Source organism: Nerophis ophidion, linkage group LG28, assembly GCF_033978795.1.
Source record: "Nerophis ophidion isolate RoL-2023_Sa linkage group LG28, RoL_Noph_v1.0, whole genome shotgun sequence".
Taxonomy (NCBI): Eukaryota; Metazoa; Chordata; class Actinopteri; order Syngnathiformes; family Syngnathidae; genus Nerophis; species Nerophis ophidion.
In genome coordinates this window covers 32,589,241-32,728,840 of record NC_084638.1, presented here as the reverse complement: position 1 = coordinate 32,728,840, position 139,600 = coordinate 32,589,241, and the positions used below count along the sequence as shown (strand labels likewise).

At 38.3% G+C, this 139,600-nt stretch overlaps 4 protein-coding genes and 1 long non-coding RNA gene across 13 annotated transcripts; 2 read left to right on the top strand and 3 right to left on the bottom strand.

The window, feature by feature from the left end:
• Positions 1 to 19,858: 19,858 nt before the first annotated feature.
• LOC133545209 (oocyte zinc finger protein XlCOF8.4-like) lies at positions 19,859 to 26,929 on the bottom strand. The gene is made up of 2 exons (XM_061890601.1): positions 26,419 to 26,929; positions 19,859 to 21,102 (listed from the first exon to the last, which is right to left on the bottom strand). The coding sequence occupies exons 1-2, from the start codon at positions 26,603 to 26,605 to the stop codon at positions 20,054 to 20,056; spliced, it is 1,236 nt and encodes a 411-aa protein (XP_061746585.1). The 5' UTR covers positions 26,606 to 26,929; the 3' UTR covers positions 19,859 to 20,053.
• Positions 26,930 to 32,469: 5,540 nt separating this feature from the next.
• LOC133545210 (gastrula zinc finger protein XlCGF57.1-like) lies at positions 32,470 to 41,615 on the top strand. Its single transcript, XM_061890602.1, has 3 exons — positions 32,470 to 32,608; positions 34,400 to 34,622; positions 39,643 to 41,615. Exons 2-3 carry the CDS (start codon positions 34,400 to 34,402, stop codon positions 40,563 to 40,565), a joined length of 1,146 nt encoding a protein of 381 aa, XP_061746586.1. The 5' UTR covers positions 32,470 to 32,608; the 3' UTR covers positions 40,566 to 41,615.
• A 9,368-nt stretch (positions 41,616 to 50,983) lies between these two features.
• On the bottom strand, positions 50,984 to 56,923 carry LOC133545211 (uncharacterized). Its single transcript, XR_009804756.1, has 2 exons — positions 56,619 to 56,923; positions 50,984 to 53,402 (listed from the first exon to the last, which is right to left on the bottom strand). It is a non-coding gene; the product is annotated as an uncharacterized LOC133545211 (long non-coding RNA).
• Positions 56,924 to 57,141: 218 nt separating this feature from the next.
• On the top strand, positions 57,142 to 66,335 carry LOC133545208 (zinc finger protein 391-like). Its single transcript, XM_061890600.1, has 3 exons — positions 57,142 to 57,291; positions 59,542 to 59,764; positions 64,404 to 66,335. Exons 2-3 carry the CDS (start codon positions 59,542 to 59,544, stop codon positions 65,567 to 65,569), a joined length of 1,389 nt encoding a protein of 462 aa, XP_061746584.1. The 5' UTR covers positions 57,142 to 57,291; the 3' UTR covers positions 65,570 to 66,335.
• A 9,922-nt stretch (positions 66,336 to 76,257) lies between these two features.
• On the bottom strand, positions 76,258 to 90,640 carry LOC133545207 (gastrula zinc finger protein XlCGF57.1-like). 9 transcript variants are annotated; one of them, XM_061890592.1, is made up of 6 exons: positions 90,223 to 90,640; positions 89,238 to 89,504; positions 86,753 to 86,811; positions 82,322 to 82,390; positions 81,846 to 82,101; positions 76,258 to 79,068 (listed from the first exon to the last, which is right to left on the bottom strand). In XM_061890592.1, exons 1-6 carry the CDS (start codon positions 90,323 to 90,325, stop codon positions 77,498 to 77,500), a joined length of 2,325 nt encoding a protein of 774 aa, XP_061746576.1. In that variant the 5' UTR covers positions 90,326 to 90,640; the 3' UTR covers positions 76,258 to 77,497. The 9 variants fall into 9 exon arrangements, with proteins under 9 accessions (XP_061746576.1, XP_061746575.1, XP_061746577.1 ...); XM_061890591.1 differs by lacking the exons at positions 82,322 to 82,390; positions 86,753 to 86,811; positions 90,223 to 90,640 and adding exons at positions 82,514 to 82,835; positions 85,598 to 85,786 and having other exon boundaries at positions 81,846 to 82,100; positions 89,238 to 89,439; XM_061890593.1 differs by lacking the exons at positions 82,322 to 82,390; positions 86,753 to 86,811; positions 90,223 to 90,640 and adding exons at positions 82,514 to 82,835; positions 85,618 to 85,786 and having other exon boundaries at positions 81,846 to 82,100; positions 89,238 to 89,384.
• Between the last annotated feature and the right edge of the window lie 48,960 nt (positions 90,641 to 139,600).

The window sequence follows — 139,600 nt, the reverse complement described above, 5'->3', positions numbered from 1 at the left end:
TGTATATGTATGTATATATTTATCATGTATGTGTGTAGTGTGCATATGTATGTATATATTTATCATGTATGTGTGTAGTGTGCATATGTATGTATATATTTATCATGTATGTGTGTAGTGTGCATATGTATGTATATATTTATCATGTATGTGTGTAGTGTGTATATGTATGTATATATTTATCATGTGTGTGCGTATGTATGTTATTATTTATCATGTATGTGTGTAGTGTGTATATGTATGTATATATTTATCATGTATGTGTGTAGTGTGTATATGTATGTATATATTTATCATGTATGTGTGTAGTGTGTATATGTATGTATATATTTATCATGTATGTGTGTAGTGTGCATATGTATGTATATATGTATCATGTATGTGTGTAGTGTGTATATGTATGTATATATTTATCATGTGTGTGCGTATGTATGTATATATTTATCATGTATGTGTGTAGTGTGTATATGTATGTATATATTTATCATGTATGTGTGTAGTGTGCATATGTATGTATATATTTATCATGTATGTGTGTAGTGTGCATATGTATGTATATATGTATCATGTATGTGTGTAGTGTGTATATGTATGTATATATGTATCATGTGTGTGCGTATGTATGTATATATTTATCAGTATGTGTGTAGTGTGATATGTATGTATATATTTATCATGTATGTGTGTAGTGTGCATATGTATGTATATATTTATCATGTATGTGTGTAGTGTGTATATGTATGTATATATTTATCATGTATGTGTGTAGTGTGCATATGTATGTATATATTTATCATGTATGTGTGTAGTGTGCATATGTATGTATATATTTATCATGTATGTGTGTAGTGGGCATATGTATGTATATATTTATCATGTGTGTGCGTATGTATGTATATATTTATCATGTATGTGTGTAGTGTGTATATGTATGTATATATTTATCATGTATGTGTGTAGTGTGCATATGTATGTATATATTTATCATGTATGTGTGTAGTGTGCATATGTATGTATATATTTATCATGTATGTGTGTAGTGTGCATATGTATGTATATATTATCATGTATGTGTGTAGTGTGTATATGTATGTATATATTTATCATGTATGTGTGTAGTGTGCATATGTATGTATATATGTATCATGTATGTGTGTAGTGTGTATATGTATGTATATATTTATCATGTATGTGTGTAGTGTGCATATGTATGTATATATGTATTCATGTATGTGTGTAGTGTGTATATGTATGTATATATTTATCATGTATGTGTGTAGTGTGCATATGTATGTATATATGTATCATGTATGTGTGTAGTGTGTATATGTATGTATATATTTATCATGTATGTGTGTAGTGTGTATATGTATGTATATATTTATCATGTATGTGTGTAGTGTGCATATGTATGTATATATTTATCATGTATGTGTGTAGTGTGCATATGTATGTATATATTTATCATGTATGTGTGTAGTGTGCATATGTATGTATATATTTATCATGTATGTGTGTAGTGTGCATATGTATGTATATATGTATCATGTATGTGTGTAGTGTGTATATGTATGTATATATTTATCATGTATGTGTAGTGCGTATGTATGTATATATTTATCATGTATGTGTGTAGTGTGTATATGTATGTATATATTTATCATGTATGTGTGTAGTGTGCATATGTATGTATATATGTATCATGTATGTGTGTAGTGTGTATATGTATGTATATATTTATCATGTGTGTGCGTATGTATGTATATATTTATCATGTATGTGTGTAGTGTGTATATGTATGTATATATTTATCATGTATGTGTGTAGTGTGCATATGTATGTATATATTTATCATGTATGTGTGTAGTGTGCATATGTATGTATATATGTATCATGTATGTGTGTAGTGTGTATATGTATGTATATATGTACCATGTGTGTGCGTATGTATGTATATATTTATCATGTATGTGTGTAGTGTGTATATGTATGTATATATTTATCATGTATGTGTGTAGTGTGTATATGTATGTATATATTTATCATGTATGTGTGTAGTGTGCATATGTATGTATATATTTATCATGTATGTGTGTAGTGTGCATATGTATGTATATATTTATCATGTATGTGTGTAGTGGGCATATGTATGTATATATTTATCATGTGTGTGCGTATGTATGTATATATTTATCATGTATGTGTGTAGTGTGTATATGTATGTATATATTTATCATGTATGTGTGTAGTGTGCATATGTATGTATATATTTATCATGTATGTGTGTAGTGTGCATATGTATGTATATATTTATCATGTATGTGTGTAGTGTGCATATGTATGTATATATGTATCATGTATGTGTGTAGTGTGTATATGTATGTATATATTTATCATGTATGTGTGTAGTGTGCATATGCATGTATATATGTATCATGTATGTGTGTAGTGTGTATATGTATGTATATATTTATCATGTATGTGTGTAGTGTGCATATGTATGTATATATGTATCATGTATGTGTGTAGTGTGTATATGTATGTATATATTTATCATGTATGTGTGTAGTGTGTATATGTATGTATATATTTATCATGTATGTGTGTAGTGTGCATATGTATGTATATATTTATCATGTATGTGTGTAGTGTGTATATGTATGTATATATTTATCATGTATGTGTGTAGTGTGCATATGTATGTATATATTTATCATGTATGTGTGTAGTGTGCATATGTATGTATATATTTATCATGTATGTGTGTAGTGTGTATATGTATGTATATATTTATCATGTATGTGTGTAGTGTGCATATGTATGTATATATGTATCATGTATGTGTGTAGTGTGTATATGTATGTATATATTTATCATGTATGTGTGTAGTGTGCATATGCATGTATATATGTATCATGTATGTGTGTAGTGTGTATATGTATGTATATATTTATCATGTGTGTGTGTAGTGTGCATATGTATGTATATATTTATCATGTATGTGTGTAGTGTGCATATGTATGTATATATTTATCATGTATGTGTGTAGTGTGCATATGTATGTATATATTTATCATGTATGTGTGTAGTGTGCATATGTAAGTATATATTTATCATGTATGTGTGTAGTGTGCATATGTATGTATATATTTATCATGTATGTGTGTAGTGTGCATATGTATGTATATATTTATCATGTGTGTGCGTATGTATGTATATATTTATCATGTATGTGTGTAGTGTGTATATGTATGTATATATTTATCATGTATGTGTGTAGTGTGCATATGTATGTATATATTTATCATGTATGTGTGTAGTGTGCGTATGTATGTATATATTTATCATGTATGTGTGTAGTGTGCATATGTATGTATATATTTATCATGTATGTGTGTAGTGTGCATATGTATGTATATATTTATCATGTATGTGTGTAGTGTGCATATGTATGTATATATTTATCATGTGTGTGCGTATGTATGTATATATTTATCATGTATGTGTGTAGTGTGTATATGTATGTATATATTTATCATGTATTGTGTGTAGTGTGCATATGTATGTATATATTTATCATGTATGTGTGTAGTGTGCATATGTATGTATATATTTATCATGTGTGTGCGTATGTATGTATATATTTATCATGTATGTGTGTAGTGTGCTATATGTATGTATATATTTATCATGTATGTGTGTAGTGTGCATATGTATGTATATATTTATCATGTATGTGTGTAGTGTGCATATGTATGTATATATTTATCATGTATGTGTGTAGTGTGCATATGTATGTATATATTTATCATGTATGTGTGTAGTGTGCATATGTATGTATATATGTATCATGTATGTGTGTAGTGTGTATATGTATGTATATATTCATCATGTATGTGTGTAGTGTGCATATGTATGTATATATGTATCATGTATGTGTGTAGTGTGTATATGTATGTATATATTTATCATGTATGTGTGTAGTGTGCATATGTATGTATATATGTATCATGTATGTGTGTAGTGTGTATATGTATGTATATATTTATCATGTATGTGTGTAGTGTGCATATGTATGTATATATGTATCATGTATGTGTGTAGTGTGTATATGTATGTATATATTTATCATGTATGTGTGTAGTGTGTATATGTATGTATATATTTATCATGTATGTGTGTAGTGTGCATATGTATGTATATATTTATCATGTGTGTGTGTAGTGTGCATATGTATGTATATATTTATCATGTATGTGTGTAGTGTGCATATGTATGTATATATTTATCATGTATGTGTGTAGTGTGCATATGTATGTATATATTTATCATGTATGTGTGTAGTGTGCATATGTATGTATATATGTATCATGTATGTGTGTAGTGTGTATATGTATGTATATATTTATCATGTGTGTGCGTATGTATGTATATATTTATCATGTATGTGTGTAGTGTGTATATGTATGTATATATTTATCATGTATGTGTGTAGTGTGCATATGTATGTATATATTTATCATGTATGTGTGTAGTGTGCATATGTATGTATATATTTATCATGTATGTGTGTAGTGTGCGTATGTATGTATATATTTATCATGTAAGTGTGTAGTGTGCATATGTATGTATATATTTATCATGTATGTGTGTAGTGTGCATATGTATGTATATATTTATCATGTATGTGTGTAGTGTGCATATGTATGTATATATTTATCATGTATGTGTGTAGTGTGCATATGTATGTATATATTTATCATGTATGTGTGTAGTGTGCATATGTATGTATATATTTATCATGTATGTGTGTAGTGTGCATATGTATGTATATATTTATCATGTATGTGTGTAGTGTGCATATGTATGGTATATATTTATCATGTGTGTGCGTATGTATGTATATATTTATCATGTATGTGTGTAGTGTGTATATGTATGTATATATTTATCATGTATGTGTGTAGTGTGCATATGTATGTATATATTTATCATGTATGTGTGTAGTGTGCATATGTATGTATATATTTATCATGTATGTGTGTAGTGTGCATATGTATGTATATATGTATCATGTATGTGTGTAGTGTGTATATGTATGTATATATTTATCATGTATGTGTGTAGTGTGCATATGTATGTATATATGTATCATGTATGTGTGTAGTGTGTATATGTATGTATATATTTATCATGTATGTGTGTAGTGTGCATATGTATGTATATATGTATCATGTATGTGTGTAGTGTGTATATGTATGTATATATTTATCATGTATGTGTGTAGTGTGCATATGTATGTATATATGTATCATGTATGTGTGTAGTGTGTATATGTATGTATATATTTATCATGTATGTGTGTAGTGTGTATATGTATGTATATATTTATCATGTATGTGTGTAGTGTGCATATTGTATATATTTATCATGTGTGTGTGTAGTGTGCATATGTATGTATATATTTATCATGTATGTGTGTAGTGTGCATATGTATGTATATATTTATCATGTATGTGTGTAGTGTGTATATGTATGTATATATTTATCATGTATGTGTGTAGTGTGTATATGTATGTATATATTTATCATGTATGTGTGTAGTGTGCATATGTATGTATATATTTATCATGTATGTGTGTAGTGTGCATATGTATGTATATATTTATCATGTATGTGTGTAGTGTGCATATGTATGTATATATTTATCATGTATGTGTGTAGTGTGCATATGTATGTATATATTTATCATGTATGTGTGTAGTGTGCATATGTATGTATATATTTATCATGTGTGTGCGTATGTATGTAATATTTATCATGTATGTGTGTAGTGTGTATATGTATGTATATATTTATCATGTATGTGTGTAGTGTGTATATGTATGTATATATTTATCATGTATGTGTGTAGTGTGTATATGTATGTATATATTTATCATGTATGTGTGTAGTGTGCATATGTATGTATATATGTATCATGTATGTGTGTAGTGTGTATATGTATGTATATATTTATCATGTGTGTGCGTATGTATGTATATATTTATCATGTATGTGTGTAGTGTGTATATGTATGTATATATTTATCATGTATGTGTGTAGTGTGCATATGTATGTATATATTTATCATGTATGTGTGTAGTGTGCATATGTATGTATATATGTATCATGTATGTGTGTAGTGTGTATATGTATGTATATATGTATCATGTGTGTGCGTATGTATGTATATATTTATCATGTATGTGTGTAGTGTGTATATGTATGTATATATTTATCATGTATGTGTGTAGTGTGCATATGTATGTATATATTATCATGTATGTGTGTAGTGTGTATATGTATGTATATATTTATCATGTATGTGTGTAGTGTGCATATGTATGTATATATTTATCATGTATGTGTGTAGTGTGCATATGTATGTATATATTTATCATGTATGTGTGTAGTGGCATATGTATGTATATATTTATCATGTGTGTGCGTATGTATGTATATATTTATCATGTATGTGTGTAGTGTGCATATGTATGTATATATTTATCATGTATGTGTGTAGTGTGTATATGTATGTATATATTTATCATGTATGTGTGTAGTGTGTATATGTATGTATATATGTATCATGTATGTGTGTAGTGTGCATATGTATGTATATATTTATCATGTATGTGTGTAGTGTGCATATGTATGTATATATTTATCATGTATGTGTGTAGTGTGCATATGCATGTATATATGTATCATGTATGTGTGTAGTGTGTATATGTATGTATATATTTATCATGTATGTGTGTAGTGTGCATATGTATGTATATATGTATCATGTATGTGTGTAGTGTGTATATGTATGTATATATTTATCATGTATGTGTGTAGTGTGTATATGTATGTATATATTTATCATGTATGTGTGTAGTGTGCATATGTATGTATATATTTATCATGTATGTGTGTAGTGTGCATATGTATGTATATATTTATCATGTATGTGTGTAGTGTGCATATGTATGTATATATTTATCATGTATGTGTGTAGTGTGCATATGTATGTATATATGTATCATGTATGTGTGTAGTGTGTATATGTATGTATATATTTATCATGTGTGTGCGTATGTATGTATATATTTATCATGTATGTGTGTAGTGTGTATATGTATGTATATATTTATCATGTATGTGTGTAGTGTGCATATGTATGTATATATGTATCATGTATGTGTGTAGTGTGTATATGTATGTATATATTTATCATGTGTGTGCGTATGTATGTATATATTTATCATGTATGTGTGTAGTGTGTATATGTATGTATATATTTATCATGTATGTGTGTAGTGTGCATATGTATGTATATATTTATCATGTATGTGTGTAGTGTGCATATGTATGTATATATGTATCATGTATGTGTGTAGTTTGTATATGTATGTATATATGTATCATGTGTGTGCGTATGTATGTATATATTTATCATGTATGTGTGTAGTGTGTATATGTATGTATATATTTATCATGTATGTGTGTAGTGTGTATATGTATGTATATATTTATCATGTATGTGTGTAGTGTGCATATGTATGTATATATTTATCATGTATGTGTGTAGTGTGCATATGTATGTATATATTTATCATGTATGTGTGTAGTGGGCATATGTATGTATATATTTATCATGTGTGTGCGTATGTATGTATATATTTATCATGTATGTGTGTAGTGTGTATATGTATGTATATATTTATCATGTATGTGTGTAGTGTGCATATGTATGTATATATTATCATGTATGTGTGTAGTGTGCATATGTATGTATATATTTATCATGTATGTGTGTAGTGTGCATATGTATGTATATATGTATCATGTATGTGTGTAGTGTGTATATGTATGTATATATTTATCATGTATGTGTGTAGTGTGCATATGCATGTATATATGTATCATGTATGTGTGTAGTGTGTATATGTATGTATATATTTATCATGTATGTGTGTAGTGTGCATATGTATGTATATATGTATCATGTATGTGTGTAGTGTGTATATGTATGTATATATTTATCATGTATGTGTGTAGTGTGTATATGTATGTATATATTTATCATGTATGTGTGTAGTGTGCATATGTATGTATATATTTATCATGTATGTGTGTAGTGTGTATATGTATGTATATATTTATCATGTATGTGTGTAGTGTGCATATGTATGTATATATTTATCATGTATGTGTGTAGTGTGTATATGTATGTATATATTATCATGTATGTGTGTAGTGTGCATATGTATGTATATATGTATCATGTATGTGTGTAGTGTGCATATGTATGTATATATTTATCATGTATGTGTGTAGTGTGTATATGTATGTATATATTTATCATGTATGTGTGTAGTGTGCATATGTATGTATATATTTATCATGTATGTGTGTAGTGTGTATATGTATGTATATATTTATCATGTATGTGTGTAGTGTGCATATGTATGTATATATGTATCATGTATGTGTGTAGTGTGTATATGTATGTATATATTTATCATGTATGTGTGTAGTGTGTATATGTATGTATATATTTATCATGTATGTGTGTAGTGTGCATATGTATGTATATATTTATCATGTATGTGTGTAGTGTGCATATGTATGTATATATTTATCATGTATGTGTGTAGTGTGTATATGTATGTATATATTTATCATGTATGTGTGTAGTGTGCATATGTATGTATATATGTATCATGTATGTGTGTAGTGTGTATATGTATGTATATATTTATCATGTATGTGTGTAGTGTGCATATGCATGTATATATGTATCATGTATGTGTGTAGTGTGTATATGTATGTATATATTTATCATGTATGTGTGTAGTGTGCATATGTATGTATATATGTATCATGTATGTGTGTAGTGTGTATATGTATGTATATATTTATCATGTATGTGTGTAGTGTGTATATGTATGTATATATTTATCATGTATGTGTGTAGTGTGCATATGTATGTATATATTTATCATGTGTGTGTGTAGTGTGCATATGTATGTATATATTTATCATGTGTGTGTGTAGTGTGCATATGTATGTATATATTTATCATGTATGTGTGTAGTGTGCATATGTATGTATATATTTATCATGTATGTGTGTAGTGTGCATATGTATGTATATATTTATCATGTATGTGTGTAGTGTGCATATGTATGTATATATTTATCATGTATGTGTGTAGTGTGCATATGTATGTATATATTTATCATGTATGTGTGTAGTGTGCATATGTATGTATATATTTATCATGTGTGTGCGTATGTATGTATATATTTATCATGTATGTGTGTAGTGTGCATATGTATGTATATATGTATCATGTATGTGTGTAGTGTGTATATGTATGTATATATTTATCATGTATGTGTGTAGTGTGTATATGTATGTATATATTTATCATGTATGTGTGTAGTGTGTATATGTATGTATATATTTATCATGTATGTGTGTAGTGTGCATATGTATGTATATATTTATCATGTATGTGTGTAGTGTGCATATGTATGTATATATTTATCATGTATGTGTGTAGTGTGCATATGTATGTATATATGTATCATGTATGTGTGTAGTGTGTATATGTATGTATATATTTATCATGTATGTGTGTAGTGTGTATATGTATGTATATATTTATCATGTATGTGTGTAGTGTGTATATGTATGTATATATTTATCATGTATGTGTGTAGTGTGCATATGTATGTATATATTTATCATGTATGTGTGTAGTGTGCATATGTATGTATATATTTATCATGTATGTGTGTAGTGTGCATATGTATGTATATATTTATCATGTGTGTGTGTAGTGTGCATATGTATGTATATATTTATCATGTATGTGTGTAGTGTGCATATGTATGTATATATTTATCATGTATGTGTGTAGTGTGCATATGTATGTATATATTTATCATTTATTTATATACAAGCTCATTAAGTTTGTACATAGAGTGAACAAGGAAGTTCGAGCTCAGAGTGATTTATGATTTAAAAAAAAGGGTTGGGATTAAATAAGTGTATACTTCTTCTCACTCCTTTTCAAATATGTAAATAAATAAATAAATAAATAAAAAAAGTCGAATGCTCATTTGTTTTTTTTGTTTTTTTTATACTTCATTTTTTTCATTTTGTTATACTAGCCGTTAAGGCTATAGCACTGTATTGGATCATGCTTGCTCTTGTTTTTGTTTGTTTTTTTTTTTTTTTTGCATATTTGAAATAAAAATATATCAATCAATCAATCAATCAATCAATCAATCAATCAATCAATCAATACACTAAACATGTATTTAATATTAATACACTAAACATGTATTTAATATTAATACAAAACATGTATTTAATATTAATGAACTAAACATGTATTTAATATTAGTACAAAACATGTATTTAATATTAATAAACTAAACATGTATTTAACATTTGTACACTAAACATGTATTTAATATTAATACACTAAACATGTATTTAATATTTATACACTAAACATGTATTTAACATTTGTACACTAAACATGTATTTAATATTAATACACTAAACATGTATTTAATATTAATACAAAAACATGTATTTAATTTTAATAAACTAAACATATATTTAATATTAATACACTAAACATGTATTTAATATTAATACACTTACCATGTATTTAATAATCATATACTAAACATGTATTTAATATTAATACACAGAACATGTATTTAATAATCATATACTAAACGTATATGTAATTATATACTAATCATATATTTAATATTCATACACTAAACATGTATTTAATATTCATACACTAAAAATGTATTTAATATTCATACACTAAACATGTATTTAATATTAATACAGATTATGTATTTAATAATCATATACTAAACGTATATGTAATCATATACTAATCATATATTTAATATTCATACAGTAAACATGTATTTATTATCCTCTAAATAAGGCACACTTGGAAATAATGAATTTCTTTATGCGTGCAGTTGCGGCAGAAGTCCACAGGAGGGCGCACGTTCCCTCTTAATAAGTCCGGTCCTCTCCGTCTCTCTCTCTCTCTTTTTCCTTTTTTTTTTGTTTCTTTTATTTTTTTTACATAAGTTAGGTTTCTCATACACTTATATTTATACACTAAACATGTATTTAATATTAATACACTAAACATGTATTTAACATTTATACACTAAACATGTATTTAATATTAATACACTAAACATGTATTCAATATTCATACACTAAACATGTAATATTTATACACTAAACAAGACTTGTTTGGATGTGTGAGACAACGGCGCCGCCGCAAACCACGCATCAGGGCCGAGGGGCGAAATGATTATTGGCGGCAAAGATATCAACTCCACAATACTTTACAGCGAGGGCTCGTTATGGGCTGCTGGGCAAGCTATTACAGCTGCTCATTTAGCTGCGTGTCACTCGGGGTGCACTGGGAATGAATCACTCCATGCTATAAGCATTGGAACCCCCCGATGTAAAGCAGCAAAGATTATTCAGAAGTAATGAAGAAAGCCACCTCAGGTGCTCAGCAGCCTTAAAGGCCTACTGAAAGCCACTACTAGCGACCACGCAGTCTGATAGTTTATATATCAATGATGAAATATTAACATTGCAACACATGCCAATACGGCCTTTTTAGTTTACTAACTTGCAATTTTTAATTTCCTGGGAGTTTCGCCTTGAAAACGTCATGTAATGATGACGTGTACGCAAGATGTCACAGGATTTTTAGGAAGTATGAGCGCTGCGCACACACACAGCTAAAAGTCGTCATCTTTAACGGTATAATTACACAGTATGTTGGAGATCTGTGTTGCTGAATCCTTTGCAATTTGTTCAATTAATATTGGAGGAGTCACAGTAGAAAGATGGAGTTGGAAAGCTTTAGCCTTTAGCCACACAAATATTCCTTGTTTAAAATTCCTGGAGGTGAAACTCTACTGTGGATCAGAGCGCGGTCAAGCGAACATGAATCACGACAGAATGTCAACCAGCAGGTTTCGGTGACAAAATTGTGGAATAAAGTCGCTTCTTACCGGAGAAAAGCCGAGCTTGTGCCTTCCATAAAGCTGCCGTCGAGTCCCCTGAGACATTGGCGTCAAGACACCCATGGAGACACCCCTCCGACTATTGGGTACTATTTAACTCACTAAAACACTAGCAACACAATTGAAAGATAAGGGATTTCCCAGAATTATCCTAGTAAATGTGTTTAAAAACATCAGAATCCGTCCCAATGGAATCGCGTTTTTTTTCTTCTAGTCTGTCGCTATCAATATCCTAAAACACCAATCTTTCATTCTCGCTCAAATTAATGGGGAAATTGTTGTTTTCTCGGTCCGAATAGCTTTTTTTGTTGGAGGCTCCCATTAAAAACAATGTGAATATGTGAGGAGCCATCAAACATGTGACGTCATCGTCTGCGACTTCCAGTAGAGGCAGGGCTTTTCTCTTAGCACCGATGTTCTCTACTAAATCCTTTCAGCAAAAATATGGCAATATCGCAAAATGATCAAGTATGACACATAGAATAGACCTGCTATCCCCGTTTAAATAAGAACATCTCATTTCAGTAGGCCTTTAAAGTCATTTTGATAGTAGGCTAATATAGACACTTACATCATGTGTTGCCTTTAGTATAACACTTATATAAGACTTTTAAAGTCATTTTGATAGTAGGCTAATATACACACATAATGTATTGTCTTCATTATAACACTTAAATAAGACCTTTAAAGTCCTTTTGATAGTAGGCTAATACAAACACATTATAACACTTATATAAGACTTTTAAAGTCATTTTGATAGTAGGCTAATACAGCCAATATAGACACTTACATCATGTGTTGCCTTCATTATAACTTTTATAGAAGACTTTCAAAGTCATTTTGATAGTAGGCTAATATAACTAATATAGACACTTACATCATGTGTTGCTTTCATTATAACACTTATATAAGACTTTTAAAGTCATTTTGAAAGTACGCTAATATAGCTGATATAGACACATCATGTGTTGCCTTCATTATAACACTTACAGTGGGGCAGAGACGTGTTTGGTCGGCCACGGATTGTGCAGGTTCTCCCACTTGGAATGATGACATAGGTCTGTGGTTTTCATCATGGGTGCACTTCAGCTGTGAGAGACAGAATTTGAAAAAGAATTCAGGAATTCACATTGTAGGAATTTTGGGGAATTTGTTTGTGAATTGTGGTGGAGAATGAGTATTTGGTCAACCATTCGGGGCGCTCACTGATGGAGGGAGGTTTTGGCTCGGGGTCTCACGATGCATGGCCCCATTCATTCTTTCCTTGACACGGATCAATCGTCCTGTCCCCTTAGCAGACAAACAGCCCCAAAGCATGATGTTTCCACCCCCATGCTTCACAGTAGGTGTGGTGTTCTTGGGATGCAACTCAGTATTCTTCTTCCTCCAAACCCGACGAGTTGAGTTTATCCCAAAAAGTTGTATTTTGCTTTCATCTGACCACATGACATTCTCCCAATCTCAGCTGTATCATCCATGTATCCATTTTGGGAGATCCAAACAAGTATTGTTTTGTTGAGTCGTTGCCTCAGCTTAGGTTCATTAGCGGAGATGATTTCACTAGAGGCGGAGGACGATGGAGCCGTGTTGAGGGGGGAATGAATGGGGCCATGTGTCGTGGGATTTCGGGCGGGAATCTCCTTCCATCGGTGAGAGCTTTGAATGGTTGACCAAATACTTATTTTCCACCATAGTTTGCAGACACATTCTTTAAAATTCCGAAAATGTGAATTCCTGGATTTTTTTCCCCCACATTCTGTCTCTCGCAGTTGAGGTGTGCCTGTGATGAAGATTGCAGACCTCTGTCATCATTTTGAGTGGGAGAACTTGCACAATCGGTGGCTGACTAAATGCTTTTTTGCCCCACTGTATGTAAGGCTTTTAAAGTCATTTTGATAGTAGGCTAATATAGCTGACATAGACACTTACATCATGTGTTGCCTTCATTATAACACTTGTATATGACGTTTCTTTTGTTTTTGTATTTTCGGTCCAATATGGCTCTTTCAACATGTTGCTTTACCGACCCCGGTCTTGGGCCCATTGTGGAAACAATACAGTTCCCCCTCCCCAAAATTCCCCTCCATGCCAACCCCGTCCGCTCAGACGTCAGCCTGGCCACGACTCCTTTACAGCCCGCTTTCATGTGTCCTTTAATGAGCAAACCGCTATAAAACGCAGGCAAGTTTCAGCAACAACAATGTGAACCAGCGTCATAATGCAGCCGGCTAGACGTGGGAGCAGCCATTGTTTTTATTTGCCCAGTTTAAAAGGATTAAAGAAGGCTAATTCTGAAAGAGTGGGGAAAGTGAAAACCGTGAGTCAGAAAGCCCACCGCACGACCGCCAACCAGCCACTGACTACCCCAAAAATACAAAAAAGGAAAAGTACAAGGAAACAAAACCACGACTGTTCCTGACAGTCCTGCTCCATCAGGTCTTAACAGGGGTCGGATTGATTCAACTTTTGAAAAAAACAACTAACTTTTTATATTCCCCTTGTAATGTTTCCCACCAATGTCTTTGAATACATTGAAATCACAATCAGTCATTTAGAAATGGCCACCTTACTCACTCTTCCTTGTCATTTCAAAGTAAAAAAACATGAATAAATAATTGCATTATTATCAATCAATCAATCAATCAATCAATCAATCAATCAATCAATCAATCAATCAATCGTTGATTTGTACAGCCCTGGGTCACGGGTGTCTCAAAGGGCTGCGCAGGCCACAACGACATTCTCGGTTCAGATCTCACATTATTATTATATTATGAACATTTACCGTCGATCATAATATTTTATTAGAACGTATCAAAACACGAATTGTTATGTCAGACTTAGCCCTGTCTCGGTTTAACTCTTATCTTACTGACAGGATGCAGTGCATCTCCCATAACAATGTGACCTCGGACTACGTTAAGGTAACGTGTGGAGTTCCCCAGGGTTCGGTCCTTGGCCCTGCACTCTTCAGCATCTACATGCTGCCGCTAGGTGACATCATACGCAAATACGGTGTTAGCTTTCACTGTTATGCTGATGACACCCAACTCTACATGCCCCTAAAGCTGACCAACACGCCGGACTGTAGTCAGCTGGAGGCGTGTCTTAATGAAATTAAACAATGGATGTCCGCTAACTTTTTGCAACTCAATGCCAAAAAAACGGAAATGCTGATTATCGGTCCTGCTAGACCTGTATTTAATAATACAACTCTAACATTTGACAACCAAACAATTAAACAAGGCGACACGGTAAAGAATCTGGGTGTTATCTTCCACCCAACTCTCTCCTTTGAGGCACACATTAAAAGCGTTACTAAAACGGCCTTCTTTCATCTCCGTAATATCGCTAAAATTCGCTCCATTCTGTCCACTAAAGACGCCGAGATCATTATCCATGCGTTTGTTACGTCTCGCCTCGACTACTGTAACCTATTATTTTGGGGTCTCCCCATGTCTAGCATTAAAAGATTACAGTTGGTACAAAATGCGGCTGCTAGACTTTTGACAAGAACAAGAAAGTTTGATCACATTACGCCTGTACTGTATATACCTTTATATACATATATACATACATATATACTGTATATACCTTTATATACATATATACATACATATATACTGTATATACCTTTATATACATATATACATACATATATACTGTATATACCTCTATATACATATATACATACATATATACTGTATATAACTTTATATACATATATACATACATATATACTGTATATACCTTTATATACATATATACATACATATATACTGTATATACCTTTATATACATATATACATACATATATACTGTATATACCTTTATATACATATATACATACATATATACTGTATATACCTTTATATACATATATACATACATATATACTGTATATACCTTTATATACATATATACATACATATATACTGTATATACCTTTATATACATATATACATACATATATACTGTATATACCTTTATATACATATATACATACATATATACCTATACTGGCTCACCTGCACTGGCTTCCTGTGCACTTAAGATGTGACTTTAAGGTTTTACTACTTACGTATAAAATACTACATGGTCTAGCTCCATCTTATCTTGCCGATTGTATTGTACCATATGTCCCGGCAAGAAATCTGTGTTCAAAGGACTCCGGCTTATTAGTGATTCCTAGAGCCCAAAAAAAGTCTGCGGGCTATAGAGCATTTTCCGTTCGGGCTCCAGTACTCTGGAATGCCCTTCCGGTAACAGTTGGAGATGCCACCTCAGTAGAAGCATTTAAGTCTCACCTTAAAACTCATTTGTATACTCTAGCCTTTAAATAGACTCCCTTTTTAGACCAGTTGATCTGCCGTTTCTTTTCTTTTTCTTCTATGTCCCACTCTCCCGTGTGGAGGGGGTCCGGTCCGATCCGGTGGCCATGCACTGCTCGCCTGTGTATCGGCTGGGGACATCTCTGCGCTGCTGGTCCGCCTACGCTTGGGATGGTTTCCTGCTGGCTCCGCTGTGAACGGGACTCTCGCTGCTGTGTCTTGGATCCTCTTTGGACTGGACTCTCGCGACTGTGTTGGATCCATTGTGGATTGCACTTTCACAGTATCATGTTAGATCCGCTCGACATCCATTGCTTTCCTCCTCTCCAAGGTTCTCATAGTCATCATTGTCACCGACGTCCCACTGGGTGTGAGTTTTCCTTGCCCTTATGTGGGCCTACCGAGGATGTCGTGGTGGTTTGTGCAGCCCTTTGAGACACTAGTGATTTAGGGCTATATAAGTAAACATTGATTGATTGATTGATTGACTGGGGATAGACCCCTCCCATCTCCAAAGACATGCACCAGGGGATAGGCCCCTCCCACCTCCAAGGACATGCACCTGGGGATAGGCCCCTCCCACCTCCAAAGACATGCACCAGGGGATAGGCCCCTCCCACCTCCAAAGACATGCACCTGGGGATAGGCCCCTCCCATCTCCAAAGACATGCACCAGGGGATAGGCCCCTCCCACCTCCAAAGATATGCACCTGGGGATAAGCCCCTCCCACCTCCAAAGACATGCACCTTGGGATAGGCCCCTCCCACCTCCAAAGACATGCACCTGGGGATAGGCCCCTCACACCTCCAAAGAAATGCACCTGGGGATAGGCCCCTCCCACCTCCAAAGACAAGCACCTGGGGATAGGCCCCTCCCATCTCCAAAGACATGCACCAGGGGATAGGCCCCTCCCACCTCCAAAGACATGCACCAAGGGATAGGCCCCTCCCACCTCCAAGGACATGCACCTGGGGATAGGCCCCTCCCACCTCCAAAGACATGCACCTGGGGATAGGCCCCTCCCACCTCCAAAGACATGCACCTGGGGATAGGCCCCTCCCACCTCCAAAGACATGCACCTGGGGATAGGCCCCTCCCATCTCCAAAGACATGCACCAGGGGATAGGCCCATCCCACCTCCAAAGACATGCACCTGGGGATAGGCCCCTCCCACCTCCAAAGACATGCACCTGGGGATAGGCCCCTCCCACCTCCAAAGACATGCACCTGGGGATAGGCCCCTCCCACCTCCAAAGACATGCACCTGGGGATAGGCCCCTCCCACCTCCAAAGACAAGCACCTGGGGATAGGCCCCTCCCACCTCCAAAGACATGCACCAGGGATAGGCCCCTCCCACCTCCAAAGACATGCACCTGGGGATAGGCCCCTCCCACCTCCAAAGACAAGCACCTGGGGATAGGCCCCTCCCACCTCCAAAGACATGCACCTGGGGATAGACCCCTCCCACCTCCAAAGACATGCACCAGGGATAGGCCCCTCCCACCTCCAAAGACATGCACCTGGGGATAGGCCCCTCCCACCTCCAAAGACAAGCACCTGGGGATAGGCCCCTCCCACCTCCAAAGACATGCACCTGGGGATAGGCCCCTCCCACTTCCAAAGACATGCACCTGGGGATAGGCCCCTCCCACTTCCAAAGACATGCACCTGGGGATAGGTTGATTGGCAACACTAAATGGTCCCTAGTGTGTGAATGTTGTCTGTCTATCTGTGTTGGCCCTGTGATGAGGTGGCAACTTGTCCAGGGTGTACACTGCCTTCTGCCAGATTGCAACTGAGATAGGCACCAGCGCCCCTCGCGACACCAAAGGGAATAAGCGGTAGAAAATGGATGGATGGATTTTTTTCAATCCACAAACGTATGTTTGTAAAAACAAACCCATCCTTCCACAAACAATTCAGACATTTTCTCTCACTTTTTATTGCATAAAGATCTGGGGACATACATATAAAATAATCACAACACAATTATCATAATACAAAAGAGAGTAATAAAGATAATTAATAAAATGGATTACAGATACCCAACAAATGATTCAAAAAATCACACATCTTAAAATCATTCCCAAAGCCCAAAAAAAGTCTGCGGGCTATAGAGCGTTTTCCGTTCGGGCTCCAGTACTCTGGAATGCCCTCCCGGTAACAGCTTGCGATGCCACCTCAGTAGAAGCATTTAAGTCTCACCTTAAAACTCATTTGTGTGAAGACTCTTCTTCGGCATGGTAATGCCGGTGTGGTTTTCCCGTGGATGCGTCGAAGCAGAACACAGCCTAGGTAAGATATAAGGTATTTATTTGATAACAAAAGGCTATGAACAAAAATACTGGTGTAAAGAGAAAAAGTAAACAAAAGACGCTAGCGTGAAAGCTAGGATAAAACAAGGAAAACTAAAACTTGGTACGAGGACACAAAAGAGTAAACAAAACATTCAGCATGAAAGCTAGAAAATAAAGTGGCTTGGCGTGAGAGCTAGCGAGAAAATACATACATAGAATGATGAGAGTCGTCACTGTTGCGCGTGGGCAAATTAGGATCCGAGAATGAGTAAACAGAAAAGGTGAGCTTAAATAGGAGGGTGAAAATTAGTAGCAGGTGTGCGGGGCGAGACTAACAGGTGGACTGATGTGTAACCATAGTGATGGACAAAAACAGGAAATAAACGGGTCAGACTGAGAATGAAAAAACAAACACGTGAAGATCTGAGCAGCAGATCGCAACAATTTGTATACTCTAGCCTTTAAATAGACTCCCTTTTTAGACCAGTTGATCTGCCGTTTCTTTTCTTTTTCTTCTTCTATGTCCCACTCTCCCTTGTGGAGGGGGTCCGGTCCGATCCGGTGGCCATGTACTGCTCGCCTGTGTATCGGCTGGGGACATCTCTGCGCTGCTGATCCGCCTCCGCTTGGGATGGTTTCCTGCTGGCTCCGCTGTGAACGGGACTCTCGCTGCTGTGTTGGATCCGCTTCGGACTGGACTCTCGCGACTGTGTTGGATCCATTGTGGATTGCACTTTCACAGTATCATGTTAGACCCGCTCGACATCCATTGCTTTCCTCCTCTCTAAGGTTCTCATAGTCATTATTGTCACCGATGTCCCACTGGGTGTGAGTTTTCCTTGCCCTTATGTGGGCCTACCGAGGATGTCGTGGTGGTCTGTGCAGCCCTTTGAGACACTAGTGATTTAGGGCTATATAAGTAAACATTGATTGATTGATTGATATAAAGGTGATAATCTATGGGGTTATCAACAATTACAAGTACAAATAAGTAATACTTTTATATTTCAAACTGTCTAATCTATAAATGTAAAGATCATATTAAAAAGATTGTTACACAAACAACAATGTCACACATGAAATGAAAGTCTGGACAGTTTATGTCAAATCCTGCAGTTTTATTTGCTGCTGCAGTTCTCACCAGCACACTTGTGTTTCTTACACTGGTACTTAGAAGACAATCTTTCACCACACACACTGCAACTCAACACTTTCTCTCCTGGGTGTCTTCTCATGTGTGCTACAAGGTTTGATCGTTCACCAAAGCTTCTGTTGCAGATTGAACAGGAATGTCATTTTTCACCAGTGTGTGTTCTAGTGTGTACTTTCAAATATCGACTTTGTGTAAAACATTTACCACAGATTAAACAAGAAAATGGTTTTTCACCAGTGTGTCTTCTCATGTGGATTTTCACATCCTGACTTTGTGCAAAACCTTTACCACAGGTTGAACAGGAAAAAGGTTTTTCACCAGTGTGTGTTCTCATGTGTGTTTTCAAATGTTGACTTTGTGCAAAACCTTTACCACAGATTGAACAAGAGAAAGGTTTTTCACCAGTGTGTGTTCTCATGTGTTTTACCAAACGTGAACTTTGTGTAAAACCTTTACTACAGAGTGAACAAGAAAAAGGTTTTTCTCCAGTGTGTGTTCTCATGTGTGTTTTCAGACGACAATGGTATTTAAAGGTTTTGTGACAGGTAGGACATGTGAAGTGAATGTTGTCAGTGTGACATGTTGCATCATCTTTAGAGTCTTCATCATCAGTGTGAGGAGAGTGTGACGTTGTGTTCTCACTATCTGATCGTGGAGCTAAGAGCTTGTCTGCTTGTGATCCTCCACAGTGGTCTCCATCAGCTTCTGTTGTCATGTGTTGTGTTGAGCTGCTGCTTGGAGGCTCCCCCCCTCCCCTCTCCTCACTTTCACCTTTCACCTCATCATCTTCACTCTTCACAGGGACACCAGTCACTGGGAACTCCTCCAACCATTTAGGCTGACTGATGCCCTCTTCCTCTCTAATGTGCGGCGGCTCTTGGTCCTCCTCTTCCACTTTAAAGTAGGGGGTCAGTGGGTCCTCCTCTCCCTTCTTAATGTGAGGGGTCAGCAGGTTCTCTTGCCCCTTAAAGTGAGGGGTCAGTGGGTCCTCCTCTCCCTTTTTAATGTGAGGGGTCAGTTTAACATTATGGGTCTGTGGCGTCTCGTCTTCCTCTTTAATGTGTGGGGGCTGTGGCTCCTCTCCTCCCTCTTTAATGTGTTGGGAGTGTGGTACCTCTTCTTCCTCAAGTACGTTGGGGGACTGTGGTTCCTCCTCCTGCTCATTGGGAAGATGCTCTTCTTTTAGGTCTGTGAGACAGGTGAAAACAAACATTCTTTAGAAAAGTCCAGCTTTGCTCAGTCACATGAGACATTGTCCTGCACCAAGAAATGATTTCGCAATCTCATCAGTTTCCCCTCACAGCAGTCAGGGTACTTCCAGCTGACACATGAAGAAGACTTTCAGGGGAATGCCTTCCCAGGCTAAAATCCAATCCACCTTATTCATATAAAAACATCCTCAAATTAATTCCTGCAATCCATACTAGTGTGCTGTTGTCCCTCTGAATAAGTCATACACACACAGGAAATAATGTACCACATGCCAGCCTCCACGCAGTAGTACTAGTGATGAGCTCCCCCTGCTGGTGGACTATAATTACTGTCATTTTCACATTCATCTTTAGAGACATGTCTGCTCTAAAAACCACTTGAGCACAATCAACATGTTGGCCAAAAACAATGACATCTGTTTTGCTTTCATTTAGATAGTGTCACCACGGTTAAACTGGGAAGAAGTAATCAGATTACTGACTACTCCTTCAAATTATAACTTGATTACCTTATTATGGGGCGGCATGGCGTAGTGGGTAGAGCGGCCGTGCCAGAAACCTGAGGGTTACAGGTTCGCTTCCCACCTATTGACATCCAAATCGCTGCCGTTGTGTCCTTGGGCAAGACACTCCACCCTTGCCCCCGGTGCCACTCACACCGGTGAATGAATGACAAATGAATTATTGGTGGTGGTCGGAGGGGTCGTAGGCGCAAACCGGCAGCAACGCTTCCGTCAGTCTACCCCAGGGCAGCTGTGGCTACAGATGTAGCTTACCACCACCTTGTGTGAATGAATGATGGATTCCCACTTCTCTGTGAGCGCTTTGAGTATCTAACAATAGAAAAGCGCGATATAAATCTAATCCATCATTATTATTAATAATAATAATTGTAAAAAAAATATTAATTTAGTGCGTTTCTAGACACTCAAATTGCATTAGTGTGAGAACTGGAAAGGCACCATACAGTCCACGCTTTCAATGTGGTAAGCTACATTAAATTAAAATAATACTAATAAGTAGATGAAGCAATTCCTGAAAGAATTGTGTGTGAATGCTCCAATGCTGAAGTTGAACTGAAAGGTTGACAGAATGTAGTATGAACGTAAGAATAGTTTGAATGTTGGAACGATTTGATTTTGTAGAGTTTGAATTTCGGGAAAACCGGGATTTTTTAAAGTTCTTAAACCAACATGCTTTTTTTGTCCTGACTCAGAGGAATGTATTGACAGTGGAACGGTTGAAATGGGTTGAACAATGTGAAAGGAGTCATTGCACTAAAGAAGGTTGGAAATAAGGTTAGAAAAATATGAGAATTCCTGGAAATTTGTTGAATGTGGAAAACTGGTTGTTTGAATTTCCAGGATGAATTTATTGGGTTGAAGGTGGAATGGTTTGAAACATGTGGGAATTGTGGAAATTTGAAAAATGGATAATTAATTTTGAATGGAGAAAATGCCCCTAAAAACGGGAATTCCAGAAAATCCAAGAATTTATTTTAATAAGTGTTGAAAGAGAGCACACAATTCCTGAACACACTGAATATTTTGAAGTTGGAACGGTTTGAATCAGATGAAAAATGTGGGAGTTGTGGAACTTTCATTTTATTCCTTTCAATGGGAATTTCATGGAATTTTTGGAGATTTTCGGGGAAAGCGGGAATTTTTTTGGAAATGCTATAAAATGTGAATGTTCTGAATGAGTTGAAATGGTTGGTGTTGGAATTATTCAAATCAGTTGAGAAATGTTGAAGTCGTAACATACTTAATTGAGAAATGGTTTTATGGAATTCCTTGAATTTTGGGAACACCAGGATTTTTTTCAATTCAAAAAACAAATTTGTTTTCTGTCCTGATGGAAAGGAATGATTTGACGGTGGAACTGTGAAAGTGGGTTGAAAAATGTTGTAATTTCAATTTCCAGAATTAGTGGAATATGTTTGAATCGGTGTAAAAATGTGGAAATGGTGGCATTTTGAAAAATGGCTCATTCATTTTGAATGGGGAAAAATGTCACGGAAAACGTGTAATTCTGGGAATTTTTGGAATTGGTCAAGGGAAAGCCCGTGATTACCGAATAGGCTGAACAGTTTGAGGTTGGCAAGGAGTGAATTGGATGAAACATGTTGAGGTTGTGGAACTTTGAAAAATGTACCATTATTTTCAATGAGAATTTCAGGAAAATTTGGGAATTTTGGGAAAAGCGGAATTCTTTTACAAACCCCGTTTCCATATGAGTTGGGAAATTGTGTTGGATGTAAATATAAACAAAACGCCACAATCAGTTGAATATGCGACAAAGACAACATATTTGGTGTTCAAACTGATAAACATTTTTTTTTTGCAAATAATCGTTAACTTTAGAATTTGATCCCAGCAACAGTGATCAAGAAGTTGGGAAAGGTGGCAATAAATACTTATAAAGTTGAGGAATGCTCATCAAACACTTATCTGGAACATCCCACAGTTGTGCAGGCTAATTGGGAACAGGTGGGTGCTATGATTGGGTATAAAAGCAGCTTCCATGAAATGTTAAGTAATTCACAAACAAGGATGGGGCGAGGGTCACCACTTTGTAAGCAAAATGTCGAACAGTTTTAGAACAACATTTCTCAACGATCTATTGCAAGGAATTTAGGGATTTTACCATCTACGGAGCGTAAAATCATCAAAAGGTTCAGAGAATCTGGAGAAATCACTGCAAGTAAGGGATGATATTACAGACTTTTGATCCCTCAGGCGGTACTGCATCAAAAACCAACATCAGTGAGTAACGGATATCACCACATGGGCTCAGGAACACTTCATAAAACCATTGTAAGTAACTACAGTTGGTCGCTACATCTGTAAGTGCAAGTTAAAACTCTACTATGCAAAGCCAAACCCATTATCAACAACACCAAGGAACGCCGCTGGCTTTGCTGGGCCCGAGCTCGTCTAAGATGGACTGATGCAAAGTAGAAAAATGTTCTGTGGTCTGACGAGTCCACATTTCAAATTATATTTGGAAACTGTGCACGTGGTGTCCTCCAGAACAAAGAGGAAAATAACCATCCAGATTGTTACAGGAGCAAAGTTCAAAAGGCAGCATGTGTGATGGTATGGGGGTGTATTAGTGCCCAAGGCATGGATAACTTACACATCTGTGAAGGCACCATTAATGCTGAATGGTCCATACAGGTTTTGGAGCAACATACGTTGTCATCCAAGCAACGTTATCATGGACGCCTCTGCTTATTTCAGCAAGACAATGCCAAGCCACGTGTTACAACAGCGTGGCTTCGTAGTAAAAGAGTGCGGGTACTTTCCTGGCCCGCTTGCAGTCCAGACCTGTCTCCCATCGAAAATGTGTGACACATTATGAAGTGGAAAATAGGACAGCGGAGACCCCGGACTGTTGAACGACTGAAGCGCTACATAAAACATGAATCGGAAAGAATTCCACTTTCAAAGTTTCAACAATTAGTTTCCTCAGTTCCCAAATGTTTATTGAGTGTTGTTAAAAGGTGATGAAACACAGTGGTGAACATGTCCTTTCCCAATTACTTTGGCACGTGTTGCAGCCATGAAATTCTAAGTTAATTATTATTTGCACAAAAAAAATAAGTTTCTCAGTGTAACATGACATATCTTGTCTTTGCAGTCTATTCAATTGAATATAAGTTGAAAATAATTAGCAAATCATCGTATTCTCTTTTTTATATATTATTATATTTCATTATATTGTTCATCTGGACAATAAAAACTATTATTACTGATGTGGGAGAAAACATTTGTATCTGGATCTATAAATATAAAGTTTATGATTTTGAACATCAAATATGTTGTCTTTGTAGTGCATTCAACTGAATATGGGTTGAAAAGGATTTGCAAGTCATTGTATTCCGTTTATATTTACATCTAACACAATTTCCCAACGGCTTCACGGTGGCAGAGGGGTTAGTGCGTCTGCCTCACAATACGAAGGTCCTGCAGTCCTGGGTTCAATCCCAGGCTCAGGATCTTTCTGTGTGGAGTTTGCATGTTCTCCCCGTGAATGCGTGGGTTTCCTCCGGGTACTCCGGCTTCCTCCCACTTCCAAAGACAATCACCTGGGGATAGGTTGATTGGCAACACTAATTGGTCCCTAGTGTGTGAATGTGAGTGTGAATGTTGTCTGTCTGTCTGTGTCGGCCCTGCGATGAGGTGGTGACTTGTCCAGGGTATACCCTGCTTTCCGCCCGATTGTAGCTGAGATAGGCGCTAGCGCCCCCCGCGACCCCAAAAAGGGAATAAGCGGTAGAAAATGGATGGATGGACAATTTCCCAACTCATGGAATTGGGTTTTGTAACACAGTGGTGAACATGCCCTTTCCCAACTACTTTGGCACGTGTTGCAGCCATGAAATTCTAAGTTAGTTATTATTTAAAAAAAAAAAAAAGTTTATGAGTTTGAACATCAAATATCTTGTCTTTGTAGTGCATTCAATTGAATATGGCTTGAAAAGGATTTGCAAATCATTGTATTCCGTTTATATTTACATTTAAGACAATTTAACAACTCATATGGAAACGGGGTTTGTAGAAAATGCTAAAATATGTGAATGTTCTGAATGAGTGAATGGTTGGTGTTGGAATTTTTCAAATCAGTCGAGAAATGTTGAAGTAGTAACATTTTTTTGTTGAGAAATAGTATTATGGAATTCCCGGATTTTTGGGAAAACCAGGAATTTTTCCAGAGAAAAAAACAACTTTGTTTTTTGTCATCATTAAGAGGAATGATTTGCCGGTGGAACGGTTGAAGTGGGTTGAAAAATGTGGTCGACACAATCAAGGGTGAAAAAAGGGTTTGAAAAAACGGGAATTTTGGGCATTCTTCGAAAAAATTGGAAACTTGGAAAAATGATAGTTTGACTGTCCAGGTTTAGTGAAATATGTAGAAGATGGAATGATTTGAGTCACTTGAAAAAAGTGGAAATGGTGGAAGTTTGAAAAACAGCCAATTCATTTTGAACGGGAAAAATCACTAAGCAAGTATTTATTCTTGTTTCAAGCTACTTTAGCGGCTAGCTTAACTATTAGCTTGTCCGTCCTTTGTGTGTAACATGTTTAGCCATGTTCTACAGTCCTTCAGTGATAATAATACCTGTAGGAAATGTAATGTATTTGCTGCAATGGAGGATGGTTGAAGGTGTGATGTAAGAAGACACAGTTCCACTGCTCATCGTGATTATATTATATATTCCAAATGTATTTTTCCTGTTATTAATCAAACATTAAGTTAGTAAAGATGTGAGAGTAAGAAGTCAACAAACCTGTTCTGTGTGACACAACTTGATGTTTCTTGAAAACAGCGTCCAGTAGTTGATAGTTTTCCTCTTTTGTTCTAGAAAGTTCCGCCTCGTATTCTGCTATCGTTCTTTCTAACACTACAAATATTTCTTCAACAGCAGCAGTTAGTCGCTGATCCACCAACGCTCTCAACATTTGTAATGTAGACATTTTCACATAATCACAACACTTTACTCTCACACTTGATCTCTACTTAGCGATGTGTTGATAACTTCTGTGTCTTCTGTTAGCAGCTAACACGCTAAGCTAACTAGCGAGCTAAGCTAACGAACAAGCAAAGATAGCACGAGAAGCGGCACAGTGCTTCTAGCGCATCGAGACGACTTTATCCTTAACTATAGAATCAAATATGTATTTTATACGACGTAAATATTTCAAACTGGAGAACAAATAATAAGACTGACTTATTAGCGTCCAGCTCGCTTCTTCTTCTTATTCTTCTTTTGTTTTTATGGCAGTTGGCAAGCAACCTTCTGGTGTGCATTAGCGCCACCTAATGTAATGGAGTGTGGACCGAGTTGGATCCCTACTCTATATTCTTTTACTTAACCCAGTGTTTTTAAATATGTGTATATTGCTTTGTATCCTATGTTTTCTGAATGCAATCCTAATATATCTCCCACTTCTAACCTAATATTTTCTTTTGCTAACTTATTTTCCAGTATTTCTCTTTCTCTATTATATTTCCTACATTGTATTAAGACATGGTCAACATTTTCTATCTGGTGGCAAAAATCACACAGCCCTGTAGTATGTTTGCCTATCAATTTTAGTGAACTATTTAGATATGTATGTCCTAATCTCATTCTAGTAATAATGTCTTCTTCTTTCCTATTTCTACCCCCTCCTCTCATGACACCTACTTTCCTCTGGACTTTGTAAAACTCTCTACCTTTTGTTTCCTTATTCCAATTATCCTTCCACTTTTTATTGTGTTCTATCTTAATGATGCTCTTCACTTCTTCTTTACTGTGCTTCATCTCCATGTTTACTTCTGTTTTAGTGCTTGCTTGTTTTGCGTATCTATCAGCTAACTCATTTCCCACAACTCCTACATGAGCAGGAACCCAGAGAAATGTTACCACACCTCCCGCTTTATTTATTCTGTAGATTGCCTGAACTATTTCATAAACTATATCTAGTCTTATTTCTGATGTTATGTTTTTTATGCTCGTCAATGCACTGCTGGAGTCCGAGCACACGACTACTTTCCTTGCTTTGTTTTCCTCTATCCAGTTAACTGCCATATAAATTGCCACCAATTCCCCCGTAAAAACAGATAGTTTATCACTGATTCTTTTATTGAACACTATATTTCCTTGTGGGATAACTGCAGCAGCTCCCACTTTACTATTTATAGTTTTTGATGCATCTGTGAATATCATGATATTATCAAAAAACATTTCCTCAATCCAATGTTCTATTTGGTAACTATTTAAATGTCTATTCTTCAGTAACTGCATGTTTACCTTTGGGTTTTCATACATCCACGGTGGTATTGCAGGAATTGGTACTGTAGGGTTAACTTTAATATTGTCAATTTGTGCTTTGTTACATATATCTCCTATTATCCACCCAAAACTATTCATTTTTTTCTTTTCTTTTTCTTGGCAATTTATTAGCACTTGATGGGTTGGATGTCCTTGCTTGGATCCTTTGAAGTTTTCCCAATAAACCGCTGAGAGTTGATCTCTCCTCTTGTCCAAAGGTTTTTCATTCATTTCTACTTGTAATGCTGCCACTGGAGTAGATTTAGTAGCTCCACAACATAATCTTAACGCCTGCGACTGTATCCGGTCTATTTTCTCAAGTAGAGTTTTTGAAGCAGATTGATAAATAATGCATCCGTAGTCAATAACAGATGGAATTAAAGTGATATATATTGTTTTCAATGTCAACCTATCAGCCCCCCAATCTTTACCCCTCAAAGCCCTCATTATATTTAACACCTTTTTACTTTTCTCCACTATTTTGCTGATGTGGGTTGACCAGTTAATATTTTTATCAAACCATATTCCTAAATATTCAAATACTTGTACCTCTTCTATGTTTTCTCAATAGAGTTTTATCAGAGGGGTTAGTGCGTCTGCCTCACAATACGAAGGTCCTGCAGTCCTGGGTTCAAATCCGGGCTCGGGATCTTTCTGTGTGGAGTTTGCATGTTCTCCCCGTGAACGCGTGGGTTCCCTCCGGGTACTCCGGCTTCCTCCCACTTCCAAAGACATGCACCTGGGGATAGGTTGATTGGCAACACTAAATTGGCCCTAGTGTGTGAATGTGAGTGTGAATGTTGTCTGTCTATCTGTGTTGGCCCTGCGATGAGGTGGCGACTTGTCCAGGGTGTACACCGCCTTCCGCCCGATTGTAGCTGAGATAGGCGCCAGCGCCCCCCGCGACCCCGTAAGGGAGAAAGCGGTAGAAAATGGATGGATGGATGGAGTTTTATTTGGAGCTTGTTTTGTACTTTCCTTTTTGTAAAATGTATGACTTTTGTCTTTCCAACAGAGAACCCCAAGCCGTCCCCCAGTCTTGAACATTATTTACCGCTTTTTGAATCTTCTTTTCTATATGATTTGTATTTCTACCTCTCTTCTATATGATGTGTATTTCTACCTCTCTTCCACATCACTCCATCATCACAAACAATGCCACCTCCACTAACCCTTCCACTTCACTAAAAACTTCATTTATCATGATGGAAAATAGTACTGGACTTATTATAGTCCCTTGTGGGGTCCCATTTTCCACTTCGTATTCTCTGCTATATTCATTCTCTATTTTTACTAATAATGTTCTACTTGTTAAAAAGTCTTTTATCCATCTGTACATTCTTCCTCTAATCCCAATCTTATTTAGTTTCATCAGCAGCCCCTGTTTCCACAACATATCATACGCTTTCTCTATGTCAAAAAATACCGCAATTCTACTTCCTTTATTTATTTGTCCCTTTCTAATTTCCTCTTCCAGCTGCACTGCTGGGTCATTTGTGCTTCTTGCTTTGCGAAAACCACTTTGGTAGTTTTTTATCATTTCTTGTGACTCTAAATAATATATTAATCTTTCATTAATCATTTTTTCCATTACTTTGCCCAAATTTGAGGTCAATGCTATCGGCCTATAATTTCCTGCCTCTTCCGGATCTTTCCCTGGCTTGCATATTGGAATTATTACAGCTGTTTTCCACTCATCTGGTCATTTTCCTTCTTCATATAACCTATTATATAATTTCAAGACCACTTCTTTGCCGATGCTACCTAAGTTTTTGATCATTTGATAACTCACCAGGTCTTTCCCTGGCGTCGTATTTTTAACTTTTTTTAAAATTGGAACCATTTCATCCAAAGAAAATGTCATATCCATAGTGTTGATAAAACTATTATCGTTGTCTTCCTTCATTTCCTCAATATGTACACTAATTGTTTCTTCTCTCTTTTGTTTTTCTACATTTCTCAAATGATCATTACTGTGCACTTTAACAAAGGTTTTTGCTAAAAGTCTGCTTTTTCTTTATTTCCTCCCACACTCCGCATTCCATCTTTCATCACATGATGTTTATGTTCTTTTCTGAGCCCTGACATTCTCTTGATCATTCCCCACACTTGGCTTAAAGGAGTAGTTCTATTTAGTGTTCCACAAAACGTTCTCCAATGGTGTTTTCTTGTTTTTTTAATAACATACCTTACTCTAGCTTGATGCCTTTTATATTGGATCATGTCTTGGAAATGATGTGTTCTTCTCAGTATTCTAAATGCTCTATTCCGTTCTTGTATTGCATCTGTGCACTCTTGTGTCCACCACGGCACTATCTTCCTTCTTCTCCCTATACTATTCCTTGGTATGCTCTGTTCGGCTGCTTCTATTATGCACCCCGTAATATCTCTATTTAATTGTTCAATATCTTGATTTATATCTACTTCCTTTAAAGTTATGTCGGTAATTTCCCTACATTTCCCCAGTCACCATGATTATACTTCCATCTTCCTTCTATCCTAGTGCTTTCTGTCCTATGATTTCTGTTTATGTGAATGACGATTGGATAGTGATCACTTCCCATTGTGCTGTATTTATTTACTTCCCACTCCACCTTTCCTGCTAACCCTTGTGACACTAGTGTTAAATCTATTGCTGTTTCTTTACCCGTGACGACATCTAACCTTGTTCCCCACCCATCATTCACACACACCACTTCCTTTTCCTCTAAAAGTGCTTCCAATGTTTCCCCATTCCAGTCATCCCTTTCACCCCACATTGTGCTATGTGCATTAAAGTCACCACACCAAATAATATTGCCACTCCAGTGCTCCATTATTGTTTCTAGTTGGTGAATTTCTAATTTCTTGCATGGATTATAGAAGTTTAGTACTTTGTATCTTTCTTTATTATTCCATACTTCTACCCCTACTATTTCTAGTTCTTGTTTTAGTTTTAATATTGAATAATGCATATCTTCCTTAATAAATATGGCACATCCTCCTCCTTGCCCATCATTCCTATCTTTACGTATCGTTATATATCCTTTTATTATAAAGTTTAATTTTGGCTTCAGCCATGTTTCTTGAATACATATTATATGTGGTTTATTTTTCATATCATTAATATATCCCTTTAATTCCTGTCCGTTTGCTATCAAACTTCTGGCATTCCACTGAACAATTAACATGGCGTTGGATTGTGGTCACATGACTCGGTCTCGTCTACTCTCTGTAGCTCACCTTGCACCTGTTCCCAGGATAGTTCTTTTAAATATAAAAACTTTGCTGCTGCTTTGACAATTATTTTGATTTTCTCAGTCTTGTTTCTAGCCTGTTCTGTACAGTTTATTACGTAAGCCAGGAATACAACTAGTTTGTCCATGGAAATTCCTGTATTTGCTGCTTCTTGTTTTTTATTTCTTGAACTATTTTCACTTCTGTCCTGTTCTGCACTTTCTTGATTTCTTATTTGAACTGCCTCTGCGTATGTAATATTTCTTTCAACTCTGATTTGCTGTACTTCTGTTGCCTGTTTTCTTATGATGCAGCCCCCATACGCTGCTGTGTGATTCCCGCCACAATTACAACACTTGACCTGTTCATTTTCTCCACATTGTCCATATTCATGCTCCCCTCCACACCTTCCACATCTCATCTTAGCATGACACACACTACTATGTGCCCATAGCGTTGGCACTTGAAACAACGTACTGGGGGTGGCACGTAAGCTCTAACATAGAAGCTTAGATACCCAATCATGATTCTCTCTGGTAGGACCTCCTCTGCAAATTGCACTAGCACGGATTCGCTCTCAGTCTTTTCACCGTTCCTAAATGCCATCATTCTTTTCATCGTAGTGACAGTTCCTCCTTTTATTTCTCTTTTCAGATCATCTAAATGTTCTCCTCTTGGGATTCCTGTCACGATTCCTCTTGCCCCCTTTCGTTCTCCCACTTCGTTTTTTTCCTTTATTATTTTGTTGCACAGTTTTTGCAATCGCATTGCTTTGTTCTTTTGCTCTCCATTTTTGCATTTAATCAACAGCCGTCCGTCCCTGAGCACCTTGGCTATCTCCACCTCTCCAATGTCCTTCTTTAATCCCTCAACCAGTGTCATCAAACTAATGTCATTCATATCTTGGTTTGATTTAAATGTATAAATGATCTTATATTCATCCATCATAACCTTTTTCCTCTTATCAACCTCTTCATGGTCTTCATGCACTCTTAGCACTCGACTTTCCTTCACTCCCCTTCTTTCCTCTCTCCCCTCTAGTCCTATCCATTTCCATACTATCCTCATACATCCCGTCACTATCCCCTTCCATCTCGATCCAGTCACAAAACAGCTTATGCTCAACCGCCAAAATAGATTTAGATACTCCCGCCGCCGCCAAATTCACTCCAAATGTTTGGTAGTTCCGCGTCTCTCCTTCCGGAAGCTTCCTCGTCATCGAGGTGTTCTCAACTGCGGAACAAATGTTGGCCAAACACGTGTTTCACTGGGACAATAAAGAGTGGTGCACACTTCCTTCAAACACGCGTTTCACTGGGACAATAGTGAGTGGTGCACACTTCCTTCGCCCGGCCAAAGAACAAGATAAAAAGTCCCATTTAAGAGTTGCTGGTGTAACAATAGGAAGAATATATTCCACTCCTCTCTTGTACACGCGGCTTATGAGGTAATATACATGATATATTTGCATATTATTTATCTTATTTACCTCATATGTTGTTCGAAGCTAACCTGCTAGCGTTAGCCCGCTAGCAGGCCTTTGTAGCAAATGCGAGCGTTTTTTTTGAGGAGTGTATTTTATATGTTCTCTATGAGAATTATATTGACTTATTTAATACTTTAACTGTTTTTTGTTGTATATTACAGTCACGCTTAACATCATTAAATATTTGTTACTAGAAAGAAACGATCGTCTCGTAATTTAAGTCTGGAATAAGTCACATGGTATAATAATAATACATTTTATTTGGTATAGCGCTTTTCAGTGCACTCAAATATGCTTTACAGGATGAAAAAAAAATATTATTGTTATTGTAATGACAGTGTAATATAATGTATTATTGCAGTGGTCTGCTTTATGTTGGTGTCAACTTTATTAGCAATAAATACAAATGATGTTTGCACGCACTTCTATTACCTTGATAACATCCATCCATCCATTTCCTACCGCTTGTCCCTATTTGTGGTTGCGAGGGGGGGCGGGGGGTGTTGGAGCCTATCTCAGCTGCTTTCGGGCAGACATATGGAAATTAAATCAACTGATGTTTGTTATTACGAATACACTATTTGCACAATTGTAAGCGAATAATGCTTATTCAGTCGGACTAAAATAAATATTTAATTAAATAAATGTTAAATATTAAAAATAGCTTTAATATACTGCACACAAAATGAATTTGCATCAATATTTTGTATGTAGTCGAAACATGAGGTACCCAAATATTCTAAAAATATGTTTATATTTATAAATTCGTATATATATATATATATATATATATATATATATATACATATATATATATATGTGTATATATATATATATATACATATATATATATATATATATATATATATATGTGTGTATATATATATATATATATATATATATATATATATATATATATATGTGTATATATATATATATATATATACATATATATATATATATATGTGTATATATATATGTGTATATGTATATATTTATATATATTTATATATATACTCACTGGCCCTTGTTCCAAGTGCTTCGCTGCACTTCCGTTTGTTTTCTGTTGGGTTAAAAATGTTGCTTTCGCAGAAGAAAGTTAAAGTAGCAATAATTGTCACACACACACTAGGTGTGGTGAAATGTGTCCTCTGCATTTGACCCATCCCCTTGATCACCCCCTGAGAGGTGAGGGGAGCAGTGGGCAGCAGCGGTGCCGCGTCCGGGAATCATTTATGGTGATTTAACCCCCAATCACAACCCTTGATGCTGAGTGCCAAGCAGGGAGGTAATGGAGAACAAGGAGAGGATATTGCGTGTAAAAGTAAAGCCAACCGACCACAGCTCTGTAGTCCTGGTCACCGTTGACGTGAGGTGGGACTATTTTGGAGGTGCACGTCAAGGTTGGCTGGTAGGTTGGTAGTGGGAGGAGCCAGTTGGCGTCACTTGATGCTGCAGCACAATGACACTTTATACGTGCAGACTGACTTCATGCAGTCATGACGGTATTAAAATCCCAGCAGGAGGTTTTCTATAAGTTGTTACTTTTTAATCAATAATTAATGTAAATGCAGAAAACAGGATCAATTACACAATTCATAATAATCAATAACTGATGATTATTCCATGTGTAGAAGAACATCACCACAAAGTGGTGTCAGTTCACTTGGAAAATATTATATTTGATAGACAAAACATATTTGACACATCTGAGCTGAAGTTTGTTTGTGTTGTCTTGCGGACGTCCAACAGATGAACGCTCGTCAAGAAGAACGTCCCCTTCAGCAGCAGGAGGATCCACAGCCCCCCCACATTAAAGAGGAAGAGGAGGAAGTGTGGATCAGTCAGGAGGGAGAGTGTCCTGTAGGGCAGGAGGAGGCTGATCTCAGCAAGTTTCCACTGACTGTTGTCTCTGTGAAGACTGAAGAGCATGAAGACAAAGCAGCTGAGTCCTCACAGCTTCATCACAGTCCAAGTAAGCACAACATCCACATATCATCTAATACAATGTTTGTGACACATGTTCATCCGGGGGACACATTTATCACTAAAGATGGAGATATGTTTGCTTTTTAACACCACCATTTAAAAATGAATGCTCATCAATCGTGTGAATAAGTGAAGTGAATTATATTTATATAGCACTTTTCTCTAGTGACTCAAAGCGCTTTTACATAGTAAAACCAATATCTAAGTTACATTTAAACCAGTGTGGGTGGCACTGGGAGCAGGTGGGTAAAGTGTCTTGCCCAAAGACACAACGGCAGTGACTAGGATGGTGGAAGCGGGGATCGAACCTGGAACCCTCAAGTTCCTGGCACGGCCACTCTACCAACCGACAGCGCGCTTGCTTCCGCTGACGTGGCGGTCCTCAAGTGATGGCGGGATAAGAGCGCACCGTCACAATACACAAAACATCGGCAGAAAGCAATAATCTATAAAAAAATCAAGCAAACTGGAGTTTTGACCCAGAGAAGGCAGGTCGGTTATAAAACCAAAAACTCTGCATCCCAGGCACCCGCGGACTTAAGGAAATGCACGTTCTTTTTGATTTCAATGCGTATAAAGACATTAAAAGTGTATTAATGCCAACACTGGTTATTTATGTGATTATCAGACAGCAGTCATTTCCATTAGACAATATTCAAATATAGGTGGGAGTGTTGTAACCATACCAATACTTTGGTACCGGTACTAAAAATTATTTTGGTACTTTTCTCAATAAAGGGGACCACAAAAATGGCATTATTGGTTTTATTTTAACAAAAAAACTTAAGATACATTAAACATATGTTTCTAATTGCAGTTAAGTCTTTAATTGAAATAGTGAACATATTAGACAACTTGTTCTTTAGCAGTAAGTATACAAACAAATACTCCTAATTATTTAGCTGACGTAAGCAGTAACATATTGTGTCATTTATACACCTATTATTTTGTCAACATTATTAAGGACAAGTGGTAGAAAATGAACTATTAATCTACTTGTTCATTTACTGTTAGTATCTGCTTATTTTCTCTTTTAAAGGGGAACATTATCACAATTTCTGAAGGGTTAAAACCAATAAAAATCAGTTCCCAGTGGCTTATTTTATTTTTCAAAGTTTTTCTCAAAATTTTACCCATCACGCCATATCCCGAAAAACAGCTTCAAAGTTCCTGATTTTAACTGTCGTTATATCCACCCGTCCATTATCCTGTGACGTCACAGCGTGATCACACAGAAACAAACATGGCGGATAGCACAGAAAGGTATAGCGATATTATCTCGGATTCAGACTAGGATTTCAGCGCCGTAAGCGATTCAACAGATTATGCATGTATTGAAATGGATGGTTGGAGTGTGGAGGCAGGTAGTGAAAACGAAATTGAAGAAGAAACTGAAGCTATTTAGCCATATCATGACAGACAGCAGCAACGAGGACGAATTTGACGATCGCCTTCTAACCAACGTTTGGTAAGTGTTTGTTTGGCATTAAAAGTGGGTGGAGGGAAAGGCTGGATGCAAATATAGCTACAAATGAGGCATAATGATGCAATATGTACATATAGCTAGCCTAAAGAGCATGTTAGCATTGATTAGCTTGCAGTCATGCCGTGACCAAATATGTCTGATTAGCACATAAGTCAATAACATCAACAAAACTCACCTTTGTGGATTCAAGCACAACCTTATAAGTTTGGTGGACAAAATGAGACAGAAAAAGAAGTGGCATAAATCATATCCAGGGGGTTTACCTCGCTCGTCTGCGGGAAGAGACTGCCGTCCTCCCTGAATAGCTCGCACTCGGGCAGATTCAGTAGTTGCCTATTTAACAATTTTGCAGATTTTGTTGACTTTATCGTTGGAAATGCATCTGCTTTGAGTGTCGCAGGATATCCACACATTCTTGTGTGGATATCAGAAAAATAACAGAGTTGATTTGACTTGGTGCGTGTAATAAGATTGAGAAAATGGCGGATCGCTTCATGTTGTGACGTCACGGGTGAAAGGTCATCGCTCGACAGGCTATCAATTGAAAGGCGTTTAAATCGCCAAATTCACTCATATAGAGTTCGGAAATCGGTTAAAAAAATATGGTCTTTTTTCTGCACCATCAAGGTATATATTGAGGCTTACATGGGTCTGCTGATAATCTTCCCCTTTAACATTTTCTGTCTACACTTCTGTTAAAATGTAATAATCACTTATTCTTCTGTTGTTGGATGCTTTACATTACTATGTGGATGATACCACAAATGTGGGTATCAATCCGATACCAAGTAGTTACAGGATCATACATTGGTCATCTGCAAAGTCCTCATGTATTCAGGGACATATTTCCTGAGTTTATAAACATAATATACATTTTAAAAAAACGAAAGAAAATGTTGTGATGCCAAAAAATATAGACGTAATCATAGTAGTATCGACTAAATACTGCCGAAGGTGGATGGACGTTAGCCGCTAGCTAGCTAGCATGTCTTAAAGCACGTCTTCCTGAGGGAGTTTCAGTGTTATAACTTCACCTTTATCTTTACTTTTTACACCAAAATGCGTCAATTCTCCCTTTTCTGTCTCCACACTGTGTCTGCTTGTAAGTACTCCATGAGTGTGTGCCGCCGAACATGCTCGTCTGCTTATAAACCACCAATGTCACAACGTGACTTCGACGCATGAAGCGTGGGATAACGTGAACAGTTGTGGAACTTTCTAACAAACAGTATTGTGGCCAAACCGCTCCATTTTTGTTTCATCTGACATCACATGGACAAAGATAAGACCTTCTGGAGGAAAGTTCTGTAGTCAGATGAAACAAAAATGAAGCTGTTTGGCCACAAAACCCAGCAATATGTTTGGAGGACAAAAGGTGAGTCCTTTAATCCTTGGAACATCATCCCTACCGTCAAGCATGGTGGTGGTGGTGTTATGCTCTGGGTCTGTTTTGCTTCCAATGGAACTGCTGCTTTAAATGAGACAATGAAAAAGGAGGATTACCTCCAAATTCTTCGGGACAACCTAAAATCATCAGCCTGGAGGTTGGGTCTTGGACGCAGTTGGGTGTTCCAACAGGACAATGACCCCAAACACACATCAAAAGTGGTAAAGGAATGTCTAAATCAGGCTAGAATTAAGATTTTAGAATGGCCTTCCCAAAGTCCTGACTTAAACATGTGGACAATGCTGAAGAAACAAGTCTATGTCAAAAAAACAACACATTTAGCTGAACTGCACCAATCTTTTCAAGAGAAGTGGTCAAAAATTCGAGCAGAAGCTTGTGGATGGCTACCAAAAGCGTCTTTTTGCAGTGAAACTTGCCAAGGGACATGTAAGCAAATATTAACATTGCTGTATGTACACTTTTGACCCAGCACATTTGCTCACATGTACAGTAGACCCATAATAAATTCATAAAAGAAGCAAACTTCATGAATGTTTTTAGTGAGCAACAAGTATGTGCTCCAATCACTACATCACAAATAAATAAGAGTTGTAGAAATGATTGGAAACTCAAGACAGCCATGACATTATGTTCTTTACAGGTGTATGGAAACTTTTGATTGCGACTCTATATATGCATGTGTATATGTATATATATCCATCCATTTTCTACCGCTTATCGCTTTCAGAGTCGCAGGGTGCTGGAGCCTATCTTAGTTACAATTGGGTATATATATATGTATATATATGTATATATATATATATATATATACATATATATACATATATATATATATATATATATGTATATGTATATGTATATGTATATGTATGTATATATATATATATGTATATGTATATGTATCTATATATATATATATATATATATATATATATATATATATATATATATATATATGTATATATATGTATATGTATATGTATATATATATATATATATATATATATATATATATATATATATATATGTATATGTATATGTGTGTGTGTGTGTGTGTGTGTATGTGTAAATATATGTATGTGTAAATATATGTATATTTACACATATATACATACATATATATATATATACATATATATGTATGTATGTATGTATATATATTAGGGGTGTGGGAAAAATCAATTCGAATTTGAATTGTGATGCTCACGTTGTGCGATTCAGAATCGATTCTCATTTTTAAAAAATCAATGTTTTGTTTCTTTTTATCAATCCAACAAAACAATACACAGCAATACCATAACAATGCAATCCAATTCCAAAACCAAACCTGACCCAGCAACACTCAGAACTGCAATAAACAGATTAATTGAGAGGAGACACAACACAGAACAAACCAACAGTAGTGAAACAAAAATGAATATTATCAACAACAGTATCATTATTAGTTATAATTTCAGCTGAAATTCTATGTATTGAATGAATACAGAATCATTTTGAATCGGAAAAAAAACGTTTTTGAATCGAGAATCGCGTTGAATCGAAAAAATCGATTAATAATCGAAGCGCGACCCTAAGAATCGATATTGAATCGAATCGTGGGACACTCAAAGATTCTCAGCCCTAATATATATAAATATATATATATATATATCTTTTTTTATTTTTTTATATACTGTATATTTATGTATAATATGTTCATTTTAACAGTCCTGTTGTGATTGATTGAATGCCCTGAGAATTATACTGGATATTCTTTTTTAATTGCCACAAAATAACGTGTAGTATTTTGTTAATTTCTTGCCAAAGATATTTTTATTTTATAGATATTTTCATAGCAGAATATTGTTCTTAGGGCCCTCTGGCCCCCTCATGGAGGACCCCTAAAATCTGTGCCTCTTAAGACCTCACTGTTGGCTTTGTAGGCTCATGTTACTTCTCAACTAGTCAAAGTTGATGCTAATCGACCTGTTTCTTCTCCTTTTTACTGAATGTGAAAGCAAAAGTGAGTCCACAAATAACCGAATCGTAAAGCAGAATCGAAAATTAAATCTGAATTGGTAAAATCTTATCTATTTCCATCCCAGCATGTGTTTGTCTTCTTGTGTCCTGCAGACGTCTGTGAAAAATATCGCCCACCTGAGCAGCAGGAGGGGTCCTCCAGTATGGAGCAGAGGAGGTCACAGTACCTCCACGTGAAAGAAGAGGAGCCACAGCCCCCTCACTTTGAAGATGAAGAAAAACAGCGGCTGTACCCCCACTTTATAGAGGAAGACAAGAGACACCTCATCAGTGTGAAGAGTCAAGGTGATGAGGTCAAAGGTGAAAGTGAGGAGAAGAGAGAGGCGGAGCCTCCAAGCAGCAGTTTAGCAGAATGTGATGGAGACCACTGTGGAGGATCACAAGCAGACAAGCTCTTAGCTCCACTATCAGATAGTGAGGACACAACCTCACACTCTCCTGACACTGATGATGAAGTCTCTAAAGATGATGCAACATGTCACACTGACAACACTCACTTCACATGTCCTACCTGTGACAAAACTTTTAAAGACCATAGTAATCTGAAAAGGCACATGAGTACACACACCGGAGAGAAACCTTTTTCCTGCTCAGAATGTGGGAGAGATTTTAGACTAAAACACATGCTGAAAGTACACATGAGAACACACACTGGAGAAAAACCTTTTTTATGTTCAATCTGCGGTAAAGATTTTACTCAAAAGCACCATTTGAAAACACACATGAGAATACACACTGGAAAAAAACCTTTTTCCTGTTCAATCTGTGGTAAAGATTTTACTCATAGCAACTATTTGAAAATACACATAAGAATACACACTGGAGAAAAACCTTTTTCTTGCTCAGAATGTGGTAAAAGTTTTGTAATAAATCAAAGTTTAAAAGTACATATGAGAACACACACTGGAGAAAAACCTTTTTCATGTTCAATCTGTGGTAAGGTTTTTACTCAAAGGGACCATTTAAAAAAACACATGACAATACACACTGGAGAAAAAACTTTTTCCTGCTCATAATGTGGTAAAAGTTTTGTCATAATACAAAGTTTAAAAGTAAATATGAGAACACACATTGGTGAAAAACCTTTTATATGTTCAGTATGTGGTAAAAGTTTGAATAGAAAGACAGCAATTAAAATTATACATGAGAATGCAATCAGGTGAAAAACCAATCTGCAACAAAAGCTTTGGTCACCTAAACACTCTTACATTACACATGAGAAGACACCCAGGAGAGAAAGTGTTGAGTTGCAGTGTGTGTGGTGAAAGATTGTCTTCTAAGTACCAGTGTAAGAAACACAAGTGTGCTGGTGAGAACTGCAGCAGCAAATGAAACTGCAGGATTTGAAATAAACTGTCCAGACTTTCATTTTGTCTTTCTAACAACATCAGCACATATAACATGTGTGACATTGTTGTGTGTGTAACACAATCTTGTTAATATGATTTTATCATTTATAGATTAGACACTTCAGTTTAGTGCTTTTATTTCAGTCAAGTACATGAGTTAATATACACATTTGTGTATTTTAAGATAAACAACAATTTGACTGAAAGGGTGAAAATAAACTACATAAAATATGTTACATACAATAAACATTTTAAGTGTAGATATTTATAATTCAGTTTTATACTTATTCATAAGTGTTTTGTATAAGTTTTTTGAACAATGAAGTGTTACATATTTTATTTTCTAATTGTAGATAATTGCATAGATGAACTCCTTTACATGATGTACATATTTGTTTTACATGTGTTCATACCTTTGCTTTTGAGTACACATAAATCCCTCTTAGTTCATATTTACTGGTTCACATCTGAAACATCTTCTGGACCACTTCTGGAAGCATATTATTATTTACTTTATACATCATTTGAACAGTTGTCTTTTATACAAGATCATTTACTTTTAAAATGTGTGACTTTATGAATCATTTGTTGGGTCTCTCTAATCCATTCTATTAGTTGTCTTTATTACTTTTTGTGTAATATGATGATTGATGTGTGATTGTTTTATATGTATGTCCCCAGACTTTTATGCAATAAACAATGTATGTTTCAACTGAAGTTGGGTACAATAATTCTAGTTAATATTTGTAAGTATGTATTTTATTCTATTCAGTACTGCACTCAATTGTTTTTTTTACTTTTTTTTTTTTTGTATGATTTACAAGTAGTGTCCAGCTTACTTCATCATCTATATTAACTCCTAAAAATGTGACTACCTTTATTATTTTAATTTCAATATTATCCATAATAATTTGTGTTTTACATTTTTACAATCTCCAAATATGATATATTTAGTTTTATTGAAGTTTAGTGACAGTTTATTGATGTGCAGACAACATTTTTTGATAAAGTTCTCACTGGATAAAATGAGATGAGAGATAAATCAAGCAGTAATGAAGGCGAAGAATGTATAGTTACACTCAGTAGTGACAATTAAAGATACTTTCATCCTGTTGATTTAAGCAAAAAAAAGAGTAAAGTGTAATATTCCAAAAATAGAAGAATATTAATATCAGCAGTCAATATTCCAACATTGTGACGCTGACCTATGGTAAAAAACATATTTATTTTTAAAGACTTTATGAGAGTGATGTAATTTTCAGAATCAGAAATACTTTATTAATCCCCGAGGGGAAATAAAAAAAAGAGTGGGGGAAGAGTGGATCGTGAGATCGACAGGCGGATCGGTGCGGCGTCTTCAGTAATGCGGACGTTGTACCGATCCGTTGTGGTGAAGAAGGAGCTGAGCCGGAAGGCAAAGCTCTCAATTTACCGGTCGATCTACGTTCCCATCCTCACCTATGGTCATGAGCTTTGGGTTATGACCGAAAGGACAAGATCACGGGTACAAGCGGCCCAAATGAGTTTCCTCCGCCGGGTGGCGGGGCTCTCCCTTAGAGATAGGGTGAGAAGCTCTGCCATCCGGGAGGAACTCAAAGTAAAGCCGCTGCTCCTCCACATGGAGAGGAGCCAGATGAGGTGGTTCGGGCATCTGGTCAGGATGCCACCCGAACGCCTCCCTAGGGAGGTGTTTAGGGCACGTCCAGCTGGTAGGAGGCCACGGGGAAGACCCAGGACACGTTGGGAAGACTATGTCTCCCGGCTGGCCTGGGAACGCCTCGGGATCCCCCGGGAAGAGCTAGACGAAGTGGCTTGTTTAGAGGGAAGTCTGGGCTTCCCTGCTTAGGCTGCTGCCCCCGCGACCCGACCTCGGATAAGTGGAAGATGATGGATGGATGGATGGATGGATGGATGGATGGGAAATAAAAAATGTCAGCACTGTTATAAACATGTGAATATTAAGTGTAATAATGTATGTGTGGAGAGACGCAGCCGACGAGCCGACAGCGGGCTGAGAAACATGATTGTCCTGACAAAAATGGAGGCCAGGAGGCGGGGCATGCAGCAGAGGGGAGAGGCGTGACGCACGCAGGGCGGCAGGAAAACAGCAATCAGCGCTAGGTGCGTACACCACACAGCTGCGCTCAATCACATCATCTGCTCCTGCAGCATAAAAAGGGGGAAGGAGGAACATTCAGGGGGAAGTAGGAGAAGGAACCCGCTGACGAGACCGACCACGAGCAACGAACGATCAGACCTGAGAGACGATGAGTCCCCGCCACGGACGCAAACCCCGGACACCGCGAACAGAAGCAGGAAACGCCCGCGCACTGCAAAGTGCGGCGACAAGAAGGCAAGAGAATGACATGATGATTGAAGCAATAAATCAGAGTCAAAGCTGTTATGATGCGTCATGTGTTGGATGGCACTGCAACTCACACCAGGACGGCGGGAAGCCCGTCACAGTATATTAATACAATAATAAAATGCTACGTTTGGGGATGTGTAATATTGTTTTGAAGAACATCCTGAATGTTTTCATGCTAGAATAGTTTTAATCAGTAGAGAGTGGAAGAAAAATGAGGCAGTAATGACGATAATAATGGTTTGTTTTAAGCCTGTTTATGAATAGTTAAAAGATCATTTAAAAAAAAAAATGGAGCTTACATCCTCAGTGAGCTGAACTCCAGCAGTAAAAAATAGATAAATAATTTGGAAAGGTCAGAAGTCAAATGTTTCTTCAGCGGCCGTTGGAAAGAATGCATACATTTTGTTTTGACGTCCTTGAACCTGCTTTTTACTTTCCGTCAATGCGGATTAAGAACACATTAGTGATCAAAACACATCACTTACTTAGGATCAAGTGTGAGTGTAAAGTGTTGTGATTGTGTGAAAATGTGCGAAAGAACGAGGAGGAACTTTGTCCAACAAAAGAGGAGAAGGAGCGTTAGTTGTGTTACACAGAACATGTTTGTTTACTTCTTACACTCACATTTTTACTAACTTTGTATTTATGTTACCACCATTCTTAAATATGTTGTATGTAAAAATGTTGAGAAGATGTAAAAATGTGTTAATCTAGTTTATTTGTAAAATAAATTGTTTTCCTGAATTATATTATCCTCCCTTTATCCAGACAGTCATTAGGACAAAATACCCTGGGAGGAATTTGCCCTTTAAAAAGAGAAACCTATTCACTGTGGCAGGACAGTATCAAGATGCATTTATCACATTTGTATAATCGGCTATGAGGCATTTTATTGTCATTGTACAGCACTTACCTTTGGGCTGATACTGAGGGCGACTGTGTTGACCAGTTTGATGATTGAATGTCCACTTCTGTAGAAATGTGTTTGGATATGACAATCCCTTTATTCCAAGCTATCAAAATGAAATGAAATGTAGGTTCTAGAACATTATGTATGCTGACCTTGGCTTGAATGGCACATTTTCACAGCAGCGAGAGCTGACCACACACCACACCACACGCTCCAAAACGGTTTGTCTTCCATGCAATCACCCCCCAGTGTTCCCAGCTGAACCCAATTAAAGGAGGCTACCATGGCAACCACACCACAGCAACGGTCCCATCCCTGTCAACACTTCCTGGTTCTCAAGAGGAAGTGGGCGGAGCAATCTGCCGAATAGGAAATTCAGCATGAACTGAAGCCAGCAATCAATCAGTGAAAACAAAATAAAAACAATATAAACAAATAAGGAAATTTGGCTCCAACATATCCCTTTAATTCCTGTCCGTTTGCTATTAGACTTCTGGCATTCCACTGAACCATCAACATGGCGTTGGATTGTGGTCACATGACTCCGTTTCGTCTCCTCTCTGTAGTTCACCTTGCACCTGTTCCCAAGATAGTTATTTTACATTTAAAAACTTTGCTACTGCTTTGACGATTATTTTCATCTTCTCACTCTTATTTCTTGCCTGTTCTGTACAGTTTATTACGTATGTCTTCTTTCTATTTCCAGCAGACTAGTAGAACTTCTTAGGTGTATTGCTGCCCTCCACAGTCTATTAACGAAATGTCCTCCTTCTGTCCTATGGCCCACACTACAGACTTGGACACAAACAGGATAGAAAGTAAAAAGTAGCTTTAAAGGGGAACATTATCACAATTTCAAAAGGGTTAAAAACAATAAAAAATCAGTTCCCAGTGGCTTGTTGTATTTTTTGAAGTCTTTTTCAAAAAATCCCTAGAAAAAGCTTTAAAGTTCTTGATTTTCGCTATTTGCGATGCAACGGTCCATTTCCCTGTGACGTCATACAGGGCTGCCAATACAAACAACATGACGGTTACCACAGCAAGATATAGCGACATTAGCTCGGATTCAGACTCGGATTTCAGCGGTTTAAGCGATTCAACAGATTACGCGTGTATTGAAACAGATGGTCCGAGTATGGAGGCAGATAGCGAAAAATAAATTGAAGAAGAAATTGAAGCTATTGAGCGAATAGCTATTGATGCTATTAGGCCATAGCGTGGTTGTACCTAATGAAGTGGCCCATAGCATGGCTGCCTTATTAGCATCGCCGGTAAAATGTGCGGACCAAACGATCAGGACTTTCGTATCTTGTGACACTGGAGCAACTTAAATCCGTCGATTGGTAAGTGTTTGTTTCGCATTAAATGTGGGTATCTAGTTTCAAATGTAGATACAGCTAGTGTAAATAGCATGTTAGCATCGATTAGCGTAGCATGTTAGCATCGATTAGCTGGCAGTCATGCCGTGACCAAATATGTCTGATTAGCACATAAGTCAACAACATCAACAAAACGCACCTTTGTGATTTCATTGACATAATCATTGCAAATGTATCTGCAGGTTATCCATACATCTCTGTGCCATGTCTGTCTTAGCATCGCCGGTCAAATTTGCAGACACTTTGGTACATTCAATGGGGGTCTGGCGGCAGATTTCTTGCCAGTGGTGCAACTTGAATCCCTCCCTGTTAGTGTTGTTACACCCTCCGACAACACACCCACCAGGCATGATGTCTCCAAGGTTCCAAAAAATAGTCGAAAAAATAACAGAGCTGAGACCCGGTGTTTGTAATGTGAAAATGAATATGGCAGGTGTGTTACCTCGGTGACGTCACATTCTGACGTCATCGCTAAAAGATCGATAAACAGAAAGGCGTTTAATTTGCCAAAATTCACCCATTTAGAGTTGGGAAATCGGTTAAAAAAATACATGGTCTTTTTTCTGCAACATCAAGGTATATATTGACGCTTACATAGGTTTGGTGATAATGTTCCCCTTTAATGCAGATTATTTTCATCCAGCTTATTTTCCTCCTTTCCACTATCGGATAAAAATATTGACTGAAAACGATCTGCCATTATTACCTTTCATGGAACAATACATGGGTGTGATCGGAATGTCTACAGAAGAAACCTCTGCCTCTTCCTCTCTGCTCTGCAGATCCTCAGATTCCTCTGAACAAATAATACCCAGTATGTCACAGAATTGAATACATGTGTTGATTGTGGAATGTATTGAAGGCATAAATAATATTCATCCGTACTGTTGTTGTGTTTATCTCAACTTACCATCCTCATCACTGCCGTCTGTGTCGTACTTCGGATTTGTTTTTTTCTTTCTGTGTCTCGGGGGTACGGGTTCATTATCAGAATCAATGTCGAAGCTGGAGGTCTCCTCTGCCTGCTTGGCATACCGGCATGCCTGGTTGTATGAATCTATAAAAGAGATATACTTTTTTGCACTACCATAAATAATAATAATTATATTGGTTATTTCAGTACTGTGCCACAGCAAACAGGCCAAAAAGCATAATACCTGTATACGATTTTGAAAACACCCTAATGGCATGTTTTTGTCAGAGTTTCTTGTCTGGAAGCTGGCGGTTCTTCACACGCTTTGATGCTCCAGTCCTTGGCCAGTAGGCATACAAAGACTGCAACAGTATCAGGTAAACAAGAACATGTACACCATGATGAACATTGTTGTACGGGCACCGATGTGTACCGAAACAGGCCTACAAACCTCATTGCTGCTTTCCACCCACGATTGGTGAACAACGGAAACAGCTGCTTGGTGACCCGGAGCTTGGTGAGCATCCATCTCCCCAAGTCTCTTGACTATTTGCACAACAGGTTTCTGTCCTGATCGCACGAGTCGTTTTAGTATTTGCATGTAGTTTTCGAAAGGAAATGCTGAGCAGTGGTCCAAGGTACCGCATGTTTCAGCTACTTGAGATAAATGGATCAGCGAGTGGACGTTGTACACTAGAAATTCATTTCCATAGAGTTGGCGGCCTTTGGAAACAAAGTGCACCAAAAGTTCATGCGCATACTTCCGATACTCGTCATTTCCAGCTGTATATGGACATACGAGGATCGCAACAGCAACAGAAAAGCACATGAAATGTGTATACAAATCCTCTCTGAGAATGCCCCCAAGGCATGTCTTCCCAGTGTAAAAGAGAAACTGCCTATTTTCAGTGGCTTTCCAGTGACTTATCTCCAGTAAGCTACGAGGCTTGGGTGCAAAACAGCTTGGGAAGTGCTTCTTCAGACCCAGCAGTCTCTCGTTGATTTGCTTGATCTGATTGGCTGACAGGCGGACATTTCGGTTTCCTGTCGTCAAGGCTAGAATCATTCTTTTCATCACACCTAGACACACCTGATGCATATAGTCAATTGGGAATGACCTCACCATGTCTATGGGCAGCTGGCAAAGGATGGAGACACCATGGTGATGCTGTGCTTGTGTCTGGCTCCTGAACGATTCATCAGTGCGCAGCTCAATGTCTGTCACAGTTTGGTATGTTATCCTCCCATTCCACACTCCACGCTGAGTGCAGTTGTCACAGCCATAATAGCCACTAAACTGCTTGATCCGTTTGACAAACGCCTTGGCTGGGGCGTCACATACAAAGCTCCTTACGGTTATGCCAATAGTCTTTTCGCCAATTTTCAATCAGACATTGAGGAGTCTTGTTCACGAGTGAAGGAAGAGTGGATCGTGAGATCGACAGGCGGATCGGTGCGGCGTCTTCAGTAATGCGGACGTTGTACCGGTCCGTTGTGGTGAAGAAGGAGCTGAGCCGGAAGGCAAAGCTCTCAATTTACCGGTCGATCTACGTTCCCATCCTCACCTATGGTCATGAGCTTTGGGTCATGACCGAAAGGATAAGATCACGGGTACAAGCGGCCGAAATGAGTTTCCTCCGCCGTGTGGCGGGGCTCTCCCTTAGAGATAGGGTGAGAAGCTCTGCCATCCGGGAGGAACTCAAAGTAAAGCCGCTGCTCCTTCACATCGAGAGGAGCCAGATGAGGTGGTTCGGGCATCTGGTCAGGATGCCACCCGAACGCCTCCCTAGGGAGGTGTTTAGGGCACGTCCAACCGGTAGGAGGCCACGGGGAAGACCCAGGACACGTTGGGAAGACTATGTCTCCCGGCTGGCCTGGGAACGCCTCGAGATCCCCCGGGAAGAGCTAGACGAAGTGGCTGGGGAGAGGGAAGTCTGGGTTTCCCTGCTTAGGCTGTTGCCCCCGCGACCCGACCTCAGATGAGCGGAGGATGATGGATGGACATTGAGGAGTGGACTTAAATCTTGGACGGTTTCCAATAAAAAGTCTAAGTCCGTTGGTTTTGACTTCCAAGTGTCAGTACCACTGGAAAAACCTGCAATGGTTCCAGATTCATTATGGCACACAAAACTGGCCGTAATGATGACCATGATGTACTTTTGAACAGATCGAGGCCATCAATATTGAAAGATAGTTCCAATGTATCAACTGTCTTTTGTATGTTTCTAGGGTACTTTTAAAGTTGCTTTTGCAGCTGTTGCTCCAAGCCGAAATAAAAATAATCCATGCCAGATACGGTCTCAATTGATACCATTTTGTCTGTTTTCAATAGTGTACGTGCTGTACATGGGAGGTCAGGATGGCCCGGCTGCCTCAAGAGTTTGAGCAAGCTGTCAACTGCATTGTTTTTGACTTGAAACTCAGTTGCCCACACTCCAAGCCCACCTGCTAAACTACTGTCCGGTTCCATGTTATCCTCAGAATCAGATGACAGCGTGACCTGTTGGTGGATGATATCCCAGGCATCACCATCACGGCTTTGATCAGCATCACCTTCACTGTCATTTTGATCAGAATCATCGCCACTACCACCAGCATAAGTGGAGCTGTCATCAATAGTAGGCTTTGCTGGAACATCTATGGCTGCTTCTTGTTGGATGTTCTCTGCAGCGACAAAGTCAAGTGAACTGTCATCATCATTTCCACTTTCAGGACCAGGTACCTGGTTCAGTGCCAGTGGTTTCTGTGCTCTCTTGGCAGCCATCCACTTTCGCTTGTACTCACGACGTTGGCTTTTCTGGTCCATGCCTTGGCAGTTAATGTTCGGAGATTGTGTAAAAAACATGCTATAATGGCCCAGAGCCGGCCCGAGGCATAAGCGAACTAAGCGCTTGCTTAGGGCCCCGCGGCCACCAAGGGGCCCCCAAAAGCAATGAACAAAAATGTTTTATTTTTTGCATGTGTAACGGAGGTCATTTATGATCTCAATTGCTTACTGCCTTACTACTGTTCTTATTTTAATGTCATTTTATATAATTTATTACATTTACACATTATGTAATGTGACTCTTTATTTCACAATTTTTATTATTCTAAGTTCGGTACTGTCATTTCCTACATTTTTTATGGTCATTGAACATCACATGTCACAGCAGACTTCCAGGCTGAGACACGAGTGTGTCGTCAGTCTTTTGTCTTCCACGTGACGCTAAGTTGTACTTTCTGGCGTCTCTGAATTAGCTTTCAGCTAACTTATTAGCAGGCTAGCTGTAGGCCTAAAAGAGACATAATTATGTTAAGTTTTGTTTAGTTGTATTTCTGTACAGGTCAATGAATGTAAAGAGGCTGATTTGAAACTCACTGTGATTGTTTTCACCAGGTATTGTGTATTTTTTTGTCGTGTGTTAATGTGTTAGTCAGTCTGTTGTCTTCCACGTGACGGTTTATAAATGTAAAGTGGCTGATTGGAGACTCACTATGATTGTTTTCACCAGAATAAACCATGTTTGAGTCGGAAACGTGACTGGGTGTCGTCTTTTGGGGAAAAACACAAGACAAAGGAGTACTACATCGCTACACATGTACGAGTCTGACTGATGATTTCTAAATGATCAAAGATATACTTTTGTACAAAAACACAATTTTAGGTCAACTGAGTGCTGCTGCTGATCTAAGCCGAGCGAGTCTTCCTGCCTCTCTTTAAATGTCAAAGCTCTCTACCTGCTGCACCTGTGACGTTTGCCGCCTGCCTTGAAATGCCAGTGCGCACTGGGCATCAAAAGCGCAGATAGAGGCAAAACAATGTCACAAAAAAGGACATATCCTTCCAGCCGCATCACCAGACAGATTTCACTGGGGCACGTGCCCCAGTGTTGATCTGCAGTGTCCCAGTAAAAATTTCACCAATAAAAAAAACGCTTCAGAGTTTTAAGTCTACATAACATAGACCACAGCGCACATACTACTTCGTATGGTAATTGATTGCTACTGTTTTCACTTCACTAACAATGAGCACCTGGCTAATTAATATGGTAATTTATTCACGTGTGGAGACTTCAGTTGAGAGAGACAGAGAGAGACAGAGAGAGAGAGGATGAGAATCACTGTTCAGGTAGGTAACGTCAGCCGACAACAATTTGTTAATTATATTATTTAGATTTTGATTTGACTCAAACTGTAATTCCTAGATGGATATCAGAAAGTTATTTGCCCGCAGCAGGGAAGAAGCAGCAGGAATGAGAGATGTAAGTGAAGTCCTAGCTAGCTAGGCAACATCACTGTCTTAAGTTGATGCTAAGTTAGCTAACGTTATTCCTTGTATGAAGACAAACATATTCATTTGCTGTACGAGCTGTCGGGGGAATTTCCAATGAAGATGAAACATCATGTTGGTTATTGTCTGCTGCTTCTGCATCAATGATGATTTGGAGTCAGCATGTGTGAGTTGAGTGCTTCTCAAATGCTTTATCTTCAGCAAGAAAAACATTTTTCCATATCATCAAGTCGTAAGCCAAATTTTTAAATCATTCAAGTTTATTTCACAGAAAAATAGCACAGTAGACTTGTCTTGTTAATCGCTGTGACTTTGACTAAAATAATCTTGTTTTGTCACCAGAAAAATGGCTACAGCTAAAGCATCTGCTTTTGTTTCCAGAAAAAAAAACATTTCTCTATTTGTTACCAGAAAGATGGCTGAAAATATCGGGTTTTGTTGCCCCATTTAAAAAAAATATATTTCCATGTCTGTCCCGAGTCCTCCTCCAACGTGTTAGTCGGTTTGCCTTTTGCTAAAATACTCACTAATAGTCACTAGAAATATGGCTAAAAATATCTGGTTTTGTTGCCACAATTTGATATTTTTCTCCCTAAACTTTTTTTTTCATGCACACATGTGACTGCGACTCACTGAAAATGACACACAATCCACTTTTATGTCACGACCCAGCAGTTGGGAACCACTGGTCAACTGTATAACAGTTACTGTAATATAAATATTTCAAAAAGATTCATTGCTCTTCCTTTTTGCTTTTACCAGTAGCAGTTTAGAAGTCTGGAGTAAAAAAGTGCACAAGTAGGCCAAATGCATGAGTTCATTTCAGGTGGTTCATCAAAGATCCATACTGATATGATTTCATAGTTTAAAGCACTATTTATGTATTTTTTATGATAAATAAGTGCTAAAAATGTTTTTGCTTAAGCTCACATGAATTTGTTGTGCCCCAGTACAGTATTAGGTCTAGTGTATCCTTCAGGTGCATCATGTTACCTTGTTTCTGGTAACTCTGTTCATTATTATTGTTTAAGTATTTGCTTGATATTTAACTTAATTATGTTGGTTTTTGTACAATTGAATGTGTTTCGTTTTATATATATTTAAGTGATTTTATTGTTGCACTTTGTTTTTCTTGCATTACGAATTATTTTTGCACATTGCTGTTTCAGGTGTTTGTTATCAAAAATAATAAAGTGAATCAGAATCACCTTTATTGTCCTATTATGTTTAACACACATGGAATTTAACTTCAGTAGACTGCGCTCTCTTTATACAAAGTAAACATGAAATATGAACAATTAACTAAAACTATAAATTAGTAATTAAAGACTAATATGTACAAGACTGATGAGACAAGATGACATTTGTACTGTAAATACAAAGCTTTATCACTTGGACTGTTCAACCCCAGGCCACTCTTGTAGCTGAATGTTTTCTACATTTTAAAATTAGGAAGTATATATGGCACTCTGGACATCATTCCTTCATTCATTGGTATTATTTATGTTCTTAACTGGGCCACCAGTTATAAATGACATGTCATTTGTAAAGACATGCCAGGCTGACAATAGGATCATGTAAACACTGCCAGAGCCGCAATGAGTTTATAGGAGGTGTGTGAATGATCAACAATCAATATTATTGGCAGAAATAGAGGGCCCCAAAATCAAATTTTGCTTAGGGCCCAATGAAGACTGCCTAGAAGCCTTGATCGGTCACAAAAGCTTCTGTTGCAGATTGAACAGGAATGTCATTTTTCACCAGTGTGTGTTCTAGTGTGTCTTTTCAAATCTTGACTTCGTGTAAAACCTTTACCACAGATTGAACAGGAAAAAGGTTTTTCACCAGTGTGTGTTCTCTTGTGTCTTTTCAAATGTTGACTTCGTGTAAAACATTTACCACAGGTTGAACAGGAAAACGGTTTTTCACCAGTGTGTGTTCTCATGTGTACTTTCAAAGTGATTCTTTGTACAAAACTTTTACTACAGATTGAACAGACATAAGGTTTTTCTCCGGTATGTGTTCTCATGTGTACTTTCACATCTTGACTTTGTGTAAAACTTTTACCACAAATTGAACAAGAAAAAGTTTTTTCTCCAGTGTGTGTTCTCATGTGTGTTTTCAGACGACAATGGTATTTAAAGGTTTTGTGACAGTGAGAACATGTGAAGTGAATGTTGTCAGTGTGACATGTTGCATCATCTTTAGAGTCTTCATCATCAGTGTCAGGAGAGTGTGACGTTGTGTCCTCACTATCTGATCGTGGAGCTAAGAGCTTGTCTGCTTGTGATCCTCCACAGTGGTCTCCATCAGCTTCTGTTGTCATGTGTTGTGTTGAGCTGCTGCTTGGAGGCTCCCCCCCTCCCCTCTCCTCACTTTCACCTTTCACCTCATCACCTTCACTCTTCACAATCACATGGAACTCCTCCAACCATTCTTGACTGATGCTGTGTTCCTCCTCTTCCTCTTTAATGTGAGGATTCAGTGGGTCCACTGATTTCTCTTTAAAAAGGGGTGTCAGTGGGTCCTCCTCTTCCTTTTTAAAATGGGGGATCAGTGTGTATTCCTCTTCCATCTTAATGTGGGAGGGCTGTGTTTCCTCCGTCTGCATCCTGAAGCTCCACTTCTGTTGCTAAGGGTGAAGATGTTCTTCACAGACGTCTGCAAGACAAACACAGCATCTCTGCTCAGTCACACAATGCATTCACTACTTTGACATGCACTTAGGAAAAACAAGTTATCGTATGAACTGTCTTGAAATATCAGTGACGCACAAACACGCTGCTCTTTACAACATTATTCACAGGAAAAGAAACAAAAACCAGGACGACAGGAGTTTTTACTATGGATGGACGATATGGTTTAAAAAGGATTTTGCGATGTATTACTTCATATAGAATTACTTATAGAACCATTTTAAAACAGACCCATTGCCTCCTTGCTTGGCACTCAGCATCAAAGGTTGGGGGTTGAATCACCGAATGATTCCCGAGTGCGGCCTCCGCTGCCCTCACCTCCCAGGGGGTGAACTTGGGGATGGGTCAAATGCAGAGGATACTTTCACCACACCTAGTGTGTGACTACTGTTGGGAACTTAACTTTAGCTTACATAGGGACTGTGAATGATTCCAAAAAGTGCAGTTCCCCTTGAAATGAGAAAAACAAGATATCATGTGAAGTGAAGTGAATTATATTTATGTAGCGCTTTTCTCTAGTGACTCAAAGCGCTTTACATAGTGAAACCCAATATCTAAGTTACATTTAAACCAGTGTGGGTGGCACTGGGAGCAGGTGGGTAAAGTGTCTTGCCCAAGGACACAATGGCAGAAGCTGAGATCGAACCAGGAACCCTCAAGTTGCTGGCACGGCCACTCTACCAACCGAGCTATACCGCCCCAAGTAACAAAAACAGAATATATCAATAACAAAATGCCTCATAGCAAATGTAATGAATTCCTCTTAATACTGTCCTTTTTTGGGCTTTACCTTTTAAAGGGCAAAGTCCTCGCAGGGTCTTTTGTCCTAATGACTGTCTGGTTCAAGTGAGAAGACTATAATTTAGAAAAAACAATATTTACAAATGGACAACAATAAGTCACTAATTTTTACAGGTAGCTAAAGTTGGGATATAATTAATATAATGCAGGATGAAGTGATTAAGAAATGTTTAATATAGATAAGAATAGGCCGTGCAACTAATCATATGTGCTGAGTTCCAGTTGAAAGTGGGTGCAAGTTCATGCTCACGCACACACACTCTTATCGCCCACATTCTTCACACTGTTTACGTGGCTTCTTGGCCGAGGTCTGAGGGACAACACCAGACATGAAGTCGGAGTCCAGGGAGAAAAAAAGCACCAGTCAATATCGCACAGAAGGAACCTTCCTGGTGTTACCTGACGGCACGACCAATGAGCTGCGACACCACTACAAAGGCTCCTCCGTGCTCGTGCTCGTACCACCTGGCTTGGTAGCCTCGTACCCGCCTACCAAGCCAAAGACTTAGGTCCAATGATGAAATAGGGCGTAGCTGCTGCTGATTGGACCGACACGCAAATACCACATTTTCAAAACTCCCCGTTGTCAATTAAAAAAATAGTTATGGGCTGCACTTTGGACACACCTGCTGTAGGCTACGAGGAGCGAGCAGCTACACAACAGCTAAGCTAAAACAGCACATTTAAGCATATCGAAAAATTATAGTTGCTTAATACGTACACAAAGTCTCCAAAACAGAAGTCTAATAGAAAGTATCCAGTAACAAACATGTCCGCATTATTCAACGTTCTTTGCCATGAGCTTGACTTCATGAATTATTGTGGCCACCAGGTGTTGGGAAAGATCAAATAGAACTATTGCAAAAACATCCGTCATAAGGTTAGTGTTTTTTTTTATATTTATGTCAATATGTAGAAGCATCCTCAGCCTTCCCGGGAAGGTCCATTCAGGTGTACTGGAGAGGAGTTTACACCGCATAGTCGAACCTCGGATTCAGGAGGAACAGTGTGGTTTTCATCCTGGTCGTGGAACTGTGGACCAGGTCTATACTCTCGGCAGGGTTCTTGAGGGTGCATGGGAGGTTGCCCAACCAGTCTACATGTGTTTTGTGGACTTGGAGAAGGCATTCAACCGTGTCCCTCGGGAAGTCCTGTGGGGAGTGCTCAGAGAGTATGGGGTATCGGACTGTCTGATTGTGGCGGTCCGCTCCCTGTATGATCAGTGCCAGAGCTTGGTCCACTTTTCCAGTGAGGGTTGGACTCCGCCAAAGCGCCGATTCTGTTCAAAACTTTTATAGACAGAATTTCTAGGCGGAGTCAAGGAGTTGAGGGGATCCGGTTTGGTGGCTGCAGGATTAAGTCTCTTCATCTGGCTAGGAACTTTAGCACTAACTGGATCGGTTTGCAGCCGAGTGTGAAGCGACTGGAATGAGAATCAGCACCTCCAAGTCCGAGTCCAAGGTTCTCGTACAGAAAAGGTTGGAGTGCCATCTCCGGGTTGGGGAGGAGACCCTGCCTCCAAGTGGAGGAGTTCAAGTACCTCAGAGTCTTATTCACAAGCGAGGGAAGAGTGGATTGTGAGATCGACAGGCGGATCGGTGCGGCGTCTTCAGTAATGCGGACGCTGTATCGATCCGTTGTGGTGAAGAAGGAGCTGAGCCGGAAGGCAAAGCTCTCAGTTTACCGGTCGATCTACGTTCCCATCCTCACCTATGGTCATGAGCTTTGGGTCATGACCGAAAGGACAAGATCACGGGTACAAGCGGCCGAAATGAGTTTCCTCTGCTGGGTGGCGGAGTTCTCCCTTAGAGATAGGGTAAGAAGGTTTGCCATCCGGGAGGAGCTCAAAGTAAAGCCACTGCTCCTTCACATCGAGAAGTGCCAGATAAGGTGGTTCGGGCATTTGGTCAGGATGCCACCCGAACGCCTCCCTAGGGAGGTGTTTCGGGCATGTCCGACCGATAGGATGCCACGGGAAGACCCAGGACACGTTGGGTAGACTATGTCTCCCGGTTGCCCTGGGAACGCTTCGGTATCCCCCGGGAAGAGCTGGATGAAGTGGCTGGGGAGAGGAAAGACTGGTGTTTCCTTGCTTAGGCTGCTGCCCCCGCGAACCGACCTCAGATAAGCAGAAGACGATGGATAGAAGAATGGATGTGTAACACAACTTGATGTTCCTTGAAAACAGCGTCCAGTAGTTGATGTTGTTGCTCCTTCTCCTCTTTTGTTGGACAAAGTTCCTCCTTGTACTCTGCTGTAGTTTTTTTTTTTCTAACATCACAAATATTTCTTCAACAGCAGCAGTTAGTCGCTGATTCAGCAACACTCACATCATTTGTAATGTAGACATGTTCACACAATAAAAACACTTTACACTTACATTGGATCCCTGCTTTGATGTGTCGATCACTTCCGCCTCTCTTTGTTAGCAGCTAACAAGCTAAGCTAACTAGCGAGCTAGGCTAGCACGTCAAAGTGCACTCAGACTAATGTATCCGCATACAAACAATTAATAAGTACGTTTACTCTGTTAAACGACACACATGTGCACATGTACGTTGTAATTAAGACCTAGAAACCATTATAACCAAAACAACGTAATCTCCGCCAGACGCCATCTTGTTTTGTTTTTCCTCCTGTGTGACGTCATCGAGGTGTTCTCAACCACGGAACAAATGTTGGCCAAACACGTGTTTCACTGGGACAATAGTGAGTGGTACACACCTCCTTCAAACACGCGTTTCACTGGGACAATAGTGAGTGGTGCACACTTCCTTCAAACACGTGTTTCACTGGGACAATAGTGAGTGGTGCACACTTCCTTCAAACACGTGTTTCACTGGGACAATAAAGAGTGGTGCACACTTCCTTCAAACACGCCTTTCACTGGGACAATAGTGAGTGGTGCACACTTCCTTCAAACACGTGTTTCACTGGGACAATAGTGAGTGGTGCACACTTCCTTCGCCCGGCCACAGAACAACAAAAAGAGTTGCTGGTGTAACAATAGGAAGAATATATTCCACTCCTCTCTTCTACACGCGGCTTATGAGGTAATATACATGATATATTTGCATATTATTTATCTTATTTACCTCATATGTTGTTCGAAGCTAACCTGCTAGGCCTTTGTAGCAAATGCGAGCGTTTTTTTTTTTGAGGAGTGTATTTTATATGTTCTCTATGAGAATTATATTGACTTATTTAATACTTTAACTGTTTTTTGTTGTATATTACAGTCACGCTTAACATCATTAAATATTTGTTACTAGAAAGAAACGAACGTCTCGTAATTTAAGTCTGGAATAAGTCACATGGTATAATAATAATAATAATACATTTTATTTGGTATAGCGCTTTTCAGTGTACTCAAATATGCTTTACAGGATGAAAAAAAAACAAAAATATTATTGTTATTGTAATGACAGTGTAATATAATGTATTATTGCAGTGGTCTGCTTTATGTTGCTGTCAACTTTATTAGCAATGAATACAAATGATGTTTGCACGCACTTCTATTACCTTGATAACATCCATCCATCCATTTCCTACCGCTTGTCCCTATTTGTGGTTGCGAGGGGGGGCGGGGGGTGTTGGAGCCTATCTCAGCTGCTTTCGGGCAGACATATCATGGAAATGAAATCAACTGATGTTTGTTATTACGAATACACTATTTGCACAATTGTAAGCGAGTAATGCTTATTCAGTCGGACTAAAATAAATATTTAATTAAATAAATGTTAAATATTAAAAATAGCTTTAATATACTGCACACAAAATGAATTTGCATCAATATTTTGTATGTAGTCGAAACATGAGGTACCCAAATATTGTAAATATTTGTTTACAATTATGAATTTGTATATATATATATATATATATATATATATATACTCATACATACATATATGTATGTATATATATATATACTCATACATACATACATATATGTATGTAGGTGTGGGAAAAAAATCACAAGAATACTTCATCTCTACAGATCTGTTTCATGAGGGGTTCCCTCAATCATCAGGAGATTTTAATGGAAGCATTCACATACAATGGTTTATATAGGGCACAGAGTGGGTGGGTACAAGCAGGCGTAGGGTGTGGTGATTGGCTCATGTGTTACCTAGGAGGTGTTTCCGTCTATGGCGGCATGTTGAAATGATTTCACTGCGCTTGTTGAGAGATGATAGATCTGGATGATATATAATAAACAGTTTCTCTTTTAAGCATAGGTTGCATCTTTTATTACCACTGTTGTAAGGTGTGCTGGATGCAAGAATTTGCCATGTTATTGAATATTCAACATTATTGTCTTTGAGGTTCCAAATGTGTCTGCTGAGTTCTGTAGAATTCTGCAAAGTCTGGTTTCTAAAGGAGGCCTTGTGATTATTCCATCTTGTTTTGAACGCTCCTTCGGTTAATCCTACGTACGTGTCGGATGTGTTAATGTCCTTGCGTATTACCTTTGCTTGGTAAACGACTGATGTCTGGAAGCACCTTCATATATGTATATATATATAAATATATATATATATATATGTATATATATTTATATATATACTCACTGGCACTTGTTCCACGTGCTTCGCTGCACTTCTGTTTGTTTTCTGTTGGGTTAAAAATGTTGCTTTTGCAGAAGAAAGTTAAAGTAGCAATGATTGTCACACACACACTAGGTGTGGTGAAATGTGTCCTCTGCATTTGACCCATCCCCTTGATCACCCCCTCAGAGGTGAGGGGAGCAGTGGGCAGCAGTGGTGCCGCGCCCGGGAATCATTTATGGTGATTTAACCCCCAATCACAACCCTTGATGCTGAGTGCCAAGCAGGGAGGTAATGGAGAACAAGGAGAGGATATTGCGTGTAAAAGTAAAGCCAACCGACCACAGCTCTGTAGTCCTGGTCACCGTTGACGTGAGGTGGGACTATTTTGGAGGTGCACGTCAAGGTTGGCTGGTAGGTTGGTAGTGGGAGGAGCCAGTTGGCGTCACTTGATGCTGCAGCACAATGACACTTTTATACGTGCAGACTGACTTCATGCAGTCATGACGGTATTAAAATCCCAGCAGGAGGTTTTCTATAAGTTGTTACTTTTTAATCCATAATTAATGTAAATGCAGAAAACAGGATCAATTACACAATTCATAATAATCAATAACTGATGATTATTCCATGTGTAGAAGAACATCACCACAAAGTGGTGTCAGTTCACTTGGAAAATATTATATTTGATAGACAAAACATATTTGACACATCTGAGCTGAAGTTTGTTTGTGTTGTCTTGCGGACGTCCAACAGATGAACGCTCGTCAAGAAGAACGTCCCCTTCAGCAGCAGGAGGATCCACAGCCCCCCCACATTAAAGAGGAAGAGGAGGAAGTGTGGATCAGTCAGGAGGGAGAGTGTCCTGTAGGGCAGGAGGAGGCTGATGTCAGCAAGTTTCCACTGACTGTTGTCTCTGTGAAGACTGAAGAGCATGAAGACAAAGCAGCTGAGTCCTCACAGCTTCATCACAGTCCAAGTAAGCACAACATCCACATATCATCTAATACAATGTTTGTGACACATGTCCATCCGGGGGACACATTTATCACTAAAGATGGAGATATGTTTGCTTTTTAACACCACCATTTAAAAATGAATGCTCATCAATCATCAACAGTGTAATTGCTGGGGTGTAACCATGTGACCTAGAGGCCGTCCTCCTTACCTCACCTGGTCAAATGAAGGCAAACATTCAATATGGCTACTGTTTATTTACCTTTAGCAGCACATATGTCAGCATATTTCAAAGGTTTAGTGGTGAAGATAAGAGCTGTATACCAAGTACCATTTTTTTTTTAGTACTGGTTCCTAAAGGCCTACTGAAACCCACTACTACCCACCACGCAGTCTGATAGTTTATATATCAATGATGAAATATTAACATTGCAACACATGCCGATACGGCCTTTTTAGTTTACTAAATTGCAATATTAAATTTCCCCGGAGTTTCGTCTTGAAAATGTCGTGTAATGATGACGTGTACGCAAGACGTCACGGGTTTATAGGAAGTATGAGCGCTGCACACACACACAGCTAAAAGTCGTCTGCTTTAACGACATAATTACACAGTATTTTAGAGATCTGTGTTGCTGAATCTTTTGCAATTTGTTCAGTTAATATTGGAGAAGTCAAAGTAGAAAGATGGAGTTGGGAAGTTCTAGCCTTTAGCCACACAAACACACGGTGATTCCTTGTTTAAAATTCCTGGAGGTGAAACTTTACTATGGATCACAGCGCGGTCAAGCGAACATGAATCACGACAGAATGTCAACCAGCAGGTTTCGGTGACAAAATTGTGGTTAAAAAGTCGTTTCTTACCGGAGAAAAGCTGAGCTTGTGCCTTCCATAAAGCTGCCGTCGAGTCCCCTGAGACATTGGCGTCAACACACCCGTGGACACACACCTCTGACTATCAGGTACTATTTAACTCACTAAAACACTAGCAACACAATAGAAAGATAAGGGATTTCCCAGACTTATCTCAGTAAATGTGTCTAAAAACATCGGAATCCGTCCAAATGCAATCGTGTTTTTTTTTTTTTCTAGTCCGTCGCTATCAATATCCTCAAACACAAATCTTTCATCCTCGCTCAAATTAATGGGGAAATTGTCGTTTTCTCGGTCCGAATAGCTGTTTTTGTTGGAGGCTCCCATTAAAAACAATGTGAGGACGTGAGGAGCCATCACACAGGTGACGTCATCGTCTGCGACTTCCGGTAAAGGCAGGGCTTTTCTGTTAGCGACCAAAAGTTGCGAACTTTATCGTGGATGTTCTCTACTAAATCCTTTCAGCAAAAATATGGCAATATCGTGAATGATCAAGTATGACACATAGAATGGACCTGTTATCCCCGTTTAAATAAGAAAATCTCATTTCTGTAGGCCTTTAGATCTAATCGTTGAATTTAGAGGACAACTGCACTTTTTGGGGGAATTTTTTCTATCCTTCACAATCATTATAAAATACATGACTATTGATATATATATTTTTAAATTCCATTCTAACTCATAAATGTAAATAAAAGTCCACTTGCAATGGAGCCAATGAGAGGTCCTCTATAACCATCCAAAAAGCGCCCACAATACTCCATTTGCATTTTGTGGCTTGAATACCAACCAAGTATTAGTGATGTTGTTATTATAAGTGGCCTCTCACCTGGGTAGTAGAAGGATGAGGACGTACTCTGACAAGTTATTATAAGTGGCCTCTCACCTGGGTAGTAGAAGGATGAGGACGTACTCTGACAAGTTATTATAAGTGGCCTCTCACCTGGGTAGTAGAAGGATGAGGACGTACTCTGACAAGTTATTATAAGTGGCCTCTCACCTGGGTAGTAGAAGGATGACGACGTACTCTGACAAGTTGATTCCCTTTGACAGCCAATTTAGGCCTGAAAAGAAGCTTGGCTTTACTCCCCATACCGTGCGGCATTTATGAGTCTTTCCTCATCCAAACGGGAATATAACAAGATTCTATCAGTCTGCGTCATGGTGACAGCAGACATTGTACAGTAAGTGATGTTTTATTATGTTTGTTGGCTCTCAGAAAGTCTGCAGTGAGTAATATTTAGTGATGTTGAAAAAAAAAGCACATGTAGTGATGCTTTTATGAAAGTAATGCGCTAATAAGCAAACATATGTAAATATTCCATCTTTTTAAAAATGTACGTGTTACTAAATGACATATATACTTACTGCATGTACATAAAACCTTAATGGAGGTGTTTGGATGCTTTTTGAGTTATTTTTAGGCAGAATAGTGCGACTCTAATAGCCTCTATTGTAAACAGATTTTGATCGCATTTATTACATTTTAAAATGCAAAAAAAATAAACATATGTGTTCTTGATAGGCAAAATAAATTACGAAAGTGTGGTTTCCTTTTAAATGAAGTGAAGTATATTTATTCAGCGCGTTTCTCTTGTGACTCTGAGCGCTTTACATAGTGAAACCCATGATCTAAGTTACATTTAAACCAGTGTGGGTGGCACTGGGAGCAGGTGGGTAAAGTACCTTGCTCAAGGACACAACGGCAGTGAGTAGAATCGAACCTGAAACTGTCGAGTTGCCTTAGAATGTATTAAATTCTATCAAAATCTCATAAAAATCGTAAATACATCCTAGAAATATCTCAATAATTCCATGAAGAATATTTTTATTTAGGAACATTCTAATGTAACGTGTTTCTATCTACACTTCCGTTAAAATGTAATAATCACTTATTCTTCTGTTTTGTTAAAATGTAATTATCACTTATTCTTCTGTTTTGTTAAAATGTAATTATCACTTATTCTTCTGTTTTGTTAAAATGTAATAATCACTTATTCTTCTGTTTTGTTAAAATGTAATAATCACTGTTTTTGTTGTTTGGTACTTTAGTTTTGGCTGATACTACAAATGTAGGTATCGATCCAGTACCAAATAGTTTCAGAAGCAGTATCGGTCATACCAATGCGGATACTGGTATTTAAAGTCATCAGGATAATTGAATGATTACATTTTTGTTGGCAATCATAATCAGACAAAAACACAGGATGCTGGTGTTAGAATATCAATGGAATATTTAAATATGGCTCTGAATTAAATCATTAGGCTTATGACCTTAAAGTCTTCTTTTTTACTGAGTTTGTAAACAACAAAAAACTCAACAAAATATATATAATACAAAATATCGATCAAACTGCTGTAATTACCTTATATTGATATTATGCTTGGTATTGTTATTGTTGATTTTTGTATGGATCGGTCCACATTTGTTTATTTTTAAGAGCTTTAGCAGGGTTTCTTTGTGACATTAAAAAGCATTAAAAGTCATTGAATGGACTTTGCCTAAATTAAAGCCTTAAATGGTATTAAAAATAATTAAATACAATGTCCAGAGGCATTAAAATATTCAGGCAATCGTAGTCCAGGACCGATATAAATGAAAATAAACCTAATAACTTAATTCTTGCCCTCATCAATATATTGCTATATCCAAGTGTGTCCTTCTTGGTCTGTGGATTTTAAACTGGACTAAGAGGTCTCACTTTGTTTATTCCACAGTAGACTTACATGAACAAAGTGGGCCTCTTGTCACTCATTCACAATCTTTGTTTCGACTACTTGCAATTCTCCTCCACATGATTTCCTGTGTGCAGTAGTGTTAGCGACACTCACTTTCATGTTGGAGATGGAAATAGTCATTTTAATACAACGCTGTAGTACAGACCTCCGTATAGCTGCCCAGGATATGCCTGTTTTATTATTCTTTAATTTTGGACCTTTTAGAATCAGAATGTTTTCATCCATTTGTGTCAAGAAGGTGAAATTAGGTCTGACAACCTTTTGACAAGTTGATTTCATGTCCATTAGGACTTTTCAAAGTGTAGAATACCATCCACCTTAAACAGAATATTTTACTGTGAAAGTAAACTGGATCATTTATTTTGTGTTTATGCATGACTTCCTGTCCCACACAAGCAGATTTTAGCTCAATTGAACCACTTTGTTGTGTCAATCACTAAATATAGAAGCCAGGCGGTGGAAACTGACACATTGACTTGAAAACAAAAAACGGAACAAGTCTGTCCCTATGGGGGCGCCGTTCCACATCCAATGGAAATCCCCAGTTTCACTTACATACGTTGCTTGGCGAGATCAATGACGAAACATTACTTCGGCTTCAAAGCACGAAGCAAAAGGAAATACATTTTCAACCCACAGCCCTCGCAGTGAGCAAACTCGACCACAAGATGGCATCATAGCTGAGACAACAATACAGAATACAGATTTACACTGTAAACAACTTCATCTTTTCTCCAAGCTTATACATCAGTAACTGACATTAACATCACAGGGGGCGCTGGAGCCTATCCCAGCTGCAGGCGCCTATCCCAGCTGCATTCAGCCAGATTGGAATTTATCGCAATTTAGATTTTAGGCCATATTGCCCACCCCTTGTAAAAAGTGGTCTTCTATTCCTGTGAATAATGTTGTAAAGAGCAATGTGTTTGTTTTCAGGCCAATTCATATAATAACTTGTTTTTTAAGTACATGTAAACTTACTGAATGCCTCATGTGACTGAGCAAATCTGGACATTTCTCAAGCATGTTTGTCATTGTGTGTCCTGCAGACGTCTGTGGAGAACAACGTCTGCCTGAAAAAAAGGAGTGTACCTTCAGGATGGTGAAGGAGGATCCATCAAAGAGGAAGACCAGACGCCACGGACCCTCTGGCGTCTCCTTTTCCTCTTTGACACAGACCCTTCCCTGTAAAAAGGAAGAGGAAGGCTCACTGATGCCCCACATTAAAGAGGAAGAGGAGGAACACGGCATCAGTCAGCCTAAATGGTTGGAGGAGTTCCCAGTGACTGGTGTCCCTGTGAAGAGTGAAGATGATGAGGTGAAAGGTGAAAGTGAGGAGAGGGGAGGGGGGGAGCCTCCAAGCAGCAGCTCAACACAACACATGACAACAGAAGCTGATGGAGACCACTGTGGAGGATCACAAGCAGACAAGCTCTTAGCTCCACTATCAGATAGTGAGGACACAACCTCACACTCTCCTGACACTGATGATGAAGACTCTAAAGATGATGCAACATGTCACACTGACAACATTCACTTCACATGTTCTCACTGTCACAAAACTTTTAAATACTGTCGTAACCTGAAGAGACACGTGAGAACACACACTGGAGAAACACCCTATGTTTGTTCAACCTGTGGTAAAGGTTTTGTTATAAGTAAACATTTGAAAGAACACATGAGAACACACACTGGTGAAAAACCTTTTCCTTGTTCAATCTGTGGCTCATCTTTTACAAGGAAGAGAAATTTGAAAGTACACATGAGAACACACACTGGTGAAAAACCTTTTGTCTGTTTAACATGTAGTAAAGGTTTTACACAAAGTAGCCATTTGAAAACACACATGAGAACACACACTGATGAAAAACCTTTTCCTTGTTCAATCTGTGGCTCATCTTTTACATGGAAGGGATATTTGAAAGTACACATGAGAACACACACTGGTGAAAAACCTTTTATATGTTCAACCTGTGGTAAAGGTTTTACTCACAGTCCAACTTTGAAAAGACACAAGAGAATACACACTGGTGAAAAACCTTTTTCCTGTTCAATCTGCAACAGAAGCTTTTGTCAAAGGTCACACCTTGTAAGACACATGAGAAGACACCCAGGAGAGAAAGTGTTGAGTTGCAGTGTGTGTGGTGAAAGATTGTCTTCTAAGTACCAGTGTAAGAAACACAAGTGTGCTGGTGAGAACTGCAGCAGCAAATGAAACTGCAGGATTTGACATAAACTGTCAAGACTTTAATTTTGACTTTCCAACAGGATAGGTCTTTATCGTCATTGCACAAGTACAACGAAACTTTGTTTTCAGCACAAACCTGCTCAAGATTAGACAAACAGTTTACAGGGTTACAGAACAAGAACGCTGATGGGTCGCCATAAGGCGCCCCTTAAATGATGGGACAAAGGTAAACGCTGGGGAAGGATGAGTAAAAAAATACAATCTAGACTGGGCTCCTAAGGGGGCCCAGTCTGGAGTGGGAAAAAACCTCCATAGCAAAGCACATATACATATCACAACATACATCTCGAGATATCTAGCAACAGAGGGAAGGTAGTTCAAGGTCATGTTGGTAGGCCACAGCTCTTCAGGTGCTGACCATCCATTCATCACCCCCATGGGATTTGCATTGAGGGTTTTGTTGTGGGGAAGGGGGGTGTATGTGTGGCGTATATTTTTTTGTGGATGTGTGTGTAAGCCCGCAGTGTGTCTCTGTTCCGCGGCCTTGATGTATTGTGCTGTCTCGTCCAAAGTCAACAACAACAGGTGTGTATCCATGAAAGACAAAAAGGGAGTTTGTTGTGTCTTCGCTGCGCTGTCCTTCGGGAGAGTCTCGAAGCCAGGGAAACAATCCAAGTTGGAATGATTTGTATGCGAGTGAAAATAAAATTTGCTTTTCACTCTAAAACTGTCTATGACTGGTCTTCAAAAACTGTGCGGTAAACATTCCGATGTAATCCACAGTTCTTCCCGCATCCTCCAATCATGTGTGGCAGCTTTGGGGTATTTTGAAGACTGCCAGCAACTTCCAATTTGTCGACAAACCAGAGCAACACTTACTCCAATCAGCAGATGTCCTGTTGTCATAATTCCGAATAGGTGGATATCTTCACGTCCTCGACAGAAAAGGGACGCCAAGCACGCGGCCCCCCTCCTTCTCCCAAGAGTCCGTCGTGTGTCCAGCAACAACCGCTTCATCACGACAGCAGGTTCCCCCAAACCCAAGATCTTGTCAATTTTGTTGAGGCCAGTTAAATAGTTCCAATGTTTAGATTTGGAGAGCAGTGCAAAAAGAGGCAACAAGAAAGTTTAGACAAGACAAAACAAAGAAGCAAGCAGGAGAGGAAAGGGGAGCGTCCACCCTCCATGAGTGGCAGAGAGAAAAACAACAAAAGCACATAAAACGTGTGACATTTACGTGCTTTTGTCAGGCAAGTACATGCATTAATATGAAACATTGTGTACTTTTATTAAAAATTGGACAGAACAATTTGATTGAAAAGGTGAGAGTGAACAGTACAGGACATGTTTTTAAATAAACATTGTATGTGTGTATATATTCATCATACAATATTAGACTTACGCATAATAGTGTTTTTCATAGGTGTTTGAAATATTGAAGTGTGACATACTTTTATTTCTAATTGTTAATAATCCCATAGATTATCACCTTTATATGATATACATATGTACTGGTTCACATCTGAAACATCTTCTGGACCACTTCAGGAAGCATATTATTTACTTTATACATCATTTGAACAGTTGTCTTTTATGCAATTTTAAAATGTGTAACATTATGAATCATTTGTTGGGTCTCTAATCCATTTTATCAATTATCTTTATTACTCTCTTTTGTATTATGATGATTGTGTTGTGATTGTTTTATATGTATTTAACCAGACCTTTCTGCAATTAAAAAGTGAGAAAAAATTACTGAAATGTTTGTGAAAGGATGGTTTTGTTTTTACAAACTTACATTTGTGGATAAAAAAAAAAAAAATCCCCATTATTGTTTTTTAAATAATGTTTACGTTTTCTTTTTTAACATCCCCAAAACAATATCAATATTAATCAAAGTTTGGAGTGTCAGGCAAAAGCTGACATTGTACATCATCCCACACAGATTTACTTTGCATACATTCATAAAATATACAGTTTATTGTGTTTCCCAATCACAGAACAAACAAGTGTTTTCTTCAATTGCAAAACAACATCCTAAAAATTATTTTAAATTGTCAGTTCCATCTTTTTTTTTTTCTTAAATAACTCATTTGCCTTTGGAAGAATGGAAACTTTGAAGCTATGAGTATTTTTTGGTTTCAGAAAAAAATACAGTAAAGAAGAAATAGTAAATAATTAAACACCATAAAATGCTAATGATTAACAAACAATGTGATAATGGTTTTGGATTTGTAGTTCAAATGACTAAAAAGCTATTGAGGATGGAAATGTTCTCTATGTCTGCCTGGAAATGGAGAAGGTGAATATCCATCTGTGTGAAGCTGCTTTGGAGCTTCTCATTCTGGGGACGCTTTGCCAAACAGTCGGTGTGGCAGAGATCAAAAAGTGCAAGCAGGATCATTGGAATAAGGAAAGAAAAGGTAGAGAGTATTACAAAGTCCAGAGGAGAGTAGGTGTCATGAGAGGAGGAATAGAAATAGGAAGGAAGAAGACATTATTACTAGAACTAGATGAGGACATACATATCTAAACAGTTGATTGACATTGATAGGAAACATAATACAGGACTGTTGTCATCAGATAGAAAGTGGAGGACATGTTTTAATACATTGTAGGAAATACAATAGAGAAAGGGAAATACTGGGAAATAAGTTAGAGAAAGAGAAGGTTAGGTTAGTAGTGGAAGATATTTTAGGATTGCGCTCAGAACACATTGGTTATTAAAGGCCTACTGAAATGAGATGTTCTTATTTAAACGGGGATAGCAGGTCCATTCTATGTGTCATACTTGATCATTTGGCCATATTGCCATATTTCTGCTGAAAGGATTTAGTAGAGAACATCCACGATAAAGTTCGCAACTTTTGGTCGCTAATAAAAAAGCCTTGCCTGTACCGGAAGTAGCAGACAATGTGCGCGTGACGTCACGGGTTGTGGAGCTCCTCACATCTGAACATTGTTTACAATCATGGCCACCAGCAGCAAGAGCGATTCGGACCGCGAAGGGACAATTTCCCCATTAATTGGAGGGAGGATGAAAGATTTGTGGATGAAGAAAGTGAGAATGTAGGACTAGAGGGCAGTGGGAGCAATTCACATAGGGAAGATGCTGTGAGAGGCGCCATGGCAGCCGTGGGGGTGGCAGCTACTACTCGACCACCTCCAACAAGGGATAGAGCCATACCGTTTTGACCCCGACGCAGACGGTGACGGTGAGGAGGACGCTGATGATATTGATGCTGGAGTAGCACACCACATAGATCGCCTTCAGAATACAGAATGGTAAAATGTTTTTTATTTATAGACTAGTTTTAGCTTGTAGCCTAGTCTTGCACTGTTATTGTTAGTGTTACAACTTACACTGCAGGCACAGGCCTATCTATGGACTAAGTATCTATCATTGACACAATGTCAAAACTAATTATCCATCCATCCATCTTCCTCTGCTTATCCGAGGCCAGGTCGTTGGGGCAGCAGCCTAAGCAGGGAAGTCCAGACTTCCCAACTTCCCAGCCACTTCGTCTAGCTCTTCCCGGGGGGTCCCGAGGCATTCCCAGGCCAGCCGGGAGACATTATTCCTATGGACCACAGCTCCATATACTGTACCGGCAATATTAAAAATATGCATGTGTAAAAAAAAAAAAAAGATGCCTGTAAATTAATAAGATCCACAACAAGACAATAATATTAATTTAGCACATGTATGCAGATTGCAGGAGTCAATGATATGAATTGATTTTTAAATACTTTCTTATATTATCTTATTCTGTAAAATGTACTGTGCTACATAGTAAATGACATTATATATCATAGAAATATTACATACATGGTCCGTAGATGTCAACAATATTTACGATTTACTGCAACAGTAAATGACAAATGAATAGAATGCATGACAATGTCTTTTGCATCTCAGAGAACAGTGAGTCACTGTGTATCCATGTCTGGATAATAACAGGTGCCATAATTTGCTATTAACTATTTTGTACTTCCAGGTGGAGACGATACACAGCATATGGACAGTTTGTCCACTTCTGCTGGGGATATCTGGGAAAGGAGATAAGGGTGGCACTACCAGCTTGTGTAGTACATAAGATCAGAAGAACATTTCCATGGATGGACTACACGGGGTTCCAAGACGTGCAGTGACTGCAACAGAATCCACATGGCCACTGTAGTTAACGCTTAGCGAAGCGACTCCTGTGCTGGGCGATGGCTTTCTCCTTGTCTGGCTTCTCCAGTTCATCGCAGAGGAAGGGAGGCACATCCACAGTGACGCTGACTGGTATTCTCTCGTCAGGGGTCTGTCTGCAGCCAGCAAAAACCTAACTGATCAAGTCGGCTACATAGCCTGCAAAATACAATTGTACATTTTCCTGCTCACAACATGATAAACTCATTGAGAGTGAAACCTGACAGTATTATTATCATGAAACAAAGTGTCGAGTGTTTACATGTTTTGTGTCCTCTACACTTACGGTATGTTGATTCTGTCGCCATGTTCTTGAACACATGGCCCCCTGCTTTATACTTCGGGTAGCGTACTGCATAGCGCTCAGCACCTGCTTTTGTAGTGGCTGTAGGGCGGCTGGAGTTTTCATTCCAGTGCAGCCCAGCAAGCAGGTTCCTAGGTGTGGGAACAGAATAATGTAATAATTAGCCATTGTGTACTTTACTCAGCAGGGAGAACAGATACATTTCAACGTGTGTGTTTATTGATTTCATATAATTATATGCAAAAGTACTAAAGTAAGGCACACATAGTGACTCTTAGATCAGTGTGGAAACATACCTGCACAGCATTCCCATGGATGAGAAGACATACATTTTCGGTGCAGACTGTAAAAGGTAAAAGACACTTTATTCAGCCATGCGTCCATACAATGTGTGTGTAAATGTATCATTTGTTTGTAAATTGGAATACAAATGTTTGTGTATTAAACTGTTTATCCAACCGTGTTCACTTCTTCTTTGTAGTCTCCATTATTAATTGAACAAATTGCAAAAGATTCAGCAACACAGATTTCCAGAATACTGTGTAATTATGTGATTAAAATCAATCAATGTTTATTTATATAGCCCCAAATCACAAATGTCTCAAAGGACTGTACAAATCATTACGACTACAACATCCTCGGAAGAACCCACAAAAGGGCAAGGAAAACTCACACCCAGTGGGCAGGGAGAATTCACATCCAGTGGGACGCCAGTGACAATGCTGCCTATGAGAAACCTTGGAGAGGACCTCAGATGTGGGCAACCCCCCCCCCCTCTAGGGGACCGAAAGCAATGGATGTCGAGCGGGTCTAACATGATACTGTGAAAGTTCAATCCATAGTGGCTCCAAGACAGCAGCGAGAGTCCCGTCCACAGGAAACCATCTGAAGCGGATCAGCAGCGTAGGGATGTCCCCAACCGATACAGGCGAGCAGTCCATCCTGGGTCCCGACGAGCGGTCCATCCTGGGTCTCGACTCTGGACAGCCAGTACTTCATCCATGGTCATCGGACCGGACCCCCTCCACAAGGGAGGGGGGGACATAGGAGAAAGAAAAGAAGCGGCAGATCAACTGGTCTAAAACGGCCGACTTTTAGCCGTGATCGGTGCTAGAAGAACATGTCCGCAACAACCGGTGACGTCACAAACACGCGTCATCATTCCGCGACATTTTCAACAGGATACTTGGCGGGAAATTTCAAATTGCAATTTAGTAGACTAAAACGGCCGTATTGGCATGTGTTGCAATGTTAATATTTCATCATTGATATTGTTAGGATTGTATATATCCACGCTCTTACTCAGTGACTGTGTTGTAGAGCTAGGATGTTGTAGCGCATGTTGTCCTCTTGAGGGCGCTCTGGTACTGTGTAGTGTTTAACACAGAAGCAGTTGTGTGTTCAACAGAAGAAGAGAATAAAAGTCTCCTCGGTGAGAGGACGTCGATGTTCAAGACTCGTTGAAAGTGTCGTTCATGTGCACGCATAAAGAACTCTGATAAGCTCAAACACCTTAACAGATATATAAGTGGCTTTCAGTAGGCCTTTTGTCAGGCTTGCCTCTGACAGTTTGACTATGTTTTAGTTTTTCCCTCTGCATTTGTCTTTGTTTCCTCTGTGTGTGTAGTGTTTCCTGTCCGCGCTCTTATTTTGTTGGTTTCCTGTCTTTCTCCCTGAGTGCTGTGTTCCCCCTCAGCTGCGGCTGATTGGCACCTGGCCACACCTGGTGTCAATCAGTCCGCACCTATCTAGACCTGTCTTCCCATCCAGTCACTGCTGGATTATTGTATTGCATGTCGCACTTGTCATTGCTACCTGTCGTGTCGTATCTTGTCGTGTCAATGCAGCGTTGCGGTAAGCTATGTTAAATAGCGGATTTTAGCTTACTGTCTTTTGTTACCTGCTTCCAGTTTGTTTTCTAAGTACAAGTACGACTTCTGTTTCCCATTCTAAAGTTCCTTTTTGTTTTGTAGCTCCCATGCTTGCTCTCTTAGTTTGTTATCTGCCCCACGTGCGTGCTTTTTGCTTGTACCCTTTGTTTGGTTTTGTTCTAGTATTTCATATTAAAACCATGTTTCCTTGTTCAATGCCTGCCTCCGTCTCTGCATCTTGGGGTTCGTCACCAACTAACTGTGACACCTTTAAGTTACCACACCAAATGATAGATAGATAGATATGATAGTGCTCCACTATTGTTTCTACTTGATGTATTTGTCATTTTTTTGCATGGATTATAGAAGTTTAGCACTTTATACCTGTCTTTATTATTCCATATTCCATAATCTTTTTCCACCTTTCTACAACTTCGTCATCTTCGTGCACTCTTTTCGCACTAGACTTTCCTTCATGACCTCCTCTCCCCTTCTTTCCTCTCTCCCCTCTAGTCCTATCCATGTCCATACCTTCCTCATACACCCCCTCACTATCCCCTTCCATCTCCATCCACTCACAAATCACTTTATGCACAACCGCCAAAAAGATTCACACTCTCTCTGTCAGCCACCGATCCTTGGTCTGCTTCCGATGGTGCGGAGGCTTGGAGGCGTGTGTGGACTAATGGAGGGGGTGTTTCCACCAGGCGAGTATGGAGGCGTATTTGCCGCCGGGCATGTAATATGCGCCTGCCTTGAATTACTGCCGGGTCAAACTCGCTTCGCAAAATTATTAGCGCATGCTTGGTATTACCGCCGGGTCGAATTTGTGACGTCATGAGTGACTGTCATCATTTTGAAAATGGCGGAGGCGTATTTCAAGAATTTGAAATCGCATAAAGGGAAGAAGATTAAGAGCTATTCAGTAGGATTTAAGGTCCAAGCTATTGAATACCGGTATGCTTAAAAAGAACAGTAAGCAGCTATGTTTTATTAATTATACCTTTGGAGCCGATAGACAGGCGGGGCATGCTAGTTCACGCTAGCTGTAGCCCTCCCCAAGATACCGGCGAGCGAGCGGAAGAGCGACCTGACAGAGGTTTTATTGAAAAGTAAACAAAGTCAAACTGCTCAAGCCATGTCCTTTCTTGGTGGTCCTGGGATAAAGAGATCACCCACGGAGCAGAACGAGAGGGAAGTCACCCACACCTGAGCTAACTGATAACAGCGGTCCGATAGCAGCTTCCTGAGATACTTTTTAAAGCTGAAGAAAGATAAGGAATACTTCTATAAACAAGCCATTAATGCCCCTGATCAGAAGGAGCTGGCATGGATCTCATTTACAAGCAAAGGTAAGACCACCTTTCTTTTATTTTTTATTTACCGGCAGCCTTTACAACCAGGCAAAATCCCATTGAGATCAAAGATTTCTTTTCCACGGGAGACCTGGTCAAGAGGGCAGCAGCAAGGTTGCATTAAAAACACTGAACAACACATAAAATATCACATTTACAACATTAAAAGTTGCTCATATGACACATGTGCATACAGACTAGGTAGACTGCAATCCTTTCACAGAAGCTTTAAACTCATTTCATGTAACACGGGTTTTAAGTTGAATATTCCATTGTAGGTTATTCCAAGCCTTCGGTGCTGAAAATAATAACCATAGTAACGTTTTTTTTTTTTTTATTAAATGTGCTTTTCATGATAGTATCTTACATCACACTCAATGTTTTACTGCATGCCATTGGTAAGCGCAGAGGTGAGGTTTTAAAATTATTAGCACCTGCTTACTTTTACCGCATGCCTTGAATAAGCGCAGGTGTGAGAAGAGAATTTAAATTAATTAGCGCCCCGGCGGCAATTCAAGGAAATACAGTATATTAAAATGAGAAAGAAATCCATCTTTGAACAGCAAAGGTACATAGGTCATTTGGTCACTGATGCACTTATTGACTGATAAAAATATTTTAATATTTGAAGATTTCATTAAGTACGACCTGCAAATAAAAAATATTACAAATTTAAAAAAGGTTTTCATTCAAAATATTCTAGTTACTGCATATTTTTTAATTCCTTACTATTTGTTCTTTATTATTATTTTGTCTGGAACAAAAATATATTCATAACTTAAAAGTTTCCATTCTTTCTAAGGCAAAATAATCTTTAGGATGTTGTTTTGCAATTGAAGACAACACTTGTTGGTTCTGTGAAAGGGAAACACAATAAACAGTTTATTTTAAGAATGTATGCAAAGTAAATCTCTGTGGGATGATGTACAATATTGGCTTTTGCCTGACACTCCAAACTTTGACTGATATTTATGTTGTTTTGGGGATGATGAAAAAGAAAAAAAAAACATTAAAATAATGTTTAAAGGCCTACTGAAAGCCACTACTAGCGACCGCACAGTCTGATAGTTTATATATCAATGATGAAATATTAACATTGCAACACATGCCAATACGGCCTTTTTAGTTTACTAAATTGCAATTTTAAATTTCCTGCGAGATTCTTTTTGAAAACGTCGCGGAATGATGACGCGTACGATGACGTCACGGACTGTAAGGAAATATTAGCGCTGCACCACTAGCGGCTAAAAGTCGTCCGCTTTAACCGCATAATTACACAGTATTTTGGACATCTGTGTAGCTGAATCTTTTGCAATTTGTTCATTTAATAATGGAGACTATAAAGAAGAATGCTGTTGGTGGAAAGCGGTGGATTGCAGCTGCCTTTAGCACCGAGACCCAGGCTCTGTTTCTTTGTTTGTTGTGAAAGCAGAGCAGTCAAGCTAACATGTTTTCTCTACGTCAACCAGCATGTTTTTGGATGGGGAAATTGTGATATATATCTTACCGGAGACATCAGTGGGTTATTTGTCGTCCTGCAGCAGCTGTAAAAAAAGGCAGCTGTGATCTTGGCTCCTTGGCTTCTCTCTGAGACACTGCGTGTTCACCGCAGCCATCCGACCTCGAGGTACGTCTTTACAATCTTTAAAATCTCACTAAAACACTATTAAAACAATAAGCAGATAAGGGATCTTCCAGAATAATCCTAGTAAATGTGTCTAATCACATCTGATACGCTCACACTGCCGTCGCCTTTTTTTTTTTCCTAGTCCTTCACTATCAATATCCTAATTCACAAATCTTTCATCCTCACTCAAATTAATGGGGAAATTGTCGCTTTCTCGGTCCGAATTGCTCTTACTGCTGGTGGCTCCCATTAAAAAAAATGTGAATATGTGTGGAGCCCTGTAACTTGTGACGTCACGCACACATACTTCCGGTAAAAGCAGGGCTTTTCTGTTAGCGACCAAAAGTTGCAAACTTTATCGTCGATGTTCCTTAAAGGCCTACTGAAATGAGATTTTGTTATTCAAACGGGGATAGCAGGTCCATTCTATGTGAAGTTTGCAACTTTCGGTGCTAAGAGAAAAGCCCTGCCTTTACCGGAAGTCGCAGACGATGACGTCACATGTTGATGGCTCCTCACATATTCACATTGTTTTTCGTGGGAGCCTCCAACAAAAACAGCTATTCGGACCGAGAAAACGAGAATTTCCCCATTAATTTGAGCGAGGATGAAAGATTCGTGTTTGAGGATATTGATAGCGACGGACTAGAAAAAAAAAAACGTGATTGCATTGGGACGGATTCAGATGTTTTTAGACACATTTACTAGGATAATTCTGGGAAATCCCTTATCTTTCTATTGTGTTGCTAGTGTTTTAGTGAGTTTAATATTACCTGATAGTCGGAGGTGTGTGTCCACGGGTGTGTTGACGCGCAGTGTCTCAGCGAAGTCGACGGCAGCTTTATGGGCGGCACAAGCTCAGCTGATATCCGGTAAGAAGTGACTTTTTACCACAATTTTCTCACCGAAACCTGCTGGTTGACATTCGGTTGGGATCCATGTTCGATGTATCCATAGTAAAGCTTCACCCCAGGGAATTTTAAACAAGGAATCACCGTGTGTTTGTGTGGCTAAAGGCTAAAGCTTCCCAACTCCATCTTTCTACTTTGACTTCTCCAATATTAATTGAACAAATTGCAAAAGATTCAGCAACACAGATCTCCAAAATACTGTGTAATTATGCTGTTGAAGCAGACGACTTTTAGCTGTGTGTGTGTGCAGCACTCATATTCCTTAACAGCCCGTGATGTCAAGCGTACACATAATCATTACGCCTCTTTTTCAAGAAAAAACGAGGGAAATGTAAAATTGCAATTTAGTAAACTAAAGCGGCCGTATTGGCATGTGTTGCAATGTTAATATTTCATCATTGATATATAAACTATCAGACTGCGTGGTGGCTAGTAGTGGGTTTTAGTAGGCCTTTAAAACACAATACTGGATTTATTTGATATATCCACAAATGTAAGTTTGTAAAAACAAAACCATCCTTTCACATAGAAAAAAAAAATCTGCCATTTTCTCTCACTTTTATACTGCATAAAGGTCTGGAGACATACATATAAAAAAATCACAACACAATCATCATAATACAGAGTAATAAAAATAATGAATAAAATAGATTAAAAAGACCCAACAAATATTTTAAAAAGTCACAAATTTTAAAACTATTCAACTGTTCAAATGATGTATAAAGTAAATCATAATAATATGCTTCCTGAAGTGGTCCAGAAGATGTTTCAGATGTGAACCAGTACATAAGTATATCATCAATAGGGGCTAATCTATGGGATTATTAACAATTAGAAATAAAATATGTAATACAATATTTCATTTGAATAACTCTAAAATTGTTTGATGAGAATATATATTTATACTGTATATATATGTATATATATATATATGTGAATTAGTGAATTATATATTTATATAGCGCTTTTTCTCAAGTGACACAAAGCACTTTACATAGTGAAACCCAATATCTAAATTACATTTAAAGCAGTGTGGGTGGCACTGGGAGCAGGTGGGTAAAGTGTCTTGCCCAAGGACACAACGGCAGTAACTAGGATGACACAAGCGGGAATCGAACCTGCAACCCTCAAGTTGCTGGCACGGCCGCTCTACCAACCGAGCTATGCCGCCCCACATATATATATATATATGTGTGTGTGTGTGTATACATACAAAAAATTTTTATTGCATGGAAAATATTTACTGTACTCTCACCTTTTTACTCAAATTGTTCTCACCATTTTTTAATAGAAGTACACAATATTGCATATTAAAGCATGTACCTGACTGAAAAAAGCACTAATATTAAATATCTAATCTATAAATGTAGAAGCATATTAAACAGATTGTTAGACAAACAACAATGTCACACATGTTATATGTGCTGATGTTGTTAGAAAGTCCAAATGAAAGTCTGGACAGTTTATTTCAAATCCTGCAGTTTCATTTGCTGCTGCTTTTCTCACCAGCACACTTGTGTTTCTTACACTGGTACTTAGAAGACAATCTTTCACCACACACACTGCAACTCAACACATTCTCTCCTGGGTGTCTTCTCATGTGTGCTACAAGGCTTGATCGGTCACAAAAGCTTCTGTTGCAGATTGAACAGGAATGTCATTTTTCACAAGTGTGTGTTCTAGTGTGTCTTTTCAAGTGTGTGTTCTAGTGTGTCTTTTCAAACACTGACTTTGTGTAAAACCTTTACCACAGGTTGAACAGGAAAAAGGTTTTTCGCCAGTATGTGTTCTCATGTGCACTTTCAAATGTTGACTTTGTGTAAAACCTTTACCACAGGTTGAACAGGAAAAAGGTTTTTCACCAGTGTGTGTTCTCATGTGCACTTTCAAATGTTGACTTAGTGTAAAACCTTTACCACAGGTTGAACAGGAAAAAGGTTTTTCACCAGTGTGTATTCTCATATGTAATTTCAAACATAGACTTTGTGTAAAGCCTTTACCACAGATTGAACAAGAAAAAGGTTTTTCTCCAGTGTGTGTTCTCAGGTGTACTTTCAAATTGTTACTTTGTGCAAAACCTTTACCACAGATTGAACAGACAAAAGGTTTTTCACCATTGTGTGTTCTCATGTGTACTTTCAAATCATGACTTAGAACAAAACCTTTACCACATTCTGAGCAAGAAAAAGGTTTTTCTCCAGTATGTGTTCTCATGTGCACTTTCAAATTGTTACTTTGTGCAAAACCTTTACCACAGATTGAACAGACAAAAGGTTTTTCACCATTGTGTGTTCTCATGTGTACTTTCAAATCATTACTTTGAAAAAAACCTTTACCACATTCTGAGCAAGAAAAAGGGTTTTCTCCAGTGTGTGTTTTCATGTGTACTTTCAAACATTGACTTTGTTCAGAACCTTTACCACAGAATGAACAAGAAAAAGTTTTTTCTCCAGTGTGTGTTCTAATGTGTACTTTCAAATTGTTACTTTGTGCAAAACCTTTACCACAGATTGAACAGACAAACGGTTTTTCACCAGTGTGTGTTCTCATGTGTACTTTCAAATCATGACTTAGAACAAAACATTTACCACATTCTGAGCAAGAAAAAGGTTTTTCTCCAGTGTGTGTTCTCATGTGTACTTTCAAATTTGAACGCAGTACAAAACCTTTACCACATTCTGAGCAAGAAAAAGGTTTTTCTCCAGTGTGTGTTCTAATGTGTGCTTTCAGATGACTACGGTATTTAAAAGTTTTGTGACAGTGAGAACATGTGAAGTGTTTGTTGTCAGTGTGACATGTGTTATCATCTTTAGAGTCTTCATCATCAGTGTCAGGAGAGTGTGAGGTTGTGTCCTCACTATCTGATAGTGGAGCTAAGAGCTTGTCTGCTTGTGATCCTCCACAGTGGTCTCCATCAGCTTCTGTTGTCATGTGTTGTGTTGAGCTGCTGCTTGGAGGCTCCCCCCCTCCCCTCTCCTCACTTTCACCTTTCACCTCATCATCTTCACTCTTCACAGGGACACCAGTCACTGGGAACTCCTCCAACCATTTAGGCTGACTGATGCCGTGTTCCTCCTCTTCCTCTTTAATGTGCGGCATCAGTGAGCCTTCCTCTTCCTTTTTACAGGGAAGGGTCTGTGTCAAAGAGGAAAAACGGACACCAGAGGGTCCGTGGCGCCTGGTCTTCCTTTTTGATGGATCCTCCTTCACCATCCTGAAGCTACTCTCCTGTTTTTCAGGCAGAAGTTGTTCTTCACCGACATCTGCAGGACACAAAATGACAAAAATGCTTGAAAAATGTCCAGATTTGCTCAGTCACATGAGGCATTCAGTAAGTTTACATGTACTTAAAAAAAACAAGTTATTATATGAATTGGCCTGAAAACAAACACACTGCTCTTTTCAACATTTAAGTCGCAGCGGCTCATGGCTCTCCTCTTCAGTGCTATTCTTTATTGTTTTTCTACTTCTTTTTTTACCTGTGCTTTCACTATCGGTTCCGCGTACACTCAGTACACCCGCTAGACACTTTTGGATATCGGCGTCCAATACCAGATATCGGTCTGCGGAGACTTTCACTACACACACAACATCCCAGAAGACATAGCGAGATCGCCGGGCTCTCCGTGGATTGTTATGGGGTCTAGGAGGCGGCGCAGTGGGAGAAGGGAGAGGAAGCAGAAAGGAGGCTGTAGGGCCGGTGTTATGCTACGGCTAAAGAAACAACCAGACAAGCCACCACTACTGAGCCTGTTTCTCTGCAATGCCAGATCCCTGGTGCATAAAACGGACGGCCTGGAATTACAACTCGCTGGAAATCGCTATGTTCGTGACTGCTGTGTTTTGGTCATCACTGAAATGTGGCTTCACCCGAGGATCCCTGATGCTAACAGGCCGCACTTTTGCTCCGCAGAGGAGGGGGTCTCTGTGTTTAATTGCATGATAACTGCTGTAACAACGGGACAATCATACACCAACACTGTTCCCCAGACCTCGAGTACAGGTCTGTAAGATGCCCGCCTTTTTTTCTACAGAGAGAGTTAACTGTAGTGATCGTCACGGCTGTTTACATCCCACCTGACGCCAACGTGAACACAGCGCTCTCTCTCCTGCTGAACACCGTAGTTCAGGGGTCTCAAACATGCAGCACGCGGGCCAAAAGCGCCCCGCGAGACGTTATTTTGCGGTCCGCACTTTGATATAATAATTTAATGTTGGTGCGGCCCAGCGTCATACTTGCCAACGTTCTCCATTTTCCAGGGAGTCCCCCGAATTTCAGGGCATTTATTCTCTCGAAATCCTTGCCGATTTTTACCCAATCTACAATATTCAGTGAGTGCCACACTGGCACTGCCTTTAGTGCCGATTACATCCTGTAGTGACAGCGTGCAAGCCCAGTTACATGTTGCATCTGGCTGTGCAGCACGCACGCATGTCAATGCAAGACATATTTGATTAACAGGTACATAGGTCACACTGAGTGGCCATAAACATTTTTTAACACTGGTACAAATATGTGCCAGACTGTGAACCCACACCTAACAAGAATGACAAACACAATTCAGGAGAACATCCGCACCGTAATACAACCTAAACACAGACCAAATACCCAGAATCCCATGCAGCCCTTACTATTCCGGGCTACAATATACAAACCCCCGCTACCACCAACCCCCCACACCCCCACCCTCCCTACTTGCGTCAGTTGAGGAGGCGTGTACCTCTTATGTCAACCAGGACTGCAGTAATGTAAGCTTGACTAACGTTACCTAAGCATAGGCAGTGGCTAACGGTAACGTTAACGTTAGCTTTTTTGTATGTATGATAACGTTAACGGTATCTTGTAGCCTACACCACTACAGAGTTTGCAGGTCTGTCTAATAAACTAGCGCTTGCAAGATGTGAATTAAGATAATGTTAACGTTATCCTATTTTAGGTGATGACATTCATGAAAGCAGGAGTGACCAGGGCAGTGTTAGCTCTGTAGCACAGAGCGTTAACCATTTTCCATGGTGAGGTATAACCATTTACCATGGCGAGGTATAACCATTTACCATGGCGAGGTATAACCATTTACCATGGCGAGGTATAACCATTTACCATGGCGAGGTATAACCATTTACCATGGCGAGGTATAACCATTTACCATGGCGAGGTATAACCATTTACCATGGCGAGGTATAACCATTTACCATGGCGAGGTATAACCATTTACCATGGCGAGGTATAACCATTTACCATGGCGAGGTATAACGCAGAGCGCAGCAAGATGAGTGAGGAGAATAACAACATTGCACGCAAGCTAACAAGAATGGTGGTGAAAAATCGCCTCCCCTTCAACTTTAACACAGAAAAAAACAAGTAGGTTAATAATTGTATTTTGCTGACATGTGATGAACCAAAAAGTAAACATCATTGCTCTGAGATTTGTTTCAAATGTAAAGTGCTGTACAATACAAATGAATGCAGGATTTTCCTTGCATGTACTTTTCTTAGGTGGCCCAATTAAAGGGGCACTAACAGTCAATATTTATCGATTTTATTTATTTTTTTTAATTAAAAGTGAGCTTTTGTCAAACCAAGTATTGTGTGTTTTTTTCCATATACAACAACCTATCTCGATTCGATGAGAATCGTTACGATAAGAGGATTCGATAATGGCGTAAAAATTGATAATTTCTTAACAAACATCATGCCTATCTATGAACATGAAGTGATGAAGCCTACTTGGATGAGAGGACAAAGGTCTTGTAAGAGAAAGTGAAGAGTCCAGTTGTGATGGATTGAATGCCATCCATCTTCTTCCGCTTATCCGAGGTCGGGTCGCGGGGGTAACAGCCTAAGCAGGGAAACCCAGACTTCCCTTTCCCCAGCCACTTCGTCTAGCTCTTCCCGGGGGATTCCGAGGCGTTCCCAGGCCAGCCGGGAGACATAGTCTTCCCAACGTGTCCTGGGTCTTCCCCGTGGCCTCCTACCGGTTGGACGTGCCCTGAGATTGAATGCCCTGAAAATAAAATGATATGTGGATGTTGTGCTTACTTGGACTGTGATGAAGCTGTGAGGACTCAGCTGCTTTGTCTTCATGCTCTTCAGTCTTCACAGAGACAACAGTCAGTGGAAACTTGCTGACATCAGCCTCCTCCTGTCCTACAGGACACTCTCCCTCTTGACTGATCCACACTTCCTCCTCTTCCTCTTTAATGTGGGGCGGCTGTGGATCCTCCTCTTCCTCTTTAATGTGGCGGGACTGTGGACCCTCCTCTTCCTCTTTAATGTGAGGGGGCTGCTGGACGTCTGTTGGGTAAATAAGTAAATAAGATAAAGAGAGAATAGAAATAGTTTTGTACTGAGACTGTTAACACAATGACATTATTTGTGTTCTTCCATGTTGTGGAGGTCTGCTGCTTCCGGGTTCTCGGGACCACCAAGGACTGACATGACAAGCTTCCAAGTTCGACAATATTTATTTTCTTCAATAATAGTTTCTGCTTTACAGCAATTGTGTCTCACTTCCCAATGTCACTCTCTGTCTTTCGGCATTGTCGTCTGTCCAACTCTCTCCCCCGCCGCCTCCCGCTTGCGGCCTTTTAACAGAACGACAGGTGATTAAATGAACAATTTCAGCTGTGTCATCCACTCACCTGTCGCCAACCTCGAAGCCGGCCCTGCCACACCCCGCTTGCCCGCAGGCCACGCCCACCACATACCTCCACCACCACGGCCATCTGTGCACACTCTGAAGTTGTAGGGTTGCAACGCCAGACACCAACGGGTGATCGGCGCGTTAGTATCCTTCATGCGGTGGAGCCACTGAAGGGGTTTGTGGTCCGAGCAGAGGCTGAATGAGCGCCCCAGGAGGTAGTATCGGAGGGCCCCGACCGCCCATCGAATGGCGAGGCACTCCCTCTCCACTGTGCTGTACCTCGCCTCCCTTTCAGATAGCTTTCGGCTGATGTAAAGGATGGGTCGGTCGACGCCCTCCACCTGCTGGGACAAAACAGCTCCCAGTCCTCTGTCCGATGCGTCCGCCTGCAGACAAAACGGGAGAGAAAAATCAGGCATGTGCAGGACTGGCTCCTCGCAGAGGGCCTTCTTAACCCTCTCAAACGCCTGCTGGCACTGCTCCGTCCACTGGACCAGATCTGGGGCACCCTTTCGGGTGAGGACAGTTATTGGGCTGGTCAGGTCCGCAAACCGGGGGATAAACCTCCGGTAGTACCCCGCCAGACCCAAAAACTGCCTCACCTCTTTTTTCGTCTTGGGGGTTGGGCAGGCCGCGATCGCCGCTGTTTTATCTACCTGCGGCCGCACCCGCCCTCCTCCCAAGTGGTACCCCAAATACCGTACTTCCCTCCGGCAACTGCACACTTCGCCGGGTTGGCGGTGAGCCCCGCCTGCCTCAGGGACTCGAGCACTGCCCCCACCCGCTGCATGTGTTGTTCCCAGCCGCTACTCTGGATGATGACATCATCCAGGTAGGCGGCCGCGTATGCAGCGTGGGGTCGCAGCACCCGGTCCATGAGGCGCTGGAACGTGGCAGGCGCACCGAACAAGCCAAACGGGAGTGTGACAAATTGGTACAAACCTTCCGGAGTGGAAAAGGCCATTTTTTCCTTGGACTCTGGTGACAAGGGAATCTGCCAGTAGCCCTTGGTCAAATCCAGTGTCGTGAAAAAACGAGCAGTGCCCAGCCGATCTAGGAGCTCGTCGACCCGGGGCATTGGGGACGCATCAAATCGTGACACTTCATTCACCTTGCGGTAATCCACACAGAACCGTACAGACCCATCTTTCTTCCCTACAAGAACAATGGGGCTACACCACGCACTGTGGGATTCTTCTATTACTCCTAACTCCAGCATGGATTTTAATTCCTCCCGAACTATTTTACGTTTGTGTTCAGGGAGCTTGTATGGCCGAGAGCGCACCGTAATCACCGGGCTGGTCTCGATATGATGCTGGATGAGATTCGTGCGGCCGGGCCGAGGGGAGAACACGTCAGAGAAGCGCTGCTGCAGTTTAGCAACATCCGCCTTCTGCGCTAACGTGAGCTGGTTATCACAGGGGGGAGGAGAGGGAGGGACAGAGCGCGGGATCTCTAATCCCAACTCCTCCTCCTTTCTCACTACCGTTACCATGGAGACAGGCTGCGCCTCCCTCCATGCCTTCAACAGGTTAAGATGGTAGATTTGCATGTCTCCGCTCCGGTCCGAGCGTCGAACCTCGTAATCCACATCACCCACTTGCCGCGTGACCTCAAAGGGTCCTCGCCACTTTGCAAGTAATTTTGAGCTGGATGTTGGGAGTAATACAAGGACTTTTTCTCCCGGTGAAAATTTTCTTAGCTTGGTTCCCTTGTTGTACGTGCGCTGTTGTCGTTCCTGGGCACGGAACAAATTCTCACGTGATAATTGCGCCACCGTGTGGAGTTTTGCTCGCATGTCCAGAACGTACTGCACTTCATTTTTGCTGGAGCTTGGACTTTCCTCCCAACTTTCTTTAATTACGTCCAACACCCCGCGTGGTTTTCTGCCGTATAACAACTCAAAAGGCGTAAAGCAAGTGGAGGATTGGGGTACCTCCCGCATCGCAAACGTGAGGGGATCAAGCCATTTATCCCAATTTGGTTTGTCCTTGTGCATAAACTTACGGATCATGGTTTTTAGCCTTTTGTTTAGTCGCTCCACCAGCTCATCCGTTTGTGGATGGTACACGCTGGTGCGGATCGCTTTAATTCCCAATAATCCGTACAGTTCCTTTATCGTGCGTGACATAAAGGACGTGCCCTGGTCAGTCAAAATCTCTTTCGGGACTCCAACTCGGGAAATGACCTGAAATAGTGCTTGCGCCACACTCTTTGCAGAGATGGAGCGCAGCGGCACTGCTTCGGGGTAGCGTGTTGCGTAATCCACCAGAACTAACACAAAGCGATACCCCCGTGAGCTTGGGTGAAATGGTCCGATGAGGCCCATCCCAATTCTGTCGAATGGGACCTCCATGAACTGCAATGGGCGCAAAGGGGCCTTCGGGGTGGCCGCTGGGTTCACCAGCTGACAGGCCGGACAGGCGGCGCACCAGCGGCGCACGTCTGCCCGGAGGACTGGCCAATAGAATCGGACCATGACCCGATTCAGTGTTTTATCATACCCCAAATGTCCGGCCATAAGATTGATGTGCGCCGCCTGGAAAACCATTTCCCGGCGGCGTTTCGGCACCAACAACTGGGTGATTTTCTCTCCTGTTTGAGTGTCACAGCTCACTCGGTACAATCTATCTCTCATAATGGAGAAGTGAGGGAATACCCACGCTGTTCCCGGGGTCCCAGGCCGCGCGCAAAGTTTCGTCTCGAGACTGCTCGAGGGGAAAATCCTCCGTAAGATGCCAATAGGGGGCCGGGGAGGCTTCCCGCAAAGCCTCCGCCGGTTCCCGCTCGGCAGTGTCGGATGGCCCCGCTTCGCCACTGAGAACTGCGCAGACATTCCCTTTTCCTACCGTCCGTGAACGCACCCCTACGTATTGTGTCAGTAAGCGCCTAAACCCCGGCCAATTTGTGCCCAAAATTACGGGGTGCGAGAGGTGCGTACTTACAGCAACCTCAACCCTATGCTTTTGTCCCTCATACCAAATTTCTATTGGAACCATTGGGTATTCGTGCACATCCCCATGCACACACTAATTTTTAGCCGTGTTGCATGCCTCAAAGTCCCGGGTTGAACCAGGTTCTGGTGGACCATGGTCTGCCCGCAGCCTGAATCCACCATCGCCCGGTATGTACTCCCTTGTATCAATACCTTGATACCGTACATCTCACCCGGGTCGGGGGAGGACACTGAAGGGCCGGCCACCACGGCCACGCGCCCCACCTCCACCTTCTGAGGTCCCTGACACGTGCGACCGGGCCGCCCATGCCTCCAGCACGCCTGCCCAGGCGTTTGAGGGGCCGTCTGCGCGGGAGATGTTCTGGGGACAGCAGTCGGGACCTGCGGGGAAAGAACAGACGGGGAGTCATGCGGGTTAAAGCGGGGAATGTGCAGCGCTCCCTCCTCATCTCGTGCGCTTCGTCCGTGCGCCATTGGTGCGGGTTGCGCCTCGCGTTGGACAGCCAGGTGATCCTCAGCGAGGGTCACTGCAGCTGCCAGGTCACATGGTCGGCTGTCTTCTTCCGGATCGCCTCCAAAAACTGCTCCTGGATGACGTGGTCCACCTCCTCTCCTGGCTGCAGCCAGCGCGTCGCTGCCTCTTGTAGCCGCTGGCCAAAGGTGAATGGCCGGTCCTCCTTTCCCGGACGCATGGAGCGGAACCGGCGTCGGTAGTCTTCGGCGGTGCCTCCCGTCCGGTCCAGCACCGCCCTCCTCAGGTCGGTGAAGCGCACCCTGGATGCCGCTGGCAGGCTGAGCGCTACCCGCTGCGCTTCCCCCGTCAGGAGCGGCAAGAGCAGCACGCCCCACTCTTCCTCCGGCCAAGCACACGCTTTTGCAGTGGTGGAAAAAATGTCCAAAAATGAATGGGGATCTTCTCTTTCCCCCATGCGGTGCATGACGACGGCCGCTGGCTCCGGCCTTGCGCCGCCCATCCTGTCCAGCAACACCCGCAGTATCTGGCACTGTTGGCGGCTGCTCGCTGCCACCTCTGTGAGCACACTCGCGAGCCCCATCCAGGGGACGTCTTCCCCTGTCTCTGGAGGTTCGGCTAAGTTGAGCGCCAAATTGTGGAGGTCTGCTCGGGACCACCAAGGACTGACATGACAAGCTTCCAAGTTCGACAATATTTATTTTCTTCAATAATAGTTTCTGCTTTACAGCAATTGTGTCTCACTTCCCGATGTCACTCTCTGCCTTTCGGCATTGTCGTCTGTCCAACTCTCTCCCCCGCCGCCTCCAGCTTGCGGCCTTTTAACAGAACGACAGGTGATTAGATGAACACTTTCAGCTGTGTCATCCACTCACCTGTCGCCAACCTCGAAGCCGGCCCTGCCACACCCCGCTTCCCCACAGGCCACGCCCACCTGTTGTGTTAAAAGTGTGTAGCAAAACAATCACTAAAAACACAGGAAATACCTCCCTTTTTCCTTAAAATAATTAAAAAGTGGTGCAGTGAGTACGAAAACAGACTTGGAAATTTGATGGGTGGCAATTTGAAACGTTCTTATAAGTACGAGACAGCATTAATTGAGGCATTCTTAACTTTACACTCACTGATGTCCATCCATCCATTTTCTAAGTGTGTGAATATTGTATTTTATATATGGTCTATGACACCTACAATTTAACTGTTAACTTAACCACGATCTTGTAATGACATAGTCATTACCATAACTTTAATATCTTGGAAAAAAAAAATATCCTAATTCCAAAATCAAAAAACATTCATTGTATGTTTTAGTCATCATGAAAATTACTTTTTTTGTGGTCATTTTGTTGGCTGGGCCAAAAGGAACTTTTACCAAAAACATGTTTTATTATGTGTTTTTTTATGGAATATCTCCATCAACAATTCCTCTTTAGGAATTGGAGACCATCTACGACACGCTGAAGGAAAGTCAGTCACTTTTATGTTCTTTTAATGAATCAAGTGTTGACTAATTTGATTATTGAACATAAATGTTTACTTTCACCTATTGATGCATGTAGGTCAGAATCAGGAAGTGAAATTATAATCTTAATTAGATTTGATGACTGTATAAAATGTATTGAGTGAGTGTGTGAGTTTTGTGTAAACATGTTGATACAGGTTTATATCTTCTTGGGGACTGGAACACAGATATGTCCTGAAAGCATTCATCCATTTTTAAAACTTTAACTAAGCCGTGCCACCAACATTGTCTCACTTAGCTCATTAAGCAAACTACCTGTCACACCGCAGTGAAGGATGTCTTGTCTTGCTTTTTTCTGTCTTATGATTTGCATGTTTTAGTTTGAAAAGTAACTCTCCTCTCATTTCAGGTCACTTGCCTTTCCTTTTGTGTCATCAGTCTGACGTCCTCCCTGTTCCCTGATTGTTTCCACCTGTTACCTATTACCCTCATGTGTTTTATAAGCCTTCTCCTCCTTTTGTTCTGTGCCAGATTGTTTCATTTACTCGTGCTCTCTAGCGTCCATGTCCATGCCTTGCCTTACCTTGCCTCGTCTCATGCTTATGTTCCTTGATCCTGAATCCCTTTGTTACTATTTTGAGTTTTCCTTTCTTCCCCCTGTGGTAAGTTATTAGTTATTTTTTTTCATTCTTTCCTCAAATTTTTGAGTGACATTTTTTGTTAAAACTTTATTAGATTAGATAGCCGTTGTTTTTTCCTCCTGTTGGAGCGTTTTTTGTTAATACTTTTTAGAGCATATACAGCGCCAATTGTAGTTCACCTTTGCTTTTGTCTTTTCCTCTGTTTGGAGTGATTTTCGGTTGTTCCTTTTTTTTGGAACCTTTTTCGCCGATTAGTTTTTGTGGTTATTATAGATATTGTTATTCCTTGACTTTGGAGGTGAAAGGAAGTTATCAAAATAAAAGCCAGTCAAAATTCCCTACTCTGCATCTGAGTCCTATCTTTTTTACCAAGCCTTGACATTACCAGGGTGAGTGAGTCCTTTTAAACCTTCATAGACCTCGTTGTTACTTCTGACCAGTCTAAGAACACCACAAGTGTGCGGCTTAAGTCATCATTCCATGATTTTTTGTACCTATAAAGAACATAGAACCGAGGATGATGGCCACACAACAAGCAAAGCTACAATCCTCAAGACCTAGACTAGAAAGGCTTTTAATGACAAACAGCCAAATTGAGACTCGCCTTGGTGCTTGCAAGTACACATGTGTTTGCGTCAATTCATAACCTCAGAAAAGTAGATAACTTCCCAATCAAAGTGGGTGAAAATATATTAACAAACAAAAATGTGATTACCGTACCTATCTTGGCTGCATCATAGAGACTAATCTCTCCAGTGAAAAAATGACTACTAAAGGTAGTTTAAAGGCCTACTGAAATTAGATTTTCTTATTTAAACGGGGATAGCAGGTCCATTCTATGTGTCATACTTGAGCCTTTCGCGATATTGCCATATTTTTGCTGAAAGGACTTGGGAGAGAACATCCACGATAAAGTTCGCAACTTTTGGTGCTGACAAAAAAGCCTTGCCTTTACCGGAAGTAGCAGACGATGACGTCACAAGGGTGAGGGCTCCTCACGTCCTCACATTGTTTATAATGGGAGCCTCCAGCAGCAACAGCTATTCGGACCGAGAAAACGACAATTTCCCCAATAATTTGAGCGAGGATGAAATCTAGGTCACATGGTTACACCCCAGCAATTACACTGTTGATGATTGATTTTTAAATGGTGGTGTTTAAAAGCAAGTATATCTCCATCTTTAGTGATAAATGTGGCCCCCGGATGAACACGTGTCACAAACATTGTATTAGATGATATGTGGATGTTGTGCTTACTTGGACTGTGATGAAGCTGTGAGGACTCAGGTGGTTTGTCTTCATGCTCTTCAGTCTTCACAGAGACAACAGTCAGTGGAAACTTGCTGATATCAGCCTCCTCCTGCCCTACAGGACACTCTCCCTCATCTTCCTCTTTAAAATAGGGGGGCTGTGGGTACTCCTTGTTCCCTTTAAAATGTGAGGGCTGTGGATACTCTAAAGTGAAACTGTCCCCCTGCAGATGAGGGAGACATTCTTCTTGGTGTTCAATCAGCTGATGGATGTCTACAGGACACAAACAAAACACATTTTAACTCCTACATGCTAAGTATTAAATCATACATGAAATAATGGGCTGTAGCTATTGACAATTTTATTAATCAAGTGTTCTACGGGAAATGTTTCCGATTAATCAAGTAACTGGATAAAACGTAGTGTTGCTTGGTTGAAGACGAATTTAAGCTGTAAGACATTTCACTTAATAACGAAAGGTCAATTGGTTTGAGATGGTATGAGATCAAGATGTCGTCTTTCGATCAGGCTTTGTGTTTTCGACAATCACTACTACATTGATGGCTGCACCAACGAATGCGGATATGAAGGACATAACAGGTCAATATAGCTTTTACACTCATATATAACTTGTCAAACCTGCCAGCTAGCAGGGTAGGTTTACAGCATCAGTAACCATGGTAACTGACTCTGACTTCGTCTTACCTTTCTTATTTTTGGAGGTAAAACTCTCAAGCTTTACATACTCAGGACTTAGCACTTAACCTGCTGTCTGGAATATTCCCCCGGTGACTGTGTGAGTTTTGTGTAAACATGTTGATACACATTGTTACAAACATCAACCTCTCATAAATATTGTGTGTCTGACACTGTCTCGTTTTTATGAACAATGTAAAACGACTATTCATCTTCTTATGGACAATCTATTAAAGAACAGCGTTATTAATAAATATAAAGTTAGTAAAGATGTGAGAGTAAGAAGTAAACAAACCTGTTCTGTGTAACACAACTTGATGTTTTTGTTGTTGTCGCTCCTTCTCCTCTTTTGTTGGACAAAGTTCCTCCTCGTACTCTGCTGTCGTTCTTTGGCACATTTTCACACAATCACAACACTTTACACTCACACTTGATCTCTACTTAGTGATGTGTTTTGATCACTTCCGCCTCTCTTTGTTAGCAGCTAACAAGCTAAGCTAACTAGCAGGCTAAGCTAGCGCGAGAAGCATCAAAGTGCGCTCAGACTAATATAACCGGATGCAAACAGTTATCAACGATATTTCCTCTATTTACTAGAGTGTAATAAAGGACATATATGTGTACACGGAGGCACAGATTAAGAACATTGAACTGTGACGACTGCAATAACGTCTTCACCGTCAGACGCCATCTTGCTTTATCCTCGCCGTGTTTGGTACCCGCGCAGTGTTGTCAGATCTCGCGAGAGAAACAAGTACCCAGCTCTTTTCCAAATCTCGCGAGAGGAATTGGTACAACCAGCTTTCCATCCCCGGTAAAACTATTTTATTATATACTATTTACTTATTGTGAAAATAAAAGTAAACTTGTCCATTTCAAATTTTCAATACAAAGACATTCAACTTATTTCCATAAAAATATTTAAATGTTTAACAATGTATTGAAACAACAGTAGCATAAGGAAATAAAAACAAGAAACAAAGTAAATATTACACTCATGATATTATTTTTGTCTTTGATGCTATTCAGTTTTATAATGTAGCAGAAAAGAAAGGAGAATTTTTCAAAGTGTCCAGGAGGAGCGGCCTGTAAGAAGGCCAAAATGGCGTGGAGCCCTCCCCGGATAGAAAAGTCACATTGGTGCAACTAACTGATGGTAGGAAAAAAAAAAAAGCTGTAAATACGACAAAGTGTCTAGGTGGGTGTCCCTTCAAGAAGGCCGACCCGCCTTGGATCAACACCCAGGTCAAGAATCCAAAAATAGTCTGTCTATTTGCTGGAAGGCAGGGAAAAAAGCTGTAAATATGACAGTGTCTAGGTGGGTGTACCTTTAAGAAGGCTGCCTCGCCTTGGATCTCCAACCGGGTGGGGAATTCAAAATATGTCCATCTATTTGCTGGAAGTCAGGGAAAAAAGCTGTAAATATGACAGTGTCTAGGTGGGTGTCCCTTCAAGAAGGCCGACCCGCCTTGGATCAACACCCAGGTCAAGAATCCAAAAATAGTCTGTCTATTTGCTGGAAGGCAGGGAAAAAAGCTGTAAATATGACAGTGTCTAGGTGGGTGTACCTTTAAGAAGGCTGCCTCGCCTTGGATCTCCAACCGGGTGGGGAATTCAAAATATGTCCATCTATTTGCTGGAAGTCAGGGAAAAAAGCTGTAAATATGACAGTGTCTAGGTGGGTGTCCCTTCAAGAAGGCCGACCCGTCTTGGATCAACACCCGGGCCAGTAATGCAAAAATAGTCCCTCTATTTGCTGGAAGTCTGAAAAAAAAGCTGTAAATATGACAGAGTGTCTAGGTGCTAGTCCCTTTAAGAAGGCCGTTCCGCCTTGGATCTCCAACCGGGTAGGGAATTCAAAATAGGTCCCTCTAGTTGCTGAAAGTCAGGAAAAAAAGCTGTAAATATGACAAAGTGTCTAGGTGGGTGTCCCTTCAAGAAGGCCGTTCCGCCATGGATCAACACCCGGGTCAGGAAAGCAAAAATAGTCCCTCTATTAGTCCAAGATGGCGGCGCCCGGACGGGCTGCGCTCTCGAGGAGCTCCTGCTAAAGATGGAACATTTGGCAGAAATACCGGACAATTCCACAAACTCTATGGCTGGCTCACATCGTGGTCACTCCGTGATCACGTACGACCGCCAGACACTTCTGGATGTGGACATATTGGGCCGTTTTGGACCGATAGACACTTGCGTGCTAGACTTGCTAACTAGCATGGGGATACATCGGCGGCTACATCCAGCGGCCTGTGAAGCAGGGGAGTCTAGTAGCAGCGGGGGCCGTCTACGGAGCAGACGCCAGCGGTGTGATCGGAAACGCGGATGCCGAGCGGGGCTAAAAACAAAGCAGAAGGCTAATCCCCACAGAACACCACTTTCCTCCATCCCGAAGACGGATTTAGATGGAAAATGCGAGACTACTGGTCTGGGTAAGGAGTCAGTTAAATTAGAACAAGTTTTTTCTGCTTTGAGTGTTTCAGAGTTGGACATGTGTTTTACTGAGGTGGCTAACTATGATGCGTGCAGTTTATCAAAGCAACAAACAAACAATCGGAAAATCCCCGTTACTGAGGTGGCTAACCATGATGTGTGCAGTTTATCAAAGCAACAAACAAACAATCGGAAAATCCCCGTTACTGAGGTGGGTAACCATGATGCGTGCAGTTTATCAAAGCAACAATCAAACAATCGGAAAATTCCTGTCGTATCAATTCCTAGATATGGTCGTAACTATACTAAATGCACTGGGCATAATAAACACAACATTATTAATATTGCTACTACGGATAATTTGATCAAAAACTCCCTAAAACAGCCCACTACCTATAATATAGGTTTTTTAAACATAAGATCATTGTCTCCCAAAACGTTGTTAGTTAATGATATTATCAGAGACAACAATCTTAACGTCATCGGTCTCAGCGAAACCTGGCTTAAACCAAACGACTTTTTTGCGCTAAATGAGGCATGTCCTCCTAACTTTACACATGCGCATATTGCCCGTCCGCTCAAAAGGGGTGGGGGGGTTGCACTAATATACAACGAAAACTTTAACCTTTGTCCTAACATAAATAATAAATATAAATCGTTTGAGGTGCTTACTATGAGGTCTGTCACACCGCTGCCTCTACACCTGGCTGTTATCTACCGCCCCCCAGGGCCCTATTCGGACTTTATTAATGAATTCTCAGAGTTCGTTGTTGATCTAGTGACACACGCCGATAATATAATCATAATGGTGGACTTTAATATCCATATGAATACCCCATCGGACCCACCGTGCGTAGCGCTCCAGACTATAATTGATAGCTGTGGTCTTACACAAATAATAAATGAACCCACGCATCGCAACGGTAATACGATAGACCTAGTGCTTGTCAGGGGTATCACCGTTTCCAAAGTTACGATACTCCCGTATACTAAAGTATTGTCCGATCATTACCTTATAAAATTCGAGGTTCAGACGCATGTTCGTCAAACTAATAATAATAATAACTGCTATAGCAGCCGCAACATTAATACGGCCACAACGACAACTCTTGCTGACCTACTGCCCTCGGTAATGGCACCATTCCCAAAGTATGTGGGCTCTATTGATAACCTCACTAACAACTTTAACGACGCCCCCTTTTCTTTTTCTTCTATGTCCCACTCTCCCGTGTGGAGGGGGTCCGGTCCGATCCGGTGGCCATGCACTGCTCGCCTGTGTATCGGCTGGGGACATCTCTGCGCTGCTGGTCCGCCTACGCTTGGGATGGTTTCCTGCTGGCTCCGCTGTGAACGGGACTCTCGCTGCTGTGTCTTGGATCCTCTTTGGACTGGACTCTCGCGACTGTGTTGTATCCATTGTGGATTGAACTTTCACAGTATCCTGTTAGATCCGCTCGACATCCATTGCTTTCCTCCTCTCTAAGGTTCTCATAGTCATCATTGTCACCGACGTCCCACTGGGTGTGAGTTTTCCTTGCCCTTGATACACGATGTTTGATACATGATGTGTGATACATGATGTGTGATATATGATGTGTGATACATGATGTGTGATACATGATGTGTGATACATGATGTGTGATATATGATGTTTGATACATGATGTGTGATACATGATGTTTGATACATGATGTGTGATACATGATGTGTGACACATGATGTGTGATACACGATGTTTGATACATGATGTGTGACACATGATGTGTGATACATGATGTGTGATATATGATGTGTGATATATGATGTGTGATACATGATGTGTGATACATGATGTGTGACACATGATGTGTGATACATGATGTGTGATACATGATGTGTGATACATGATGTTTGATACATGATGTGTGATACATGATGTGTGACACATGATGTGTGATACACGATGTTTGATACATGATGTGTGACACATGATGTGTGATACATGATGTGTGATATATGATGTGTGATATATGATGTGTGATACATGATGTGTGATACATGATGTGTGATACATGATGTTTGATACATGACGTGTGATACATGATGTGTGATACATGATGTGTGATATATGATGTGTGATACATGATGTGTGATACATGATGTGTGATACATGATGTGTGATACATGATGTGTGATACATGATGTGTGATATATGATGTGTGATACATGATGTGTGATACATGATGTGTGATACATGACGTGTGATACATGATGTGTGATACATGATGTGTGATACATGATGTGTGATACATGATGTGTGACACATGATGTGTGATACATGATGTGTGATACATGATGTGTGATATATGATATATGATGTGTGATACATGACGTGTGATATATGATGTGTAATATATGATATATGATGTGTGATACATGACGTGTGATATATGATGTGTGATACATGATGTGTGATACATGATGTGTGATATATGATGTGTGATACATGATGTGTGATACATGATGTGTGATACATGATGTGTGATATATGATGTGTGATACATGATGTGTGACACATGATGTGTGATACATGATGTGTGATACATGATGTGTGATATATGATGTGTGATACATGATGTGTGATACATGATGTGTGATACATGATGTGTGATATATGATGTGTGATATATGATGTGTGACACATGATGTGTGATACATGATGTGTGATATATGATGTGTGATACATGATGTGTGATACATGATGTGTGATACATGATGTGTGATATATGATGTGTGATACATGATGTGTGACACATGATGTGTGATACATGATGTGTGATACATGATGTGTGATACATGATGTGTGATACATGACGTGTGATACATGATGTGTGATATATGATGTGTGATATATGATGTGTGATACATGATGTGTGACACATGATGTGTGATACATGATGTGTGATACATGATGTGTGATACATGATGTGTGATACATGATGTGTGATATATGATGTGTGATACATGATGTGTGACACATGATGTGTGATACATGATGTGTGATACGTGATGTGTGATACATGATGTTTGATGCATGATGTGTGATACATGACGTGTGATACATGATGTGTGATACGTGATGTGTAATACATGATGTTTGATACATGACGTGTGATACATGATGTGTGATACATGATGTGTGATATATGATGTGTGATACATGATGTGTGATACATGATGTGTGATACATGATGTTTGATACATGATGTGTGATACATGATGTGTGATATATGATGTGTGACACATGATGTGTGATACATGATGTGTGATACATGATGTGTGACACATGATGTGTGATACATGATGTGTGATACGTGATGTGTGATACATGATGTTTGATACATGATGTGTGATAAATGATGTGTGATATATGATGTGTGACACATGATGTTTGATACATGATGTGTGATAAATGATGTGTGATATATGATGTGTGATACATGATGTGTGACACATGATGTGTGATACATGATGTGTGATACATGATGTGTGATACATGATTTGTGATACATGATGTGTCATACATGATGTGTGATACATGATGTGTGACACATGATGTGTGATACATGATGTGTGATACGTGATGTGTGATACATGATGTTTGATACATGATGTGTGATACATGATGTGTGATATATGATGTGTGATACATGATGTGTGATACATGATGTTTGATACATGACGTGTGATACATGATGTGTGATACATGATGTGTGATACATGACGTGTGATACATGATGTGTGATACGTGATGTTTGATACATGATGTTTGATACATGACGTGTGATACATGATGTGTGATACATGATGTGTGATATATGATGTGTGATACATGATGTGTGATACATGACGTGTGATACATGATGTGTGATACGTGATGTGTGATACATGATGTTTGATACATGACGTGTGATGTATGATGTGTGATACATGATGTGTGATATATGATGTGTGAGACATGATGTGTGATATATGAGGTGTGATACATGATGTGTGATACATGATGTGTGATACATGATGTGTGATACGTGACGTGTGATACATGATGTGTGATACGTGATGTGTGATACATGATGTTTGATACATGACGTGTGATACATGATGTGTGATACATGATGTGTGATATATGATCTGTGATACATGATGTGTGATACATGATGTGTGATACATGATGTGTGATACATGATGTGTGATACATGACGTGTGATACATGATGCGTGATACGTGATGTGTGATACATGATGTTTGATACATGATGTGTGATACATGATGTGTGATATATGATGTGTGACACATGATGTGTGATACATGACGTGTGATACATGATGTGTGATACTTGATGTGTAATACATGATGTTTGATACATGACGTGTGATACATGATGTGTGATACATGATGTGTGATATATGATGTGTGATATGTAGTGTGATACATGATGTGTGATACATGATGTTTGATACATCATGTGTGACACATGATGTGTGATACATGATGTGTGATACATGATGTGTGACACATGATGTGTGATACATGATGTTTGATACATCATGTGTGACACATGATGTGTGACACATGATGTGTGATACATGATGTGTGATACATGATGTGTGACACATGATGTGTGATACATGATGTGTGATACGTGATGTGTGATACATGATGTTTGATACATGATGTGTGATACATGATGTGTGATATATGATGTGTGACACATGATGTTTGATACATGATGTTTGATAAATGATGTGTGATATATGATGTGTGATACGTGATGTGTGATACATGATGTTTGATACATGATGTGTGATATATGATGTGTGACACATGATGTTTGATACATGATGTGTGATACATGACGTGTGATACATGATGTGTGATACATGACGTGTGATACATGATGTGTGATACATGATGTGTGATACATGACGTGTGATACATGATGTGTGATACGTGATGTGTGATACATGATGTTTGATACATGACATGTGATACATGATGTGTGATACATGATGTGTGATATATGATGTGTGATACATGACGTGTGATACATGATGTGTGATACATGACGTGTGATACATGATGTGTGATACATGACGTGTGATACATGACGTGTGATACATGATGTGTGATACATGATGTTTTATATATGATGTGTGATACATGATGTGTGATACATGATGTGTGATACATGATGTGTGATACATGATGTGTGATACATGATGTTTGATACATGACGTGTGATACATGATGTGTGATACATGGTGTGTGATATATGATGTGTGATACATGACGTGTGATACATGATGTGTGATATATGATGTGTGATATATGATGTGTGATACATGATGTGTGACACATGATGTGTGATACATGATGTGTGATACAAGATGTGTGATACATGATGTGTGATACATGATGTGTGATATATGATGTGTGATACATGATGTGTGACACATGATGTGTGATACATGATGTGTGATACGTGATGTGTGATACATGATGTTTGATGCATGATGTGTGATACATGACGTGTGATACATGATGTGTGATACGTGATGTGTAATACATGATGTTTGATACATGACGTGTGATACATGATGTGTGATACATGATGTGTGATATATGATGTGTGATACATGATGTGTGATACATGATGTGTGATACATGATGTTTGATACATGATGTGTGATACATGATGTGTGATATATGATGTGTGACACATGATGTGTGATACATGATGTGTGATACATGATGTGTGACACATGATGTGTGATACATGATGTGTGATACGTGATGTGTGATACATGATGTTTGATACATGATGTGTGATAAATGATGTGTGATATATGATGTGTGATACATGATGTGTGACACATGATGTGTAATACATGATGTGTGATACATGATGTGTGATACATGATTTGTGATACATGATGTGTCATACATGATGTGTGATACATGATGTGTGACACATGATGTTTGATACATGATGTGTGATACGTGATGTGTGATACATGATGTTTGATACATGATGTGTGATACATGATGTGTGATATATGATGTGTGATACATGATGTGTGATACATGATGTTTGATACATGACGTGTGATACATGATGTGTGATACATGATGTGTGATACATGACGTGTGATACATGATGTGTGATACGTGATGTTTGATACATGATGTTTGATACATGACGTGTGATACATGATGTGTGATACATGATGTGTGATATATGATGTGTGATACATGATGTGTGATACATGACGTGTGATACATGATGTGTGATACGTGATGTGTGATACATGATGTTTGATACATGACGTGTGATACATGATGTGTGATGCATGATGTGTGATATATGATGTGTGATACATGATGTGTGATATATGAGGTGTGATACATGATGTGTGATACATGATGTGTGATACATGATGTGTGATACGTGACGTGTGATACATGATGTGTGATACGTGATGTGTGATACATGATGTTTGATACATGACGTGTGATACATGATGTGTGATACATGATGTGTGATATATGATCTGTGATACATGATGTGTGATACATGATGTGTGATACATGATGTGTGATACATGATGTGTGATACATGACGTGTGATACATGATGTGTGATACGTGATGTGTGATACATGATGTTTGATACATGATGTGTGATACATGATGTGTGATATATGATGTGTGACACATGATGTGTGATACATGACGTGTGATACATGATGTGTGATACTTGATGTGTAATACATGATGTTTGATACATGACGTGTGATACATGATGTGTGATACATGATGTGTAATATATGATGTGTGATATGTAGTGTGATACATGATGTGTGATACATGATGTTTGATACATCATGTGTGACACATGATGTGTGATACATGATGTGTGATACATGATGTGTGACACATGATGTGTGATACATGATGTTTGATACATCATGTGTGACACATAATGTGTGACACATGATGTGTGATACATGATGTGTGATACATGATGTGTGACACATGATGTGTGATACATGATGTGTGATACGTGATGTGTGATACATGATGTTTGATACATGATGTGTGATACATGATGTGTGATATATGATGTGTGACACATGATGTTTGATACATGATGTGTGATAAATGATGTGTGATATATGATGTTTGATACGTGATGTGTGATACATGATGTTTGATACATGATGTGTGATACATGATGTGTGATATATGATGTGTGACACATGATGTTTGATACATGATGTGTGATACATGACGTGTGATACATGATGTGTGATACATGACGTGTGATACATGATGTGTGATACATGATGTGTGATACATGACGTGTGATACATGATGTGTGATACGTGATGTGTGATACATGATGTTTGATACATGACATGTGATACATGATGTGTGATAAATGATGTGTGATATATGATGTGTGATACATGACGTGTGATACATGATGTGTGATACATGACGTGTGATACATGATGTGTGATACATGACGTGTGATACATGACGTGTGATACATGATGTGTGATACATGGTGTTTTATATATGATGTGTGATACATGATGTGTGATACATGATGTGTGATACATGATGTGTGATACATGATGTTTGATACATGACGTGTGATACATGATGTGTGATATATGATGTGTGATATATGATGTGTAATACATGATGTGTGATACATGATGTGTGATACATGATGTGTGATTGATGATGTGTGATACATGATGTGTGATAGATGATGTGTGATACATGATGTGTGATACATGATGTGTGATACATGATGTGTGATACATGATGTGTGATGCATGATGTGTGATATATTATGTGTGATACATGATGTGTGATACATGATATGTGATACATGATGTGTGATACATAATGTGTGATATATGATGTGTGATGTATGATGTGTGATACATGATGTGTGATATATGATGTGTGATATATGATGTGTGATACATGATTTGTGATTTTTGATGTGTGATATATGATGTGTGATACATGATGTGTGATACATGATGTGTGATATATGATGTGTGATACATGACGTGTGATATATGTTGTGTGATACATGACGTGTGATATATGATGTGTGATACATGATGTGTGATATATGATGTGTGATATATGATGTGTGATACATGATGTGTGATGTATGATGTGTGATACATGATGTGTGATACATGATGTGTGATATATGATGTGTGATATATGATGTGTGATACATGATGTTTGATACATGATGTGTGATACATGATGTGTGATACATGATGTGTGATACATGATGTGTGATACATGACGTGTGATACATGATGTGTGATATATGATGTGTGATACATGATGTGTGATACATGATGTGTGATACATGATGTGTGATACATGATGTTTGATACATGATGTGTGATACATGATGTGTGACACATGATGTGTGATACATGATGTTTGATACATGATTTGTGATACATGATGTGTGATATATGATGTGTGATATATGATGTGTGATACATGATGTGTGATACATGATGTGTGATATATGATGTGTGATACATGATGTGTGATACATGATGTGTGATACATGATGTGTGATATATGATGTGTGATACATGATGTGTGATACATGATGTGTGATACATGATGTTTGATACATGATGTATGATACATGATGTGTGACACATGATGTGTGATACACGATGTTTGATACATGATGTTTGATACATGATGTGTGATACATGATGTGTGATACATGATGTTTGATACATGATGTGTGATACATGATGTGTGATACATGATGTGTGACACATGATGTGTGATACATGATGTGTGATACATGATGTGTGATACATGATGTTTGATACATGATGTGTGATACATGATGTGTGACACATGATGTGTGATACACGATGTTTGATACATGATGTGTGACACTTGATGTGTGATACATGATGTGTGATATATGATGTGTGATATATGATGTGTGATACATGATGTGTGATACATGATGTGTGACACATGATGTGTGATACATGATGTGTGATACATGATGTGTGATACATGATGTTTGATACATGATGTGTGATACATGATGTGTGACACATGATGTGTGATACACGATGTTTGATACATGATGTGTGACACATGATGTGTGATACATGATGTGTGATATATGATGTGTGATATATGATGTGTGATACATGATGTGTGATACATGATGTGTGATACATGATGTTTGATACATGACGTGTGATACATGATGTGTGATACATGATGTGTGATATATGATGTGTGATACATGATGTGTGATACATGATGTGTGATACATGATGTGTGATACATGATGTGTGATACATGATGTGTGATATATGATGTGTGATACATGATGTGTGATACATGATGTGTGATACATGACGTGTGATACATGATGTGTGATACATGATGTGTGATACATGATGTGTGATACATGATGTGTGACACATGATGTGTGATACATGATGTGTGATACATGATGTGTGATATATGATATATGATGTGTGATACATGACGTGTGATATATGATGTGTGATATATGATATATGATGTGTGATACATGACGTGTGATATATGATGTGTGATACATGATGTGTGATACATGATGTGTGATATATGATGTGTGATACATGATGTGTGATACATGATGTGTGATACAAGATGTGTGATATATGATGTGTGATACATGATGTGTGACACATGATGTGTGATACATGATGTGTGATACATGATGTGTGATATATGATGTGTGATACATGATGTGTGATACATGATGTGTGATACATGATGTGTGATATATGATGTGTGATATATGATGTGTGACACATGATGTGTGATACATGATGTGTGATATATGATGTGTCATACATGATGTGTGATACATGATGTGTGATACATGATGTGTGATACATGATGTGTGATATATGATGTGTGATACATGATGTGTGACACATGATGTGTGATACATGATGTGTGATACATGATGTGTGATACATGATGTGTGATACATGACGTGTGATACATGATGTGTGATATATGATGTGTGATATATGATGTGTGATACATGATGTGTGATACATGATGTGTGATATATGATGTGTGATACATGATGTGTGACACATGATGTGTGATACATGATGTGTGATACGTGATGTGTGATACATGATGTTTGATGCATGATGTGTGATACATGACGTGTGATACATGATGTGTGATACGTGATGTGTAATACATGATGTTTGATACATGACGTGTGATACATGATGTGTGATACATGATGTGTGATATATGATGTGTGATACATGATGTGTGATACATGATGTGTGATACATGATGTTTGATACATGATGTGTGATACATGATGTGTGATATATGATGTGTGACACATGATGTGTGATACATGATGTGTGATACATGATGTGTGACACATGATGTGTGATACATGATGTGTGATACGTGATGTGTGATACATGATGTTTGATACATGATGTGTGATACATGATGTGTGATATATGATGTGTGACACATGATGTTTGATACATGATGTGTGATAAATGATGTGTGATATATGATGTGTGATACATGATGTGTGACACATGATGTGTGATACATGATGTGTGATACATGATGTGTGATACATGATTTGTGATACATGATGTGTCATACATGATGTGTGATACATGATGTGTGACACATGATGTGTGATACATGATGTGTGATACGTGATGTGTGATACATGATGTTTGATACATGATGTGTGATACATGATGTGTGATATATGATGTGTGATACATGATGTGTGATACATGATGTTTGATACATGACGTGTGATACATGATGTGTGATACATGATGTGTGATACATGACGTGTGATACATGATGTGTGATACGTGATGTTTGATACATGATGTTTGATACATGACGTGTGATACATGATGTGTGATACATGATGTGTGATATATGATGTGTGATACATGATGTGTGATACATGACGTGTGATACATGATGTGTGATACGTGATGTGTGATACATGATGTTTGATACATGACGTGTGATACATGATGTGTGATACATGATGTGTGATATATGATGTGTGATACATGATGTGTGATATATGAGGTGTGATACATGATGTGTGATACATGATGTGTGATACATGATGTGTGATACGTGACGTGTGATACATGATGTGTGATACGTGATGTGTGATACATGATGTTTGATACATGACGTGTGATACATGATGTGTGATACATGATGTGTGATATATGATCTGTGATACATGATGTGTGATACATGATGTGTGATACATGATGTGTGATACATGATGTGTGATACATGACGTGTGATACATGATGCGTGATACGTGATGTGTGATACATGATGTTTGATACATGATGTGTGATACATGATGTGTGATATATGATGTGTGACACATGATGTGTGATACATGACGTGTGATACATGATGTGTGATACTTGATGTGTAATACATGATGTTTGATACATGACGTGTGATACATGATGTGTGATACATGATGTGTGATATATGATGTGTGATATGTAGTGTGATACATGATGTGTGATACATGATGTTTGATACATCATGTGTGACACATGATGTGTGATACATGATGTGTGATACATGATGTGTGACACATGATGTGTGATACATGATGTTTGATACATCATGTGTGACACATGATGTGTGACACATGATGTGTGATACATGATGTGTGATACATGATGTGTGACACATGATGTGTGATACATGATGTGTGATACGTGATGTGTGATACATGATGTTTGATACATGATGTGTGATACATGATGTGTGATATATGATGTGTGACACATGATGTTTGATACATGATGTGTGATAAATGATGTGTGATATATGATGTGTGATACGTGATGTGTGATACATGATGTTTGATACATGATGTGTGATACATGATGTGTGATATATGATGTGTGACACATGATGTTTGATACATGATGTGTGATACATGACGTGTGATACATGATGTGTGATACATGACGTGTGATACATGATGTGTGATACATGACGTGTGATACATGATGTGTGATACGTGATGTGTGATACATGATGTTTGATACATGACATGTGATACATGATGTGTGATACATGATGTGTGATATATGATGTGTGATACATGACGTGTGATACATGATGTGTGATACATGACGTGTGATACATGATGTGTGATACATGACGTGTGATACATGACGTGTGATACATGATGTGTGATACATGATGTTTTATATATGATGTGTGATACATGATGTGTGATACATGATGTGTGATACATGATGTGTGATACATGATGTTTGATACATGACGTGTGATACATGATGTGTGATACATGGTGTGTGATATATGATGTGTGATACATGACGTGTGATACATGATGTGTGATATATGATGTGTGATATATGATGTGTGATACATGATGTGTGACACATGATGTGTGATACATGATGTGTGATACATGATGTGTGATACATGATGTGTGATACATGATGTGTGATATATGATGTGTGATACATGATGTGTGACACATGATGTGTGATACATGATGTGTGATACTTGATGTGTGATACATGATGTTTGATGCATGATGTGTGATACATGACGTGTGATACATGATGTGTGATACGTGATGTGTAATACATGATGTTTGATACATGACGTGTGATACATGATGTGTGATACATGATGTGTGATATATGATGTGTGATACATGATGTGTGATACATGATGTGTGATACATGATGTTTGATACATGATGTGTGATACATGATGTGTGATATATGATGTGTGACACATGATGTGTGATACATGACGTGTGATACATGATGTGTGACACATGATGTGTGATACATGATGTGTGATACGTGATGTGTGATACATGATGTTTGATACATGATGTGTGATAAATGATGTGTGATATATGATGTGTGATACATGATGTGTGACACATGATGTGTAATACATGATGTGTGATACATGATGTGTGATACATGATTTGTGATACATGATGTGTCATACATGATGTGTGATACATGATGTGTGACACATGATGTTTGATACATGATGTGTGATACGTGATGTGTGATACATGATGTTTGATACATGATGTGTGATACATGATGTGTGATATATGATGTGTGATACATGATGTGTGATACATGATGTTTGATACATGACGTGTGATACATGATGTGTGATACATGATGTGTGATATATGATGTGTGATACATGATGTGTGATACATGATGTTTGATACATGACGTGTGATACATGATGTGTGATACATGATGTGTGATACATGACGTGTGATACATGATGTGTGATACGTGATGTTTGATACATGATGTTTGATACATGACGTGTGATACATGATGTGTGATACATGATGTGTGATATATGATGTGTGATACATGATGTGTGATACATGACGTGTGATACATGATGTGTGATACGTGATGTGTGATACATGATGTTTGATACATGACGTGTGATACATGATGTGTGATACATGATGTGTGATATATGATGTGTGATACATGATGTGTGATATATGAGGTGTGATACATGATGTGTGATACATGATGTGTGATACATGATGTGTGATACGTGACGTGTGATACATGATGTGTGATACGTGATGTGTGATACATGATGTTTGATACATGACGTGTGATACATGATGTGTGATACATGATGTGTGATATATGATCTGTGATACATGATGTGTGATACATGATGTGTGATACATGATGTGTGATACATGATGTGTGATACATGACGTGTGATACATGATGTGTGATACGTGATGTGTGATACATGATGTTTGATACATGATGTGTGATACATGATGTGTGATATATGATGTGTGACACATGATGTGTGATACATGACGTGTGATACATGATGTGTGATACTTGATGTGTAATACATGATGTTTGATACATGACGTGTGATACATGATGTGTGATACATGATGTGTGATATATGATGTGTGATATGTAGTGTGATACATGATGTGTGATACATGATGTTTGATACATCATGTGTGACACATGATGTGTGATACATGATGTGTGATACATGATGTGTGACACATGATGTGTGATACATGATGTTTGATACATCATGTGTGACACATGATGTGTGACACATGATGTGTGATACATGATGTGTGATACATGATGTGTGACACATGATGTGTGATACATGATGTGTGATACGCGATGTGTGATACATGATGTTTGATACATGATGTGTGATACATGATGTGTGATATATGATGTGTGACACATGATGTTTGATACATGATGTGTGATAAATGATGTGTGATATATGATGTGTGATACGTGATGTGTGATACATGATGTTTGATACATGATGTGTGATACATGATGTGTGATATATGATGTGTGACACATGATGTTTGATACATGATGTGTGATACATGACGTGTGATACATGATGTGTGATACATGACGTGTGATACATGATGTGTGATACATGATGTGTGATACATGACGTGTGATACATGATGTGTGATACGTGATGTGTGATACATGATGTTTGATACATGACATGTGATACATGATGTGTGATAAATGATGTGTGATATATGATGTGTGATACATGACGTGTGATACATGATGTGTGATACATGACGTGTGATACATGATGTGTGATACATGACGTGTGATACATGACGTGTGATACATGATGTGTGATACATGGTGTTTTATATATGATGTGTGATACATGATGTGTGATACATGATGTGTGATACATGATGTGTGATACATGATGTTTGATACATGACGTGTGATACATGATGTGTGATATATGATGTGTGATATATGATGTGTGATACATGATGTGTGATACATGATGTGTGATACATGATGTGTGATTGATGATGTGTGATACATGATGTGTGATAGATGATGTGTGATACATGATGTGTGATACATGATGTGTGATACATGATGTGTGATACATGATGTGTGATGCATGATGTGTGATATATTATGTGTGATACATGATGTGTGATACATGATATGTGATACATGATGTGTGATACATAATGTGTGATATATGATGTGTGATGTATGATGTGTGATACATGATGTGTGATATATGATGTGTGATATATGATGTGTGATACATGATTTGTGATTTTTGATGTGTGATATATGATGTGTGATACATGATGTGTGATACATGATGTGTGATATATGATGTGTGATACATGACGTGTGATATATGTTGTGTGATACATGACGTGTGATATATGATGTGTGATACATGATGTGTGATATATGATGTGTGATATATGATGTGTGATACATGATGTGTGATATATGATGTGTGATACATGATGTGTGATACATGATGTGTGATATATGATGTGTGATATATGATGTGTGATACATGATGTTTGATACATGATGTGTGATACATGATGTGTGATACATGATGTGTGATACATGATGTGTGATACATGACGTATGATACATGATGTGTGATATATGATGTGTGATACATGATGTGTGATACATGATGTGTGATACATGATGTGTGATACATGATGTTTGATACATGATGTGTGATACATGATGTGTGACACATGATGTGTGATACATGATGTTTGATACATGATTTGTGATACATGATGTGTGATATATGATGTGTGATATATGATGTGTGATACATGATGTGTGATATATGATGTGTGATACATGATGTGTGATACATGATGTGTGATATATGATGTGTGATATATGATGTGTGATACATGATGTGTGATATACGATGTGTGATACATGATGTTTGATACATGATGTGTGATATATGATGTGTGATACATGATGTGTGATATATGATGTGCGATACATGACCTGTGATATATGATGTGTGATATATGATGTGTGATACATGATGTGTGATACATGATGTGTGATAAATGATGTGTGATACATGATGTTTGATACATGATGTGTGATACATGATGTGTGACAGATGATGTGTGATACATGATGTTTGATACATGACGTGTGATACAGGATGTGTGATATATGATGTGTGATACATGATGTGTGATACATGATGTGTGATACATGATCTTTGATACATGATGTGTGATACATGATGTGTGATACATGATGTGTGACACATGATGTGTGATACATGATGTGTGATACATGATGTGTGATACATGATGTTTGATACATGATGTGTGATACATGATGTGTGACACATGATGTGTGATACACGATGTTTGATACATGATGTGTGATACATGATGTGTGATAAATGATGTGTGATATATGATGTGTGATACATGATGTGTGATACATGATGTGTGATACATGATGTTTGATACATGATGTGTGATACATGATGTGTGATACATGATGTGTGACACATGATGTGTGATACATGATGTGTGATACATGATGTGTGATACATGATGTGTGATACATGATGTTTGATACATGATGTGTGATATATGATGTGTGACACATGATGTGTGATAAACGATGTTTGATACATGATGTGTGACACATGATGTGTGATACATGATGTGTGATATATGATGTGTGATACATGACGTGTGATACATGATGTGTGATACATGACGTGTGATACATGATGTGTGATACATGATGTGTGATACATGATGTGTGATACATGACGTGTGATACATGATGTGTGATATATGATGTGTGATACATGACGTGTGATATATGATGTGTGATATATGATGTGTGATACATGATGTGTGATACATGATGTGTGATACATGATGTGTGATACATGATGTGTGATACATGATGTGTGATACATGATGTGTGACACATGATGTGTGATACATGATGTGTGATACATGATGTGTGATACATGATGTTTGATACATGATGTGTGATACACGATGTTTGATACATGATGTGTGACACATGATGTGTGATACATGATGTGTGATATATGATGTGTGATCCATGACGTGTGATACATGATGTGTGATACATGACGTGTGATACATGATGTGTGATACATGATGTGTGATACATGATGTGTGATACATGATGTGTGATACATGATGTGTGACACATGATGTGTGATACATGATGTGTGATACATGATGTGTGATACACGATGTTTGACACATGATGTGTGACACATGATGTGTGATACATGATGTGTGATATATGATGTGTGATACATGACGTGTGATACATGATGTGTGATACATGACGTGTGATACATGATGTGTGATACATGATGTGTGATACATGATGTGTGATATATGATGAGTGATACATGATGTGTGACACATGATGTGTGACACATGATGTGTGATACATGATGTGTGATATATGATGTGTGATACATGACGTGTGATACATGATGAGTGATACATGATGTGTGATACATGATGTGTGATACATGACGTGTGATACATGATGTGTGATACGTGATGTGTGATACATGATGTGTGATACATGATGTGTGATATATGATGTGTGATACATGATGTGTGATACATGATGTGTGATACATGATGTGTGATATATGATGTGTGATACATGATGTGTGATACATGATGTGTGATACATGATGTTTGATACATGATGTGTGATACATGATGTGTGACACATGATGTGTGATACACGATGTTTGATACATGATGTGTGATACATGATGTGTGATACATGATGTGTGATACATGATGTTTGATACATGATGTGTGATACATGATGTGTGATACATGATGTGTGACACATGATGTGTGATACATGATGTGTGATACATGATGTGTGATACATGATGTTTGATACATGATGTGTGATACATGATGTGTGACACATGATGTGTGATACACGATGTTTGATACATGATGTTTGACACATGATGTGTGATACATGATGTGTGATATATGATGTGTGATATATGATGTGTGATACATGATGTGTGATACATGAAGTGTGACACATGATGTGTGATACATGATGTGTGATACATGATGTGTGATACATGATGTTTGATACATGATGTGTGATACATGATGTGTGACACATGATGTGTGATACACGATGTTTGATACATGATGTGTGACACATGATGTGTGATACATCATGTGTGATATATGATGTGTGATATATGATGTGTGATACATGATGTGTGATACATGATGTGTGATACATGATGTTTGATACATGACGTGTGATACATGATGTGTGATACATGATGTGTGATATATGATGTGTGATACATGATGTGTGATACATGATGTGTGATACATGATGTGTGATACATGATGTGTGATATATGATGTGTGATACATGATGTGTGATACATGATGTGTGATACATGACGTGTGATACATGATGTGTGATACATGATGTGTGACACATGATGTGTGATACATGATGTGTGATACATGATGTGTGATATATGATATATGATGTGTGATACATGACGTGTGATATATGATGTGTGATATATGATATATGATGTGTGATACATGACGTGTGATATATGATGTGTGATACATGATGTGTGATACATGATGTGTGATATATGATGTGTGATACATGATGTGTGATACATGATGTGTGATACATGATGTGTGATACATGATGTGTGATATATGATGTGTGATACATGATGTGTGACACATGATGTGTGATACATGATGTGTGATACATGATGTGTGATATATGATGTGTGATACATGATGTGTGACACATGATGTGTGATACATGATGTGTGATATATGATGTGTGATATATGATGTGTGACACATGATGTGTGATACATGATGTGTGATATATGATGTGTGATACATGATGTGTGATACATGATGTGTGATATATGATGTGTGATACATGATGTGTGACACATGATGTGTGATACATGATGTGTGATATATGATGTGTGATACATGATGTGTGACACATGATGTGTGATACATGATGTGTGATACATGATGTGTGATATATGATGTGTGATACATGATGTGTGACACATGATGTGTGATACATGATGTGTGATATATGATGTGTGATACATGATGTGTGACACATGATGTGTGATACATGATGTGTGATATATGATGTGTGATATATGATGTGTGACACATGATGTGTGATATATGATGTGTGATATATGACGTGTGATACATGATGTGTGATACGTGATGTGTGATACATGATGTTTGATACATGACGTGTGATACATGATGTGTGATACATGATGTGTGATATATGATCTGTGATACATGATGTGTGATACATGATGTGTGATACATGATGTGTGATACATGATGTGTGATACATGACGTGTGATACATGATGTGTGATACGTGATGTGTGATACATGATGTTTGATACATGATGTGTGATACATGATGTGTGATATATGATGTGTGACACATGATGTGTGATACATGACGTGTGATACATGATGTGTGATACTTGATGTGTAATACATGATGTTTGATACATGACGTGTGATACATGATGTGTGATACATGATGTGTGATATATGATGTGTGATATGTAGTGTGATACATGATGTGTGATACATGATGTTTGATACATCATGTGTGACACATGATGTGTGATACATGATGTGTGATACATGATGTGTGACACATGATGTGTGATACATGATGTTTGATACATCATGTGTGACACATGATGTGTGATACATGATGTGTGATACATCATGTGTGACACATGATGTGTGATACATGATGTGTGATACGTGATGTGTGATACATGATGTTTGATACATGATGTGTGATACATGATGTGTGATATATGATGTGTGACACATGATGTTTGATACATGATGTGTGATAAATGATGTGTGATATATGATGTGTGATACGTGATGTGTGATACATGATGTTTGATACATGATGTGTGATACATGATGTGTGATATATGATGTGTGACACATGATGTTTGAAACATGATGTGTGATACATGACGTGTGATACATGATGTGTGATACATGATGTGTGATATATGATGTGTGATACATGACGTGTGATACATGATGTGTGATACATGACGTGTGATACATGATGTGTGATACATGACGTGTGATACATGACGTGTGATACATGATGTGTGATACATGATGTTTTATATATGATGTGTGATACATGATGTGTGATACATGATGTGTGATACATGATGTGTGATACATGATGTGTGATACATGATGTGTGATACATGATGTGTGATACATGATGTGTGATACATGATGTGTGATATATGATGTGTGATACATGACGTGTGATACATGATGTGTGATATATGATGTGTGATATATGATGTGTGATACATGATGTGTGACACATGATGTGTGATACATGATGTGTGATACATGATGTGTGATACATGATGTGTGATACATGATGTGTGATATATGATGTGTGATACATGATGTGTGACACATGATGTGTGATACATGTTGTGTGATACGTGATGTGTGATACATGATGTTTGATGCATGATGTGTGATACATGACGTGTGATACATGATGTGTGATACGTGATGTGTAATACATGATGTTTGATACATGACGTGTGATACATGATGTGTGATACATGATGTGTGATATATGATGTGTGATACATGATGTGTGATACATGATGTGTGATACATGATGTTTGATACATGATGTGTGATACATGATGTGTGATATATGATGTGTGACACATGATGTGTGATACATGATGTGTGATACATGATGTGTGACACATGATGTGTGATACATGATGTGTGATACGTGATGTGTGATACATGATGTTTGATACATGATGTGTGATACATGATGTGTGATATATGATGTGTGACACATGATGTTTGATACATGATGTGTGATAAATGATGTGTGATATATGATGTGTGATACATGATGTGTGACACATGATGTGTGATACATGATGTGTGATACATGATGTGTGATACATGATTTGTGATACATGATGTGTCATACATGATGTGTGATACATGATGTGTGACACATGATGTGTGATACATGATGTGTGATACGTGATGTGTGATACATGATGTTTGATACATGATGTGTGATACATGATGTGTGATATATGATGTGTGATACATGATGTGTGATACATGATGTTTGATACATGACGTGTGATACATGATGTGTGATACATGATGTGTGATACATGACGTGTGATACATGATGTGTGATACGTGATGTTTGATACATGATGTTTGATACATGACGTGTGATACATGATGTGTGATACATGATGTGTGATATATGATGTGTGATACATGATGTGTGATACATGACGTGTGATACATGATGTGTGATACGTGATGTGTGATACATGATGTTTGATACATGACGTGTGATACATGATGTGTGATACATGATGTGTGATATATGATGTGTGATACATGATGTGTGATATATGAGGTGTGATACATGATGTGTGATACATGATGTGTGATACATGATGTGTGATACGTGACGTGTGATACATGACGTGTGATACGTGATGTGTGATACATGATGTTTGATACATGACGTGTGATACATGACGTGTGATACATGATGTGTGATATATGATCTGTGATACATGATGTGTGATACATGATGTGTGATACATGATGTGTGATACATGATGTGTGATACATGACGTGTGATACATGATGTGTGATACGTGATGTGTGATACATGATGTTTGATACATGATGTGTGATACATGATGTGTGATATATGATGTGTGACACATGATGTGTGACACATGACGTGTGATACATGATGTGTGATACTTAATGTGTAATACATGATGTTTGATACATGACGTGTGATACATGATGTGTGATACATGTTGTGTGATATATGATGTGTGATATGTAGTGTGATACATGATGTGTGATACATGATGTTTGATACATCATGTGTGACACATGATGTGTGATACATGATGTGTGATACATGATGTGTGACACATGATGTGTGATACATGATGTTTGATACATCATGTGTGACACATGATGTGTGACACATGATGTGTGATACATGATGTGTGATACATGATGGGTGACACATGATGTGTGATACATGATGTGTGATACATGATGTGTGATACGTGATGTGTGATACATGATGTTTGATACATGATGTGTGATACATGATGTGTGATATATGATGTGTGACACATGATGTTTGATACATGATGTGTGATAAATGATGTGTGATATATGATGTGTGATACATGATGTGTGATATATGATGTGTGACACATGATGTTTGATACATGATGTGTGATACATGACGTGTGATACATGATGTGTGATACATGACGTGTGATACATGATGTGTGATACATGATGTGTGATACATGACGTGTGATACATGATGTGTGATACGTGATGTGTGATACATGATGTTTGATACATGACATGTGATACATGATGTGTGATACATGATGTGTGATATATGATGTGTGATACATGACGTGTGATACATGATGTGTGATACATGACGTGTGATACATGATGTGTGATACATGACGTGTGATACATGACGTGTGATACATGATGTGTGATACATGATGTTTTATATATGATGTGTGATACATGATGTGTGATACATGATGTGTGATACATGATGTGTGATACATGATGTGTGATACATGATGTTTGATACATGACGTGTGATACATGATGTGTGATACATGATGTGTGATACATGATGTGTGATACATGATGTGTGATTGATGATGTGTGATACATGATGTGTGATAGATGATGTGTGATACATGATGTGTGATACATGATGTGTGATACATGATGTGTGATACATGATGTGTGATGCATGATGTGTGATATATTATGTGTGATACATGATGTGGGATACATGATATGTGATACATGATGTGTGATACATAATGTGTGATATATGATGTGTGATGTATGATGTGTGATACATGATGTGTGATATATGATGTGTGATATATGATGTGTGATACATGATTTGTGATTTTTGATGTGTGATATATGATGTGTGATACATGATGTGTGATATATGATGTGTGATACATGACGTGTGATATATGTTGTGTGATACATGACGTGTGATATATGATGTGTGATACATGATGTGTGATATATGATGTGTGATATATGATGTGTGATGCATGATGTGTGATATATGATGTGTGATACATGATGTGTGATACATGATGTGTGATATATGATGTGTGATATATGATGTGTGATACATGATGTTTGATACATGATGTGTGATACATGATGTGTGATACATGATGTGTGATACATGATGTGTGATACATGACGTGTGATACATGATGTGTGATATATGATGTGTGATACATGATGTGTGATACATGATGTGTGATACATGATGTGTGATACATGATGTTTGATACATGATGTGTGATACATGATATGTGACACATGATGTGTGATACATGATGTTTGATACATGATTTGTGATACATGATGTGTGATATATGATGTGTGATATAAGATGTGTGATACATGATGTGTGATATATGATGTGTGATACATGATGTGTGATACATGATGTGTGATATATGATGTGTGATATATGATGTGTGATACATGATGTGTGATATATGATGTGTGATACATGATGTTTGATACATGATGTGTGATATATGATGTGTGATACATGATGTGTGATATATGATGTGTGATACATGACCTGTGATATATGATGTGTGATATATGATGTGTGATACATGATGTGTGATACATGATGTGTGATAAATGATGTGTGATACATGATGTTTGATACATGATGTGTGATACATGATGTGTGACACATGATGTGTGATACATGATGTTTGATACATGACGTGTGATACAGGATGTGTGATATATGATGTGTGATACATGATGTGTGATACATGATGTGTGATACATGATCTTTGATACATGATGTGTGATACATGATGTGTGATACATGATGTGTGAAACATGATGTGTGATACATGATGTGTGATACATGATGTGTGATACATGATGTTTGATACATGATGTGTGATACATGATGTGTGACACATGATGTGTGATACACGATGTTTGATACATGATGTGTGATACATGATGTGTGATAAATGATGTGTGATATATGATGTGTGATACATGATGTGTGATACATGATGTGTGATACATGATGTTTGATACATGATGTGTGATACATGATGTGTGATACATGATGTGTGACACATGATGTGTGATACATGATGTGTGATACATGATGTGTGATACATGATGTGTGATACATGATGTTTGATACATGATGTGTGATACATGATGTGTGACACATGATGTGTGATAAACGATGTTTGATACATGATGTGTGACACATGATGTGTGATACATGATGTGTGATATATGATGTGTGATACATGACGTGTGATACATGATGTGTGATACATGACGTGTGATACATGATGTGTGATACATGATGTGTGATACATGATGTGTGATACATGACGTGTGATACATGATGTGTGATATATGATGTGTGATACATGACGTGTGATATATGATGTGTGATATATGATGTGTGATACATGATGTGTGATACATGATGTGTGATACATGATGTGTGATACATGATGTGTGACACATGATGTGTGATACATGATGTGTGATACATGATGTGTGATACATGATGTTTGATACATGATGTGTGATACACGATGTTTGATACATGATGTGTGACACATGATGTGTGATACATGATGTGTGATATATGATGTGTGATACATGACGTGTGATACATGATGTGTGATACATGACGTGTGATACATGATGTGTGATACATGATGTGTGATACATGATGTGTGATATATGATGTGTGATACATGATGTGTGATACATGATGTGTGATACATGATGTGTGATACATGATGTTTGATACATGATGTGTGATACATGATGTGTGACACATGATGTGTGATACATGATGTTTGATACATGATTTGTGATACATGATGTGTGATATATGATGTGTGATATATGATGTGTGATACATGATGTGTGATATATGATGTGTGATACATGATGTGTGATACATGATGTGTGATATATGATGTGTGATATATGATGTGTGATACATGATGTGTGATATATGATGTGTGATACATGATGTTTGATACATGATGTGTGATATATGATGTGTGATACATGATGTGTGATATATGATGTGTGATACATGACCTGTGATATATGATGTGTGATATATGATGTGTGATACATGATGTGTGATACATGATGTGTGATAAATGATGTGTGATACATGATGTTTGATACATGATGTGTGATACATGATGTGTGACACATGATGTGTGATACATGATGTTTGATACATGACGTGTGATACAGGATGTGTGATATATGATGTGTGATACATGATGTGTGATACATGATGTGTGATACATGATCTTTGATACATGATGTGTGATACATGATGTGTGATACATGATGTGTGAAACATGATGTGTGATACATGATGTGTGATACATGATGTGTGATACATGATGTTTGATACATGATGTGTGATACATGATGTGTGACACATGATGTGTGATACACGATGTTTGATACATGATGTGTGATACATGATGTGTGATAAATGATGTGTGATATATGATGTGTGATACATGATGTGTGATACATGATGTGTGATACATGATGTTTGATACATGATGTGTGATACATGATGTGTGATACATGATGTGTGACACATGATGTGTGATACATGATGTGTGATACATGATGTGTGATACATGATGTGTGATACATGATGTTTGATACATGATGTGTGATACATGATGTGTGACACATGATGTGTGATAAACGATGTTTGATACATGATGTGTGACACATGATGTGTGATACATGATGTGTGATATATGATGTGTGATACATGACGTGTGATACATGATGTGTGATACATGACGTGTGATACATGATGTGTGATACATGATGTGTGATACATGATGTGTGATACATGACGTGTGATACATGATGTGTGATATATGATGTGTGATACATGACGTGTGATATATGATGTGTGATATATGATGTGTGATACATGACGTGTGATATATGATGTGTGATACATGATGTGTGATACATGATGTGTGATACATGATGTGTGATACATGATGTGTGATACATGATGTGTGATACATGATGTGTGACACATGATGTGTGATACATGATGTGTGATACATGATGTGTGATACATGATGTTTGATACATGATGTGTGATACACGATGTTTGATACATGATGTGTGACACATGATGTGTGATACATGATGTGTGATATATGATGTGTGATACATGACGTGTGATACATGATGTGTGATACATGACGTGTGATACATGATGTGTGATACATGATGTGTGATACATGATGTGTGATATATGATGTGTGATACATGATGTGTGACACATGATGTGTGATACATGATGTGTGATACATGATGTGTGATACACGATGTTTGACACATGATGTGTGACACATGATGTGTGATACATGATGTGTGATATATGATGTGTGATACATGACGTGTGATACATGATGTGTGATACATGACGTGTGATACATGATGTGTGATACATGATGTGTGATACATGATGTGTGATATATGATGTGTGATACATGATGTGTGACACATGATGTGTGACACATGATGTGTGATACATGATGTGTGATATATGATGTGTGATACATGACGTGTGATACATGATGTGTGATACATGATGTGTGATACATGATGTGTGATACATGACGTGTGATACATGACGTGTGATACGTGATGTGTGATACATGATGTTTGATACATGACGTGTGATACATGATGTGTGATACATGATGTGTGATATATGATGTGTGATACATGACGTGTGATACATGATGTGTGATACATGACGTGTGATACATGATGTGTGATACATGATGTGTGATACATGACGTGTGATACATGACGTGTGATACATGATGTGTGATACATGATGTGTGATACATGACGTGTGATACATGATGTGTGATACACGAAGTGTGATACATGATGTGTGATAGATGATGTGTGATACATGATGTGTGATACATGACGTGTGATACATGATGTGTGATACATGATATGTGATACATGATGTTTGATACATGATGTGTGATACATGATGTGTGATATATTATGTGTGATACATGATGTGTGATACATGATGTGTGATACATGATGTTTGATACATGATGTGTGATACATGATGTGTGATACATGATGTTTGATACATGATGTGTGATACATGATGTGTGATATATGATGTGTGACACATGATGTGTGATACATGATGTGTGATACATGATGTGTGACACATGATGTGTGATACATGATGTGTGATACGTGATGTGTGATACATGATGTTTGATACATGATGTATGATACATGATGTGTGATATATGATGTGTGACACATGATGTTTGATACATGATGTGTGATAAATGATGTGTGATATATGATGTGTGATACATGATGTGTGACACATGATGTGTGATACATGATGTGTGATACATGATGTGTGATACATGATTTGTGATACATGATGTGTCATACATGATGTGTGATACATGATGTGTGACACATGATGTGTGATACATGATGTGTGATACGTGATGTGTGATACATGATGTTTGATACATGATGTGTGATACATGATGTGTGATATATGATGTGTGATACATGATGTGTGATACATGATGTTTGATACATGACGTGTGATACATGATGTGTGATACATGATGTGTGATACATGACGTGTGATACATGATGTGTGATACGTGATGTTTGATACATGATGTTTGATACACTACGTGTGATACATGATGTGTGATACATGATGTGTGATATATGATGTGTGATACATGATGTGTGATACATGACGTGTGATACATGATGTGTGATACGTGATGTGTGATACATGATGTTTGATACATGACGTGTGATACATGATGTGTGATACATGATGTGTGATATATGATGTGTGATACATGATGTGTGATATATGAGGTGTGATACATGATGTGTGATACATGATGTGTGATACATGATGTGTGATACGTGACGTGTGATACATGACGTGTGATACGTGATGTGTGATACATGATGTTTGATACATGACGTGTGATACATGACGTGTGATACATGATGTGTGATATATGATCTGTGATACATGATGTGTGATACATGATGTGTGATACATGATGTGTGATACATGATGTGTGATACATGACGTGTGATACATGATGTGTGATATGTGATGTGTGATACATGATGTTTGATACATGATGTGTGATACATGATGTGTGATATATGATGTGTGACACATGATGTGTGATACATGACGTGTGATACATGATGTGTGATACTTGATGTGTAATACATGATGTTTGATACATGACGTGTGATACATGATGTGTGATACATGATGTGTGATATATGATGTGTGATATGTAGTGTGATACATGATGTGTGATACATGATGTTTGATACATCATGTGTGACACATGATGTGTGATACATGATGTGTGATACATGATGTGTGACACATGATGTGTGATACATGATGTTTGATACATCATGTGTGACACATGATGTGTGACACATGATGTGTGATACATGATGTGTGATACATGATGGGTGACACATGATGTGTGATACATGATGTGTGATACGTGATGTGTGATACATGATGTTTGATACATGATGTGTGATACATGATGTGTGATATATGATGTGTGACACATGATGTTTGATACATGATGTGTGATAAATGATGTGTGATATATGATGTGTGATACATGATGTGTGATATATGATGTGTGACACATGATGTTTGATACATGATGTGTGATACATGACGTGTGATACATGATGTGTGATACATGACGTGTGATACATGATGTGTGATACATGACGTGTGATACATGATGTGTGATACGTGATGTGTGATACATGATGTTTGATACATGATGTGTGATATATTATGTGTGATACATGATGTGTGATACATGATGTGTGATACATGATGTTTGATACATGATGTGTGATACATGATGTGTGATACATGATGTTTGATACATGATGTGTGATACATGATGTGTGATATATGATGTGTGACACATGATGTGTGATACATGATGTGTGATACATGATGTGTGACAAATGATGTGTGATACATGATGTGTGATACGTGATGTGTGATACATGATGTTTGATACATGATGTATGATACATGATGTGTGATATATGATGTGTGACATATGATGTTTGATACATGATGTGTGATAAATGATGTGTGATATATGATGTGTGATACATGATGTGTGACACATGATGTGTGATACATGATGTGTGATACATGATGTGTGATACATGATTTGTGATACATGATGTGTCATACATGATGTGTGATACATGATGTGTGACACATGATGTGTGATACATGAAGTGTGATACGTGATGTGTGATACATGATGTTTGATACCTGATGTGTGATACATGATGTGTGATATATGATGTGTGATACATGATGTGTGATACATGATGTTTGATACATGACGTGTGATACATGATGTGTGATACATGATGTGTGATACATGACGTGTGATACATGATGTGTGATACGTGATGTTTGATACATGATGTTTGATACATGACGTGTGATACATGACGTGTGATACATGATGTGTGATACATGATGTGTGATATATGATGTGTGATACATGATGTGTGATACATGACGTGTGATACATGATGTGTGATACGTGATGTGTGATACATGATGTTTGATACATGACGTGTGATACATGATGTGTGATACATGATGTGTGATATATGATGTGTGATACATGATGTGTGATATATGAGGTGTGATACATGATGTGTGATACATGATGTGTGATACGTGATGTGTGATACGTGACGTGTGATACATGACGTGTGATACGTGATGTGTGATACATGATGTTTGATACATGACGTGTGATACATGACGTGTGATACATGATGTGTGATATATGATCTGTGATACATGATGTGTGATACATGATGTGTGATACATGATGTGTGATACATGATGTGTGATACATGACGTGTGATACATGATGTGTGATATGTGATGTGTGATACATGATGTTTGATACATGATGTGTGATACATGATGTGTGATATATGATGTGTGACACATGATGTGTGATACATGACGTGTGATACATGATGTGTGATACTTGATGTGTAATACATGATGTTTGATACATGACGTGTGATACATGATGTGTGATACATGATGTGTGATATATGATGTGTGATATGTAGTGTGATACATGATGTGTGATACATGATGTTTGATACATCATGTGTGACACATGATGTGTAATACATGATGTGTGATACATGATGTGTGACACATGATGTGTGATACATGATGTTTGATACATCATGTGTGACACATGATGTGTGACACATGATGTGTGATACATGATGTGTGATACATGATGGGTGACACATGATGTGTGATACATGATGTGTGATACGTGATGTGTGATACATGATGTTTGATACATGATGTGTGATACATGATGTGTGATATATGATGTGTGACACATGATATTTGATACATGATGTGTGATAAATGATGTGTGATATATGATGTGTGATACATGATGTGTGATATATGATGTGTGACACATGATGTTTGATACATGATGTGTGATACATGACGTGTGATACATGATGTGTGATACATGACGTGTGATACATGATGTGTGATACATGATGTGTGATACATGACGTGTGATACATGATGTGTGATACGTGATGTGTGATACATGATGTTTGATACATGACATGTGATACATGATGTGTGATACATGATGTGTGATATATGATGTGTGATACAAGACGTGTGATACATGATGTGTGATACATGACGTGTGATACATGATGTGTGATACATGACGTGTGATACATGACGTGTGATACATGATGTTTGATACATGATGTGTGATACATGATGTTTGATACATGACGTGTGATACATGATGTGTGATACATGATGTGTGATATATGATGTGTGATACATGATGTGTGATACATGATGTGTGATACATGATGTGTGATTGATGATGTGTGATACATGATGTGTGATAGATGATGTGTGATACATGATGTGTGATACATGATGTGTGATACATGATGTGTGATGCATGATGTGTGATATATTATTTGTGATACATGATGTGTGATACATGATATGTGATACATGATGTGTGATACATAATGTGTGATATATGATGTGTGATGTATGATGTGTGATACATGATGTGTGATATATGATGTGTGATATATGATGTGTGATATATGATGTGTGATACATGATGTGTGATACATGATGTGTGATATATGATGTGTGATACATGACGTGTGATATATGTTGTGTGATACATGACGTGTGATATATGATGTGTGATACATGATGTGTGATATATGATGTGTGATACATGATGTGTGATATATGATGTGTGATATATGATGTGTGATACATGATGTGTGATATATGATGTGTGATACATGATGTGTGATACATAATGTGTGATATATGATGTGTGATATATGATGTGTGATACATGATGTTTGATACATGATGTGTGATACATGATGTGTGATACATGATGTGTGATACATGATGTGTGATACATGACGTGTGATACATGATGTGTGATATATGATGTGTGATACATGATGTGTGATACATGATGTGTGATACATGATGTGTGATACATGATGTTTGATACATGATGTGTGATACATGATGTGTGACACATGATGTGTGATACATGATGTTTGATACATGATTTGTGATACATGATGTGTGATATATGATGTGTGATATATGATGTGTGATACATGATGTGTGATATATGATGTGTGATACATGATGTGTGATACATGATGTGTGATATATGATGTGTGATATATGATGTGTGATACATGATGTGTGACATATGATGTGTGATACATGATGTTTGATACATGATGTGTGATATATGATGTGTGATACATGATGTGTGATATATGATGTGTGATACATGACCTGTGATATATGATGTGTGATATATGATGTGTGATACATGATGTGTGATACATGATGTGTGATAAATGATGTGTGATACATGATGTTTGATACATGATGTGTGATACATGATGTGTGACACATGATGTGTGATACATGATGTTTGATACATGACGTGTGATACAGGATGTGTGATATATGATGTGTGATACATGATGTGTGATACATGATGTGTGATACATGATCTTTGATACATGATGTGTGATACATGATGTGTGATACATGATGTGTGAAACATGATGTGTGATACATGATGTGTGATACATGATGTGTGATACATGATGTTTGATACATGATGTGTGATACATGATGTGTGACACATGATGTGTGATACACGATGTTTGATACATGATGTGTAATACATGATGTGTGATAAATGATGTGTGATATATGATGTGTGATACATGATGTGTGATACATGATGTGTGATACATGATGTTTGATACATGATGTGTGATACATGATGTGTGATACATGATGTGTGACACATGATGTGTGATACATGATGTGTGATACATGATGTGTGATACATGATGTGTGATACATGATGTTTGATACATGATGTGTGATACATGATGTGTGACACATGATGTGTGATAAACGATGTTTGATACATGATGTGTGACACATGATGTGTGATACATGATGTGTGATATATGATGTGTGATACATGACGTGTGATACATGATGTGTGATACATGACGTGTGATACATGATGTGTGATACATGATGTGTGATACATGATGTGTGATACATGACGTGTGATACATGATGTGTGATATATGATGTGTGATACATGACGTGTGATATATGATGTGTGATACATGATGTGTGATACATGATGTGTGATACATGATGTGTGATACATGATGTGTGATACATGATGTGTGATACATGATGTGTGACACATGATGTGTGATACATGATGTGTGATACATGATGTGTGATACATGATGTTTGATACATGATGTGTGATACACGATGTTTGATACATGATGTGTGACACATGATGTGTGATACATGATGTGTGATATATGATGTGTGATACATGACGTGTGATACATGATGTGTGATACATGACGTGTGATACATGATGTGTGATACATGATGTGTGATACATGATGTGTGATATATGATGTGTGATACATGATGTGTGACACATGATGTGTGATACATGATGTGTGATACATGATGTGTGATACACGATGTTTGACACATGATGTGTGACACATGATGTGTGATACATGATGTGTGATATATGATGTGTGATACATGACGTGTGATACATGATGTGTGATACATGACGTGTGATACATGATGTGTGATACATGATGTGTGATACATGATGTGTGATATATGATGTGTGATACATGATGTGTGACACATGATGTGTGACACATGATGTGTGATACATGATGTGTGATATATGATGTGTGATACATGACGTGTGATACATGATGTGTGATACATGATGTGTGATACATGATGTGTGATACATGACGTGTGATACATGATGTGTGATACGTGATGTGTGATACATGATGTTTGATACATGACGTGTGATACATGATGTGTGATACATGATGTGTGATATATGATGTGTGATACATGACGTGTGATACATGATGTGTGATACATGACGTGTGATACATGATGTGTGATACATGATGTGTGATACATGATGTGTGATACATGACGTGTGATACATGATGTGTGATACATGATGTGTGATACATGATGTGTGATACATGATGTGTGATACATGATGTGTGATACATGATGTGTGATACATGACGTGTGATACATGATGTGTGATACATGAAGTGTGATACATGATGTGTGATACATGACGTGTGATACATGATGTGTGATACATGATGTGTGATACATGACGTGTGATACATGATGTGTGATACATGATATGTGATACATGATGTTTGATACATGATGTGTGATACATGATGTGTGATATATTATGTGTGATACATGATGTGTGATACATGATGTGTGATACATGATGTTTGATACATGATGTGTGATACATGATGTGTGATACATGATGTGTGATACATGATGTGTGATGTATGATGTGTGATACATGATGTGTGATACATGATGTGTGATACATGATGTGTCATACATGATGTGTGATACATGATGTGTGATACATGATGTGTGATACATGATGTGTGATACATGACGTGTGATATATGATGTGTGATACATGATGTTTGATACATGATGTGTGATACATGACGTGTGATACATGATGTGTGATAAATGATGTGTGATACATGATGTGTGATATATGATGTGTGATACATGATGTTTGATACATGATGTGTGATACATGATGTGTGACACATGATGTGTGATACATGACGTGTGATATATGATGTGTGATACATGATGTTTGATACATGATGTGTGATACATGACGTGTGATACATGATGTGTGATAAATGATGTGTGATACATGATGTGTGATATATGATGTGTGATACATGATGTTTGATACATGATGTGTGATACATGATGTGTGATGCATGATGTGTGATATATGATGTGTGATACATGATGTGTGATACATGATGTGTGATACATTATGTGTGATAGATGATGTGTGATACATGATGTGTGATAGATGATGTGTGATACATGATGTGTGATACATGATGTGTGATACATGATGTGTGACACATGATGTGTGATACATGACGTGTGATATATGATGTGTGATACATGATGTTTGATACATGATGTGTGATACATGACGTGTGATACATGATGTGTGATAAATGATCTGTGATACATGATGTGTGATATATGATGTGTGATACATGATGTTTGATACATGATTTGTGACACATGATTTGTGATACATGATGTGTGATACATGATGTGTGACACATGATGTGTGATACATGATGTGTGATACGTGATGTGTGATACATGATGTGTGATATATGATGTGTGATACATGATGTGTGATAAATGATGTGTGATACATGATGTGTGATACATGATGTTTGATACATGATGTGTGATACATGATGTGTGATATATGATGTGTGATACGTGATGTGTGATACATGATGTGTGATATATGATGTGTGATACATGATGTGTGATAAATGATGTGTGATATATGATGTGTGATATATGATGTGTGATACACAATGTGTGACACATGATGTGTGATACATGATGTGTGATACATGATGTGTGATACATGATTTGTGATACATGATGTGTCATACATGATGTGTGATACATGATGTGTGAAACATTATGTGTGACACATGATGTGTGATACATGATATGTGATACATGATGTGTGATACATGATGTGTGATACGTGATGTGTGATACATGATGTGTGATACATGATTTGTGATACATGATGTGTGATACATGATGTGTGATACATGATGTGTGATACATGATGTGTGATACGTGATGTGTGATACATGATGTGTGATACATGATGTGCTATACATGATGTGTGACACATGATGTGTGATACATGATGTGTGATACGTGATGTGTGATACATGATGTTTGATACATGATGTGTGATACATGATGTGTGATACATGACGTGTGATACATAATGTGTGATACGTGATGTGTGATACATGATGTTTGATACATGATGTGTGATACATGATGTGTGATACATGACGTGTGATACATGATGTGTGATACATGATGTGTGATACATGATGTTTGATACATGACGTGTGATACATGATGTGTGATACATGATGTGTGATACATGACGTGTGATACATGATGTGTGATACGTGATGTGTGATACATGATGTTTGATACATGACGTGTGATACATGATGTGTGATACATGATGTGTGATATATGATGTGTGATACATGATGTGTGATACATGATGTGTGATACATGATGTGTGATACATGACGTGTGATACATGATGTGTGATACGTGATGTGTGATACATGATGTTTGATACATGACGTGTGATACATGATGTGTGATACATGACGTGTGATACATGATGTGTGATACATGATGTGTGATACATGATGTGTGATATATGATGTGTGATACATGATGTGTGACACATGATGTGTGATACATGATGTGTGATACATGATGTGTGATACACGATGTTTGACACATGATGTGTGACACATGATGTGTGATACATGATGTGTGATATATGATGTGTGATACATGACGTGTGATACATGATGTGTGATACATGACGTGTGATACATGATGTGTGATACATGATGTGTGATACATGATGTGTGATATATGATGTGTGATACATGATGTGTGACACATGATGTGTGACACATGATGTGTGATACATGATGTGTGATATATGATGTGTGATACATGACGTGTGATACATGATGTGTGATACATGATGTGTGATACATGATGTGTGATACATGACGTGTGATACATGATGTGTGATACGTGATGTGTGATACATGATGTTTGATACATGACGTGTGATACATGATGTGTGATACATGATGTGTGATATATGATGTGTGATACATGACGTGTGATACATGATGTGTGATACATGACGTGTGATACATGATGTGTGATACATGATGTGTGATACATGATGTGTGATACATGACGTGTGATACATGATGTGTGATACATGATGTGTGATACATGATGTGTGATACATGATGTGTGATACATGATGTGTGATACATGATGTGTGATACATGACGTGTGATACATGATGTGTGATACATGAAGTGTGATACATGATGTGTGATACATGACGTGTGATACATGATGTGTGATAGATGATGTGTGATACATGATGTGTGATACATGACGTGTGATACATGATGTGTGATACATGATATGTGATACATGATGTTTGATACATGATGTGTGATACATGATGTGTGATATATTATGTGTGATACATGATGTGTGATACATGATGTGTGATACATGATGTTTGATACATGATGTGTGATACATGATGTGTGATACATGATGTGTGATACATGATGTGTGATGTATGATGTGTGATACATGATGTGTGATACATGATGTGTGATACATGATGTGTCATACATGATGTGTGATACATGATGTGTGATACATGATGTGTGATACATGATGTGTGATACATGACGTGTGATATATGATGTGTGATACATGATGTTTGATACATGATGTGTGATACATGACGTGTGATACATGATGTGTGATAAATGATGTGTGATACATGATGTGTGATATATGATGTGTGATACATGATGTTTGATACATGATGTGTGATACATGATGTGTGACACATGATGTGTGATACATGACGTGTGATATATGATGTGTGATACATGATGTTTGATACATGATGTGTGATACATGACGTGTGATACATGATGTGTGATAAATGATGTGTGATACATGATGTGTGATATATGATGTGTGATACATGATGTTTGATACATGATGTGTGATACATGATGTGTGATGCATGATGTGTGATATATGATGTGTGATACATGATGTGTGATACATGATGTGTGATACATTATGTGTGATAGATGATGTGTGATACATGATGTGTGATAGATGATGTGTGATACATGATGTGTGATACATGATGTGTGATACATGATGTGTGACACATGATGTGTGATACATGACGTGTGATATATGATGTGTGATACATGATGTTTGATACATGATGTGTGATACATGACGTGTGATACATGATGTGTGATAAATGATCTGTGATACATGATGTGTGATATATGATGTGTGATACATGATGTTTGATACATGATTTGTGACACATGATTTGTGATACATGATGTGTGATACATGATGTGTGACACATGATGTGTGATACATGATGTGTGATACGTGATGTGTGATACATGATGTGTGATATATGATGTGTGATACATGATGTGTGATAAATGATGTGTGATACATGATGTGTGATACATGATGTTTGATACATGATGTGTGATACATGATGTGTGATATATGATGTGTGACACATGATGTGTGATACATGATGTGTGATACATGATGTGTGACACATGATGTGTGATTCATGATGTGTGATACGTGATGTGTGATACATGATGTGTGATATATGATGTGTGATACATGATGTGTGATAAATGATGTGTGATATATGATGTGTGATATATGATGTGTGATACACAATGTGTGACACATGATGTGTGATACATGATGTGTGATACATGATGTGTGATACATGATTTGTGATACATGATGTGTCATACATGATGTGTGATACATGATGTGTGAAACATTATGTGTGACACATGATGTGTGATACATGATATGTGATACATGATGTGTGATACATGATGTGTGATACGTGATGTGTGATACATGATGTGTGATACATGATTTGTGATACATGATGTGTGATACATGATGTGTGATACATGATGTGTGATACATGATGTGTGATACGTGATGTGTGATACATGATGTGTGATACATGATGTGCTATACATGATGTGTGACACATGATGTGTGATACATGATGTGTGATACGTGATGTGTGATACATGATGTGTGATACATGACGTGTGATACATAATGTGTGATACGTGATGTGTGATACATGATGTTTGATACATGATGTGTGATACATGATGTGTGATACATGACGTGTGATACATGATGTGTGATACATGATGTGTGATACATGATGTTTGATACATGACGTGTGATACATGATGTGTGATACATGATGTGTGATACATGACGTGTGATACATGATGTGTGATACGTGATGTGTGATACATGATGTTTGATACATGACGTGTGATACATGATGTGTGATACATGATGTGTGATATATGATGTGTGATACATGATGTGTGATACATGATGTGTGATACATGATGTGTGATACATGACGTGTGATACATGATGTGTGATACGTGATGTGTGATACATGATGTTTGATACATGACGTGTGATACATGATGTGTGATACATGATGTGTGATATATGATGTGTGATACATGATGTGTGATACATGATGTGTGATAAATGATGTGTGATACATGATGTGTGATACATGACGTGTGATACATGATGTGTGATACATGATCTGTGACACATGATGTGTGATACATGATGTGTGATACATGATGTGTGATACATGATGTGTGACACATGATGTGTGATACATGATGTGTGATACATGATGTGTGATACATGATGTGTGATACATGATGTGTGATACATGATGTGTCATACATGATGTGTGATACATGATGTGTGATACATGATGTGTGACACATGATGTGTGATACATGACGTGTGATATATGATGTGTGATACATGATGTTTGATACATGATGTGTCATACATGACGTGTGATACATGATGTGTGATAAATGATGTGTGATACATGATGTGTGATACATGATGTGTGATATATGATGGGTGATACATGATTTGTGATACATGATGTGTCATACATGATGTGTGATACATGATGTGTGACACATGATGTGTGATACATGATGTGTGATACGTGATGTGTGATACATGATGTGTGATACATGATTTGTGATACATGATGTGTCATACATGATGTGTGATACATGATGTGTGACACATGATGTGTGATACATGATGTCTGATACGTGATGTGTGATACATGATGTTTGATACATGATGTGTGATACATGATGTGTGATATATGATGTGTGATACATGATGTGTGATATATGATGTGTGATACATGATGTTTGATACATGACGTGTGATACATGATGTGTGATACATGATGTGTGATACATGATGTGTGATACATGATGTGTGATACGTGATGTGTGATACATGATGTTTGATACATGACGTGTGATACATGATGTGTGATACATGATGTGTGATATATGATGTGTGATACATGATGTTTGATACATGACGTGTGACACATGATGTGTGATACGTGATGTGTGATACATGATGTTTGATACATGACGTGTGATACATGATGTGTGATACATGATGTGTGATATATGATGTGTGATACATGATGTGTGATACATGATGTGTGATAAATGATGTGTGATACATGATGTGTGATACATGACGTGTGATACATGATGTGTGATACATGATCTGTGATACATGATGTGTGATACATGATGTGTGATACATGATGTGTGACACATGATGTGTGATACATGATGTGTGATACATGATGTGTGATACATGATGTGTGATACATGATGTGTGATACATGATGTGTCATACATGATGTGTGATACATGATGTGTGATACATGATGTGTGACACATGATGTGTGATACATGACGTGTGATATATGATGTGTGATACATGATGTTTGATACATGATGTGTCATACATGACGTGTGATACATGATGTGTGATAAATGATGTGTGATACATGATGTGTGATACATGATGTGTGATATATGATGGGTGATACATGATTTGTGATACATGATGTGTCATACATGATGTGTGATACATGATGTGTGACACATGATGTGTGATACATGATGTGTGATACGTGATGTGTGATACATGATGTGTGATACATGATTTGTGATACATGATGTCATACATGATGTGTGATACATGATGTGTGACACATGATGTGTGATACATGATGTCTGATACGTGATGTGTGATACATGATGTTTGATACATGATGTGTGATACATGATGTGTGATATATGATGTGTGATACATGATGTGTGATACATGACGTGTGATACATGATGTGTGATATATGATGTGTGATACATGATGTTTGATACATGACGTGTGATACATGATGTGTGATACATGATGTGTGATACATGATGTGTGATACATGATGTGTGATACGTGATGTGTGATACATGATGTTTGATACATGACGTGTGATACATGATGTGTGATACATGTGTGATATATGATGTGTGATACATGATGTTTGATACATGACGTGTGACACATGATGTGTGATACGTGATGTGTGATACATGATGTTTGATACATGACGTGTGATACATGATGTGTGATACATGATGTGTGATATATGATGTGTGATACATGATGTGTGATATATGATGTGTGATACATGATGTGTGATACATGATGTGTGATACATGACGTGTGATACATGATGTGTGATACGTGATGTGTGATACATGATGTTTGATACATGACGTGTGATACATGATGTGTGATACATGATGTGTGATATATGATGTGTGATACATGATGTGTGATGCATGATGTGTGATACATGATGTGTGATACATGATGTGTGATACATGACGTGTGATACATGATGTGTGATACATGATGTGTGATACATGATGTGTGATACATGATGTGTGACACATGATGTGTGATACATGATGTGTCATACATGATGTGTGATACATGATGTGTGATACATGATGTGTGACACATGATGTGTGATACATGACGTGTGATGTATGATGTGTGATACATGATGTTTGATACATGATGTGTGATACATGACGTGTGATACATGATGTGTGATACATGATGTGTGATAAATGATATGTGATACATGACCTGTGATACATGATGTGTGATACATGCTGTGTGATACATGATGTGTGATACATGACGTGTGATACATGATGTGTGATACATGATGTGTGATACATGATGTGTGATACATGATGTTTGATACATGATGTGTGATACATGATTTTTGATACATGATGTGTGATACATGATGTGTGATACATGATGTGTGACACATGATGTGTGATACATGATGTTCGATACATGATGTGTGATACATGATGTGTGATATATGATGTGTGATACATGATGTGTGATACATGATGTGTGATACATGATGTGTGATACATGACGTGTGATACATGATGTTTGATACATGATGTGTGATACATGATGTTTGATACATGAAGTGTGATACATGATGTTTGATACATGATGTGTGATACATGATGTTTGATACATGATGTTGGACACATGATGTGTGATACATGATGTTTGATACATGATGTGTGATACATGATGTGTGATATATGATGTATGATACATGATGTGTGATATATGATGTGTGATACATGACGTGTGATACATGATGTGTGATACATAATGTGTGATATATGATGTTTGATACATGACGTGTGATACATGATGTGTGATACATGATGTGTGATACATGATGTGTCATACGTGATGTGTGATATATGATGTGTGATACATGATGTGTGATACATGACGTGTGATACATGATGTGTGATACATGACGTGTGATACATGATGTGTGATACGAGATGTGTGATATATGATGTGTGATATATGATGTGTGATACATGATGTGTGATACATGACGTGTGATACATGATGTGTGATACATGATGTGTGATACATGATGTGTGATACATGATATGTGATACATGATGTGTGATACATGATGTTTGATACATGACGTGTGATACATGATGTGTGATACATGATGTGTGATACATGATGTGTGATACATGATGTGTGATATATGATGTGGTATACATGATGTGTGATATATGATGTGTGATACATGACGTGTGATACATGATGTGTGATATATGATGTGTGATACATGACGTGTGATACATGATGTGTGATACATGACGTGTGATACATGATGTGTGATACATGACGTGTGATACATGATGTGTGATACATGATGTGTGATACATGATGTGTGATACATGACGTGTGATACATGATGTGTGATACTTGATGTGTGATACATGATGTTTGATACATGACGTGTGATACATGATGTGTGATACATGATGTGTGATATATGATGTGTGATACATGACGTGTGATACATGATGTGTGATACATGACGTGTGATACATGATGTGTGATACATGATGTTTGATACATGACGTGTGATACATGATGTGTGATACATGATGTGTGATATATGATGTGTGATACATTATCTGTGATACATGATGTGTGATACATGATGTTTGATACATGATGTGTGATACATGATGTGTGATACATGATGTGTGATACATGATGTGTGATACATGATGTGTGATACATGACGTGTGATACAGGACGTGTGATACATGATGTGTGATACATGATGTGTGATACATGATGTTTGATACATGACGTTCGATATATGATGTGTGATACATGACGTGTGATACATGATGTGTGATACGTGATGTGTGATACATGATGTGTGATACATGATGTTTGATACATGACGTGTGATACATGATGTGTGATACATGATGTGTGATATATGATGTGTGATACATTATGTGTGATACATGATGTGTGATACATGATGTTTGATACATGATGTGTGATACATGATGTGTGATACATGATGTGTGATACATGATGTGTGATACATGATGTGTGACACATGATGTGTGATACATAACGTGTGATATATGATGTGTGATACATGATGTTTGATACATGATGTGTGATACATGACGTTTGATACATGATGTGTGATAAATGATGTGTGATACATGACATGTGATACATGATGTGTGATACATGATGTGTGATACATGACGTGTGATACATGATGTGTGATACATGATGTGTGATACATGACGTGTGATACATGATGTGTGATACATGATGTGTGATACATGACGTGTGATACATGACGTGTGATACATGATGTGTGATACATGATGTGTGATACATGATGTTTGATACATGACGTGTGATACATGACGTGTGATACATGACGTGTGATACATGATGTGTGATACATGATGTGTGATACATGATGTTTGATACATGACGTGTGATACATGATGTGTGATACATGATGTGTGATACGTGATGTGTGATACATGATGTGTCATACATGATGTGTGATACATGATGTGTGATACATGATGTGTGATACATGATGTTTGATACATGATGTGTGATACATGATGTGTGATACATGACGTGTGATACATGACGTGTGATACATGATGTGTGATACATGATGTGTGATACATGATGTGTGATACATGACGTGTGATACATGATGTGTGATACATGATGTGTGATACATGATGTTTGATACATGATGTGGGATACATGATGTGTGATACATGATGTGTGATACATGATGTGTGACACATGATGTGTGATACATGATGTGTGATACATGATGTTTGATACATGATGTGTGATACATGATGTTTGATACATGATGTGTGATACATGATGTGTGACACATGATGTGTGATACATGATGTTTGATACATGATGTGTGATACATGATGTGTGACACATGATGTGTGATACATGAGGTTTGATACATGATTTGTGATACATGATGTGTGATATATGATGTGTGATATATGATGTGTGATACATGATGTGTGATATATGATGTGTGATACATGATGTGTGATACATGATGTGTGATATATGATGTGTGATATATGATGTGTGATACATGATGTGTGATATATGATGTGTGATACATGATGTTTGATACATGATGTGTGATATATGATGTGTGATACATGATGTGTGATATATGACCTGTGATATATGATGTGTGATATATGATGTGTGATACATGATGTGTGATACATGATGTGTGATACATGATGTGTGATACATGATGTTTGATACATGATGTGTGATACATGATGTGTGACACATGATGTGTGATACATGATGTTTGATACATGATGTGTGATACATGATGTGTGATATATGATGTGTGATACATGATGTGTGATACATGATGTGTGATACATGATCTTTGATACATGATGTGTGATACATGATGTGTGATACATGATGTGTGACACATGATGTGTGACACATGATGTGTGATACATGATGTGTGATACATGATGTTTGATACATGATGTGTGATACATGATGTGTGACACATGATGTGTGATACACGATGTTTGATACATGATGTGTGATACATGATGTGTGATAAATGATGTGTGATATATGATGTGTGATACATGATGTGTGATACATGATGTGTGATACATGATGTTTGATACATGATGTGTGATACATGATGTGTGATACATGATGTGTGACACATGATGTGTGATAGATGATGTGTGATACATGATGTGTGATACATGATGTGTGATACATGATGTTTGATACATGATGTGTGATAGATGATGTGTGACACATGATGTGTGATACACGATGTTTGATACATGATGTGTGACACATGACGTGTGATACATGATGTGTGATATATGATGTGTGATACATGACGTGTGATACATGATGTGTGATACATGACGTGTGATACATGATGTGTGATACATGATGTGTGATACATGATGTGTGATACATGACGTGTGATACATGACGTGTGATATATGATGTGTGATACATGACGTGTGATATATGATGTGTGATATATGATGTGTGATACATGATGTGTGATACATGATGTGTGATACATGATGTGTGATACATGATGTGTGATACATGATGTGTGACACATGATGTGTGATACATGATGTGTGATACATGATGTGTGATACATGATGTTTGATACATGATGTGTGATACACGATGTGTGATACAGGATGTGTGACACATGATGTGTGATACATGATGTGTGATATATGATGTGTGATACATGACGTGTGATACATGATGTGTGATACATGACGTGTGATACATGTGTGATACATGATGTGTGATACATGATGTGTGATATATGATGTGTGATACATGATGTGTGACACATGATGTGTGATACATGATGTGTGATACATGATGTGTGATACACGATGTTTGATACATGATGTGTGACACATGATGTGTGATACATGATGTGTGATATATGATGTGTGATACATGACGTGTGATACATGATGTGTGATACATGATGTGTGATACATGATGTGTGATACATGACGTGTGATACGTGATGTGTGATACGTGATGTGTGATACATGATGTTTGATACATGACGTGTGATACATGATGTGTGATACATGATGTGTGATATATGATGTGTGATACATGACGTGTGATACATGATGTGTGATACATGACGTGTGATACATGATGTGTGATACATGATGTGTGATACATGATGTGTGATACATGACGTGTGATACATGATGTGTGATACGTGATGTGTGATACATGATTTTTGATACATGACGTGTGATACATGATGTGTGATACATGATGTGTGATACATGATGTGTGATACATGACGTGTGATACATGATGTGTGATACATGATGTGTGATACATGACGTGTGATACATGATGTGTGATACATGACGTGTGATACATGATGTGTGATACATGACGTGTGATACATGATGTGTGATACATGATGTGTGATACATGATGTGTGATACATGACGTGTGATACATGATGTGTGATACATGATATGTGATACATGATGTTTGATACATGATGTGTGATACATGATGTGTGATACATGATGTGTGATATATTATGTGTGATACATGATGTGTGATACATGATGTGTGATACATGATGTTTGATACATGATGTGTGATACATGATGTGTGATACATGATGTGTGATACATGATGTGTGATGTATGATGTGTGATACATGATGTGTGATACATGATGTGTGATACATGACGTGTGATACATGACGTGTGATACATGATGTGTGATACATGATGTGTGATACATGATGTTTGATACATGACGTGTGATATATGATGTGTGATACATGACGTGTGATACATGATGTGTGATACATGATGTGTGATACATGATGTGTGATACATGATGTTTGATACATGACATGTGATACATGATGTGTG

Bases quoted from the DNA above. Each gene is read 5' to 3' on its own strand.
- LOC133545209 (XM_061890601.1), bottom strand. From the start codon at position 26,605: ATGTCTACATTACAAATGTTGAGAGCGTTGGTGGATCAGCGACTAACT. The intron at 21,103-26,418 runs GTTTGTTGACTT...CCTGTCTCACAG, and splicing joins AGTTGTGTCACACAGAACAG to ACCTAAAAGAAGAGCATCTT.
- LOC133545210 (XM_061890602.1), top strand. From the start codon at position 34,400: ATGAACGCTCGTCAAGAAGAACGTCCCCTTCAGCAGCAGGAGGATCCA. The intron at 34,623-39,642 runs GTAAGCACAACA...TGTGTCCTGCAG, and splicing joins ACAGCTTCATCACAGTCCAA to ACGTCTGTGAAAAATATCGC.
- LOC133545208 (XM_061890600.1), top strand. From the start codon at position 59,542: ATGAACGCTCGTCAAGAAGAACGTCCCCTTCAGCAGCAGGAGGATCCA. The intron at 59,765-64,403 runs GTAAGCACAACA...TGTGTCCTGCAG, and splicing joins ACAGCTTCATCACAGTCCAA to ACGTCTGTGGAGAACAACGT.
- LOC133545207 (XM_061890591.1), bottom strand. From the start codon at position 89,282: ATGAAGACAAACCACCTGAGTCCTCACAGCTTCATCACAGTCCAA. The intron at 85,787-89,237 runs GTAAGCACAACA...CTTTCCCCGCAG, and splicing joins ACAGCTTCATCACAGTCCAA to GTCCCGACTGCTGTCCCCAG. The intron at 82,101-82,513 runs GTATGTGGTGGG...TTTACCCAACAG, and splicing joins AGATGGCCGTGGTGGTGGAG to ACGTCCAGCAGCCCCCTCAC.